Here is a 128,693-nt window from a genome sequence, read left to right as displayed (position 1 = left end):
TTATTATATTTTATTAGCGTTTACTGTTAGCCTTAAGAAGGTTGTAATTTATTTTCATATTGAGTAAAAATTATTTTTAAACAGTGTAGAATTTAAAATTCGAGAAAGCAGTTTTTTTAAATACAGGGTCGCTTTTATGTATGGAAACGGTCGATTATTAGGTAAAATATAGGAGGTACCGAAAGTTAAATATAGAAGTAATAAGGTTTATAAATATCTATTAACGGGTAATAAATTTAAGTATACAGGGACGGTCACAAAGTCAATGCACATCAAACTTTCAGTTTTTTAAATAGAACCCCCAATATAGTATATTATTATACTTAAATAGTATATTATTACATATTTCGGTTCTTCCTGCAATTCTAAGTAAAAATCTAAAGACACATAATGTACCTCATATACCAACCGTTTCCGAGTTTTTGACTTTTGTAAATATCACTTAAACAATTTGATTTAATTAATTTCGATATGTTCAGTTTCATTTAACGACGCCATTTTGCCGAAACTGTGATACTTTAAAATATTTGATATTAGTTCTCAACTTAGCATTTATAGATGCATTTATAAATGAGAGTATAACAAGTCTGGAAATTACAAAATTTTCGTTTAACATTTCAATTCTTCAATTTATGTACATAGTGTATTACGATTATTGTTTAAAATTGAAGGAAGAATTATATATGCAATGATATACAGGGGGTTTCATTTAAAAGAAATAAAGTTTGATGTGACACAACTTTATGACCGACCCTGTATACTTAAATTTACTAGTAGCTAATAGGAATTTAAAACCCATTACAATATATTACAGTTTCGACAGAATGGCATCATTAAATCAAACCAAAAACATCGAAATTAATTAAATCGAATTTTTTAACTGATATTTTCAAAGCTCAGTAACTCGGAAACGGTTGCTTTGAGGTACATTGGGTGTATTTCGATTTTTGCTTAGAATTGAAGAAAGAATTGAAATATGTAATAATATACAGGGGGTTCTATTTAAAAAAATGAAACTCTGATGTGCCACGACTTTATGAACGACCCTGTAACATTTAAGTTTATTACTCGCTGATAGATATTTAAAAATCCTATAACTTTTGTATTTAACTTTTTGCGGTATCTCCTATATTTTACTCAATCGACCGTTTCCATACATAAAAGCGACCCTGTATATTTATGTGTCCGGAAACATTTCCAGCCGTTTTTTTTTCGCCCATACGGTACTAGGACATGTTTTATAAACAGTTAGTGATTTTAAATTTGAAGTTTGTGGAGGCTAATGGGAATTAAGATAACAATTAATTTTAAACGCATTTAGTCTTATTTTTAATGATGGAAAATGTTACATTAAAATTAGGCCTGCTATAGAATTTTAGTGGTTATTAAATTATTATTAGGTATATAGTTTTTAGGTTTCTTTGCTCAGGGTACAAAATATTTACTTGACTACCTCAAAATAGACTTATTTTTATATATTTATATAAGATATTTAGACTATACGAATTTTTGTTTTACATTAATTTTATATTTATTTACATAAAGGTAACATAAACAATGTCAATATAGTTGTTGTCGAATATTGTTTTTTAACAATAGTATAATAGTTACCAACAACTACCGTGATAAAAAATAATGGCTCAATTCTCTAGCTAAAATCAGTTATGAAAGAAATATTTGTTTATTTAGTATTTGGAAGCCTTTTCGAATAGTATGCCACAAAAAAGTTTCTGCGGAAATGCATCCTTTTTGGGTTTTTCAACTTTAGTTGAAATCAGGGCTGATTTTTAGTTTAGCTGAAATCAGTTATGTAAGAAGTATTTTATTTAAAGGCTTTCAAATACTATTTGAAAGCCTTTTCCTCGGCCTTTTCAAATAGAAATTCAAGAAAAATTTTCTGCGAAAATGCATAATTTTCAATTTTTTAATGAATAGCTGAAACCAGTTACATGAAAACACGTTTCTGTTATTCATGCTAGAAAAGTTTCTAAACATAGACACGCAAAATTTTTGGATTGGATTGGTTTGTTTTGGTTTGGTTTGTTTGCGTTATTTTTTCTCGGTACGGTATTGATGTCTAAATTACAGTATCTACTAGATTAAGTTCATACCTACACAAAAAAGTGTTTAAAATGTAAAGTTGGGAACATGTTTTCATGTAACTGATTTCGGAGAATGATGCATTTCCACAGAGAAATTTTTATAATTTTGTGTTTGCAGAGGCTTCTAATATACTGGATGTTTTGTTGTTTTGTTTTATAAGTAATTCCAGCTAAAAAAAAGTTCACACAAAATAATATTACTTTTCTTCAAGAGGCAATTCTTTAAAATGTTATGAGAAGCACAAGTATTAATTCTAGTAAGATTTTAAATAATTACAGTGACGGCTCGTCTTCAAGGGTACAGGGGCAAAGATAGGATAAAAAGAATGATAAAAAGAAAGAAATAAGTACATAATTGAGAGCACGATGATATTTTTACATCAAACTTTATACAATCAAATATTGACGTTATTTCTTGTATGAAAACTAGGACAGTATTTATATGTACTAAAAATAGCTAATAGGTAAGTTTTTCTTTGGAAGGTTGTACCCACCCTTCTTCACAATTCACGAGCCGCCACTGAATAATTATATTACAATATTTGGGACCAATTCCTGAAACACTGACTTGTTTATTTCAACGAAATTTGTTCAATTACAATCTTAAATCTCACGGTAAGCAACTTTTAATACAGATATGGCTCTAAATATTTTTATTGGAATATTTTGGGCCAAACTAGTAAATAAAGATATCGTTGATATGAAAATGAATGATTATTAAATGAAAATTTCCATATGGAATAATATATGAGAATTAGTTTTAGATACAAATACAAATATTTATTATGTTGTAGAAAACGGATTGAGTGAAATTTATCCCATTTTTTGGCTTTGAATCATTGTAAAATAAACACAAAATGTGCCTAACCTTAATTTTTATACAGGGTTATTTGCGTTATTCTACATGGAGTAGTGTAGCTAAGGGGTTAGATTTTTAGCAAAATATTATTTTTAAAATTGTTCAAATCCAGAAATTGTTTATATCAATTAGAACTCCAATTTAAATTTATTTTCAAAAAGTATATATCAAAATAGTGAAGTGGTAGTTTTAAATGGAGCCTCTGAATACTATTATAACTATTACATTTTTAGTTTCCACAATTAAAATAATGACAGATTTAATTAAGGTTTTTCTCATATAAATGTTACCGTTTTGAAACATTTTCAATTTTTTGAAAATACTTCAACTATTTTCCCATTTCCTCTTACGAATATAGTACCACATTTATGTATGTACACTGAAATTTACGTAATAACCTCAATTGTGGACAATTACTTGCTGTAAATGACAATAATTTGTTCAATTTAAATTAAAATCTAGTATATTTTGCCTGTATCTGATACAAAATTTGAGTATCTATCAAATTGCGTTCTATGTTTCACTAGCTCTTCGGCTTATTGAAGCAAATTCATCATTTTGTACAATACTCTTCCAGATAACGAAAATAACCCTGTATACACCCTTCAAAATGTTTTATACTTTATATCAATAGCTGTTAAAATGTTCAAACAGTGATCCTCAGTACAAATATAACTATATAATATAGGTTTTACTTACTTAACAGCAACGTTACAAGCATATTTTACAATATCATTGATATTTCATGTTCTGTTGCAGTCTACCTACATATTGTTCCTACCTGTTTCGTCTTAAACAGTGTTTATGCATCATCAGAACACTAAAGTTAACTACAGAAATAAAAAAGAATAATTCATATTTTTAAGTAGGTAATGTTATTTTAAGTAATTGACAATATTGATCATACAACTTGGTAACGCGGTGTATGTAACTACATATATTATTAATGAGTGTCTGATTTTGCATCTACTTGTACCTGATACGTCAGTATAGTTAAGCTTTGCGCCAATAGTTAGGTCTTACAACAGTGTAGTTAAGCCACAATGTGTACTTAATTCCTTAGTTTACTCATTATATTTACTATATATTTCTTATTTTACCCACCGTACAGTGTTCAATGCTGGTGCATATTTTAAAGTACAAGTGTCATTTCGGCATTTTTTTTGAAACTTTATTGATGATGAAATAATAAAACTCCAATAAGTTCTCCTTGTTGGATCCAGTACAAATTTAAAGAAAGATAAAGTTTCAAAAAATCTTCTTTAGACTGACTAACTAGGAGATTGTTTATATACATACCTATTAGTTTAATTAATATTATTTAAGGAATACCTATTTAGTACCTTTAATATATAATTACTTTATAACCACTAAAACAGTGTTTTATTTTTTTGTGTATTAAACACAATATGATCGAAAAATGTGGCGTCAATGATGGCTATGAAATGAAGATCGTACGATCGTCATTTTTATATGCAAAATCGAGTGCAAAATTACATGAGGAATATCATCGATCGTCATTTCCAAGCCAATCGGACGCCTTTTTTTTCGACCATACAATTTTATGTACCTTGGTTACCTTTAATATACAGGGTCGCTGTTATGTATGGAAACGGTCGATTATTAGGTAAAATATAGGAGGTAGGTACCGCACAAAGTAAAATATAAAAGTTATAGGGTTTATTAGTATCTATAAGCGGGTAATAAATTTAAATATACGGGATCGGTCATAAAGTCGTGGCACATCAATGTTTCATCTTTTTAAATGGAACCCCCTGTATATTATTGCATATTTCAGTTCTTCCTTCAATTCTAAGCAAAAATCGAAATACACACAATATACCTCAAACCAACTTTTTCCGAGTTATTGACTTTTGAAAATATCACTTAAACAATAATTTAATCTAATTAATTTCGATATGTTCAGTTTCATTTAACGACGCCATTCTGCCGAAACTGTGATACTTAATAATATTTGACATTAGTTCTCAAGTTAGCATATAAAATGTATAAAATGAGAGTATATCAAAAGTCTGGAAATTACAAAATTTTCGTTTTCAATTCTTCAATTTATGTACATTCCCAACAAGCAAAATTTATTGCTGGAACATTGCCAAAACTTCGCAAAGCAAGGTGTAATATTGCTTTTTTCATTGTAGGGAGGTTTATGCAAGGTGGCAGGGTAGCTTAATCTTCCGCCAAATTACATTGCAGTGCAAGGTTGAAAAACACAATATTATTGAAACGTTGCTAATGTAACGTTCAGGAAAGTACTAATTTGAGATGTATTAGTAATATTACTAATTTTACGTTAATACAATATTGGTAAAATTATATTGTACCTATGTTTCAAAACTTATTATCCATTAAACTTTCTATTTTGTTATAACTTATTAACTGACTTAACGCTATAATAATATAGCAAAAAATAGCTAATGTTTGCAATTAAAAAACATTTCATTAACAACATTAACAATTTTATGCAATTTTATGTTAACAATAATACATCAGTAATAGGTTGTAATCAACAGAAACATTAATGGGTATTAAATTGTAGACTTTCAGATAGGTATAATATACTTTTACTAATATTGTATTGACGAAAAACAAACAATATTGATAAAAATATGCATATCTCTATATCCATTGACTTAGAAAAATTAAAAATGCTCGGTATAAATATATCCCTACAAAGAAAGTCGAATTTGTCAAACAAATTGAAAAAAAAACAGATAAAAATTAGAAATTTATCACTTACTTGTTTCAAAAATATCAAAAATACTGTCAAGTACTAAGAACTTACTGATCTTTTCGGCTGCTCATTAAATAAGGAATTACACAACTCCAACCTCTGAGTAGAATTTCTAAAAAAATCTCAAAAAGTTGAATGTCTGAAATAATACAAAATATACAGGGTGGCGCACCTCATTCGCCTCGGTTGATTATACGAAAACGGAAAGATGTAGAAACAAAATATTTTATGGGTACATGTGGGAAGGCAATGTGCATAATTTAAAATTATTTTGAAATGTACAGGGTGTCTCGGAACTAAGATCCATACCAAAGTTATGTTTTTTGTTATGGAACATCTGGTATTTTATTTCATTTTCGGATTCTTGGACATAAAATAAGGCATTTATTATAAGGGTTTAATATGTTTAAAAGCTTCGGTTTTTGAGATATTTAAAGATATTTAAATATGCATGCTATAATAGAAAAGTTTGTCAACACCCCGTACATTACTTTTCAGAATTAATTCTTGTGCTGACTTCCAAGCCAGATAAATAAACTTTACTAAAAAACTTTATTGCTTCCTTATATGTATACAGGGTTATCAAAAATTGCTGGTCTATTTTAAATATTTATTTTACATAAAAACTTCGCTATTTCAAATACAACACCCTGTACTTTGTTAAATAAGTCGAAGCAGGTTTAAATGCTCTTTCAAACTGTATTAAGGTTTCCTATACCTATTTGGCTCAAATTTTGAATAAAAAGCGATTTTTCAATAAAATTGTAATCAAGATGGGTGGTGTCGCCAATGCAATTTTCTAGTGACAGTAGTTATTTTCAAAATCAACATTAGTTTATGGACTTTATTTAAATTTATAACAGGTTATTTTTATTTAATTTATCTACAATAAGGTTTAAGTATTTATTATTTTATCAAGAAAAATGAAGCAGTATCTGCTGACCGAAGGAATGGATATGTTACTAGTGATTTAATTTTTTGAGGACAATTGCCTGGGAGGGGGGGGGGGTAGTCTAAAGGGTTTATGCTCAAAGATATCCAAATAGAAATTTTCTTGACAAGCGTTCCTTTGAAAAACAACTTTTCCTATTTCGCAGAGCTGATAGTGTGGTATATGAAAAACCTATTAGGCAAAAACCTGTCATTGGAAGTGAAGAAAATGAATTTGCCTCAATTGGTTCTTTTATAGAAAATCCAATATTTCTACAAATCATCGTAGGTAATATAAATCAAAAAGAACTACTTACTAATATACTTAATAATAAATACTTACTTATTAAACTATTGTAGGTAAATTAAATAAAAGTAAACTGTTGTAAATTTAAATAAAGTCCATAAACTATCATAAACTATTGTCGATTTTGAAAACAACTACTAACTGTCACTAGCAAATTGCCATGGCGACAGCAGCCATCTTAATTGCCATTTTATTGAAAAATCGCTTTTTATTCAAAATCTGAGCTAGATAGACATGGAAAACCCTAATACAGTTTGAAAGAGCATTTAAATCTACTTCGATTTATTATAAAAAATACAGGGTGTTGTATTTGAAATAACGAAGTTTTTATGTAAAATAAATATTTAAAATAGACCAGCAATTTTTGATACCCCTGTATACATTTAAGGAAGCAATAATTTTTTTTAGTAAAGTTTATTTCGCTGGCTACAAAGGCAGCATTAGAATTAACACTGAAAAGTAATGTACAGGGTGTTGACAAACTTTTTTATTATAACTTGCATATTTAAATATCTTTAAATATCTCAAAAACCAAAGCATTTAAACATATTAAATCCTTATAATAAATGCCTTATTTTATGCCCAAGAATCCAAAAATAAAATAAAATACCGGGTGTTCTGTAAGAAAAAATATAACTTTGGTATAGATCTTAGTTCTGACACACCCTGTACAATTGAAAATAATTTTAAATTATGCACATTGCCTCTCTACATATACCCATAAAAAATTATGTTTCTACATCTTTCCGTTTTCGTATAATCAACCGAGGCGAATAAGGTGCGCCACCCTGTATAGGTACAGTATAAACATTATTATATATTTCTTATTCAAAAATACAAAAGGAAAGTATAACATTAAATATATGTACAAGGAAAGGCAAACTTATATTTTAATCGATTTTTTGGATCTTTCATATTTTGTCTTCGCATGTTGAATTGTCTTATTCATGGTTTTAAATTCCTCTTCGGTAAAGTTTTGAAATCTATATCCAATCATTTCTAAAGTAGTAAAAATAAAAACAATCAGTAATAAATATAAAACAATGAGTAACTTACCTCTTGTGACAGTAATCTTTGAGGCCCCTTTATGTCCTTATTTTAAAAATCTCAAATGATCATTAAAAAAATATTATTGAGAATAATTAATACTGAATATTATTTGTGATTTTATCATTAGATGAATATACTCGTATCTCGTATCCTGTTTTATCTACTTCAATTTTCAGTTGGCTAAAAGCTAACCTAAAACAAAATTTAGCTTATAAACAAACTAAACAAAATTTGTTATACTTATTCATGGCTAAGCATTATTAAAACACACATGATAATAAAATTATACTTCTTCTTCTTCTTGTTTCACGATGACCACGCGCCTTTCGACGGCCAGTCAGAGTCTATTATTCTTTGATTATTGTTTCTTTCTGGTTTCTTTATTCTTCAGTCAAACAGAAAACGTCCTCACGGACGCAGGCGCCTGGAATTGAAGAGACTGTCGGCGCATTGAGCAAAACTTCTGCTCGTTACTGCACTTTCATATGGGATGATTCTCTTCTAGGGCCCTCTAAATTAGACTTTTATGTCAAGGTAGTGAAGGATCAGGAATCACAAAGGAAAGACATGTACTGTGGCGTGTCCAGCAACTAACAGACAGGGACTGCGCCAGGCCAGGATGAATATAAGGAATATACTGCAAAATAAATTACTTATTATTGAAAGTTAAATATCATCATTATTCACCATTTCTAGCAAAGCAGGAACATGCAAAGCGTGATTAAGCTGCAAAAAACTACTACAATGCCTAGATATTTATGTTATTCTCGATTAAAACCTGTAGTACTAGTTCTACTTCTATAGAGATAGGATTCCTTTCTAGTTGAAAAATATTTAAGCAAAAACATCCAGCAAGCCACAATTATTCATCTACATGTAAGTTTACTCTAGATTAGCCAGTGTACAGACTGATAGTCTTATTGGCATGAAATCCATAAGCGTGGCGAATCCATAACCGTAGGTATTCAAAATTTAATACTATTTTGCTTAAGGTATATACACCAATTTTGCCTCTTTGGATATTGGGTTCCTCAGGACATCTTGAATCTTAATGGGAGAACTCATACAGCTAGCTAAAGACAGGTATAGAGTATGACATGCTTGATCTCTCAAACTACAAGCAAAAATAACGTGCGTAAGGTCCCCCTTACTTCCACATTCACACAGAAAAGAGTCTTTGATACCCAACTTGTGGAGATGAGTCGGAGTGAGACAATGTCATGACCTCATTGTGCAGAACAAACTGACATATTCGCGATTTTCATCCGCGCATTTGTCGAACCATGGGGATCTGAGAGGTTGTGGAACAATGTTATAGTAGAAGACTCCTTTTGTTTGACCCATATTATGATATAAATTTGTCCATTCTTGTCTGCTTTCCTTCTTTATGACGCCAAGGAGCTCAGAATAATGAATCTTATTATTCACCAGGTTCCTGGACTTTCTCCCAAGAGATGCCAGTCTATCAGCTTCCGTGTTACCATCAATATTAGAGTGGCCAGGGATCCAGATTAGTCTTATAGATTTTCCTTGTTGTGTTAGAGTAATAATTCGCTCTTTTATTCTTCCTGCTATTTTTCCTGCTCTACAAGAAATATCCGAACGTGTGATACTCTGTAGAGCACTATTTGAATCTGACAGAATGGCAATTTTCTCTGCATCATCCCCAAGACCCAATAAGGCTCTCTCAATGGCTAACATTTCAGCACTGCATATAGACGTGTCCTTTATGCATCGGCCAATTGCTGAGTATCTTTTAAAAAAATTGTATATTCCAATACCACTTCTTTCAGATACAGGATCCAGTGACGCATCCGTGTATATTAGCTCATACCCTAATAATTATTTTGAAATAAACTCCTGCAGTTTGGATTGACATCCTGGGGAAGCTTTAGTAAGGCCTGAATCTTCCCAGTGTACATCTTGTATCTGACAATCAAAGTCAGCTTCGAAACATGGTAATATCTGGCTTTTTTCGAGTATGTTGTGAAACGATAGCACTGAGTCCAAGCCTTCCAACAAGGCTGGTGATTCCCTTCTCGCCCAATAAGGGGGATCCTGATTGTAAGATATGTATAGCCCAATTAGACTTGCTGAAATAGCCTCTTCTGTGCAAGCCAGTTTCTTAGCCGAGAATTTGGCACATAACCAAACTCTTCTGGCTCTTAACGGCATTTCAGCCGTCTCAGACAAAAACATTAGTGGGGGTGCTATTCATGCAACCTGTTACTACTCTTAAAGCTTGCATATACATTTTGTCATATTTTCTTGCATTCTTTTTTGACATCGTTAATAATGCCTGACAACCATAGTCCATGTGGCATCTTACGATGCCCTTGTATATATTCGTTAATGTAGATGGGGGGGATCCCCACCAAGTTCTGCAGAGAGCACGCATCACGTCTACTCCTTTCTGTGCTTTTCTGCAAGATTCTTCAATATGAGGATTCCAGAGAAGACGACGATCCATTATGAGACCAAGATACTTATATTGTTCCACCCATTCCACATCTTGTCCATCCGCTCTTATCGATGATCTCATATGAGGAGGATTTGCTCTTTTCCCTCGAGAGAAGTACATTGCCTTAGTTTTAGAGGGAGAGATGCTTAGACCATTGTTCTTCAACCAATCCAACATAGATATTAATGTTCGTTGAATTCTGTTTATCGCATTGTCAACATTCTTATGGGAAGTGTAAATGACCAAGTCATCTAAATGGTTCTAAGGGGTTTTGTGGAGTTTTCTACGTTTGAAGTCGATTTATACGATTTAGGTATAGCTTTAGGGATTAATGTAATAATAAATCTAAACATATAATAACAGCAAGGATCTATAAAAAACACAAACAATTTAAATGGTAGTTAAGTACGTAAGCAGGTATAGGTAATAAATATATGTACGTGCACTTAACTGTTCGAAATACACTAGGTAGAATCCAAATTTAAGAATGCTTATTTTTGGAATTCTCAGACAGCAAGATACCATAACATTAATAAATTATATTTAGTAAGGCATCATGCAATTCACGAATGAATTTTTCGAATCAAATTTTGATTTTCCGAAGTTTGCATCTATAGTAGTTAGCTAGTTTTCTTTCGTGACCGGGACAATTACTTTTTAAAAAACAACACAGAGACTTGATCAGTTTATTAATATGTTTGGTTGAACAGTACTAACAAAAAGATGAGAAAATATAAATGTAACTTATATTTATAAGCTTCTACTGCTGAGGCAGCAGTGACGTCAAAGGCGTGTGACGTACCCAGCTACGTGGATATAATTCCTCCCTCACAAGTGGATACCTTCCATTCCGCAGGTATCTCCATATCTTGTCTTAAAACGTCATTATAAATGTTTATCAGTCATTCCTTCATTTTAATGGGTATTTTGGAAATCATCTTGAACGTAATGTTATCTTTTCCTGGACATGATTCCTTCCTGTTTTTTAAGGCATAGTTGAATTCATACATGGAAATACTCTTTAGGTCATAGTTGTTGAATGCTCTAGCTGCTGAGAAGTATTTAGCGATGTCTTTAGCGACAACTCCTTTTCAGCGCAGTGTCTAACTTGTATATAACTATTGGAGTATGCCTTGACCACTTTCCATATGGTACTCATGGGTGTCTTTTTATCAAGGCTTTCTGTAAATTTTCTAAAGCTTTCCTTTTTCTTTCGTTCCATGATCATTCTTGTTACAGCCGCTTTTCTTTTGTACTCCAGATAGTTATGATCGCTGATACTTTCTTTATATGCCCGAAGCGCCCTGCTCCGTTCATCCACTGCCACGCGACATGCATAATATCATCCCACCACCTTGGTTTGGGAGTTGCTTTTCTCTTGCCCTTTTGGAATGACGTTTTTGGGATATGTCCCAATGCTGCCCTATTGATCTCCTCTACCAGACTTAGATAAGAGTTTACGTTCACCTCCTGATTGAAGCTCATGAAGTATCCGTCTCCGCCTTCTTTGTGTTCCATCTACTTATAGGGTTATGTACTGTTTGGATGAACAAGTTAGAATCAATAAATACCCTCGTTAGAAAGTGATCACTCATGCCTGGGCTATCTACAATTTCCCATGAGATGTTTGGTCCTAGTTCTGCCGTCATTAAGGTGATATCCGGACAACTTTTCCCTTGGTTCGGGGGAGTAATCCTGGTCGCTGACCCGTCATTTGCTATCAATATATCATTCTCAGAGCATTTAGCTAAGATGTTCTTTCCTGTGTAGTTATTGCGGGAAGAGCCCCAATTAATGTGTTGTCCATTAAGGTCTCCCAAAAAAATGCTTCTATTTGTCCATTTGTCCATAAACTCTTGGATATTCTCTCTCTCGTTAGATGAATGTCCGGAGGGCAATATACAGTAAAGATCGACAAATTTTTTATGGAAATTCCTAAATACTGAACCCTCCAGTCTATATTAATATTAGTATTGCACTGGGCAAATGGTATAGAAGAGCTGACCAGAATGGCTACTCCTCCCTTTCCATCCTGTCTGTCTTTCCTTACAATACTGTATGATGGGATAATAACTTTGATGTGCGGACTCAGCCATGTTTCATTAAGACACACTACGTCAGGTTTATAAGAATTGAGTAAAATTATTAATTCAGAATAGTTTCTCAGTAAACTTCGGATACTCCAGTGTATGATACTTAATTTGTTAACTTGGATCATTAGGTACCTTTAAGGTGTATGTTGTGAACTCCCCGGAAGTACTTCCAACTCCATATCTTCCAAGGAAATGTTATTCTCTGAATTACTTATCTGAGCGTTTCCACTTGCATTAATTTTTCCTAACACATATTGCGCTACCTCAAGTGAGGCACCTGACTCCTCCATTGTTTTCCTCATGATCTCAGTTAATGGCATAACTTCTACCTCATCTGAACCCATTGGAGGAACTTGATTAATAATTGGGCTAATTGGACTTTAACAGGGACTGGCATATAGTGCTCCCCTTGTATCTATCTTATTTATCAGGGGAGGGGGTCATGATAGTTTTTTCCTCTTAAGTTTGCTTACCTGTGAGTATGTTGGTTTTTGTGTTAAAGCTGATTTTTGCGACTGTATATTGGCCATTCTTTGCCTGACCGGAATGCCCTCATTTATTAACTGCTTGTTCAGGGTACTAGGAAAGTCCCTGCTGTCTAGGTGAGCTCCGACGAAGGAAGACTCGGCTGATTCATAATTCTTGGGTACTTTGTTTCTAGCTTCAAAATATGACGTGTTTTCTGCCGCCATTATTTCTTTTATAGCCCTCTGTCTCTTATACTCCGGGCAATTTCTATTTGTGGTGATATGATTTCCTTTACAGTATATGCGGACCGCCTTCTTCTCTTGGCAAGCAGATATACCGTGTTCTTCGGCACATTTAGAACACTTCTGTTTGCTTCTACATTGTGTATTCGGGTGTCCATACCTCATACAATTGAAACACATGATCACAGGGCTGACATATACATCCACTATTACTTCGCAATATTCAATTTTTATGGACCTAGGAATAATTTTACCTTCAAATGTAATAATTACTGATTCTGTGTCTATACCTATACTTTGCAGTGCCATCAACTATTATCTTTCTTTGTAAACGTCTAGCTTCAATTATCTTCGGTCCAGTTCTCCGTTCTGACACTATTTCCTCCATTTCTATGTTTTTATACACTCCTCTAGCAACTCCCTTACAGGAGACTAAGCTAGGTGGTATATATGCTTCTAGATTTCTTTCCTTTAGTAATTTGCTAGAAAACAATTCATTAGCTGCGTTCCAAGAGCTGAATTCAATACTGACTCTGTTTTTTCCCTTCCTCGAGACTTTATTAACACCTATTATTCCAAATTCCTTAAGCCATCTTCCTAAACACATAGGGTGTAGGTTGCCAAAGTTTTGTGTAACCTCCTCATCTTCTTTTCTGGTTTCCACTATTACCAAGTATGGTCCAGAATCTTTATATGTGTATTTAAAAGACTTCTTAGGGGGGCCAATTGACCCCCCTGAAGAAGCTACCATGCTTGTTAATTCAAAAAAATTAGGTTATGGAAGGCAATGCAGGAAAAAAGGAAATAAAAGCTAATTATATCAGAGGATTATTGCTCCCACTTACCCACTAATTATTTCTATCAAAATTGCACTTATTTATACTACTCCACTCGCTAAAAAACACTTTTTAAAGTAAGACGAACGAAAAGAACGTACGTCACTTTCTGGCGCCAATCTTTTTTTTTATAAAATTATACTTACATTTACATTCATTAAAATCTCATTCGAAAAGCATAAAACATGATACCAAAAACGTAAAAAAACAAGTGCGTTAACCTAACCTAACTTCTAACTTATACCGTATGATAAAAAAATGCGTCAGCGATGGCTATGAAAAGAAAATCGCTGTCATTTTATATGTAAAATTATATGGGGAATGTCATCGATATTCATTCCCAAGCCATCTAGACGCCGTTTTTTTTCGATCTTATGGTATATTTGTTATATTATTAATTATTATTAACTTGGGCGGATCTTTCATTTGAATTTTTGTTGCAATGATGCAGAAAAAACGTTTTAATCACATTCAAAAACAATGTTTCTGTAGCAAGGTTTCATCAATCACGACACAACGTTTAGAAATTAGCATCACAAAACAAACTGTTTGGGGATTGACTGCAATGTTGCAAATGTAATGTGAGGTTTTCTGCTTGGTGGGTTGTGTTACGATTGGATGGAGTGGCAATGTATAGAACATGTGGCAAGACAGGTCCAGACCGATGGCCCCAAAAAGTCATCCTATGGAGGCCTAGGGGAACAACAAGAAGTGTGGACCGACGAAAAAAGAGATGGATCGATGACGTCAGGGCAGTGGCGGGAAGACAATGGATAAGATTGGCTAGAGATCGCGAAGCGTGGAAAGAGGCCTATATCCAACACTGGATGGAACCAGGCTGAGAAAGAAGAAGAAGAAGTGTTATGATTATTGCTTAAAATTGAAGGAATAATTGAAATTTGCTACAATATACAAGGGGTTTCATTTAACAAAAATAAAGTTTGATGTGACACAACTATATGACCGACCCTGGATACTTAAATTTACTAGTAGCTAATAGGAATTTAAAAACCCATTACAACAGTATCACAGTTTCGGTAGAATGGCACCATTAAATCAAACCAAACATATCTAAATTAATTAAATCGAATTGTTTAAGTGATATTTTCAAAAGTCAATAACTCGGAAACGGTTGGTTAGAACAAGATTGTGTGTATTTCGTTTTTTGCTTAGAATTGAAGGAAGAATTGAAATATGTAATAATATTTTAAAAAATGAAACTTCGATGTGCCACGACTTTATAAACGACTCCGTATATTTAAATTTATCACTCGCTAATAGATATTTAAAAATCCTATAACTTTTGTATTTAACTTTTTGCGGTGCCTCCTATATTTTACCTAATAATCGACTGTTTCCATACATAAAAACGACCCTGTATACTTACTTTATAACCACTAAAACAGTTGTTAAACAGTTAACTGTAACGATTTGCTAAAGATGAATAAGCAAAAGCGAAAACACTCTTCGAAAAAGAGGAGAGTAAAGGAACCAGTAAAGAGAGAAAAAATCCCAAAAGGGGCGACCATCACGGTCTTTCTACCGAGGAGCAAAGAGAAAAGACACCACCTGCCTGCTGAGCCTTATCCAGGCTCAGAACGCCAATGCAAGGACATCGAGTTAGCGAGTCATCAATTCGATGGAGGAGGGCCATGGTCAGATCCTCACAATACGAATGAATCTCAAATCCAAGGAGGCAATAGACAAAGAGGGAATCCTCTATTATAGATTAGGGACAACACCGGTATCAGGTCTATGGATAGACCAAGTTAAAGAGGTTAGTCTAAGCGGTACGCAAAAAAATCTGACGAATGATGCAGAAAGCAAATCCTTTGGTATGTGAACTTTGTATACATATCTGTAGAAGTAATTTGACTCGCAGCACCTTGAACTCTGACCCCGCTGACAAAAACAGCAGCCATTTTTTTTAAAATTCAGGTTAGATTTTCAAAAAAAATATATATATACAGGGTGTCCCAAAAATGATGGATCCAATTAAAGTAGGAGGTTGGGGAGGTTATTTCCAACAAAAAAAGTCCTATAGACATATGTCCGATTCCTTACCGTTTGTGAGTTATTGCTATTTTTTATGATAATCTCACATTTCTTCACAATTTTTTTTTCAAAAATTTTTTGTTGATATTTTTTTCTCAAATAAAATTTTAATAGCATCCCTATAAAGGCTTCTTTATTGTACAGCGCATTTTTTATTGTGCGTGCTAATTACGCAACCTACTGTCATTTTTAAGCACATTTTTAGGATTTTAATTGAAAAACTTTAAGGTTTGTGGTAATTTTTCAGAAAAAATATTCAATTAAAAAGGGGTCCCATAACATAAAAAACTACGGTCAGGTATTCTTTTTTAAATAGGGTACTTTTTAAAAATAATCAAATAATTGTTATTGCTGAAATTTGTTAAACATTAATAAATACATAATATTGATTAAAATCAGAGAAATAAGATATGTGATAGTACTGAGTAAGTTTATTTATAATGAAATTATTTACATAAAAAACTTATAATAATAATTAGGTTACAAAAGGTGTTCAAAATGTCCCCCATTTGCTCTAATACAAAATCTGCATGATGTATAAAATTTTGTTTTATGCGCCTTAAAGCGGGAACATTGGTACGAATTTGCTGTACCACTGCTCTTATTCTTTCACGAAGTTCATCTTCGTTATGGATTGCCTGCGAATAAACCTGTTCCTTGAAGTATCCCCAGAAAAAAAATCCAACGGATTTAAGTCCGGCCAACGTGGTGGCCATCTTATTGTTCCTCCTCGCCCTATCCACCTTTTGGGTAATGTTTGGTCAAGAAACTCTTGTAAGAAACTCATCTCACATTGCGAGCAAAATGAGGTGGAGCCCCGTCAAGCTGAAACCACATATTCGCACGTATTTGCAATCGGAATATCCTCCAATAAGATGTTTAGATCGTATGGTAAAAAATTAAGGTAATTTGGTCCATTCAGTCTTCTTGGTATTTCAAACGGGCCTATCAAAGTGCCGTTAAGTATTCCAGCCCATAAATTAATACAAACCTGATGTTGAAATCGATCAGCTCTAGTCGCTTGGATTCTCCATTGCCCAGTAATGTAGATTAGGAATGTTAAAAATTCTAATTTGGCTAAAACTGCATTCATCTGTTCATAAAATGTGTTGGAAAAAATTATTATCGTTTCTGGTTCGCTGCAACATTTCTCTACAAAATCAGGTAATAAAGCTTGCACTCGTTGAAAATGGAAAGGATGCATTTGATATTGTCTTAATATGCGATGGATTGTTGATCTTTGTATTCCCATAGTTTCTGCCATGCCACGAATACCTCTTGAAGGATCTGCTTCTACTTGATTTAACACGGCTTCCACATCATCGTCATATTGCCTTGGCCTTCTTCTACGTTCTATTGGGACTCCAGGTAATCTTCCAGCAACATATGCATTATGTACCCGAATAAAAACACGATAATCGGGATAGTGTTGTCGGTTCGGGTAACGTTGACGATAAAGTCTTGCAGCACGTCGCGTAGAGCACGTCCATTACACAACCCATAAACAAAAGGCATTTCTGCATATTCTTGCGAGGTAAAAAACATTTTGTTAATCTTGTCAGAACTGAACACTTGTCAATACACGACTAATATACACTCTTAAGGCCGGTTCTCATATACGCTTCATCGTGCTTTACTACGCTTGACTTCATCGAGCGTCAAAATGTCGCGTTAAAAAGTCTTTGTGTTTTCTTACGTAGCAGTTCTCATTTACGCTGCGCCTCGCTTGACTTCAACCGACTTGACGCTTCCAATTGTCGGTGGGCTTTCTTTCGCGCATTTGAAGTGCAGCGTTGCTCGATCAAGCGTGTTTAACGTTCTTGAGGTCCTATACAAGGTCGGAATCTGCTTTGTTTGCATATTTCAATTCAGGTCGTCTTCGTAGCCACACTGCTGGTTTCACGTGAACTGACGCTCCGTCGCTCCGGTTTTGAAGCTTATATGTAAATTCATCTCGGTAAATTGACGCTTTGTCGCGAAGCCAAGTCAAGTACAGTGAAGCGCGGCGAAGCGTATATGAGAACCGGCCTTTAAAGGCAATGGAATTTTGGTAAAATAAAAACTGTAGGTATTTTCCTCTGTATTTGCAGAATTTTTCTAAGCTGATAAACAGATAATTCAATTGGCAAATAAACATTTGACCCATCGAGTTAGTAGAGAATGTTTAGGCTAAAATGTTGAATTAAAAATTTTACTGTTTCCTTGTTGTCAGTTGTAAAAAAACATCCAGAAATGTGAGAAAAACAGATAATGCTTAGAAATGAAATATGTTTCTTAAGTCGGGCAATAGCAAGGTTTAAAATCCAAAATGGCCACCTTAAAAGTTTAATGAGATAACACTTAACTATTTAGACGCTAGATCTAGTATTTACACCTAGGTAATCTATTCCAAGTAGTGTTGCAACTTTTCCTGAAAAGTTGAAATTGTTGAAAAGTTCGATCATATTTCCAAGAAAAGTTCGGAAAACTTGGAAAAGTAGGAAAAGTTGAGTTTTAGAATAATTTTAAAGTGTCAAGTTATACCTATGTTGATGTTATACGAGTACTGTGTGGAAAACTCGGTGGAAACTATGTAAATGCAATACTCTATCACCAGTTTAATTATTTTACACTATATAAACGCAAACAAAACAATGAAACAAGAAAACAAACAATACAAAACAATAAAAAAATAACCTAGAAGACTCCTAAGATAAATCATCATTTGCGGATTTGAGGAATAATTTTACGCTGTTGTAACTTATCACGTTTATACAGATTTTATAACATATATATTTTTTTAATTCTATTTAAATCTACCAATTATTTTCACTAAAAATGGTCCCAAAAACTGCGACATTCACCTAATTTTTTTACTTTCGAAAATCGACAAAAACATAAAAAATCGAAAATGGCCAGCGGCTAAAGTATTCATAATTTGATACTAATTATTATTAGCAGGCAAGAACAGAATTTTTTTGATAAATTTTTAATTTAGACTATATTCAATCTTGGACAGCAGCAGTGTCGTGTACGAAAGTAAAAAAGTATTTAATTTCGCTTTTCTGGATATTGCACATTAGGCGAAGAATTACATAAAACGTCAGATTTTCAGTCAGATTTTTAGCACAGACGTGTAACCGGAAAAATAATTTTTGATTCGCTTTTTCGACAGAACAGTTTAGGTGGTCTTGCAATGCATCAAGGCGGTTGACTTGGTCAGTTTGAATGAGTTTGTTCCAGCCCAGCAGAAAAGTATTTCTAAATAATGATATACTCAGCCTTTCATATTAGGATAAATTACTAAAATAAAACATTGGGAAATCGCTTACGACCAAAATTTCCAACTTTTCAAACTTTTTCAACTTTTCCAAGGTGCGAACTTTTCCAACTTTTCTGGAAATTTTACCAAGATTTTACAAAGCGAACTTTTCCGTGGTTACAACACTAACTCCAAGACATAGTAAAGAAAGTTGTTCTCCAATTATACCCCAATTTTGACGCTTTTCCTTCTTTTTTATAAAATGGCCGCCATCTTGGATTTAACGTGTCCGGAAATCGAGGTGCTGCGGGTAAATTCAATGTAATTAATTTCAATGTAAATAATAAATTAAATGTTAAGACCACATGCAAAATTTCTAGCTTTCTGCATAAACGGTCAGATTTTGCCGATTTTCTTGATGTACCGATTACACTAGGTGGAGAAAATGGAGACAGACCCTCCAGCCTCCACCTCACAGGTATCTCAGCCGGAGACAAGCTCCTCGACTATGAAGGGCCAACCCCAACCGTGAAAAGGTGTATACCCTCGGAGGAGGAACATCTGTTGTCAGAGGAGGATGGGAAATAGCCTGTCTCCCCTACAACCTGATGGGTTATAGACTGTATGTTGAGTTATAACTCAAGGAAGGGGTACACAATCTATCTTTAAGGTCGCAGTGATTAACCTCCCCCCCTTCCTCTCATTCTATATTCTACCAAAAAAATACTACTAGCAAACTACTAGTTGCAAAATAAAACTCATAGTCTAAGAGCCAGTGAAAGGCTACCTGTATGTATTTGACCAGACCTAGGGTTTTGTACAGTGATGCCCCTATACCTACTGTACAGGGTGGGTCAAATTCGACGCTTTTAAATGGAAACACCTTTTTCTATAGGAGATGTCTGGAGCTCAATTTTCATCAAAAACATGATGGTGAAAACCGCAAATCAATATCTGTTATCGTTTCGGAGTTACGGGGTGTTTTTCAAAAATGTGCATTTTTAACAAATCGCTGTTTGCTTTTTTGCTATGGAAAATTTTGTATTTCTATGAAAACATTTCCAAAGCACCTTTTTACGTAGAATTTAATGGTTTAAGTATAATTTTTTTAAAATTAATAATTTAAGTGTTATCAACAGAAAAAATGATTTTTTATTTGGGTCACCCTCTATATTTTTAATTAACTGAAAAGAATTTAAAATTACCTTTCCAAAAATATAGCACACTTGATATTTTGTTATAATCCCCTTCGAAATACAGAATTTTTAAAAGTTCGCCACTTTTAACTAGTAGGCTTACCCCTTATTGATGATATGCCCTTAATGGAACTCGAAAACATATTTTTCCAGCAAAACGACGGACCGCCTCTAAACGCTGAAGTTATCAGCAAATTTTTGCAGCCAATTTCAAAAATAATTAGATAGCTAACCAAGATCCCAGCCGTTGGCCGGCGAGGCCGCCTGACTTAGTGCCCATGGATCTAATCCTATGGATATATTTGCGGAAGAATAAGGTTCCTTATTCTTCCGTATAATCTAGACAAGAATTAAAAATACTTAGCAGTTATGAGAGGGTATCTTTTACCCCCACTCAGTTAACGAATTCCGCGGGAAATTTTCAAAAACTGCCCCGTCTGTCCATAACAGAAGACGGTCGATATATCGAACACTTGTAGCAAAATCTCATGTCTTGGTTTGCTATTTATTTTTATTGTTCTTAGATCTAGTTTAAATGTGTTGATGTTGGTTAAATATATTTTAAATTGTTATAAAATTCTGCATCTCTCATAGCAAATATTATTTTCGTTTTAATTGATGCTCACAGCTAGATTTTTTTTGCATTACAGCCCGTGCCGCTCAAAGCCTACTTATTTAAGGCAGGCGAATTTTTATATAATCGAGCAAAATATCAAGTGTGTTATATTTTTGGAAAGGTAACTTTAAATTCTTTTCAATAAATTAAAAATATACAGGGTGTCCCATATAAAAAATCAAATTTTCTGTTGATAATTCTTAAATTACTAATTTTAAAAAAATTATACTTAAACCATTAAATTCTACGTAAATAGGTGCTTTAGAAATGTTTTCATAAAAATTCAAAATTTTCCATAGCAAAAAAATAATAAACATTTCTTGTATTTAGAGTTTTTCACAATTTTTAACGGCTTCGCAGATAACGCGGTTTTATATTCCATATGGCATTTTTCACAGTAAATTTTTTTCAAACACACCCAATGGTTTTTCTCTCGTATCTGCGAAACCATTAAAAATTTTGAAATACTTTGAATACAAAAAATGTTCATTTTTTAACTCTCCATCTAATAAGAAATAATATACAAGGTGTTCCGTTAAAAAAGAACAAAGAAAAATTATTTTATATTTTAGAAAGTTTGGCGTAGAATTTCGAACACCCTGTGTGATTTAAGATTACGATATTTATAGCAAAGTAAGTATAGACCACCATCTGAAGCAAATACCTATTATAGTTTTTATTTCAGGACAATTCTTGTATTTGTAATACTATTTTTAAGGAAGGTTGAAAAATATATATTTTTTTATTGATTTATTAATATCTTTGGAATTACCGAAATATATTTACTCATATCTTAGAACTATGTAAAGTGATCTGAAAGGAAGCCAGAAATGCAATAATATACAGGGTATTCCATTTTAAAAAAAATCATCCCGAATCCCGATTAGAACCACTCACAGCTTTTTGAGCCACCCTATAGAAATTAAAATATTTTCTTGAAATAAATCCTGGCACATAAACAGAATCCTCAAGTTTTTATTCTAGGAGCTACAGATAGCATATGAATAAAGTATACAGGGTGGTCCGAACTGTATTCCGGAAACTTAGCCAGTATATTCTGCAGATAAAAATAAGTAAAAAAGTTTGTATAAATGTATGTCCTAAAATGCTTAGTTTCAGAGATACAGGGTGTAGAAATTTCATTTTTATTTCGATTTTTTTTAAATAATTTCTGAAATAACTTCCATATTTGGATGAAAATTTTTGTCTGGAAATTTTTTGATATGAGAAATTTGATTTTGATATCAATATGACTTCTACTAGTAGAGAGCGCTACCTAAGTGTGTTTTAACTGTTTTGAAACGTAAGAATTTTTTGTCTGTACCTGTATAAAACTACCTAGCGAAAAAATATACATCTTTGTGATTTTTTACGTAAAAAATATATCTTTGTGAAAATCGCTACGAGTAACCGTTCTTAAGATATTTAGAATGGAAATAGTGAATACATGTTATTATTGACGAAAAATAAACACGTTGAGTTGATTGTTATTTCAATGAAATAATCAATTAGGGAAATTTTTATTTTTTTTAAATTAACCATAAATTTTTCTGCAAAAAATGATGATAAAACAGTTTCTGTTGAACATTTGGCACAAAAACATTTCAAATTTATGATTTGAATCTAATAACTATTTAGTCAACATGTTTAATTTATGTCAATGATGACAGGTATTGATAATTTCTATTCCAAATATTGCCAAAACCATTAGAACGCTTGCACACACACCGGCAAAATCGGTGCCGGAGCCGGCGCCGGCTTTGCACCCGGTCCGACAGTTGTATTTAATCCTGTTGTATTTGCCGGACCACGACTATTTTGCCGGATCGGAGTATATGTGAAGGAGCTAATTTATTTATATTGCAATCGATTTCAGGACCGGCACCGGCACCGATTTTGCCGGCGTGTGTGAAAGCGCTCTTACTCGTAGAGGTTTTTACCAAGGGACCTTTTTCACGTAAAAAACGTCGTAAATGTATATTTTTTTCTCAGTAGTTTTATACAGGTACAGACGAAAAGTTATTACTCATCAAACCAGTTAAAAAACATGTAGGTGGCGCCCTCTACTAGTAGGAGTCATATTGACATCAAAATTAAATTTTTTATGTCAAAAAACTCCCAGACAACAATTTCCATCCAAATATCGATGTTACTTCCGAAATTATTTGGAAAAAATCAAAATAAAAATGAAATTTCTACACCCTGTATTTCCGAAACTAAGCATTTTAAGACATACATTTATACGAACTTTTTTACTTACTTTTATCTGCAGAATATGCTGCCGAAGTTTCCGGAATAGAGTTCGGACCACCCTGTATATTTTAATTGAAAACTGCATTATCTACGTTAATAAACTAGGTATATGAGTACTATGTTACCTGTTATGGGTGTTATGAGGGGTTTTCGGAAATAAAATCCTAGATTAGGTAGTTTACTAATCACCTGTTCCAAGATCAGTGCTGAGAGTAATCAGCTGGTAGTTTAATTACGAACGGTTTGATTATGGTTTGATCATTAGATTAACCGGGTTAACAATCACATTTAAATATATTTTGTAAAAAGAGATAAATTAAACAAATATAATCTTTACCTAATCTTAATATCCCTCTTTAACGATTGTATAAGATCTATTTTATCCTATTTGTTTTGCTTTAAGTATACTTTTTAGTTTCTGTAAGACTATTTTTTATAAAAACAAAATGTGTTTTATTTTAGGCTTTTTTAAAATTATGCCATTTAAAACAAAAACACTATAAACTTTATTTTAATCATTTATTTACTGCCAACATAATAAACATTCCATCATATTAATAATAAAAAAATATATCAATTTTTATCTACCAATTGTGATGAAAATTTTCAGAATTGTCTATCAAGTTCCATTCTTTCATTATGCCTGGCTATTTTAATCTAAATGTTTTAAACCACTTTTCTGTAGTTGAGTTTTCATTTTTTTCCTATTGGGTGTCTCCGATAGTGCTTTTTCGCAGTCAGTATCTTTAGAATTACTTGTTGGTTTTTTATTTATTTAAAATCTAGAGTTACTTGATGCTATGCTGATTGGCTCATTTTTACGGTCACTAACAAAATATCATGTATTTGATCAACATTAGATAAAGTGATTTCGGACAAAACGGTTATTAAAAAACTTTATACTTCTATGCGGACCGTTACGTTTAAAATTACCCTAGAAATGATCAGCTGATTAATTCTACCCACCTCGTTAGGAGGGTTAGTAGGATCACAACATATGGCAAAAATCGAGTTATTCGGATCACTTTCCGAACGCATTGACTCGTTTTGAGATCACTTTTCGAACGTCTGGATTAGTAATCCTATCAATCCGATCAATCAGATCACAGTTTCCGAAAACCCCTATGGTAGTTTATAGTTTAAAGGTTTAATCCTTTGAAAAGAAGGTTTAATCCAATATTCATACGATTCTCACCGCTGACAGAGCTGCAGAGTCCATTTTTGTGGCGGCAGTAACTGGTATTCTTGGTTGCCTATAACCTATAAGTACGGAATAATTTGCAAATTTAGATTTCATTAAGCCGGAGTCTCATGCATCCGAAATCCGATGGTGCTCCTATTGGTCGAAATATTTTGACAACAATTTTTATCCGATAATTTTAACTAATCATCCGACGTCGTATAAAGTTAAATTTTGGGTAATGGTGTGGATCCGGTGGCTGACCTTGAAACGAGTTTTTGCTGCATATAGTCACATACACTACGCATGCGCACATCTTCGATATTGCCAGAATCCAAGTTATTTTGGAATTATTTTCAGTAGAAAACAAATATGTGCTTTTCAGTGTTTTTTTTATAGTCAATATATACAGTATTATCGAAAAAACGGCGTCCAGTTGGCTGGGAAATGACGATTGAGGACATCTCCCATATAAAATGACAGCGATCTTCATTTCATAGCCATCGCTGACGCTATTTTTTTCAATCATAGTACGCGCGGTATATTATTTTTTATATTATCGTTGATTGAAAGAACTGTGAATGTTATTTCCTTCAATCAACGATATTATTATTTTAATATTTCGCACAACACGTGAAACGTGAACGCTTATTATGTATTTTCATAGTCAATAAAATTAAATAGAAATAAAATTCTAGTTTCCTATAATTAATCTAATTGGTCTAGATTATTATGCTACGTTTAAAAAGTGCTTTATTAAAAATTCGGGAAATTAAAAGGGATGTGTTCAAGTTTTTTGTTTTTTTTTAATTTTTAAATGCTGTAGCTCCATGTCATGTTCATAGGTTTTTTTAACATTCCATCAAAACTACGGAGGCCTTAAAAGGCCTTTTATAGCCTCCGTAATTAAAATTGTTGAATCAGCTTCAGCAACATATACAGTTATCTTGTTTAATTCTGCTTATACATATATTGCATTAATTTTGCTGCTACCTTAAGATTTCTCTATTCTTACACCTAATTTATGTGATTTTCTTAGCATAATATGATTTATAAACCATATTTTTCCTAATGGAAGGATGGAATAGGATATGCAAAATTAAGATATTTTAACATTTATTTTCCAGACAAAGCATAATATAGTATTAAGATGAAGACATAACAAATATTATAAAAAAGATCTTAATATAAATCACAAACTAATTACAAACTAATCTTAATTTGGTCTTGTATAAACACAGGTATAAAACTAATAATATCAAAACTCAACCTTCACCATATTGTCAAGATTTAGCATTATAGAAAACAAGAAATTACGGTAAATTAAGAAAAGAATATCAAAGTACACGATATTAAATACTGTAATGTATTCTACGACACAAACCATCTCCTTTCTAAAGAGAAAAACATAAAACATAAAGCTTATTTTAGTCTTATCAACACACTCTTCGATAAAATATATGTCTAAAATTGCTATTAATCCACTAACTTGATATTTTTAAGAAATTACGATACAAACATTACAATCAAAGTATATTATATTAGTAACATTATAGGTAAGATGTTACCTCTATCACAAAATAGAAATCAACTAAGGGTTGATTTCTATTTTGTGCCTCTATCTCCCATTGACGTGTATTGTTCTATAAGACTCGTCATGGTAGTATTTCAAAACATCAGTACATATGTACTGATGTTTTGAAATACTAAACTATTGTTGCCTGTAAATAACTAGAAATTAAATAACTTGAAAGAAATAAAATAATTCTAATAAGTTTAAAACCATAAGAAAAAATCCGTACATGATAATTTTTAATTCTAATGTAAATATATAAATAAATGTTATTATTTATTATTACAATTTTATATATTCATAATACTTTCATTTCACAATCTTCATTGTCCTTCTTACCTTAATTATGGATATCAAGATAAATCTGAAATTATAAAATTAATTATAGAATTTGTATTATTATTCATTAACACCAGATTAACACTCAAAAAAATTTTCAACTGCAAATAATTCGAAAATAAACTGCAATTTGGCAACATCGACGATGTGCGCTTGCGTAGTATCGATGATCAAATACAGCAAATATGGGCTTCAAGGTCAGCCACCGGATCCACACCTTTACCAAATTTTGTTTAACTTTTGTACGATATCGTGTGTTTTTTAACCTCACTTTTTTTGAAAACATTTGTTTTTAAAAACAAGTTTAGTGGGAAGTGGGCAATTTCGGAATATTTGGCGAGGAAGTTATTTTGATAAGTGTTTCTCCAATAAAACATGACATGAATCCCTATTCAGCCAGTGCCTTCTATTAAAAGATCAGCCTGCGGGCGGACTTTTGTTTACTTCATCAGCTGTACATACTTAGATATTGGGTTAGATTCCGTTTCATATTTTGTCGGTTGATTTTTGGTTTTAACTCTTTGATTTTTGGTATTATTTATTATTGTAGTGCAAAAAACTAATTATTTTGGTGTTGAAGTGACATAAACTACTACCAGATATATGGTAACTCTCGGTTTCGCATAAAAAAATAGAAAAATTGAAAAATTACACGTTGTGTAAGTGATTTAACCTAAAAGTGCCCATACATTTTTTACTTATCGTGATTTTTGTGTGTGTTTTTTAAGACTCTAACAATTCATCAATAAAGCTTAAGTGGAGTGTGTTTTTGGTGCTATGCTTCATCTTTGTTGTGTTCCTGGTGGAAAGGATAGTTATATTAGGCAGCCTAAAGTGTCCGGAAGAGCAAGAAAAGTGGGTACGAATTATAAATCAAGAGAATTCTATTGAAAATATCTTTAATAAATTTAAAAATAATATTCTCCCATGATGGTATTAATGAAAACTAGACAACTATGTTTATTTTATTCATATTGTGGAATCTCCACTCCAAGTGTTGTTGGTTCAGCTTCGATAGATTCAAACACGTAAGTAGGTATTATGATCTAGGGAAAAATAAAGAATATGTGTATTAGAGATCATGAAAAAAGATTATTATTTTGAGTTCAAATTTTAAAAAGATTTTTGTAAAGACAAGACTGATACAGTTTAAAAGAAAGAATGTGTTTTTGTTTGATAATATATAATGTATGTTAAGCATAACATATATTTGTTCAGTAATTTTTTTAATGAATAGTATTGATTATTTATAATACCAAATTAATATCAAATATTTAAGTGATGGCTGAATACAATATGAATAAAATAACAATAAAATTGGTATATTTGCATAATACAAAATTAAGTTTTAAGAATAAAGGTGTTACTAAAAATACTAAGAAATTCATATTTCTTTGTTTTAATTGGTCTAATGTTATTTACATTTTACGTAAGAATTATACCGTATCATCGAAAAAAATCGGCGTCTAGTTGGCTTGGAAATAAACATCGATAACATTCCCTAAATAACTGTACACATAAAATAATTAACTAGAATTTTACAATCTTGGAAAATTTGATATTCTTGAACCTTGATTCTAAATATTCCAAATTTTTTGATTTTCTTCGAATTTAGGTTCGGGAAAAACGCTGATTGATTTTTCATTTGGTTTTTCATTATTTTTATTTGGTTTAAAAAAAAGGTTCGGCTAACATTATAGCCTCCATCAGTGTTGTGTCATATGAAAAAAATAGTGTCGAATATAATCCAAAAAATTGCATATAAAATATTCACACCACGCACATAATGTTTACTGCGTACTCCATAGTCAATGTAGATAATTTTAGTGTTAAGAATAATAATTTTAAAAAATATATGTAGTCATCTTTTGATAAGTTTATATTAGTTTATTAATTGCAGTAAACATTATGAGGTGTGAATTATATTGTATATGTAATTTTTTGGATTATATTCGACACTATTTCTCATATGACACAACACTGTGAAAACTATAGTTAGCCGAAACGTTTTTTTTAACAAAATAAAAAATAATGAAAACAAATGAAAACTTAATCAGCGTTTTTCAAACCTAAAAATCCCAAGAAAATCAAAATTTTTAGAATAATTTAACATATAAAATTCCAGCGATCTTCATTTCATAGCCATCGCTGACGCCATTTTTTTAATATTGTATTATTTGTAAATATAATTTTTCGAACATTGATACTTGCAAAATATACATATAAATTTTGTGAATGCAAATAATAATACATCACTATTAGTAGATATTAAATGTTTTTTGTTAAATTAGATCGATTTTCTAACCCCAAAATTTAAAATATATTTACATTTTACCCATTATCTTATGTACCTATACATTATTTGTACATTGTAAAACATTTGCTGCATTTGTATGGTTCATAGTTTATTTGCCAAAGTATTTATTACTATAAATAGGTATATATGTTGTAGTTATTAACTGTATATTATGTATATTTCATTTAAACTATATCATTTTTAAAATACAAACCAAAAATCTGAGGAATAATTATGTTTTCCATGTATTCTACAACATATTTATTAATCCGTTATATCTAACTAGCGTGACGTCATAAATCTCGCCCGTAGGCTGATCTTTTAATAGAAGGCACTGATTCAGCGCAGCAGAAAAATGTTAAAACTGTCAAATTTCGGAACGAACTTTCGGATGTATGTGACAGGCTTTTTTTATTTCACACGATAACTTCAAATTTCGGATGTCGTACCATCGGATTTCGGATGCATGAGACTCCGGCTTTAAGCCCCGTTCTCAGAACAGCGACTGTCGCCAGCGACACGTCAAGAGGACCAAGGAGATTTGTACAAAATTCAAACAGCTGTCAATTTTAAATTTAGTACAGCTCCCATTGGTCGTTTGAAGTGTCAATCAGTGTCGCTGTCGACACGACGCAGTTCTGAGAACGGGGCTTTACGCTCCTTTACGCTAAACTATTGGCGACACTGATGTCAAATAAGTTGTCAGTTGTCAAGTCAAATGCATGTCAAAATGTCAAATGTCAACCTCAAATAATTGTTTATAGAGATATGTAAACTTTCTAATTATGCGTTGTTTTAAACAGATTCAAGATCATTTAGTATTTGAGTTTTTGTTCATTTTTAAAACATAAGTATATTTTATGTTTAGTTGCATTTCAAAATGACTTCAGCATTATATCTGGAACACTATCTAGATAGTAATTCCTTTCCAAAAATATTTTAAGAATAGGTAATAACTGGTATTTTTTAGGCTTGGAAAACTTGCCCAATGAGTTGCAGCGTAATTTTACTTTAATGAGTGATTTAGATAAAAGAGCTCAGGGACTGATGAAAAATATAGATGCTCTTGCTGATGAATATTTACGAAACATAAAAACAATAACTAGTGATCAGAAGAAAGAGCAATTGGATAAAATTCAAAATATGTTTAACAAGGCGAAGGTAAGAACGTATGTAATACAAATTGCCACAATACATTTGGTATATCGTAGGAATTGGGAGATGATAAAGTACAGTTGGCCATACAAACTTATGAACTGGTTGATAAACATATTCGTCGACTTGATAATGATTTAGCAAGATTTGAGTCAGAAATTCAAGATAAAGCCCTAAACTCTAGAAATCAAGAAGAGCCTTCTATAGGTAAAAGTACGTATATGACCTACAATGTTTCTAGATGATAATATATTGTATATAATATTAAAATATACTTACAGAAGGACGAAAGAAAGTGAAAGATGGAAAAAGCGATAAGAAAAAAAGATCTGGAAATTCCAGCGAGGAAGATTCTTCTGGAACAGTACGAGGCAATAAAAAGAAGAAGCAAAAAGGAACAGGTGTCGATAAGGGAGGCAATACAGGTAGTGGTGCAAAAGCGACGTCAGGTGAGGGTTCGTATCATTTTATCATCTTTCATATTCATTTGTGGAAATATTTGTGTTAAATCAGTACACAGGAAGTGTATCATTCCATAAAAATTACATGGTGTTGAAAAAAATATAAAACAACAAATTTTAATACAACTGTAGATGCCAGGTAACAATAAAATAGAATGTTATCTCATTTACTTATAATTATATTTTATTCAACATTGTTTGTTATATATAAATTAAGTAGTAGGTACTGATTACTAACTATATTTTTGATATCATTTTTCATTTACTAATATTATTTTTTTTTTTTATTAAACAGTCTAAAAAATTATTAACATTATTCAATTATAGTTGCTGAGGCAGTTGCGGCCGTTTTACCAGGTCTGGCTGGTATTACCCATCCCAGTGACGTTCTAGACATGCCTGTTGATCCAAATGAACCCACCTACTGTTTATGTCATCAAGTATCATATGGAGAAATGATAGGATGTGATAATCCTGATGTAAGCCTAATTTATTATATTTTAGCTCAACATAAATGTTTAGATTACAGTTGGGAGTTTGAACCTTTGGTGTTACAACAGCAAAATATAACACTAACTCACCACAATCCACCAAAATACTTTTACACTGTACACCTGTTTTGCTAACCATATTAGCATCATCAGCAGATGTTTAAAACTGAGTTTCGGCAAAGATAATTCTACTACGAATAGATAACCCATGTACATGGGACGGCTGGAACCGGCCAAAAGACATCAATGCACACGTAAACTTTAATATTTCGTGCGGAAACCCGCGTGAAGGAGACGCGGCGTTGCCAATAACTGTATTTTAGAAGACATCTATTTAGATAGAAAATTATATTGAATTTAGCATTTATCTTTAGAATTTTTTTGGAAATTTGATACAAGTTACTTGAAATAAAAAAAAACTAAAACTAAACATATTTTAATAGATAACACTCATTTTTACAAAAAGCTACATAACAACATTTGACAATCAAAGAAACAAAATAAAAATTTGTCGAGTCAAATCTAAAAATTAGTTAAATGAAAAGAAGTTTTAAATATATTGACTTATAGAGGAGAAAAAAGTTTATGTATTTTTCATTTTGATATTTATAGTATATACAGAGTGTCCCATTTTCGTGTGTTTTACAGAGTTTCTCATTTATGAGTAGAGGTACAAAGATGGGGTTTTCACTATTTAGTATTTTATTATTTTTTCGTTTGATTTGAATTCCTATGGGATTTCTAAAAATATAATTTAGGTAATCTATATTTATTTTTATAAAAATAAAATAAAAAAATATACAGGGTGTCCCTTTAAAAACTACCGAACTTGAAACAAATTACATATATTAACATTGGTTTATAATTTTTTCGAATTTCGATAAAACTGTTAAAAGAAAGAACATGTGTGATACATTTAATTTTTATAACAGAATAAAAATGTACTATACAGGATGTTTCAAAAAAGATGTACCTTCTCTTGTGAGGCGAGATTCCTCACATAAAAATAAGACTTATTTTTCTTATCAACATAGGTCGGATTCTGCTTTGTTTCGTAGCTACTGGGTGTTAAAGTCTTAATCTTTCGATTTATTATAATTTTCTTCCAAGTACTTTTAGTGATTTCAATTAAATTTTTGGGGTAAAAGTTACTATAAATGTTACATATTTTAATGCTAAAAAAGCGTCAATAAATTCATCAGGGACGTGCAAAAAACATGTGCGCATCTTACTTTTTTTTTTGATATCAAAACTGTGTATGCCATTTAATGCCAATTAAAAGGCATCTCTTGATATTTTGTCCAATTCGGCCTCCTTAATGAGATAAACGCAATTTTATTAATCACAATAATTAATAAAAATAATATAAAAATAAAAAATTAATAAATTATATCTTTACCTAATTTATTGTTAAATATTATTACTATGTCATTATTCTACTAGTAATAATACATCAAACTAATCCAACATACAGCAATTTCAAATAAAAAAATATTGGTTATTAAGATAACAACAAAAAACCTAATTTTAAAAAATTTTAACATCCTGTAACTCTAAAACTATGCATTTCCATACCCATGTTTATAGGAACTTTTTTTCATATTTTTTAATGAGGATATCGTTTTGCGTTTATCTCATCAAGGAGACAAAATATCAAGAGACAAGGGCATCATCAAGAGACAATCGGCATCAAACTACTACACTATTTCGCTAACAAGAGAAAAAAAAGTCAGTGGCGTACATGATTTTTTAAGAAAATATTCCAGTGATAACCCATATGCACGTCCCTGGTGAATGTGTCTTTTTTGGCTTTAAAATATGTCGCATTTATAGTAAATTTTACGCTGAAAATTTCATTCAAAACGCCAAAAAGTACATGGAAAGAAATAATATAAGAAAATTATAATAAATCGAAAAAATATTAAGACTTTAACACCCTGTAGCTACGAAACAAAGCAGAATTGGACCTATGTTGATATGAAAAATTAATCTTATTTTTACTTGAGAAGTCTCCCCACGAGAGATGGCACATGTGTTTTGAAACACTCTGTATAAATACACTTTAAACATACTGGGTGTCCCATTTAAAAAAAAATAGTTCATACCAATAACGGTGACATTTGGCAACTTATGGCATTATTGATTATAATAAACAATAAAACTTGACTGAAGACCCTAAAATTTGTTTTTTAATGAATGTTCTATACAAAAATAGAAAAGTTATAGCCTGGCAAAAATGGGACAAAATAAAATGCTAATACTGTACATTATTTACATCAGACAACAAGTAATTACCGGTTAAGTTAGGTATCTAAAAACGAAATCTACAATTATTCTAAAATTTATGCCAACAAATTAAATAATTTTATTTTACTAAACAAATCACAAATATGACAATCTAATTTTCCATAATAAACAAGATTTGGCGGTAACAGTGTAAATAGTAAAAAGGGAATTTTTTGCAACAAGTAACTAAAATCAATTTTTTTGGGATGAATTGTTTCGCATCCTCAGATGAGGCGGATCTAGATTGTAAAGCAGAACCATCACAAAAAAGGCCCTAAAATATCTCATTAACGGGCTCAAATGAACTAGTAAAATTGTTATTTCTGTAGGGTAGATATGCTAAAATTCTACTTATTTTTTAAATTTTTTAGTTTTTGTTTGTCATTTTTTTAACTTCTTCCCATTTGCAAAATTTGAAGATATTAGTAATAATTAAATAATTCATTAAAAAAAGTTTGTGTGGGTAGCATGTTTTTTTCCTTACTACCTAACCAAATCGAAATCTCACTTTTCGCAATAATTTTGTTTTTTTATTTTAAGACCTAAATATTCTTGTTCTTTATATTCATTAAAATATTTTTTCGACAAAATAAACATCTTTTGGACTTAGTCCGAAATTTCTGTACATGGCACAATTAGGAAAAGTCTGTCCACCTCATAATTTTTGTTCAGTAAAAAGTTTTTTTTGGATCAAGTTGATGAGCAATAAGGTCTTGGTTGTGAAATTTTGAACTGCACTCTAAACAATTAAACTTATCTTGCATTTTTTTTAGAAGATATCCAGCATAATATTCAGTCACGCCTCTGCTTACCCGAATATAAAATCCAACGTTCGCATATACTTCGATTTTTATAAGGGAACTTAAACATTTTTAAATAAGGATTGTCCCTCCTTGATAGTCTGCAATCGTAATATTGACATACATTGTCCGACATATTTTTAATACACGAAAACTTAAATCAAAATATAATAATTCAAAATAATAAAGCAAAATCCACAATTCAAAATATGAAAAATGAGCACACCACGAAGCCTTTACAACGAGGTGCGGGGGAATACGGAAGGCTTTGATGATCGCCGTTGGGCCGTCGCGTGTGCCGGTAGCATTTGGCGTACGATTTGGCAACATAGACAAGGAAGGAATCGCTTTTTAACGTTGCGGCGCCTCGATGGACCCCGGCTCAAAAAGCCGGGCTCCTTTTTGGTTCCAAAAATTTTACACGGGATGGGTTTTCTATTAACTATAATTAACTATAATATTCTTTGGTTTCGGCACGTCCAGTAAACAAGTAATAGTGTTTTGGTGTATTATGGTGAATTAATGTTTTAGTTTGCCTTTTAGTAGATGCAAGAGGTAGATTAATTATTATATTTTATTAGAGGCTCTCATGTTTCATAATTAATTACTTTCTCCATTTATTTTTAGTGTCCAATTGAATGGTTCCACTTTGCTTGTGTAGGGCTCACCACAAAACCTAAAGGCAAATGGTACTGTCCAAAATGTACTCAAGATAGAAAGAAAAAGTAACAATGTTAAAAAATAACTTTATTGTTCTAAAAAGACATAATATATTAAATAATTTTTGTTAAGCCGAAATGATGTAAATAAGGTACATATATTAAGTAAAAAGCTGTAAATTTTAAGAATTCTTTTTGTTACTTTTTATTTTTTTGTAACTTGATTAGGGTCAATGAACACTCTCAGAATATTTATTTTGTATTACTTTATTTTATTAAATTATACATAACTTTGTATAGTCTTCAATTTAATTTTATTTAACTAATTACCTCATTAAGAAAAAAAAAGAAAAAATGTATTTAGGTGTAACAATATTATCTGCTGCAAATATAAAAAAGTGATTCTATTAAAAGAATAAAAACATACATTAAACTTATATGAGTAAATAATTGTTTATATTGTATGGTTAATGTTACAAAGTTACTATAATGGCGCATTCTCACAACTCGTGTACCTACTTGACAAACATTTGTTATTGGTATACAGGGTAGTATATATGGTGCTTCGGACATCTATACAGAATTTGTAAGTTATTTATTGTAGGAACCAAGCCGCATTCTCGCCAGACCCTGTATGCCAATAAAAAATTCTTGCTACAGGGTGTCCCAATATTCTGTAGACAGAACTACTATGTATTTTTGGAGTTAATATACAGGGTAGTCCGAATTGTATTCCGGAAACTTCGGCAGCATATTCTGGAGATAAAAATATGTAACAAAGTTCGTATAAATGTATATCCTAAAATGCTTAGTTTCGAAGATACAGAGTGTAGAAATTTCATTTTTATTTCAATTTTTTTGCAAATAATTTCTGGGGTAACGTCAATATTTGGATGAAAATTGGCGTCTAGGGGTTTTTTAACATGAGAAATTTTATATATGTTTAAATTAGTTTGAAGAGTAATAACTTTTTCTTCTGTACCTGTATAAAACTATTAGTGAGTAAAAAATATACATTTGCGACGTTTTTTACATAAAAAAGGTCTCTTGGTTTAAATCGCTACTAGTACACTACCTGTAATCATTGACATGTTGACTAAATAGTTATTAGATTGAAATCATAAAATTGAAATGTTTTTGTGCCAAAAGTTCAACAGAAACTGTTTTATCATTTCTTTGCAGAAAAATTTATGATTAAATTTAAAAAATTTAAAATTTCCGTACTGTTGTATAAACTTATTATTATTTCAGTCAAATAACTATCTACTCAACGTGTTTATTTTTTGTCAATAAAGACATGTATTGACTATTTCCATTCTAAATATCTTGAAAACAGTTACTTGTAGGGATTTTTACCAAGAAACATTTTTACGTAAAAAGTCACGGAAATGTATATTTTTTCACTCAGTACTTTTATACAGGTACGGACGAAAAGTTATTACTCTTCAAAACAGTTAAAACACATGTAGGTGGCGCCCCCTACAAATAAGAGTCATATTGACATCAAAATCAAATTTCTCGCGTCAAAACTCCCAGACACCAATTTTCATCCAAATATTGACCTTACTAATGAAATTTGTACACCCTGTATCTCCGAAACTACACATTTTAGGACATATTATACGAACTTTTTTACTTATTTTTATCAGCAGAACATGCTGCCGAAGTTTCCGGAATACAGTTCGGACCACCTTGTAAAATGCAAAATTAGTGGAAGGAGGGTTAATCCCCGCGACCTTAAAAATTTATTTATTGGAGTTAAAATAAGTTCATTGGACATAAAATTACCTAAACAAAAGTGCTTCGTTTATCTGTTTAAAGTTGTTACCAAACTTTTTAAAAAAATAAACAAATTTTTTAAGATATATTTTATTAACCATTATTCCGAGTTGAATGAGATTTGGGGTGCATATATTTTGCAAAGTGCTTTAACATTTGACTTTTACAAAAATCAGAAGAACTATGGGAACGGTGAAATGTACCCCCACCCTACATAAATTTTAGTAGAAATATATTATATATATATATATTTTTGTGTCTAGTAAAAAACGCCACCGCGCATACTTTTTTAAGAGAATAAATGTTTTTTTCTGAATTCTGAAGCTGACTTACAAAAAATGTTTCTTGTCGCGCCAGCTATGTAGGCGCATAAAATCTAGTATGCGCTAATAATCTAGTTTGGGAAATATGGAATTTTATATTATAGTATCACAAAAATGATATTTGACAATAAGTTTCATGAATTTTAATTAATAAACGTTCGGGTTTCTTTTTGATTGATGCTTTCTAATGGACAAAAATAGTTGATATACAGGGCGCTACAAATTCGAGGTACGAGCATTGGTATCTCGATAACCGTAATAGATATAAAGATGGTTAAATTGGGGCAAAGTGGCGCTTTCAGATGTTTACCAAGATGCCATCAAAAAGTTTAAATTTTTTTAAGGATTGCTGAGTTTTTTGCAAAAAAAACGGATTTTTTTGAAAATTAATTTTATTTTTTCCTGTCGTTTCTTTGTTAGAAAATCAAAAAACTAATTGCACATTCTCATATAGCCACTTTATTAGGGCTATCTGCTAGTATTTTTATATTTTGAAATTAGCTCATAATTTGTGAGATACAGGGGCCAACTTATTTTTTTTTAAATACGGACCTGCATTTTTATTTGAGGTCTTGAAAGAACTCGGTCTCCTGAGTATAATGATATGCCACACCTTATATTTTTGTGTTTTGGGTACGTTAACAACAACAAAACTATTTAATTATTATTTAAAATAATTTTCAGTCCGACTCTGTTCTTTTTAATTATTTAATCTGATTATACAGGGTGATTCATATTTTACTAGAATAACTGCAGGTATCGATAGAACTAACCGAAATATTGATAGTTTGTATTATAAACCATACTCCAAAAACGCTTTGGTTTGGAGTAAAATGGCGCTAAAATTTGAATTATTTTTCGGTTTTTATTTTATTACTCGTAAGCCAGTGGATCTAAATACGCAAGTGTTTGTTTAAATGCTAAGGGCAACGTCGCTGATATGTTTGAAAAAAATTGGCTTAATTGCTATACAGGGTGTTGTTTTTGTGAGTGTCAACTGCACGGAACCTTGTCGAACTTTTTTGTCGCACGCCACTGGATTAATTTGTATTTTTTTCTGATACCTTCTGTCTTTTTACTATCTTTTCTTGTTCTTAATTTTTTTTGATATGTCGCTTAGTTTTCGAGATATTTCACAAAATTCCGGACATAGCTCAGCTGCGTTCGAAAAATGTTACTTACTTAGACAAGGAAAGAGAGGGGACAGCTAACACGCATATTCTCCAGTGAAAATTTTTTGAGGCCAAAATTTGATCGGCGGCCATACTTTGGTGACAAGATTTAGAGGTGACACCAAGCGAATTTTTAAGTTTTTTGTGAATACTGTTTTGTTTTAAATTTATAAACTGTGTTGTTTAGTATGGTGAGATGTTCGGCGTATGGCTGCAAAGGCTGAAGCGAGAAAAAAATGACTGGAATTACATTTTACAGGTAAAAGTTGATACACAACTTGTGCTATGTAGTCATAAAATGGATATATTTTTCATTTTAGCAGTAAAAATATGTAAAATGCTTTTAATATGTTTTGTACTACATCCAAACCAAACTATTTTTAATAATTCCAAGTAGTATTTTCAATATCCTGTATTATAATTAATGTTTGAAACTATAAATAATGCTACTCAGCATGGATTTCTCCAGTGGCGTAGGGAATTATAATCAGAGAAATACAATTTCTGCAATAAACATTTTTCTATATATTTTACATGTAAAAAATGTATAAAGTATTATTATCAAATATGTAAAATAATAATTGTAAACTAGAAAAAAAACATGAAAAATTTTGGATATAAAAATCAATATGTATATAGTTGTTACATAAAACTTAAATTTACCTGCCAAGATTTGCTGGGGGTGGACAAACTTCTGGTGGGGTACTTGTTACAATATTTTTTTAAATATCCTTTCAAAAAATTTGCTAGTTTAGGTGTATAATAATAGTCTCAGTGAGTAATTAATAAAAATTTAAAAATAAATAAATAAAATAACACAAAGCTTCTAGAATTGTTTTTTTTGCGGAAAATTCGGATATTCTTATGATTGAAGATAACAAATATTAAAAATTACATTATTCATTGAATCCGTAGGCAAGTGTGAAGGGGATTGCCTAGATTCATTATTATACCGTATGATCGAAAAAAAAACGGCGTCCAGTTGGCTTGTAAATGACTGTCGATGACATTCCTCTCAGTCTTTTTTCGATGTCATTTTATATAGTTTTTATGTCATTTTATATGTATGGGGAATGTCATTATCGATCGTCATTTCCAAACAAACAGGATGCCGTAATTTTTCGATCATACGGTATATATGTATATACACGTTAAAAACATATATATTTACATTATTTTTTATTTAATTATACATTATACACACGTTAATAAATAAATAATTGTCTTGCTGATCAGTTCACTGTGACTGTTAAATAAATTTTGCATTATCGGCTTAGATATTCTAATATTATAAAGGTGAGACTATAAAATACAACATTGTATATGCATTACTCAAAAATAAACGATATATTAGTTAACGTTTAAATAAATATTTTTTATCGTCTAGGTACAAGCTAATTTCTTATGCTACGCCATTGGAGAATTTCGCATGGTGACAAGTGGCCTCTCTTTCAGCTGCCGTGTTACCTGTCCCCTCTCTTTCCTTGTCTAAGGTTACTTAATTAGCAGCATGCCATATGAAAAATAATTCAAATTTCAGCGCCATTTTATTCCAAGCGGAAGCGTTTTGGAGTATGGTTTATAATACAAACTATCATTATTTCGGTTAGTTCTATCGATACCTGAAGTTATTCTAGTAAAATCTGAATCACCCTGTATATTCATCGCAACAATATTGATCAGCGCTAATTAATATTTAATAAGGAATATTTAAATAAATAATATCCAGGTCAGTAATTTAGAGATATTACTTTTAACTTTTTTTATAGTGAATTTTAAATTTCATTGTGCGATCTTATAATATGTATAATATTAATCGTAGTTATTATAAATAAATCAACATCTAGAAACTAGTTTCTAATGCTCTACATGATCGAAAGGGGTACCACGCCTCCCTAATGCACAAATTTATTTTTTGTTCGATCTTATTTATACCTTTTTATTGAATATAAAATATCTTCTTATACTTCCGAATGCATTTTGCACTCTTTATTGTAAATGTTGAAATGTATTGATTTCACTTTTACAAATTACGCCAAGTAATAATTTTTCTCAAAAAACTCAGCAATCCTTAAGATTTTTGAAACTTTTTTGATGGCATCTTAATGAACATGCGAAAGCGCAACTTTGCTCCAATTTCACCATCTTCCTATCTATTACAGTTACCGAGATACCAATGCTCGTACGTCTCGAATTTTTCAGCACCCTGTAGGTATATATAGAGTGATTCACGGCGACGGCCCGTTAGACGTTTATAGAGAACCTGTGATAGAATTTTTTTGAAAATTTGGATTTTTATATAAAGACACCTGCTCCATCTTTCTAAAATATTTTTAGTGATGGGATAACTCGAGCGAAAATTCGCTCGCGTATCTTAGCGACAAAATTTTACGACCTACATCGACAATGCTTTGAAATAAACAAAATCAAGCGAATTACTACCTGCCATTTATCACCGAAAGAATATGTGCTCTGCGCACTCAAATTATTACTGCTTGGCGTTAAGGTACATTCAGGCTGAGAGCGCCGAGCGTCGCGTCGCCACGAAATGGAATCAATTCCCTTAACTTAAATTAGACCGTTCAGGCAGAAAGCGTCGCGTTCGGCGTTGCGCTAGCGTCCTCTGAGCGTCAAGCGTCGAGTTCAATCTGAATTGTTTTTCGGCGAGATTTCTAGCGTTCAGTGGTTGTCATGGCGTCTGAGGACCAGCACGCAGAGGTGCTAATCACCGAAATACAGGCAAGACCTGCACTGTGCGGAATGCAAAATTGCCTCAATATAAAAATATAAATTTGCATGATCGACTACTTGAAGAAATAGTTACAATTCTAGGTATTTCTAGTAAGTATTTTTTCACAGTACGAGTAAATATATGGGAGCTTTCGAAATTCAAGATATAAATGATGAAATTCTCCATGCAGATATCGTCTTCTGTTTATAGGGCGAATTCCTAGTTTTTGTCCATTCTTTTGAATGTAAAATATGGTGTTTCCGATAGTAACATTAGACAAACTGCCCTCCTTGAAGCCATTTTACAAACTGAAAACCTAAAGAACAAGCTCAAATGACGCTGCGCTGACGCTCCCAGCCTGAACGACCGGACGCGACGCTCTTAGCCTGAATGTACCTTTAAGAGTACCTACAACAAGCGCATTGGCGTAACTATAGGGGTGCCGGGCCCCCCTCCAGGTACTGCTGGGCACCCCCTAGAGAAATCCTGAATTATGACTCTTGGCTACGTATTAATTTTTATTTGCTTGTGATGCAGTCAGAATGACGATTTCTAGTTATGTTTAGTTAATATTATTTTGTTGTGTTCAAAAAATGTGTTAATTTTTATTTTTTTAGAAAATTTGTAGGTATTTAAGTAATCTACGGGAACACGATTTGATAACCAAGTCTATGAAATTTATTGATAGAGAAATACATGTAAACGTTTTATTCAAATAAATGTGTTTTTTAAAATTATTTTTTATTTTTAAGAAAGCAAAGGCCCTAGGCCCCCCCTGGGCTCAACCCCCCCCCGGCCCACACCAGGATAAATCGCTAGTTACGCTAATGAACAAGCAACGGGCGAAAAACCGTATTTTTAAATACGACCGATATTTCGCTCGAGCGATCGCTCGATTATTGAAGTCGCTTGAAAAGTCAAGTACTCGATTATTGAAATTAATCAGTTTTTCCCAATGTTTTTCCCATCACTACTTATAATCAAAATGTTGTCCAAAAAGTAATTTAAATTATCTTCAGTCGTTTATATTTACGTAATCTACATTAAATCGTTGGTTTAACGGATTATAAAGCGCCTCTTTCATGCGCAGAAACTATTGATTTTTCACATCAGAGAGAAATTGTTCACATTTCAGCTAAACGATGTAAGCAAAATAAATCTGCTTTTTTAAGATTTGATAAATCTCACATCTGAATTAGTACGAAATGAAACGCATAGGTATAATAGGAAAGATTTAAAAGAGAAAGTTCTGACCGAAACCTTGCCTGTACTTGTACGCTGTTCAATAATAAGTATGTTGTCGTTAAACAAGTGTGATACATATTACAGCTGGAAAACTCTAAACCGATTGAAATAATGTCCTTATTAAAATCGTATCGTATAGGAAAATGTCACTTAAAACGTCAAACCTGTGGAAAATCCTACGCTGGTCCTACACAGTGCCTATCTTATGCTACGTCCTGTTTATGGTTATGATATGGATGTTGACAGTGCCATTGAAGCCCAACTTGGAGCTGACAAATTCTCTGCAAGGAAATCAGCGGCTCGAGGATACTTTTGAAATACGGATAAAAAACAGCAACTTCAATTCGGATAAAGCGGTAGAGCCGTCCGAAGATAAAAATGAATATTTGGTGAATGTAAATAATGCAGAGAACGCGAGAAAAACCGAGCAGGATATTCTGACGGAGGTCTTTAAACAGTAAGTATCCACTTGTAGTAGAGTAAGAATTAAATAAAATATTTTATGTGATAAAATATATTGTGCATATCGAGTGAAATACCGGGTGCGTCTCGAAAGTGGCTCACCCCTATAACTTTTTATTTTCCAGAAAAAAAACGATATTTGGTATGTTAGTATATGGCATAAATTAGGATTGGCTAATGTATTGATAAAATGACAGCAATCTTCATTTCATAGCCATCGCTGACGCCGTTTTTATTCGATCAAACGGTATATGACATAAATTAGGATTGATTGTTTTTGGTCACTTCCTGTTTCACCGGAAATGACTACAACTTTTGATTTTTAAATGGCACCCTCAGTATATTTCTACTTTATTCGATAGAAAATGACACTCTGAGTAGAATGACATATCACATGTCAACTTTTTCGCTTATAAAAATATGGTATTTTAAATTTCAATCTAGAGTGCCATGGCTGTGTTAAAGACACTAATTTTTAATCAAAGAGCTTTGGAAAGATAGATTTGATCGTTTAATGTTTTTCGTATTTTGTCCTGGCCGGTTAAAACATGCCCTAATCGTATTTTTAACATATCTCAATTTTTTCAAATGGAACAAGGGTGTGGTCCATTACCATGTTTTTTTACGAATAATTTGGTGCCACACACTTGGTATTTCGAATCAAATTAATAGTAGTTGTGAACCGCATGTTACAATTTCAATTAAACCATATACGAAAATGTCAAAAGTTGACATATGATATGTCATTCCATTTAGAGTGTTATTTTCTATCGAATAAAGTAGAAATATACCGAGAGCTCATTTAAAAATCAAAAGTTGCAGTCATTTCCGGTGAAACAGGAAGTGACCAAAAACAATTGAATGCGTTAATTAATCCTAATTTATGTCATATACCGTATGATCGAATAAAAACGGCGTCAGCGATGGCTATGAAATGAAGATTGCTGTCATTTTATATGTAAAATTATATGGGAAATATCATCGATCGTCATTTCATAGCCATCGCTGACGCCATTTTTATTCGATTATACGGTACTAGCATAACAAATATCGTTTTTTCATCTGAAGAAATAAAAAAGTTATAGGAGTGAGCCACTTTTGAGACGCACCCGGTAGATTATGCAATATCGAGATTATCGAGTGCCATATACAAGATATGGCGCATAGATTATAGGAAAACGGAAAGATGTAGAAACATTAAGTTTTTTAAGGAATATGTGGGGAGGCAATCTGCATAATTTAACATTTTTTGGAAATATACAGGGTGTTTCAGACTACGATTCATACAAAGTTATATTTTTTTATGGAACACCCGGTATTTTATCTCATTTTTGGATTATTGGACCTAGAAAAGGCATTTATTATAAGAGTTAAATAATATGTTTAAAAACTTTTAGTTTTTGAAATATTTAAATATTATGTATGCTATAACAGAAACGATTATCAACACCATTTTACATTACTTTTCAGAATTAATTCTTGTACCTGTACCTATCTGGCTCAGATTTTGAATAGAAAGTGATTTTTAATAAAATGGCAGTCAAGATGGCTGGTATCGCCATAGTAATTTTCTAGTGACAGTTAGTAGCTATTTTTAAAATTGACCATAATTTAGGGACTTTATTTAATTTTATAACAGTTGTTATACTTTTATTTAATTAGCCGACAATAGTTTAATAAGCAAATATTTTTTTATCAAGAAACATGAAGCAGTATCTGCTGGCGGAAGAAATGGATATGTTACTATAATGATTTTATTTTGTGAGGAAACTTGTTGGCCTGAAGGGTTTATGTTCCAAGATATCCAAATAGGAATCCTCCTGATAAGCGTTCCTTGGAAAAACTACTTGTCCTATTTTGCCGAGCTAATGCCGATAGTGCGGTTTATGAAAAATATGTCAGGCAGAAATATCTCGTTAGAAGTGTTTGAAGAATAGTTCAGTCATTGGGGATCAAAAAAGCCTGCTTGGAAAAAAGTCCGGAAGTTTTGCAACTTTGCAGGTTTATAGGTTTTGGGGTCCCTAACTAAAATCCGTAAAATGCACATTTCCAGACTTGCCGCCGGCGCCGCCATCTTGCCAAGATGGCGCCCAAAATCGGTATCCCTAACCTTGTTCTCTTTAATTTTGCTCTCTACAAATTTTCGAGAAAAACGCATAGTTTTCGAGATATTCACAAAATACCGATTTTGGGCGCCATCTTGGCAAGATGGCGGCGCCGGCGGCAGTCTAGAAATGTGCATTTTATGGATTTTAGTTAGGGACCCCAAAACCTATAAACCTGCAAAGTTGCAAAACTTCAGGACTTTTTTCCAAGCAAAAATCCTCAATGACTGAACTAGAAACTGAATTTGCCATAACAGCACTCTCTTTTAAAGAAAATCCAATATATCTAACAAAACAAAACAAGTCATTGTAAAATATAATAGCAAAGATTCTTCGTTTTCCTTGATAAACTAATAAATATTTATTTATTAAACTACCCAAGTAGCATTTTCACGACTTGCGACCACATGTTTACTAAACACAACGTTGGATTAGTTACAAAAAATAGTTAGCTCCCTACCTTGGGTATTAAAATAAATTTAAACGTTTTTATAACGTTGTGCCGACGTTGGAGTAGTACTACAGCAAAGTAGAAGCTTCTGCGACGTGGAATAAACGTTGTCTTGTAACCTTTTTTGCTTAAGTGATCTTTAGGTGATTCGGACAACGTAGTTACAACGTTGGACAATATAGAGTTTTTCGACGTCAGTTTATTTATTATCCGTTAGTTTATATATTATTTTATATTATCCCTATTCCAACGTTATGCAAACGTCGTCTGTTTTACTAATTCCAACGTTGTTTAGATTTCCTTATTCTTACGTTGGTAGGACGTCGAGTCACAACCTTTTTGCAACTGTTTTAAACCATAACCTTAAATCTTAAATTTTCACTTCATTGTTCTGTTCAGTCAGACAGTTCAGTGCTGTTTTTGTTTTTATAAAAAAAAACTTAATTAAAATGGGACATAAGAAAGGTACATATAAAACTAAATTTAAATATACATCGATATATATATATTACCGATAGTTTATCCACTACCTCGTTTATTTAGATTATAGAGGGCGGCACAAGCTAGACTCTAGGATGACTAAATTAGGCAATCTTGCGACTAGTATACTACCTGTTAAGGCCGAACTGCGACTTTATTAGTCCAGTATGCGACTACTCGAACTACTCCATCTTAATCTCCAAAACAACAAAGTGAAAACCGCCATGTTGTTAAATAAGAAAATGTTTCGTTCTTAAAATAGCTATTCCTGCTTTTTGAATACATTAACTTGAAATATTTGACCCTAAAAAACACACGGAAACAATTTTTTCGACTGCGAATAAATTATTCTCATTTTACTAAAAAAAAATCAAGAAAATTTTTAAAACTTCTTTAATTTTAAGGCCCATTAGTATTTTTCAAAGTAGAAGCAATACATTTATCAATAAAGTTGTTTGCGTTTAACTTTTTTGCCTTGGGTAACGAGTTACAGAGTCGGTTAAAGTGTTTCAATAATTATGATCTTCAAACATCCTCCACACTTAAATACTTTTGTTTTGTTTTCCTTCACTGCCATCTGACATAAGTCTCTAACTAAATCATAAAAATAATATTTTTACTATAATTATCCCAATTTAGGATAAAACGCTACTTAGACGCCATATTAGTTTTGTATTTTTGTGAATTAGGATTTTAAACAACGTTGCAGTTTGTACTAAATTAGGGTGCTAGCCAACGTCGGTATCCAACGTCGTTTCGACCCAAAAATTATTCTCCAAACTAGTGCAGACTAGGGTTGGCACGAGGTTGTGCCGACGTTGCGCCCCGACGTTTGTTCGCGTGACACAACATTGTCCCGACGTCCAAATGCTGCTTGGGTACTGTAGGTAAATTAAATAAAAGTAAACTGCTATACATTTAAATAATGTTCATAAACTAATTACGATTTTGAAAATAGCAATGACGATTGTCACTACAAAAATGCCATGACGACTTGCTTGCCATTTTATTGAAAAATCGCTCTTTATTCATAATCTGAGCCAGATAGGTATAGGAAACCCTTAATATACAGTTTGAAAGAGCATTTATATATGCTTCAACTTTTTTAAAAAAGTACGAGTGTGCATTTGAATTGATGAAGCTTTTATGTAAAGTAAATAATTAAAATAGACCAGCAATTTTTGATACCCCTGTATACATTTAAGGAAACAATCCAATTTTTTGAAACAATACGATTTGAACATCTTTTAACCGGCCAAGGGGCGCTATTCTGTACAATCGTCGGTATCGGTAAGTTACCGACAGCTATCGGTACGTACGGTCAATGAGCGTCGTGTAAATGGTTGTTGTCATAGTTTTGAGCTGTCATTAATAGGACATGTAGCAAATTTGTACCGACGACTATCGGTATCTCTACCGTGGGGTTAACAAGGGCACGGTAGAGATACCGATCCTCGTCGGTACAAATTTGCGATATCTGTCATAGGACCGATCGATAACTATAACCCCAGGGGCGCTATTCTGTAAAATGAGCGTCGTGTTAATTGTTGTTGTTATAGTTACCGATCGGTCCTATGACAGATATCGCAAATTTGTACCGACGAAAATAGGTATCTCTACCGTGCCCTTGTCAACCTCACGGTAGAGATACCGAGAGTCGTCGGTACAAATTTGCGATATCTGTCATAGGGCCGATCGGTAACTATAACAACAACAATTAACACGACGCTCATTGGCCGTACGTACCGACAGCTGTCGGTAACTTGCCGATACCGACGATTGTACAGAATAGCGCCCCAGGACAAGATACGGAAAACATAGACGATCCAAGGCTCCTTGATTAAAAATTAGTGTTTTTAACACAGCCATGGCACTCTAGATTTAAATTTAAAATACGATTTGTCTTTAAGTGAAAATGTAAAAAGGTGACATATGATATGTCATTCTATTCCGAGTGTCATTTTCCAGCGAATAAAGTAGAAATATACCGAGGGTGCCATTTAAAATTCATAAGTATGGCAGTCATTTCCGGTCTGGTAAAAACAATTATGTCAGTCTTCCTAATTTAAGTTATATACCTACTAACATACCAATCTCGTCTTTTTTTATCTGAAAAAATAAAAAAGTTATAGGGGTGAGCCACTCTCGAGACGCACCCGGTAGACATTTTTTAAATATTTTTTAGCCTCGACATGATACATTTCTTTCAAATCTTGTTTTAGAGCAGACACTAATAAAGATGAAAAACTGGACTCTAAAGAATTGTCAAAATGGATTCGAACGAAAATAGTTCAACATATATCCGAGGCCGTCGGAAATAACTACGGGCTGTTTTTAAAAATTGACGTTAATCCAAGAAATGGGATAATTACGTGGAAGGAATACCATTCGTATTTTCTAAGAAAGCGAGGTTTTAGTGAGAAATTCGTCCATAATCACGATGAGCGTCGCCACAAAGGTCTGCAAAGAGCGATTAAAGGTAATTTCACTAACATCTTTAATTACTTTTATTACAATCTAATTACTATTGCAACTTATTTAAATTTTTTTGTAACATTATTAATTTAATTTACAATATATATTTTATATTTTCTTGAGGGTTACCTACATATTCGCAGTGCTATACATTTCTCAACATTTATTGTTTTTTTTAGCCGACCATACCAACAGGTATGCTGGGCTATTAAGATCGGCAAAAAAAGTTTTTTTAATTTCACTCAAAATGAGTTATATGGGTCATAAATAGGGAATGCAATCCCGCAAATGCGGGATCCCTCTGTGATTCCGCGGGATCAGATTTGCGGGATTTACCGTGCGGAATCTGCGGGATCGACACCAGGGGATTCCCCTTACGGCTTGGCCATTAAAAATAAGTGAAACAAACAGGTTAGTTGTTAGATTTCCTTCTGGCGTGCGTAAGTGAAGAAAAGCGTTTAACTAGTGGATAATTTCGTCAAATAAACTGCCGGACATAATTATCGGGACAAGCAAAATTTTAGGGTAAATTTAAAGTTGAATATCTCTTGAACTAAACAAGATTTTGGGATGCGGTTTGGACCAGGTTTTAGATGCATCTATTGTGGTTAAGATACTATGTGGTTTTCGAAAATATATTTAGCGAATTCTCGTATACAGGGTGTTTTATAAGAGTGTGAAAATTTGGTCAAGACTCTTTTTTACCGCAAATTTGCAATTTTTAAGAAATCGAAATTTTTATCAAGTACGACTAATCTGTATTGGAATTAGAAAAAACAATTTGATCGGTTTTTAATTTTTTTTTTGTTTTAAGGAAAATACGACGTTTTTTCGAAAAATATGCATTTTTAGTCATACGATGGTCCTAAATGGTACAAAAAGCTTTGTACATTATGCATATGCCAAAAAATTATTGATATAGAGTGTATCTAAAAGCAGATAACTAACACAAGTTGAAAAAAAAACCTTCAACATCAGAATAATATTTTTATTTATAAAATAAATAGATAAATTATAATAAAAGTTAAGTTTATTTAATATTAAATATATTTTTTGAACACCCTGTATATATCGGTCCAAATTTCTGTACAGATAGTTTAAGATACACGCTATATGAGTATATTGTGGGCCTATGCAAAATGTACAATGCCTTTTGTACCATTTAGGACCAAATGTATGACTATAAATGCATATTTTTCGAAAAAAAAACTCGTATTTTCCTTAAAACAAAAAATTAACAAAAAAAAACACCAAATTGTTTTTCCTAATTTAAATACAGATTAGTCGTATATAGTTAAAATTTCGATTTTTCAAAAATTGTAAATTTTCGGTAAAAAAAATTTTTAACCAAATTTGTACACTATTATAAAACACCCTGTATACGAGACTTCGCTAAATATATTTTCGAAAACCACATAGCATCTTGATCACAATAGATGCGTCTAAAACCTGGTCCAAACCGCAACCCCAAATCGGAGAGAGAAAAGAAGAGCATTCATTGTTTACAATCCCGCAATTTTGCGGATCCGTGGGATTGATTGCTTTAATCCTGCGGGTTTGCGGGATTGAGATTTTGATGCGGGATTGCATTCCCTAGTCATAAATGACCTAAATACAAAATATTTTTATAGTGTCTGTCTGTAACACGATAACTCAAAAACCGCTAAACCGATTTTAACCAAATTTGGCACAAAAATACTGTGGCACCCGAGAATCTGGCTATTAGTTTTTGGTGGGGGTGGGGGGTTGGTAAGGGGGTATGGGAGGGGCTTAAAAATTTAAAATAATCGTAACTCCAAAATTAGAGTAGCTAGCGAAACGCGGTTTTCAATTTAAGATTAGGAATAATATTTGCAACCAAATTTGTAATAACATCAGTCAAATCGCAGTTTTTGAGATAAAAAAAATTGGAAAAATTCCTTTACTTTGAAACTAAAAGAACTTCCTACCAACTTTTTATAAACATATTGTCAAGGATGGAATTATTCGATATATAAAATAACATATTTAATATTAATATATTTGGTAAATTAATAATTCGATTGAAAGGAAGTATAAAATAATTAAAGTTCATTGGCATTTACGCAACAAAAGTAAAGTTTTAAAAATCAAAGTTATAAGCATAATTGGCAATTGCGAAAATATTTCCTTTCAATACTACGAATTTATAAAATCATCAAATCAGCACTAACGCGGTCATCGCACCGGTCATCGCACCGATAGACCAATAATGCTGATTCGATGATTCGACGTAACGAACCAATAAATACAAAAATGTCACCTGTTGGGGGGACAGTCGACAGTCGACAGTCGATAGTCGATAATAAGTTCGATAAGGTCGCGGTCGAGATTCCGGCATTGGCGTTACACTACCCTGACACTACCCCCGAGCCAGTGATGATGTTCGTCCATAAATATAATATGTAAGTACACATTTAGTTTTATAATTATTGTATTATTCGTAGATTAATTAAATTGATTATTAAGTTAAATTGAAGTATTTATTATTTGCTATGCCCCTAGTCATAACCCACAAAATGGGCCGTGACATATGTGGTGGAGGCGCCGGTTTTTATTAAGTAACAATTTCTTACACATCTCCATATGTGTAAATAAATCTAAAACATATACGAAATGAATAATTTTTTAATACTTCGATAGCAACAAAGAAGCTCGTACTTTTATTTTACATTTACTGACTTAAATAATTATATATTTAAAATGCTTGATTATTTGGTAGGACGGACTATTTTATTTATTTTAATTTATTGTATTAATAATAATTGGAGATGGCAAAATTTATATTAAGACTTAGGAATCTCTTATATTAGTTTTGTTTTACTTATTTTTTACCATTTATAAATTCAATGCGTAGGAACATTTTTTTTATTAAATGTCCAGTATTTTTACACTATTTAGATAGAAAATGCTGTCGGATCCTTTTTTTTTAATTTTTTCTTTACTGCATATGGTAATAATCACTGCATATGGTAATAATTTTTGTGAATGTTGAGAATTTTTATTATTGAGAATAATTTATTTATTTTTATTCTATAAGGACACATAAAACGACATCCAGTATATTGATAGACAGTATATTTTAAATTATTTTTAGTGTTGCCATGATAAATATATAATGATAAATATAATTTTTAAATGAGAATTTTATTATTTCAGTTATTTAAACTGTAGAATTTAACCTGTTGGTTGAATATCATTATCAAGGATGACACTGACCTAGAAAATATTATTCTTGTTAGGAATATTTTGAAATATGAGTGTTGAAGGAAGCGACCATATTTATTTAATTCGTGTTACAAATACTGCTGACTTAGTTAGAACTGCATTGTACGTCTGTGTGTGTTGAAAAATGTATTTCATTACATGATATACTGAGCGATAATTATTTTAATGATAGTTTAGAATTTATTTATTTTATTATTATTTAAATTGATTTTTTTAAATATATTTTAATGTCTTTTGTAAAAGCACCTGTTCTACCGGAATTTATACCGCCACCTACTTTTGACCCTACAATCGACTGCCCAATTTCTTTTATTCGAGAATATGATAAAATAACTAGTAAGAATGGCTGGAATTATGCTTTTAAGATAAAATATTTAGAATGCTACTTAGAAAACGCTGCTTTTTATTGGTATAAGGAATATATTAATGACAAAAATAATTTTAATAAAGTCTGGAGCGATATCAAAAAAGATTTTATTTTAGAGTTTGGAAGTGAAATATCACTACGCAAACTAAAATCTAAATTCCGTACACGGAAACAGGGAAAAAATGAAGATATAAAATCTTATTATTACGATTTACTATCAATTGCACATGAAATCTATGGTAAAATAAATTTTGAAATATTTAAAGATCAATTCGAATATGGTTTACATGAATCGTATGATTATCATTATTATCTTCTGCTTACTGAAAATATGAATTTCCAGAGTTTGAAAAATATAATCTATAAAATAAGCGATTTAAAAGATATATTATTAGAATCCAAAACATCAGCATATTCCAGAAATTCTTATCATTCTCAAAATTCTAACATAAATAAAAGACAATCACAGCAAGTAAATTCAAATATCAGTCAGAGGCGCTATGATTTTCAATACGAATATTTTACTAATCATTTAGATTCGAACTTAAAGGGCAGAACTAGTTTTATAAATAATAATAATAATAATAATTATGGTTCAGATAGAATAAACAATGCAGGTCAATCTAAGTACAGTAATTTTTCACAATCAACTAGGTCGTCAAATAATATATGTTGTGATAATCAGGATACTCTCCCATACGAAATGTATAGTAACCAGGAGGAAAATATTTTAATGATGTCAAAAGAGGATATTTTTAAAAAGAGGATGATTTTGTAAATGACTATAAAGAGGAAACGTTGGATTTCCTCACTTTAGAAAATGCGCAGGCAGAGGAAGATGATAATACCCTCCCTGTAGCGTTGAAATATGCACAGGCAGAGGAAGACTATAATACCCTCCCTGTTGCTGGAGAATATTTGCAGGTAGAGGATGGGGATAATACCCTCCCTAGCAAAATAGAATGTACGAAAATAGAAAATATTCAGAATGAGCTCTTAGAAGTAGAATGCAATTCCTCAAGTTTGCCTATATTAAGTAGAGATAAGGCAAAAAATAGATTTATTTCCTCTGACAATATTCCTGGAAGAAGAAGAAAAAGACAGTTTCCTGAACCTCAATCGATAATTGAGTCAGAAAACATAAATGAAGAACTACCATTTACAAGAAAGCGAAAGGTTTTAGAATATAAACCTGAAACAGATAATACAATGCCATGGAAAGAGCATACATCGAGAAGAAGACATAGGACAAAGATAATATCTAGGAAGCGAAACGTCATGATGGCAAAGGATATTATTATCCACCCTAGCCACCCTCCCTGGAATTGCTGTAGATAGTCAAATTTTACAGTCAAAATTAAATGTAAAATGCGAAGAATAGGTACCCGAAAAAGGAAAACCGATAAAAGTAGAATTTAAGTTTACATTTTCGTTCTAATTATCTAGTCAAAAGTCTGAACATACACAAAATTTTTTTTAGATTTCTTAATTCAATATATAAAATAGGTAAAATCGAGTGATATATTTCTAATTTCTATATATACCATTAGCTGACACAGTAATTTTATGTGACAGAAGTATAAATAATTAAAAAAATCGTAATTTTAATCGTAATTATAATAGGTATAATCTCAGGTTTGAAGTAAAGTTTTATATTCAAAACCGTTATACCACAATTTATAGCAAAAATTAAATTTAGTAGATGAAACTAGGAAACGTAATTCAAATGATTTAAAGTTAAGCTGTGAAACATGATAACGATACGTCTCATGACATACTTTATGTGATAGTTTCACTTTTTTTATTCTTTTCTTTTTATGTTTAATTATTTATAGTATTTGGAATCACTTTATAAAGTTAAAAGACAAAATAATAGGCGTTTAAAAATTTAAATAGATGTAATTTTAACAATGAAAATAAAAATATTAAACTCTCTTGCGTATCTAGCGAAAATCGAACATTTCATTATAATCTAGAGCCAAATGATAATCAGAACCTCCTATCTCTATCTCCTGAGGATAAAATAAATGCAACTATTGAATGCATACAAATAGAATAAGTATTGTGTATACGTGTATTGGAAAGGCAACTCTGTATGCCCAAGTTAGTCTTCTTCAAAATAAAATCAAGATGGAATATTGAAATAATTGGAAAAAAGATATGTTTTTCTTAACATAAAATATTAATGATGTCTTTATTAATGACATGTATTATTGGAGCTCCCTAGTGTGTAGGTTTTAAATTGATATTTAACCCTAACTGCGCGCAAACTCTAGGACAAATATCAATTTGAAACGAAAAGTATTGAACCACTAGAGTTAATTATTTAGCGCTAATAAAAAAAAAAAAAAAAAAAAAATAAAGTAAATTATTATAAACCCAAATGTAGGTAGGAGATAGAGGGCATACAAATTAGGTAGGAGTGTTCATAAATCCTACAAATTTGCAAACGAAAATATAAGTTTATTGTTTGTTTTACGCCCAATCATATAAAATTTTTATATTCTCCCTTGCCGTCAAGAACAAAAAAAAAATGATATTCTGAACTAGGTTGAAAAATAAAATTAAACAAACAAACTTAAAATAGGATTAAGTACTTTAAGAACTAGTTTATACGACATAATAATTTAATACAATAAGCTGTAAGTAAGAGCACATATTTACTCTTTGTTCTCTTTTTTCATGTAATTACTGGTCAAAACTGCCAATACCAAGCAACAAGTCAAGGAACACCACTGAGAAGAATTGACGTATGAACTCAACCCTGAAGGAGAAAGAAGAATGTAGTACCACACCATCATGCCTATACGATGCAAACTGCCTACCCTTGTTTATGAAGCTTTGTGACCAGTACACCATGGTAATGCAGTCCGAAGCAAGTAGTCCAATTCAAAAATGGGTTCAGAACATGCTGTCAAATTTGGTCTGGCGATATAAGCAGCTACAGGAAGAGTTATTGTCTTGTCTAAAAACTGGTCTCTTTTCGAAAGATGAATTCGACGCCAATCCAGATGACAAACAAAATCATACTGGAATTTTGTTTTCATTGTCAGCCTACACCGATATCAAGAAACAACTCCCTAAGGACGCAAGTATTGAGAAACAGCCTACCAAAACAAAAGAGCTTTTCAAAGTGCAGGAACAGGAGGCATGTGTGCATTCGTTAGGTTTATGATGTGAAGGTGGATACTACAATCAAAACTTCAGTTTTCAGCCTCCGTGAGCAGCCGACGAGATTTGTGGGTGGGTGTTTTATGAACGAAGTCAGTGCAATGTATTGAAACTTAAAAACTATATAGGTATTGTGCAGTTCACGTTAGTGCCAGTATTAAAAGACATTTTTTTTGTCTATATGTAAACGGCTTATCGCCATCCTTAAACTTATAGAGAAGCTTTTTTTTTATATATTTTTTTTTAGTTAGTAATTTCTTTAAAATTTTTTTTTTAATATTGTATACTTAAAACATTTTTTTTATTATGAAACGTTAAGCACAATTTATTGCAATGTATAATAATTATTGTTAAAAAGTATAATTTCATAAATCTTGAATTATCGCTGGGGTCCAGCTTTAGAGGTGCGGGGGAAGTGTCAAGGATGGAATTATTCGATATATAAAATAACATATTTAATATTAATATATTTGGTAAATTAATAATTCGATTGAAAGGAAGTATAAAATAATTAAAGTTCATTGGCATTTACGCAACAAAAGTAAAGTTTTAAAAATCAAAGTTATAAGCATAATTGGCAATTGCGAAAATATTTCCTTTCAATACTACGAATTTATAAAATCATCAAATCAGCACTAACGCGGTCATCGCACCGGTCATCGCACCGATAGACCAATAATGCTGATTCGATGATTCGACGTAACGAACCAATAAATACAAAAATGTCACCTTTTGGGGGACAGTCCACAGTCGACAGTGGATAGTCGATAATAAGTTCGATAAGGTCGCGGTCGAGATTCCGGCATTGGCGTTACACTACCCTGACACTACCCCCGAGCCAGTGATGATGTTCGTCCATAAATATAATATGTAAGTACACATTTAGTTTTATAATTATTGTATTATTCGTAGATTAATTAAATTGATTATTAAGTTAAATTGAAGTATTTATTATTTGCTATGCCCCTAGTCATAACCCACAAAATGGGGTGTGACAATATCTTAGTATGGGCGGCTATACGTGCCTCCCGGCACCAATTTTTTCTAAGTAAAAATGGCTTTCCGAAATACAGTTCTTTCTTGCATTTTACTCGCTTGTGCAAAAATTGAAAAAGAGGATTGGTTTAACTATCTGGAATGGACGAGAAAACTTACATAGAACTATTGAAATTGATTTCTTCGAAAAACTACCACAGTATGATGCGCATTATGCAAGCACATTCTACAGTTTTTGAGTTGTTTGTTTCTACAGTTGCTTAAATTTGCTAAACTGATTTGTTTTGACGCCTATGCTCGTGTTTTCCAACTGTTTTCCTCTGGTAGATGCTGGGATACCCGAGCACCCACGCCCCTGGTTAGGGTACCCGCGCCCCTGGTTAGGTTTTACTGCTGATTATTATTAAAATTTCTGTTCGACTCTAATATATTATTTTATATTTTTTAGAACAAATAATGCGAGATAAAGCACTTTGGGCTGAAGCTGCGAGAACAAATCCAGATTCTTTAACCGTTGATGAATTTCTAGCATTTACCCATCCAGAATCTAGTGTAACTAATCAATTGGTTATGGTAGACGAATTATTTGATAAATTTGACAGAGATGGAGACGAAGTATTAACAGAAAATGAATTTGCGGTACTGCAAACGGAAGGTAAAGTATTATTTATGTATCTTTTAATCGTCCTCTGCTCGAGAGATTAAAAAACTTAGCAAGATACTTTTCTAACTACCAAAGAATTTCACTGAGATCAAATCGTTTAGTACAACAGTATTTTTTTTAACTAAATACTGTTTTTGGAACAATGTTTATAATTGGATGTAGAATGTAGAATGTTTAAGAGGGAGTTAATCACCGCGACCTTACAGATCTACTTTTTGTTCCCATTTATTGAGTTATAACGAGTTACAACTCATCATAGAGTCTCAGGGCTTTAACAAAAGCCAGTATCTGAGACAGCTACACAGAGGCCAGCTCTCCATCCTCGACATCAGGCGTACCAAAGTTCATGGCACGAACGGTCGTCGTCTCGGCGCACTCATTGATAAGGTGTTCTGGTGTTTCCCTATTTTCCCCAAGATGCTGCATTCGCCGTTGTTTCTCAGCTTCAGCTTACTGAGGTGTTCGTTGAGGAGACAGTGTCCTGTTAGAAACCCCGGGAGAATCCGAAGATTGTTTTTACTTAAATCAAGGAAAGCCATTGATTTTTCTCGGTCTTAAGTTTTGAGGAACTTTTTCGAGTGTCTTAAACCGTTGGAGGACTCCCGTTCCATGTTACGTATGGAGTCTTCCAGGTTTTTAAGTTTTAGTTAGTTGCCGCTTGGAAAACAGAACGATTCTGGTCCAGTTAGTAGAATGTTCGCTCCTTTTCTAGCTAGATTGTTTGCTTTTTCATTGCCTTCTATCCCTAGATGAGTGGGCAACCAGAGTAGGAGGACTTTATTTTCTTTGCCTAATTTGTTCAGCTTCTCTAGGCATTCTTTGTCCAACTTCGAATTGATGGTTACTGAGTTGAGCGAGCTTTTGTGGCTTTTCTGGTAATGTTCAATATGCCCGTTCCAGAGAACTGTCCAGGGCTATTTCCAGGTATTTGACTTCCTGTGGTGGCAGTATTTCCTTCCAAATAGATGGATTTTTTTCAAGTTTTTCAGACTTTGCTTTCTGGTTCCCAAAACCAGCGAATTATCGTACTGTTCACCCCCCTTTCCAGAGGTCGCTTGATAACCTTGTGAATTATATTGTCAAATGCCGAATATATGATATTTGTATTCTTTAATTTTCTTTTCCATGACAGGTAATGGAGATGAAACTTTAGTCGTCCGACAAGGCGAGGAACAACGCCGTCACGAATTCCGAACGTCCATAGATATAAACGGCGACGGCAAAGCAGATCGTAGGGAGTTGTTGCACTACGTGGCCCCCCAGAGCCCTAGACATTCAGAGCACGAGGCCGAAGCCCTGCTGGCCATAGCAGATGGAGACCATGACAATATGCTGTCTCTGAATGAGATACTTGCCCATCCAGCTTTATTCATTAAGTCAAAGATGGTGGATACAGCAAGGAGTTTTCACGACGAGTTTTGAATGTTAATGTAGAGTTTGTTAAAAATAAATAGTATTTTTTATAAGAAATGTCAATTTATTAAATGTTCATGTTATACAATAATTATGAATATATAATACATAGAGAGAGAGATATTCTACACTGGACATAATATCGCAAAACACTGACAGCCGCAGCTGCTGATAATTTGTTAATCAATGTCCGAACATTATAAGTACCGAGTACCCGCACATCTGCCCCCCCCCCCCGTAATAGATTATAGCTCTCTCTTTCCTTCAATAATATACTTTATCTACTACTAATCATATTTATGATACTTTAACAATAAATTTTTACTTAAAGATACTTCAAAATTCTTCTCTTCGTTTAATCTTAATCTACGGTTGTTGATTTTTCTACACCGGGTGGGTCTCAAAAATAACTCACTCCTATAACTTTTTTATTTTTTTAGATAAAAAATCGAGATTTGGTATGTTATTATATCCAACCCCCAACTGTAAATTCCAGCCCCCAATTGTAATGTTATTATATGACATAAATTAGGCTTGATTGATGTATTGAACATTTTCGCTTAAAAAATTGTATTTTAAATTTCAATCTAGAGTGCCACGATTGTGTTAAAAACACTGATTTATTAATTTAAACAAGGAGCCTTGGAAAAAATAGATTTGATCGTCTAATATGTTTCGTGTCTTGTCTAGGCCAGTTAAAAGATGCCCAAATCGTATTTTTAATCATATCTTAATTTTTTCAAATGGAACAAGGGTGGCTCATTTGTAAATTTGGAAAAAGCATTTTTTACGAATAATTTAAAACCAGACACCTGGTATTTCGAGTCAAATTGATACAAATAATTGTTCGCCGTTATGAACCGCATGTTACAATTTCAAATAAATCTTATGCAAAAATGTCAAAAGTTGACATATGATATGTCATTCTATTCAAAGTGTAATTTTCTATCGCATAAAGTAGAAATATACCAAGAGTGCTATTTAAAAATCAAAAGTTGTAGTAATTTCCGGTGAAACAGGAAGTGACCAAAAACAATTGAATACCGTCAATTAATCCTAATTTATGTCGCATACTAACATACCAAATATCGTTTTTTTATCTGAAAAAATAAACAAGTTATAGGGGTGAACCACTTTTGAGACTCACCCGGTATATAGAGCTATAAGAAATAGAATTCCAACTTCGGCAGTCTCGTTCTGGTATAAGTGATCTTTGAAAACATTAGTATTTAGTTGCAAGCAGTTGAATTATTTTTCTATAAGAATTTAAGAAAATTTTCCTTTAATTTTCACAATCAATTATTTCGTACAGAATCAGTATATGATCAGATACAGTTTTGTCGGCTTCAAAATGAAGATCAGCCAGTGTTTGAGATGCATTTCTTTGTGAGAAATTTTTCTTTGTGTAATTTCTCTAATGAGAAAATTCTACAATTCTGCTACCATTTTCCGTGTATTACTACATATTCAATCCGGAATATTCAAAACCATCAAAAGATTGATATCTTTTCCCACTACTGTTAATAAATTAATTTAATTAATGAGGCAAAGAAAAGAAGAAATCGAAACTATCCCAAAGCTTTCGTGCTAAGGATTTTTTTGAGCATAATTTTAGTAAATTATAATAGGATACGTCTAGGATATAGTAGTGTTTATAATGTTTAGTCAGATATTTCTTCCATATGTGGTATGGTAATTGCTAATATTCTAATGTGGAAATTGATAGTACCGATTAATTATTGATCTGGTTTTTCATTACTATTTGTTTAGATTACTGTTTTTAATTATTTTAGTTACCCTCGTGGCGCCCCTCGCATGCGGCGCCCCGGTCGCCTGGCCCTTCCGCCGGTCCTGATCCCCATAAAAAAAAACAGACTAGATAAAATCAGGAGCATTTAAGTAAAGTATTTTATTAATTTTGTCTCACCCTGTATAACTTTTTGTATCAAGTTTTAATTTGATTTAAAGTACAATAGTTAATTTAACTACATATTAGGATATACGGGGTAAATTCCAATTTATGTAGCTTTTATTGTAATTTAAAAATTTTTCTTTATTTCTAGAAAATGTTAAATATGTCAAAAACCTTACATTTTAGTCATATATTTCTTTTATAAAACTCACCTTTATTTTTTTCCCAGAATCCGAAAATCAATTCATATATAGGGTGTTCCATTACAAAAAACACAACTTTGATATGTAACTTTCTTTGAGGACACCCTATAGAACTCTCTATATTTTTAAAAAGTACTCTGAGTTAACCTACATATGCTAACAAAATTACATTTCAATACAAACTGTTGTTCTTCTTGGAGCCTCCGCGGCGTATGAGAGACGCCACCCTGTATTGTTCTGTAGTTGGTAAAGAGTATGGTCGGACTGAACTGAGGGGCTCGGGTGGCATTGTGAGGAGGAGCCCGGGCGGCATTGTGAGGAGAGGCCCGGGTGGATTTTTTTGCGTATTTTTTCGCTCTATGTGTTTTTTCGCCTGTTTCAAATCAGGGAACTACCCCTAATGCAAACTAAACCCATAAAGTTTTCGGGATAACTTCAAAATATTACATTTACTTTTTTCATTTCTATTTACGAATAATATAATAAACTATTTTATATGTAGGTCCTAAGAAGGGGGGGGGGGCGAAGGCTGGAGCCCGGCTGGGAAACGCCACCCTGACTATATGGTCAGTCCGACCCTGATAAAGAATATGTAGCTTTCGCTTTATAGTTGTGGTTCCCAGATGCAAATCATTTACTATTTTATAATTTTTTGGATGTTGCCGAAATCTTATTAATTCTGACGCTGCGCTGAATAGGCTACAACATTTTAAAAAATCAAAGTTAAACATAAATATGTCAATAAAGGTATTAAAAAATAAACACATTTTTTTATTATTTCATAAAGTGATATTCAATATCTACGCCATATTCGTAGGGATATGTAGTGTTAATGGATACGATCCAGTACAAAGAATTATTGTAATAAAACAAATTAATATACTCGTAAAAACCGTATAATCCAAAAACAACTGCGTCAAACTGGCGTGGAAATGACTTACAACGAACAAGAATAAGGATTTCCAAGCTAACTCTGGCACCAATTTTTTTTCATTAAATTCTTAACTTTAATAAAATAAATTATTACATAAATATGTACACTACAGAGTAAAATATAATACTTTATTGTAATATTAATTCTTAATCGTATTACAAAAAAATACTAATATCAAATGCTATTTTATTGTAATTTTTAAGTAATCAGGTAACTCCTGTAAAAATATGACAGTACCTACAATAATAACTGCGACAGGAAATATATCATATAGTCGACATACTTTCTATAAAGTGCTAATAATACGTCAAAAATAACAAATAAACTTATACAGATAACTATTTTAATACTAAAAACAACAATTATTATAATTTTCTTTAGTCTGTCCGATAAAGATATGTATACTCAATGACTAAAAAATCCAAGGATAAATAATACCCGAGGGCAAATTTTACCATGGCACCAAACAGTGCCGTGGCACATATTTTTCTTGCCTAAGCCGTTTGAAGAGATATTTATATTTTTTTATAAATGTTTTGACTACGGCTATGGTGTATACGGTGGTATTATACTAATTAATTGCGAAAAAAAGACGTATTAAAATGTTAACAAAAGGTACAAAACTAGTATCGACGTATAGGACACATCAAATTACATATAATATCAGAAAAATAATTATCGAATTCAATAAGAAAACGCTAAAAAGGTGGAGCGGACTGATTATTTACCTATGCAACGTAACTCCTGGCTCTTTCTTATCGCTGCAGCTTTTACGCTTGAAAGCTGAACAACTAATCACCATTGTAATAAAGTTTAAACAAACTTAACTACACAAGCTATAAAAAATTGCTAAAATTGTCGCTGGTGACCAGCTGATTCATTCGTTTCCATCAAAAGAATGGCGTCTAAGGTCACAAATTCTGGTGCAGCCCGTATATGGGCGTTACATGTCCTTACATTCTTTAGTCATTGTGTATACTAGTCGGTCACTTTATTTCCGTGGTCTGTACTTTAATGCCATACGACAGAGATAAATATATACGACCAGTCGACAGACCGAGAGGCAAAATAAAAAGCGACATGCAGTGTTGCCCGTTCGAACGAGAAATAAAATAATAAACGATTATAATAATCTAAGCCATTCACTAATGATCATTTCTGTTAGACAGTTGTTTAAGAATATATTACACCTGTAGTAAAACGAGTAACTAATTATGAAAAATAAAGTTCTAATCCTAGATGCAACATTTTTCGGGAACACCTAAGTACTTGTGCGGTTTGAAATGTTGATGCAAAATCCGGCAATACCGCATAGAAGAAATGTATCTACCTAACTTTTATCTCTGTTTAATACGTTTGATTTTTTATTTAAGTTGTCTACATCACCGTCTTATATGTTAAAATCCAGACCACGCAGTTTTGATGACTAGATCGGTATAGCATTAACAATAATTTATTCCTGCCCGCCATTTTAACTGAAAAGCAGACTGTTTGTTTATGTCACACTTTGGATGTCCTCTGTTGATATCATATATTCTCCTGCTGGACAGACTATATTTATTATAATTCGTAGATATGAGTTTCTAATTTGTTTCTTAATGTTAATTATAAAAAGCAGTGTGGTAAATTAACAAAACTCTTTATATAATTAATGTAATTTTAAATAAAAATTTCTTCCAAATGTTATTTTATTGTTGTATGATTAATATACCGGGTGCGCCTTAAAAGTGGCTCACCCCTATAAGTTTTTTTATTTTTTCAGATAAAAAAACGAGGTTTGGTATGTTAGTATATGTCATAAATTAGGAATGATTGACGTATTCAATTGTTTTCGGCCACTTCCTGTTTGACCAGAAATGACTACAATTTTTGATTTTTAAATGACACTCTGAATCGAATGACATATCATATGTCAACTTTTGACACAAGTTTTGACATATTCGCTCAAAAATAAATTGTATTTTAAATTCAAATCTAGAGTGCCATGGCTATGTTAAAAACACTAATTTTTAATCAAGGAGCCTTCTACATTCTACATACAATATCGCCATGTGTAGCTTGTATTCCTATTTGATAGATGGCGCTACCGATACTACCTTAGTGAAGAAATTTGCGACAAACAACGAGTACCGGTTGCTTTATAACCTCAAATTTCATTTTCGTTGTGATTTTACCGGCAAAACATTGTTTAGTGAAACCGCCTTCTAAACGTTATTAAAATTTTGTTGATGTTTAACATCCGAAATCACTTGGTAAGTAATTTTTTCAATTAAGTATCTTATACAGTATGTTTTCAGGTATTGGATTAGGTCTCAGTTTTAATTTTAAAGGTTTTTTATTTTTTGTAAACAAACAAATCTCTGACCAATATCCCTGATAGCAATACCGTCACTTTCATTGTGTGGCAATATCGCCACTGGCGATATTGCTCACACCTAACAAAAATACAACTCTGCCTTTTTCTTGATACTCTCCTTAAAGATCCGATGGAAAATTTCGAAAACCAGCAAATAACAGCAGAGCACAAGTTGTTACAAAAGATCTTTTTACTGAATTTACAGCCGGAAACAAAAAGACTAAGTCAGTGGCCACAACTTCAAAAAAAAGTGTACCAAAAAAGAAGACTGAACCAAAAAAGTAGAAAGTTTAGGTATTGCAAAGCATGCCCAGAAGATAGAGTTTCGATACGCTCCTCTTTGTTATGTACCAATCTTATTATGATGACTGTCTAGGATTAACAAAAGAAGACAAAATAGAGGGATATATCTGACATTACTGTTCCTAATTTTTGTTATTATTTGTGTACTTGCCTGGCCTAAATAAATACTATTTACAGAAATTAAGTTTTTCTTTACTTTTTTAAGAATTTATTTAAAATTCAACATATAAAATATAGTTGGGGGTATTGCTAGCTCAGTGATGACAATATCGCTAATTTACAAAATAAAATAAAAAAATAACAAATATTCTCTGTGTGCTTAAAATATTACCAAACAATTTAAAACTATTAGTAAATAGTCTTGATAATGCATCTTACTTATAAATTTTGATACCAAATATTAATTACCTATTGAAAAAAAAATAAAAGCTTTGAATGGCGATATTGTATACACTTACCTTATATTTGATCGTCTAATGTTTTTAGTGTCTTTTCCTGGCCGGTTAAAAGATGCCCAAATCGTATTTTTAATCATATCTGAACTTTTTCAAATGAAACGAGGGTGGCTCATTAGCATATTTGAAAAAAGCATTTTTTACGAATAATTTGATACCACACACTTGGTATTTCGACTCAAATTGTCGTTATGAACCGCAGGTTACATTTTCAAATAAACCATATGCGAAATTTTCAAAAGTTGACATATGATATGTCATTCTATTCAGAGTGTCATTTTCTATCGAATAAAGTAAAAAAATACCGAGGATGCCATTTAAAAATCAAAAGTTGTAGTCATTTCCGATGAAACCGGAAGTGACCGAAAATAATTGAATATGTCAATCAATCCTAATTTATGTCAAAAAATTAAAAAGTTATAGGGGCGAGCCACTTTTGAGACGCACCCGGTATATAAAGTCTGACCAACGAGAGAATACAAGACAGTGACAATTGTTGTCTGTCACTTTAATTGACATATATTGTACTATATAAATTGTACTTTTCGTCATTTTTTGGTTTCTTCTGTTAAAATCCTTAGACAGCTTTTAGGTCTGTCATGTACCTCCGTATTTTTTCAGCATAAGAAAAATTCTGCCCTTTTTTCAGAATAAAAGTAATCAATGCAAACTTTTAAAAATAAATGTGTTTAACAGTTTCATTCAAAAGTAAATACTTAAAAAACCGAATCAAATTTGTTCAAATCTTTGGATTTCTAAAATAGACTCTGGGCTTTGAAGTCCATCGACTCAATTATTTCAACTTACGAACGTCACTGGTATGTAAAAATTATCAAAAGTACTATTTCTAAAGTGATGTAATTACTTAGAAACTTCGACAGTGACTACATTTAAGCTGAGTTTTGAAATTCGTATAGATGGCTCTAGAGGTAAGTTTAGTTTTTCTTGTACGCAATCTGGCAATGATTGTAAAAAACTTAACACAGGCGGTGATAACAAAATAATATCTAACTCTTCTGGATTTTGGAAACCAGTAGCGTATGATCCTAACAATCCTAATATTATTGTAGCGATGAAGCCGATGGCTGAATACCAGATATAGGACAGCCGAAACAGAATAAAGATACTGTCATCCCTGAAAATAAAATTAAAAGTGGTAAAGGGACTAACGTTTTTAGTAAATGGTTTTGAAAACTTTTCAATTTAGTTTTTAGCCATATTTAAACAAAATACATCGAAATGTTAGTAAAGCTTCCAAAGTTTACATTATACAGGGTGTCCCAAAAATAAGTCTAAGTATGGTTCCTATTCAACATATTCATGGCAGCGCTCTCTATTATAGTGGACAGCAAACTGCAGAAGAGAGGAATGAGTGTTAGATACAGGTATGGGACGGCGCGGGCGGTCTGTTCAACATAAAAAGACTCAGGGCAAAAATACGTATAAAATTCATCACAGAACTCCAATACGCTGATGACTGCGCTCTAGTTGCAAATACGTTACAGCAATTACAGGAAATGTTGAATACATATACCTGATCATACGAGACTTTGGGCCTTAAACTGAACATCGATAAAACACAAAATCATGTGCACTCCCCCGGAAAATCATAACAGCGCTATAAAAATCACAGAAGAACTATTGGAATATGTATCGGAATTTAATTACCTCGACAGTTTGATTTCGGAAAAGGCAAATATCGACTCTGAAATTCAGCATAGAATCAGCAGCGCCGCAAGAGCATTCTGGAAATTAAAAGATAGGGTTTTCTACAATCATGACTTGAGCACAAAAACGAAACTTGCGGTGTATAGAGCAGTAATAATCCCCACCATGCACCATGTTATTTGGAAGCGAAACTTGGGTTCCGTACTGCCGACACACGAGCGCATTAACCAAGTTGCAACAGAGACACGTTAGACAACTGTTAAGAATCAAATGGTACCACCATGTCTCAAACGTATCAGTCCTTGAAAAAGAAAGCTGCGAAAGCGCTGAAGTCATTATTACTAAATCTCGCTTAAAATGGGCTGGCCACTTATGCAGGATGCAAGAAAACCACCTACAAAAATCTCTTCTTTACAGTGAACTTGTAGAGGGTAAGAGGAAACCGGGTGGACAACTCAAAAGATACAAGGATGTTTTTCATGAAAACTTAAAGGGGATAAGTATGCAGCATAAGTGGGAGGAATCAGCGCACAATAGAACGCAAAGGAGGTGAATTGTATATTCTGTTAATAACGACAACCAAAAAGTAAAGAGGCAATAAAGTAATGAGATTTTTGAATATCCGGAATGCGGAAGAGAGATAACATCACGTTATCGGGCTTTTCAGTCACAGAAAAGCTCATGACAGGAAACGCCTTGCGTAACCATCTTTTGATGCGTGTCAAATACTCGTCAGCGAGTAATGGCAGTAAGTAAGTAAGTATGGTAATATAGTTCGACCCCAGAAACACGCCCACGAGGTTTTTTTGCGGAAAAAATTGTTAAAAAGTTTATATTTTTCTTTACATTTTCCGGAAAATATTGAAAAACTTTTGAGTGCCGATGTTCAGTTTTCGGATATTTATTTATAGTGATTTGAAAAAATGCAATGTTGCCACCTCTTAAGTTATCCACATCCTGTAATTATTTTTGTTACTTTTTATTAATTTATACCCCTTACATATAGATTATAATAATTCTTGCATATATAAATTCTAATTACCTATATAGTTCATCAGTTAAGGATTTTGCCGCAATTTGCTGACCAATACACATCCATGTTAGAAGCATTGATGCTACAACTGACCCAAAGATTGCTCCCTAAAAATATCTAATGTCATTTATTGAAAATCTTATATGGAAATATAACAATTATCTAATGTAATATCTATTAATAAAATAAATTACGATAATAGGTATGTCAGTAAGAGTAAATGTACAAAACTTAGCTATTAATTAGTGAACATATTCAAAATTAAATGCCTACCTTAGAATTGGCCCAGGGAAAGAACATGCCTAATGAAAATAGTCCCAAAGTAACTCCCCCAACCATACCATTAAAACTAATTGCTACCTGCATTACGCTTCCAAGTTGAGCTACTACAAATATCTAAAATAAAATAGATGTCAAAGAAATTATAAACATATACAGATAAAATAAAATTATAGAAATCGATCAAGTACACCGGGATATATTAAAATCTTGATTTTAAGGCATAAAGCTTCATTGAGAACCTCGAAATTAGTGGAATAAATTAGCGGTTTCAATTATCGTAGAAGTTTGTTTCTCTAATTTGAATGTAAGCATTCAGAACGGCAAAATTAATGGTAGGAATTTTCAATTAGTGGAAAGAGTTAAAAAACTTTTAACTTTTCCTCTAAATTGTACTTCAAAATTTGCGAGGAATGTCATATTGGCCTTTGATTATCGTCCGTCAAGAGAAAATGTGGTTACACATCAAAATTTTATTGTTTTATGAGCTACATATTAGGTTTTCTGTATGGATACAAGTGATTACCACAAGACGTTGTTGTTGCTAGGATACTCAATTAATTTTAATTGTGTTTTTTTAAACATTGTGAATTATCGTACACTAAAAAGCATAAAGTGTAACTGAAACCACTAATTTATTCCACTAATTGCGAGGTTCTCAATGAAGCTTAATACGTATAAAAGTAATTATTATACTTTATACTTGAGAGTTTACGATCATTAACAAAATCTAAAAAAAAACAATTAAAATTAATAGAGTATCCTAGCAGCAGCTTGCGGTAGTCAGTTGTCTCCATAGAAAAAGCCTTATAATTATTAGCTTATAGAAGAATAAACTTTGTATTTCTAACCACAATTTCTATCGACGGATGATAATCAAAAGCCAAAATGACATTACTCGCAAATTTTGAATTAAATACATGACTGGATAAAGGTGTCATGTCGCTTTTTTAAAGTTTCGAGTAAATCCACAAAACATGTCTAAAAATAATTATTAATGGTGTATGTAACATGACACCTTTATCAACTCATGTCTTCAATTATTATTAGTGGAAAAAGTTAAAGGTTTGTTAATGTTTTCTTCTTCTTACAGTGCCATACTCTATATAGAGCGTAGGCTACCTCTCGAATGTACTTGTGATGTGTGTCATCAGTGTTTCACAAGTACACAGGACCTACAGTTTATCGCCGAATCCGAACGGCTCTATTTGAGAGGCTGTAAAAGGCAAATATATTCAAGGTGGTTTACCATTGCCTTCCTTGAGGTGGCGGCTCGTTGGTCGCTCTATTTAGATAAATAAATATTTTTATCTAAATAAATAAAACGACAGTACTGACTGGGGATCGAACCCAGTACCTTCCGCTCCGCACATCGACACACTATCGCTGGAGCTACGGCCGGCCTATTTTTTTCTACTAACTGAAAATTACTACCACTAACAAAATTAGAAGAAGGTTAATTTCGAGGTTCTGAATGAAGGTTAATAGCTTAACTTACTAATCCAAAACTAATAGCTCCGTAAACAATGGATAATGCTTTGGCGTAAAAGGCACCCCGCTTATCAGGAATATCAATTCCACAAGCTTCATGGATAAAATCTTGCATTGTAACAGCTGAAAGACTGTTTAATGCGGAAGCCACTGTACTAAAATAAAAACAAATAAAAAATACATTTAAATACAATAAAATAAACACATGTAATAAACAGTTACAAAAAGTTTTTGGACTAAAAATTATATAAATAAAAATATATAAAACTAAAATGATACGGATGTATCTAATGGATGCTGGAAATATCAAACCAAAGATTGTAACCAACTATTGTAACTAACAACCCAATTGTACCCTCCCTAAAAATAGGGTCTCACAGTGCGTAGGTACTATCAAAACAGTAACTCTGCTAATTGGAATTCGACAAACGATCGTATTTTCTACTTCAATCAACCAATAAACCAACTGGAAACCAACAGAAACAAGGAAACCTGATAGGGTCACAAGAAGTTTGCAGGAGGAAAATGACAAGGGAAATGAGTAAAAGAGTATAGCTCCACTCATCAAACATTTTCATTTGCATTGGCATCTCAATTTGATAGATTTTTGACAGCATGCAGAGCGTATTTCAGTCTAGATCCGTCATTCGGAGTGTTGTATTCCAGAACGAGAGTCCCGATGTCGGAATGACGAAAATGAGTTTGCCCCCGGATTGTCTTTACAAAGAGGAAACATTTTTTTATTATTGACATTTTGAGAAAAATGCATTCTTTATAAAAATTTTTGCTTATTATACAATCATTAGTCCCGTTAATGCTTTTCCAAATTTCCATACCGTTTTAGAGAAAATTAAGAAAAGCATGAAAATATGGAAAAATCAAAACGTGTTTCTATAGTTTATAGCTTCGTTTTCATTCTTTGATACTATATACTATATTGCCATTACTCGCTGACGAGTATTCGACACGCATCAAAAGATGGAAAATGTCCTTGTACCTTTTGAGTTGTCCACCCGGCCTCCTCTTACCGTCTATAAGCTCACCGTAAAGCAGAGATTTTGGTATGCGGTTTTCTTGCATTCTGCATAGGTGACCAGCCCATCTTAAGCGGGATTTTGTAACCATGACTTCAATACTCTCGCAATTAGCTTTTTCAAGGACCGATACGTTTGAGACATGATGGAACCACCGGATTCTTAAGAGTTTTCTAAGGTGTCTCTGTTGTAACTTGTTTAATGCGTTCTTGTGTCGGCGGTACGGCACCCAGGTTTCGCTCCCATTCTTTGATAGATTGTTATTCATGGAATTTTATTTAACTAACAACAACTAATATTTTTTTGTTGTTTTAAAAGAAGCTCAAAATTTATTTAATTCAATGCTAGGAAAAGGATGATGATAGTTATCGTAAAATACGATATACTTTAACAACAACAAAGAATATGACGTTAATCAAAATTAATAATAACCGTCTATCAAAGAATGAAATCGAATTGATATTACTATAGAACGCTTTTTGATTTTTAGGACTTCGAAAAAAGTCAACAATATTTTCATGTTTTTCTTAATTTTCTCTAAAATGGTATGGAAATTTGGAAAAGAGTATAAACGGGATTAACCATTTTAGACCAGGCAAAATTTTTTTATGAAAAATATATTTTTCGCAGCGAAAATTCCTGCAACCTTCTTTTTATACATAGTATGTATAAAAGATATACTATATTTTTCTAGATCTATACAGGGTGCTACAAATTCGAGGTACGAGCATTTGTATCTCAGTAACCGTAATAGATACGAACATTGTTAAATTGGAGCAAAGTTGCCCTTTGGGATGTTCACCAAGATGCCATCAAATTTTTTTTTTTAATTTCTAGAATTGCTGAGGTTTTTGGAAAAAAACGGATTTTTTTGAAAATTAATTTTCTTCTTTCCTGTCATTACGTTAAAGAAAATCAAAGAACTAATTGCACATTCTCATAGCCACTTAATAAAAGCTATCTGACAGTATTTTTATATTTTCAAATTAGCTGATAATTTGTGAGAACAAAGCAATGAGATTTTTGAATGTCCGGAGTGCGGTAGGCAGATAACATCACGTATCGGGCTTTTCAGTCACAGAAAAGCTCATGAAAGAAAACGCCTTGCGTGACCATTTTCTTTATGTGTGTCGAATACTCGTCAGCGAGTAACGGCTGTATGTATGTATGTATGTATGTATGTATGTAATATTTAATCTATTCATCGTTACAACATTGATAAGCCTTCAAACTTAACAATGACGTGGGGTAAAAAAATTGAATATGGAAAATCAAATGCAATAAAATAATAAAAAATAATATACAAATGAATACATTACTTCACTTCATTTGTGAAATCAAAAGTGAAATCAATATGTCTCAACATTTACAATAAAGAGTACAAAATGCATTGGGAAGTATAAGAATAAAGTTCAAAGAGCTATAAATAAAATTGAACGAAAAATAAATGTGTGCAATAGGAAGGGTGGTAACCCTTTCGAACATGTAGAGCATTAGAAACTAGTTTGTAGAAGTTAGTTTATTTATAATAACTACGATTAATATTACGCATATTATTAGATCGCACATTGAGATTTCAAATTCACAATAAAAAAAGTTAAAAATAATATCTTTAAATTGCTCACCTGGATATAATTTATTTGAATCTTCCAATTGGCTCGATTTTCCTTATTCAATGTTAATTAGCGCTGATCAATATTGTTGCGATGAATATAATCAGATCAAATAATTTACAACAGAGTCGGACTTGAAATTATTTTAAATAATAATTAAAGAGTTTTATTGTTGTTAATGTACCCAAAACAACAAAAAAGTATAAAGGGTGGCATATCATTGTACTCAGGAGGCCGAGTTCTTTCAAAACAGGTAATAAAAAATACAGGTCCGTATTTAAAAAAAATTAAGTTGGCCTTTGTATCTCACAAATTATCAGCTAATTTGAAAATATAAAAATAATATCAGATGAAATGTTTGAAACTTTTTTAATGCCATCTTGGTGAACATCCCAAAGCGTAACTTAATCATGTTGCCCCAATTTAATCATGTTCGTATCTATTACAGTTACCGAGATACCAATGCTCGTACCTCGAATTTGTAGCACCCTGTATAAAACATGCACCTTTTAACCGTATTTTTAATATCGTATTCATATAAAAAATATATATTGGGCCATTAAAAAAAATCTGCCGTGAACATCGTGTCAATATAATATTTTACCCATATTGTTGTGCTACGGGTGCGGGGACATACTGTATATTGGCTGTTTAATGTAACTGTATTGTTGCCCTTTTTAGGGCATAACATGTATTAAACAATATTTGTTCTATATTATAAAATGTTGAATATATGAGTATTCACTAGATTTAACTCCTAATTAACTGTTTATATTTTTTAAGCTGAAAATTGCGCTCAGAGGGCAGACATTTTCGCAACTATGAGGTTTTTGCTAAAATACCAAGTACTATTTCGACGGGTTGATGAGGTCAAATCACCGTTGTGGAAGAAGTGTATCGTAAGGTGAATAAACATGTGTAAAAAAATAATAAAATATTTAAAAAACTTATTTTGAATTAGTATGAGGACCAAAACTTTTTAATCTATTTTATTTTTGAGTTGAATGTAACTTACCCTAAACTCGCTGCAAATATTGCAGCAACAAAAAATCCTGTCACTCCTTTCAGATGTCCCATTATCGATATAATATATAACGGTAATACTTCGTCTGCACTGCTTATTTCGCCATTTGCAAGTGGATCACATTCTTTATAATTGGCTATTAAGATCATGCCGATATAGAAATTTATTGTATATATGAATATCAGTCCAAAACATGAGGTCCACAAAGCACTGCAATATGAAAATACAATAGAGAAATGTATTAATGTTGCATTATTCAATTGAAAAATATTGATTTTAACAGATTTGCTCTTAATGTCGATTAAACCAAAAAAGGTAGGTAAGTATATGGTGCTTCTAGGTATATCAAGTTTTATTTAAAACTGAACAATAAGGCATCATCTTGAATAAAATGTTGATTTCTGACTTGTGTTGTCTCCACTAGATAATTTTTTTAGCAAAATTTTGCACAGGTGAGAGTTTTTTATATCTTAATAGAAAAAAGATCTATATTATTATTTATTTATGAAATGACATGTAGAATATTTAATCATAAAAAATATCTAAATGTTTCCTTTAATGAGAGATACAATTTTATCAGTTATATCAATATATCCCCAACTGTAATAATTATACTCTAATTATTTTGTTATATAATGGAAATCATGCTCAATCATGCGATCACCCAAATCATACTCTCCGCTGTGCTCGTCATATTGTGGAAACGACCCAGGCTCACCTGATGATGGGGTAGGGCCCCGAAACCGGTAGTGAGAGCAAGTTGATCCGCATTATGTCGAACACAGCGTGGAATTAATTTTTATATTAGCAGTTCAAGGCAAGAAACTCTTATATAATTTTATTATATACATAAAAACTGCAAGAAATATATTTTCCATTATATAATTTGGGCTAGCCGAAAAAAACCTTTATTTGCTATCGATAGTTGTGCCTCGGTGGTACGAAAGTACTACCATTGCACGCAGGCCGCTATCTCGCGACTTAATATCTTACCGCTACTTTACAAATCGTGTTTATATACTCTGCGCTGTACTCGACATATTGTGGAAACGACCCAGGCTCACCTGATGATGGAGTAGGGCCCCGAAACCGGTAGTGAGAGTAGGTTGATCCGCATTATGTCGAACACAGCGTGGAATTAATTTCTATATTAGCAGTTCAAGGCAAGAAACTCTTATATAATTTTATTATTTTGTTATATTGTAGCTCGTATTGTAGTTTAGCTTACCTTCTGACTTGTCCGATGGTTTCTACTGACATATACTTTTGGATTGAGGCCTGGTTCGAGCAGAACATGGTTAACCAATAAAATGTTCCACCGACAACCACCGACCAAAAACTATGCCGAATGGTTGGATCTACATTAAAGCTATTAAAAAAAAACATTGAAAATATACAAGTAGATGGTAACAATTTGAACACCGCATATCAGTCGCGCATATCTAAGACAAAGATACTATCAGACAGATGTCAAATACATAGCGGGAGATCGGTGGAGGAATCAAAAGTGAAGCACTTCTTGATTTACCTCACGACATTCTTAAAATGGAAGACATCTCAACTGTTTTTAGTTCGTATTTTACTTAATAACTGTGTAGCACATAGTTGAAGAGTTCATTGGTTTCTTTTTCATCCTTGGTTCCACAATATTATGCGTTCAAACATTAAAGGTAGAATTAGTTTTTAAAAATGATGTTTAAAACAAAGCGATATTTCTAAAAACCTGTAATTTTGACTTGCTCTTAAACAAAAAAATGTTTTTATTAGTAGTACGCCTATGAAAATGGTCATCTCTAGAATGGTTTATACACACATTTATATTGTGGTCTGGCGCCAAGGGCGTAGATAAGGGGGGGGGGTACTGGGGGACAGTACCCCCCCCCTGACGCTTGACGAGATACGAGAATTGAAATAGTCATTGACTATGAAAGGATTTTTTTAAATTAAAATCCGACATATAAGAACACTTTGTATGCTTTTAATTATGTTGATTTATCGTTTATAATATGTTCGACCTAATTAAAAGCACACAAAGTGTTCTTATTGGCCAGGACAGATTAGTGGGGTTAACTCTAATCAATATCCATAAAGATATTGAAATAAATGTTGATGCTGTTATTGATAGGTTTTCCAAACAGCGTACTAGAAAACTTGATTTTGTTTTGTAGTTTTATTTATAGTTTATAGTTTTTATAGTTTTTTTGATAGTTTAGAGTTTTTTTTTTATAGTTTATAGAAAATTAACTAATAAACGTCGTTGTTTCATTTTTGTTTATGTTATTTACAAATCTATATTTTAATTTTTGTGTTATGTTTTTATATCTTTTTAAAGACAAAAAAATCGCAGTCGTTTTAATTCGACAAAAAAATTCCGACGGTGATTTTTTTTGCGGCTTAATCATAGTACCACCCCCATCATAGCATACACCTATCTACGCCCCTGTCTGGCGCAACCCTCAATCAGAAACAAACCTGAGACACCACGTATCTTGTCACTTTTAAGATAAGTATAATTATTATTTTATAAATTAACAGGCTATTAGTAGTATAATCTGATTTCCAACATCAGTAGTGGGCCATTACCCCATAATAAACTGTCGCCAATTAACTTGTTTTTAATTATATGGTTTATTCTGCTATATTTTTTGATTTGGCTAAATAGAACTTCGAAGAAGTCAGAAGTTAAAAAGAAAAAATGAACCCTAATGGGTTAGTGACAGCAAAAAAAAACTACTCTTTTACGACAAGAAACTGTGCATTTAAAACGTCGTTCATGGGTAATTTTGTAGCAGAGGTAAATCAAGTATCTAATTATTGATTAATTTCAACAGGTTGGCACGACAGGCAACAAGCAGATCTCTGCATTGTGCTAATGAACCTGTACTATCATTCCCTCTCCGATACACTATCATTCCTCATTCCTAAGATTCTGAGATCTACACATCACAGCGGACATAGAAGAAATTATTACAAAATCAATAATAATAATCATAATATTCAATAAGGAACTAATTTAAGATCTGATTGGGTTTTTGAAGGTATTCCCAATCCATGCAGCAAATGTTGGACCATTTAAAATTCTCCTCCTGTGTATTTGTTTTTTATTTTAATTTTTTTATGCAAGTAATTTTTTTATATCTCATTTTTGTTTTTCTTTTTGTGGTATTCTTAAATGTATTTTATTTTTAATTTCCTCTTTTAATTCTTCTGAGTGGGACTGTTTTATATAGGTACTATTCGAGAATGATTATTATTAAAAGAAAATATAAACATAACAATAGGTGCTGCCTGCTTGTGTCTGAAATAAAACCGAGAAAGTTTTTTCATCAAAATATACCTCGAACTGAAAAGTTCCGAGCTCTGCCTATTTTGTATTAGTTGCGTAATTAACTATATTAACATTAACTATATTTGTGTGTTTTAGATTGAACTAAAACTTTAGCCCTCTTTCTATAAATCCTATAAGACAGTAAAGAAAAAGCAATGAGCTTTTCAAAGATGTTCCACAAAAGATAAATTTGTATTAAAACAAATTCTGGGGGCTACCTTCTGAGAAGTGAGGTGAGGTGAATCAGAAAGTATACCATTTCTTTCCTGCTCTAATTCCTCAAGATGTATTTGAGATCTGTTAGACTTTTTCTCTAAGATATATTCCCGATTGTATATTTTAAAATTGTCCATATTGTAATCCGTACCATAGTCCATATAATTGTAACATATAAATTTGAAATAAAATAAACGCAAATTAAAAAAAGTATTTTCAGTACTATTTTCACATGCTATTAATTTATAAGGTATTTAACATAATTAACATTACTTAGATAATTTTGGAATTCTTTTAAAATGTTTTCTTTAAAATAAACTCAACGAGCACGAAAAACGGACACCTTAAAATTTTGATTTATTTTAAAGTGTTACATATTGTGTTCTAGTGGACAGATTTTGATGATCTTTTAAGAAAGTTGTAGCTAAATTATTTTACTTTTAAAACTTCTTAAAAATCAGTCAACTTCCTCGAGACAAGTTCATATGCTGGATGTCCAGGAACCTTCGTATAAGTACGGAGACTTCGAATCGAGACAATCGACTTATTGTAAGTTTATCGCTAAGAAACCGCCGGCGCGGCGCCGTTTGTCAGCTTTTCAAATTTGTAATGAACTGCACCTAAAGAATGTAGATGTAAGTAAAAGGGCTGTCTGAAGAAGATTAAATGAAGCAAATCTTATGTCAAGAAGGCCTGCTTTGAGACCACAACTTACTAGGTCTGTTGACTAGAACCGAAAGTAAAGACATGATTTTAAGACGAACGCCCATTCTCGTCAAAAAATAAAATATAAAATCGAAATAAGATGGTATGGAGATTATGATACAGACATTTATTTGGTATTACAACGAAAGGCTTCCTTCTTGAAGAGTTATACAATTTATAATTACAATGAATGAGTTGTGTAAATGTTAAAAACTCTAACTAATTTTATTTCTTCCGAGTGGTTGTACTTCCTAGGTGACTTTTGTGTGAGTATGCTTTTATTTTAAAGAACACAAGTTTAATTAAATTAAAATAAAAAATAATTCTTCTACATATATAAATTAAAATAAATATTAAATTTCTAAAGTAAATATTAATTTTCTAAAAATATATAACTTTGAAATATAAATTAAAATTCAGCATATACTAATTAAAAAATAAACATAATTCTTAACTTGTTCTTAACTAACATAACTAAAAAATTTATCCTACAAAATTGAATATCAGCATATACAGATTGAAATAATTAATTCTCAACTTACATTACTAATACCAAAAAAACATAAAAAATATATCTCTCAAAATAAATTTAACTAATGCTTAAGTAAATTTCTTTGAATTGTGCATTGAGGTATGATTTGATTATTGCCTTGTTTTTTCTTTCAATTTATCTAATTATAGTTGATTATACGGCTCCCCTCACCTTATGATTTTAGTCTAGTTGTTTTTAATTTTTCAAATTTAGCATACCATATTGTTATCTGTGATTGAACAATTTTTGTGATAAATATAATTTTTTGACTTTGTAAAAAAATTTTTGACTTTTTAACTTGTGATTGTATTTTATAAATTTGATCTCTGTAATTGTTTTAGCTTTGGGCCTGATGATGGGAATAGTTTAAATTCCCGAAACATGTCGCCCCCTTGCTTTTTTAAGCATTAAAATTTAAATTAAACAACTTAAAGATTGTGAGTTATTGTCCTTTTACCCGCCTTCAAAGGTTTTGCTTTGACATGATTTTATAGTAAAAATTACGAAAAAATGCTAGTGCCTTCTTCAAAAGCGAATATTTCCAACAAAAATAAAGCTATTGAGATGAACCAAAAAACAAACTATTGAGAACCTAGATGATAAATAATTTTTAAATTCTGTTTGCTGTTTTATAGGGTTCTTCAAACTTTCACCAAAATATCAACATTTTATTTTCCCTTTTGACAGACGGAAACTTTCATATACGAGATACTAAGAGATATTAAAAAGTCAAATAATTTAACTACATATTGCTTAAAATTTCATCAAAATCCGCCCAGTAGAACAAAATATATTAACATCAAAATTTTAGGGTGTCCGTTTTTCGTGCCGGTGAATGTATAAAAGAGTATAAAACAATCATATTCAGTTGAGTTATGAACAAATAAAAATAGTTTCTTAGTTTTGAAGAATTTTAAAATGTCTGTGGTTGATACAGTATCTTTTGCTCTTAATTAGACAATATTGAAAACATTAAAGCTAATTAATACGTACTTAAATATTTCTAACTTATCAGCATTATAACTTTCAGACCAAACTACACCAGTACCACCAACAAGTTTTTCCCCTAAATAAGCGATCAGAATAAGTGATCCTATAAGTACACCTGCTTGGAAGGTATCAGCTATAATCACCGCCTTCATGCCGCCCTAAAATAATTCCAAGCTAAAGATTCCATGTGACTAAAAATATTACAGTATTATTAAAAAGCTTTATAATCAAACTTTGTATGACGCTAGGTATACTAATTCATATATAAATTGTATTATTTTTTTAACTGACAAAGTTTGTGGTTTCAAAGTCCTTTTGATTATAACGCTATTGGGCTCTACGGTATATTATGATACCGGTAATCAGTAACCTATTCTATTTTTAATATAATATAAGTGCTTTTAACTTTTTAAAAGATCTTTTATATAAGAATTTGATAAAGAATTAGATAACTGAGAAATGTAGAAACAGTAGGTATTAATATGTGTAGTTGAACCATATTATAAAGTTTTAATGCCTATACTATGTGTTGCAAATATTAAAAAAACTTAAAAACTAAACAACTGATTTTTATTAACTTTTTTTAATTGTTAAGCTATAGGTACAAACACAGACAATTTTATACCTAGTACACTATTTAAAAGTCGCAATCGCAGTTTCAATTGCGATTGGAGAAACGCAGTTTTGCTCATCTCTACTACCTAACACTTTAAGGGAGATATCGACAGATGACATCTAAAATATGCATGACGGAAAATACACATTACCTGCTCATTGTCTAGTCTGTCCAATGAAAAAGTTCATGACAGTGAAGGTTAAGTCTGTCATTTTAATTCACGATTAAATTGTATTTTCTGATATTTTTTGGATGTAGTCTATCAAAATATTCCCTGGCTCGTTGGACAGACTATAACTTTGCCTTGAGCAGACTTTACATAATAATGTAAAACTGTTATAATAACTAAATTTTGATAAAGTCCAATTTATCGGTAATTACCCAAAAAATATAATTGTTGCTACTTTATAATGAACACTTATAAAATATTTAAACCAGAGGCAAATGATAATGTTATATTGGAATCACTATAAACATATTCGATATTCAACTTATCAAATGTGTGAAAATATACCTATTAAAAAGTTCCCGGGTATAGGGTAGGTATATCCAAGGTAAATACCTTGTAGTGTTTTTACTTTTAAGCGAAAATGTGCGTACATGCCTATTGATTACTGTTTACAGAAACTGTCTCGGTTTAATATTTTTTTAGAAGACAATAATTACGAAAATTAAACGTCAAAGTCAAAAGAGATATTAGCGCTTCAGGTAAGGCACAAGTTTTAAAATATGGGTAAAGAAATCCAGCTGAATATTGAACATGCTGTGTTATTATAAGTTAGATAATCTTGTTTTTAATTAATGCTTACCTGAGATGCATAAAAGATGCAGACTATATAAACAACACTAACAGCTATATAAACGTTAAGTCCAGTAACTAAAATAAAAAAAAATATATTAGGAAATATCAAACACAACTGTTGTAAACATTAGGAATAATAATTATTTAAATTGTATTTCATAACTCAGTCAAATTAGGTTTCTATTACAAATAGTTTTCAGTTATCAAATTTTATTTTATTCGTCTTCATTCGGGTACTTTTCGTTAAGGCGCATTTTCACGACTCGTGTACTTGACAAACATTTGTTATTGGTATATACTTGCCATGTCGTGAGAACGGGTTCCTTGGTCACTCGTCGCGTTTGGTTTGGTTTGTCGGTAAACATAGCCCGAGTCAAAAGGATCACAATTATTCGTACACTTGCCAAGTGTAGCCTGGGCCAGCCCTGATTATACTTGCCGAAGCGCTCAAACGACTGCGCAAATAATTGTACTGTTATAGCTTATGTCCTGTTTATTTCCGGATCGTAGTATTTTTTGAGTTAATTGCGGATAATTTAAAACGTTAAGGAAATAATAGATTGTATAATATCAAATTTACCTTAATAACTTCAATATTCGCGATATACCTAAATCGTTACTTCAGCCATAAATGAGGTGGACAAATAAAGACTGCACGGGAAAACCAGATATGTCATATTTTTATAGAAATTAAGATAGCGAGACAACTTTATAGGCAAATGTTAGCGTCATTCGAGAAAAAAGAAAGCAATAATACAATGAAAAATCAGAGTAGTCCACGCGTAAATGGCAAAAACCAGAAATATCCTTACACATGGGCGACAAGCATGCATCTTGCAATAAGTATTACATATGGTAAATTTATGTATTCTAATAAAACCCTACTTAAATATTAATTTTCTTCCTACATCAAAAAAAATAATAGTTTAGGTTAGGTTTTATACAACCTTTAATTGGACATCCCTGGTTTTTCTCCTGTTTTGTTTTGAATTTTGACATTTTTATTTCGGTATTTCAGAATATGGCGATAATTAACAACCCAAGTAGCATTTTCACGACTTGCGACCACATGTTTACTAAACACAACGTTGGATTAATTACAAGAAATAGTTAGCTCCGTACCTTGGGTATTAAAATAAATGTAAACGTTGTTGTAACGTTGTGCCGATATTGAACTAGTACTACAACAAAGTAAAAGCTTCTGCGACGTCGAATAAACGTTGTCTTGTAACCTTTTTGCTTAAGTGATCTTTAGGTGATTCGGACAACGTAGTTACAATGTTGGGCAATAAAGAGTTTTCCGACGTCACTTTCAGGACCTATTCCAACGTTATGCAAACGTCGCCGTCGTCTATTTTACTAATTCCAACGTTGTTTAGATTTCCTTATTCTTACGTTGGTAGGACGTAGAGCCACTACCTTTTTGCAACTGTATTGAACCATAACCTTAAATCTTAAATTTTCACTTCATTGTTCTGTTCAGTCAGTCAGTTCAGTGCTGTTTTTGTTTTTATAAAAAAAACTTAATTAAAATGGGACGTAAGAAAAGCACATATAAAACTAAATTTAAATATACATCGACATATTACCGATACTTTATCCACTCCCTCGTTTATTTAGAATATAGAGGGCGGCACAAGCTAGACTCTAGGATGTCTAAATTAGGCAATCTTGCGACTAGTATACTACCTGTTAAGGCTGAACTCCGACTTTATTAGTCCAGTATGCGACTACTCGATCTACTCTATCTTAATCTCCAAAACAACAAAGTGAAAGCCGCCATGTTGTTGAATAAGAAAATGTTTCGTTCCTAAAATAGCAATTCCTGCTTTTTGAATACATTAACTTGAAATATTTGACCCTAAATAACACGCGGAAACAATTTTTTTTCGACTGCGAATAAATTATTCTCATTTTACTAAAAAAAATTTCATTTTTTTTTAAAACTTTTTTAATTTTAAGGCCCTTTAGTATTTTTCAAAGTGGAAGCAATACATTTATCAATAAAGTTGTTTGCGTTTAACTTTTTTGCCTTGGGTAACGAGAGAGTTACAGAGAACGGTTTGAACCGGAAGTTGGTTAAAGTGTCTCAATAATTATGATCTTCAAACATCCTCCACACCTAAATACTTTTGTTTTGTTTTCCTTTACTGTCATCACACTTTATATGTGTCTCATCATAAATCAACTAAATCATAAAAATAATATTTTTACTATAATTATCCCAATTTAGGATAAAACGCGACTAAGACGCCATATTATTATAATTTTGTATTTTTGTGAATTATGATTTTAAACAACGTTGCAGTTTGTACTAAATTAGGCTGCTAGCCAACGTAGGTATCCAACGTCGTTTTGACCCAAAAATTATTCCCCAAACTAGTGCAGACTAGGGCTGGCACGAGGTTGTGCCGACGTTGCGCCCCGACGTTTGGTCGCGTGACACAACGTTGTCCCGACGTCCAAATGCTGCTTGGGAATATTAATAATTCAGAATTGGTAGTAATAGGTATATATTTTTCTATTCATTCAAACGAAAATATCATATTTTTTAATTCCTAACACGAAATTGCATTTTTCTCGGCTCCAATTGAAATGGACAAAGTTGGGTTTTCCCGTGTAGTTTTCAAATGATGTTGTTTTGGAAGTTATCAATCTATACGAAAATAAGCCCTTTCTATGGATGGCCAAACATAAAGAACATAGAAATCGTATTGCAGTATACAGTGAAAGAACTTAAAAACAAATCACTAGCAACGACAATTTCGGGACGACCGGTATCCACGGATACGACTATACTGTTTACTTCAAGAATCAATGTTTGTGCTGGCGTACTTGTTTAAATGGACAGATCGTGTGAGCGCCTCACTTGCCAATGTTGTTTACACTTGTGTCTAGCCCTAGCAGGCAACTATTAAGCCCGACCAATCACGTTAGAGTTTGTGACAAACACAAATGAATTAACACCATTCAAATAACCATGCTAACCAACTTGATTGGTCAAGCTTAATAGTTGACTGCTAGGGCTAGACACTTCTGTTGTTTACAAAGTGGGGATGGTGGGGATACTTGCCACATACGCCAGTATTTGCTTTCCTCCTTTCACGCAGTTGTGCAGCTCTGAACTGTTCAAGAACGCGATACTTTCACTCCATTCAATTGAGTCATAAAGTTCAGAACTGTTCCGCGCCATATGAAGGCACTAGGCTATTGCGCACAGCTCCTTTCAGAACCGTTCTCAAGTAGCCCAGGGCGTAAAGCATTGAAACTTGAAGTTCGCGAATGGAGGACAGCAATTGGCGTACTTGCCAAGTAGACGAGTCGTGAGAGTGTGCCTTTAAATAAACAAGACAATAATATTATATTATTCACAGACAATGTATTATTCATTAAAATGTTATCATTGATTGAAGATAAAACCAAATCAAAAACAACACAATTTTTTCAATCAACGCTATTATTTACGAAATACGCTATTATGAAAATACAAGTTTTACCTAAAGATATAAGAGTGTTACTAAGAACACTATGACTAAAGTTTCTGTGTCCAAAAAAACTGTGTCACAATGGCCTTTAAATAAATGATTTTGTCAGACCAACCCCTGTCTTTATTAAGACCAACCTGTGACTTTTATTAAACATTTAAGGTTTTTATACAAGGTGAGTCTTAAATAAATGCAAATATTTTTAGGGGTGGTATATTTCGATCTCAACAACATGTCTATGAGGCTCAAAGGGTGTCTCACTTGGGTAAAAAATGTACCTACATGTACTGCCAAAATATAATTTTACTACCAAGCGACTGCCAGTGTCTGCAAAGAAGACCTTGTCTATGTCTGCCATATAAGTACAGTCGCCTGCCGTAACTGATGCCAACGAATGCCAGCAACTGCCAAGAAATTGGACATGTAATTCCAAAAGTGAGACACCCCTCGATGAGGTTATTTTCGCGAAAAAAACATTGTATTTTTAGGATTGTTTCTTGGATTATTTTTAATTTTTAGTAAAAAACGTATTCTTCATATATACGAAAACGGAAAGATGTAGAAACAAAATATTTTATGGGCATATGTGGGGTACAAATGTCGACCCAAAAACAGGTTAATATTAGGGTTAAATATGTTTAAAATCTTCAATTTTTGAGATATTTAAATATGCATGCTACCATAGTATAAGGAAACTAGTAGCTTTACTCCTTGTCAAATCCTTTGTTCTTTTTCTGCCACTTTATATGACCTTGTTCTCGCCTCCCGTGACCACTGACGTAGCTGTATACGTGGTCTATTAACTAGGCAAAGTATAGTCCGGGCACTCGCCATAGTTTCACATATATGTATTTAGGAAAATATGAGTTCACAATAAAATAAAATAAAAAAAATTGATCATCGAGTAAAAACTTGCTTGAAAATAGAATATTTTCATATTTCGTGTAGGTAAAAATTCTTCTGTATCTGAAAATCTTTTGATGGGAAGAAATGCGGAAAAAATATATAATGACATATTTTTATATTATTATCTATTTCAGAGATTTTCTACAACTTTTTTTTGATTTAAAAAAAGTTTAATTTTCTGTAGATAACTGAATTCGGCATAAAATTCTGCATATAGTACACTGTTTCTATTTAAAGCACACTGCGGTGTTGCCACTGTAACTACAGGGTGTTAAAGTTACTTAAAAAAGAAAAAAAAATTAAGATATTTGAAAAACTATTTAATCGATTTTGATATAACTTGACCCGTTTATAATACTTACTATGGAACTTAATTTGAGGTAATTAGATTTTAGTTTAATGGCCAGGGGCGGCGGTGGGGCATCACTGTTAAATTATTTTAAAGGAAAAAATAGGCACGCCACTGCTTTTTTAGAAGCTTAATATTATTTTTGGATTTAGTAATTAAAAATATTATTTTTTTGTCTCCTGCCTTTTTTGTCTATCTTGCTTACTTCTTGCGAAAAAACACTCCAGGGTGGAGTGAATAAATGAATTTAATTTTTTTCGCAAGAAGTAAGCAAGATAGACAAAAAAGTCTGGGGACAAAAAAATAATATTTTTAATTACTAAATTCAAAAATAATATTAAACTTCTAAAAAAGCAGTGGCGTGCTATTTTTCCTCCTTTTAATATAATTTAATAGTGATGCCCCACCGCCGCCCCTGGCCATTAAACTTAAATCTAATTACCTCAAATTAAGTCCCATAGTAAGTATTATAAACGGGTCAAGTTATATCAAAATCGATAAAATTGTTTTTCAAATATCTTAATTTTTTTTTCTTTTTTAAGTAACTTTAACACCCTGTATCTCGAAAAGGAAGCTTTAAATCTTACAAGTTGATATGAACTTTTTGTTTTATTTTTGCAAGTTCTATGTCTATTAAATTTTCCCGATTAAAATCTGAGACACCCTGTATACGAAAAGTGGTAAAAACCTAGAGTGAATATAACTTTATTAATACTTACCTATGTTTTCTTAAACATGATGGATACCATAATAAATTCGTGTAGAAAAATTTACTTTATCGTATACAGGGTATATTTTATGGCGTCACCAAAATTGTAATATTTAAAATGTATCTCATTTTTTTTTAATGCAACAACTCCTTGTATATTATTTTTCTTTCAGGTGTAGAATTAAAAGGTGAACATTTTTTGTATTTAAAGTATTCTTAAATTTTTAGCTGTTTTGCAGACATTTTCTGTATTTCATTACATATGGGATTTTCAACGATAAAATATCAGACAAAGATCATATTAGGTGGCTTTGATAAAAATTTACTGTTGTAAGAGCCATATGTAATATAATACTGCGAATATCTGCGAAACCGTTAAAAATTTAGAAATACTTTAAATAAAAAAATGTTCACTTTTTAATTCTGCATCTGACAGAAAAATAATATACAGAATGTTGCATTTAAAAAAATTGAGATATACCATTTTAAATATTCCTATTTTGGTGACGCCATAAAAAATATCCTATAGAGAATAATGTATAGGTATAGAATGATGTAAAATAATTAAAAATAATAAAACTAACTTTACCATAACTTTTTTGTGACACCCTGTATATAACAAAATATTTTAGGATACGCCCCTTTATAAACCTTGAAACATATGAATAAAACTTTTTTCACATCTCGCACTAATGGGCCACCCTGTATATTTACGGTAGTTTAAAGCTAGGTGTGGCACTTTTCTTCCCTCAAATATAAACTCATTATTTTGTCTATAATATTTTGAATATTGTTGTATTACGACCACTTATAATAAAAAATAAATAAAATAAAAAAAATACAGTCCACTAAATTTGTAAGAGATTATGCCATTATAAAATTCCTTCAATTAAAAAATATGAATAATTTGCGGAGACTTTAGATGTACAAAATATTTACTCTAAAATTGTTTCAAAAACCAATCTATATAAATTATCTCAAAAATTATTATTGGAATGAAAATTTTATGGCAAATCCCCTGACCAAAAAATATTTTCATGCGCATATTTGAGACAAACTGTATATCTAAAAGACTATTTTTATAATTACATAATATATCAGCTTCTAAAATAAACAAATATAATGAAATGTTTATTGATAATTACTATCAGCTTGCCGATTTACATCCGATGGGAATCTAAAAAAACTCAAAGAACAATTTTTTGAATTATTACTACAATTAATAGCAGCACACACACAGTAAGGCACTCATTTTTTGTCAATCCGTCTCTGTGCTGGGACGCAACGCTCGAACCTCGCAGCTCGACGGACGGAATTCAACTGAAACGCTTTGCAATCTGCCGATGTTCGACAGATTGCAAAAACTGGCAGAAAATATTTGCGAGAGTGCAACTACTCTTTTCCTTAAACTATGATACTAGAATAGAATAAATTATCAACACCCTGTACATTATTCTTCAAAATTAATTGTTGGGTTTAAAGGTGGAGAAATAAACTTTACTGAAACATTTTATTGCTTCCTTAAATTTTAAAGGTGTACCAATAATTATTGCTGATCTATTTTACATTCATTTTCTTTTGCATAAAATATATATTTAAAACAGGCCAGTAATTTTTGATACCCCTGTATACATTAAACAAAGCAATCAAAATTTTCAGTAAAGTTTATATCCCTGGCTTAAAAGTCAGCGCAAGAACTAATTCTGAAAAGCAGTGTACAGAGTATTGACATTTCTTTATTATAATATGCATATTTAAATACCTTTAAATATCTCAAAAACCAAAGTTTCTAAAAATATTTAGCCTTTATAATAAATGCCTTATTTTATGTTCAAGGATCCAAAAATGAAATAAAATACCGTGTGTTCCCCAAGAAAAAATATAGCTTGGTGTAGATGTTAGTTCTGACATACTCGAGGACATGTCTTGTACATTACAAAATAATTTTAAATTAAGCACATTGCCTTTCCACATATACCCATAGAATATTTTGTTCCTCTATCATTTTTCGTATAATCAACCGAGGCGAATGGGGTGCGCCACCCTATGACTCTGATCTCGATAATATGGCAGCGGCGTGCGGCGGTAGATTAAATTTAGAGGAATGATCAAATGATCAAAATTATCAAAATAAGCAATCTACTGTACTTGTAAATACCTTTACTCAATGCTAAAGCTGGAGCATAAACGGCTACACTTGTATATAATACCATTTGAAAAATGTACAACCAACTAGCCAAGTATCTAGTGGACGGATTAAATCTGAAAATAATTTTCTATTAAAGATGGAAATAAATAAATAATACATAACAAACTGGCATTAAAAGTAACATAAAAAATATCATATTGCACTAGGGTATCTAATCTATACGGGTATGTGCGTGTGCGCCTCAAAAGTGGCTCACCCCTATAACTTTTTTATTTTTTCAGATAAAAAAAATACATTTGGTATGTTAGTATATGATATAAATTAGGATTGATTGACATATTCAATTGTTTTTGTTCACTTCCTGTTTCACCGGAAATGACTACAACTTTTGATTTTTAAATAGCACCATCGGTTTTTTTTTACTTAGACATCCTAAATAGAATGACATACCATATGTCAGCTTTTGACATTCTTGCTTAATAAAAAATCGAATTTTAAAATTTAATCTAGAGTGCCATGGCTATGTTAAAAACACTAATTCTTAATCAAGAAGTCCTGGAAAAATAGATTTGATCTCTAATGTCTTGTCCTGGCCAGATAGAAAATGCTTAAATCGTATTTTTAATAATATCTCAATTTTCTCAAATGGAACGAGGGTGGCTCGTTAACATATTTGGAAAAAGGATTTTTTACGAATAATTTGATATCACACACTTGGTATTTCGAGTCAAATTTTCATTACGAACCGCAAGTTATAATTTAAAATAAACCATATGCAAAAATGTCAAAAGGTGACATGTCATTCTATTCATAGTGTCATTTTCTATTCAAAAAAGTAAAAAATTACCGAGAATGCAATTTAAAAATCAAAAGTTGTAGTCATTTCCGGTAAAACAGAAAGTGACCAAAAACAACTGAATATGTCAATCAATCCTAATTTATGTCATATACTAACATACCAAATCTCGATTTTTTTACTGAAAAAATAAAAAAGTTATAAGGGTGTGCCACTTTTGAGACGCACCCGGTATACATTTAGTTCTTACATTGCATATGATGAGAGGCAAATTTTCGACAACTTAAATTTATGTTTTTCTAAAAACTTTTGATTGAAAATATTGATTGAATTTTGAATCAAAATAAACAAATGACCACTACAATCACTACATAAGTATCTGACTGACAAAAGAACAAGCAAAAGTTATTTTCGATTAAACAGAGCATAAAATAAACAAATACAGAAGAAAAGCAAAAAAGATAAATAATTAAAATCATAAAATAAAAAAAAACTTTCAAGATTTTTTTCTACCAAGACAGATACCCAAAAGTAACAGATTATTTTTTATGCCATTTTTAATCCAACGAGCATAAAAACTAACGCTAAAATCAAACCTAAGTAAGTAAATATGTATTAACATCATATGCGGGCTTTATTTTTGTGGCATTGTACAATATTATAAAAAAACGGGGTCAGTGATGGCTATGAAATGAAGAACGCTGTCATTTCATATGTAAAATTATATGAGGAATGTCATCAATGATCATTTCTAAGCCTACTGGAGCCTTTTTCCTCTATATACTTAAATTCTCTTCAAAATCTATACATATTTAGATATTAGCTACTACTTCCAAGTTGTGAAAAGAATACTCAACAATAATCTGAAAACTAAAAACAATAATCTGAGCCAAAAAACTGAAAAATCTGTGAATAAAACGTAAGTAGTGTAATAGTAGGTTCGAAGGTGACAATTTCGATGCTCAACATTGGCATTTCAGAAACTACGAAAGATACGAATTCGGTTAAATGGAACAAAAGTTGCGTAATTAAAAGTTTGACGCACACCTATGAAGAAAACCCCGGTAATCTTGATTAGTTTCGGATTTATGCCAAAAAAAAATGAAAATAATACGTTTATTTTAAATGACAATATCTTCAATAACTTGGTAGTTTTATATTTTTTACCTCGGCCAATTAAATGCCGTTTTCAGAAAATTTCTAAGCCTTCTCGATTTCGTACTACAACAGTCAAATTTTTGTTTTCTAATGGCCGCCATTTTGAATTTATATACTATTAGATAGAGCGAAAAAAAGTCTATACGGTGGTATCTAATTTTTATTCATTATTATGAAAATTCACTAAAAAAATTGATTTTTTAAAAATTAGCTCAAAAGATCAAGTCTGCCTTGGAAATCCAAGTTATTTTTTGTTTATTCTATTAAGTGTCAAATCTGGACGCACAAAAATTGTATAGCAGAGTTCAATACAGGTCAATACAAGAAATTGTATTACACATTTAAATTTAAAGTTGTGATATTTATGTTTTTTTTTGATAATTTTCCCTACATAAGAATCACTTATACAACATTCGCGACTTATTTTACGGCTAGGAGTTTCCGGACTTATTTAAATCTGAGCTGGCATATTAGCATCATTAAGCCTTTTAAAATATTACTATCTTGTTCTTTAAAGCTACCAGCAACTGCTAAATTTCTTGAAATCCTTCTATAAATGTTCTATAAATTGCGCATGCTAGATCGGAATTTCTATTATTTCTTAAGTATCATACACATCTCGTGTTTCCTCACTTATACATATATTGTTGACTGTTAACACATTTTACACTATCTATTATAAATTTTTGTGTCCAGATTTGATACTTGATAGTGTAAACAAAAATTAACTTGCTGTCATATAAAGTGTCAATGGAATTTCTAAGGCAGACTTGATCTTTTGAGCTAATTTTTAAAAAATCCAATTTTTTTAGTGAATTTTCATAATATCGAATAAAAATTAGATACCACCGTAAGGATTATTTTTTGCTCTATCTAACAGTATAAAAATTCAAAATGGCGGCCATAAGAAAACAAAAATTTGACTGTTGTTGTGCGAAATCTAGAAGGCTGAGAAATTTTCTGAAAACGGCATTTAATTAATTGTCCAAAATCAAAAATATAAAATTACCAACTTACGATGCAACAGATACAATAGTTCTGAAGATATTGTCATTTAAAATAAACGTATTATTTTCATTTTTTTGACATAAATCCGAAACTAATCAAGATACCGGGGGTTTCTTTATAGGTGTTTGTCAAACTTCTAATTTTTGTCCCATTTAACCGAATTCGTATCTCTCGTAGTTTCTGAGATGCCAATGTTGAGCATCGAAATTGTCACCACCCTATATCAAGTATATTAGTTTCTTTTAAGCCTAACCCTAACCCTAAGTAACACACAATTCGTAATACACAATTGATTAGGAATAATTTATTTTTACAGCAAAGCTCGAAGCAAAGCTTAACTCATTTCTATTTTTATACGTGTAAAGCTTAATTTTCATGCATCCGTTGTCCGACGATACGATGATACGATAATAATTTTATTGGTTGAATTTAAAGGCTTCGATTGGTTAACCGTTTCTAACCAATCAAAATCATTAAATTCAACCAATAAAATTAATATCGTATCAACGTATCGTCGGATAACGGATGCATGAAAATCAAGCTTAATTTGTTTTTGATACCATTTCAAAGCCCCCTCAGAAAAGCTCTGGCAAAATTAAATACTATACCCATATGAGTGTAAACTAGTTGACGTACCTTTTAGAGAGATACTCGTATGAGCTGGTCAGTCGCAAAGTCATAAATACTGGAAGGTAAAGTTTTGAGGTAACAGGTACAACTAATATAAAAGCCAAGCATATTATCCAAAATTGCGTTCCATTGATATACATTTCTGCGGGATTTCCTAATAGTTCCACAGCAGTAACAAAACTGCAAAAAAATGTTTTCGAAATATTTCGAAATTGACAGATACGTTTAATTTTTAGTTATTCGAAATTATAAGAGGGTTACAAATACAGTAGAAAATATGATTGCGGTTCATCTACTTCATCTAGTACGTATAATAGACGGAGAGCTGGCTACATAAAAAACCTTATCATCGTTACATGGCTAATTTTTCTTGTGAAGTATCGTTTTCTGTAGGCATTATGAAATAATCATGTCTGCCAGCGCGATCCCGGTGCTTAAAGCGGGGGCAGGCAATCAAAAGGGTGAAATTTTGACACTAAAAATATTATAAGGTACACGAGTTATAATTGCGAAAGTAGCTTTTATTTATTATTAAGAAACGTGGAAAATTATTGGCAGACATTTTTCTCGTAGCTAAAATGCCTGCAGACAACAGGAAAGAGGCATGAAATTTTGACAAAAAAAATAATCACATACATGCATGCCGATTGGTGGAATGTCATATTTATTTATTTAAAAAGCTGTATGCAAAAGGGTAAACAAAACAAATCGTGGCTCAATCAGCGGTAGACATCAGAAGCGCAATATTACTCTACAGGGTGAGGCTTGAATAAGTGCAAATATTTCCAGGGCTGGTAGGTATCTCGACAAAAGAAATATATTTTAAAATAAAAAATGCGCGATTTTCAAGGCGCTAGAGTAATATCGCGCTTTTGATAACTGTCTGCCGCTGATTTAGACACAATGTTTTTGACTGCCCTTTTGCATACGGCTTTTAAAATAAATAAATATGACATTCCACAAATCGGCATGCATGTGAGCAATAATTTTTTTTCCAAAATTTCATGCCTCTTTCGCGTTGTCTGCAGGCATTTTAGCGACCAGAAGAATGTCTGCCAACAATTTTTCACGTTCCTTAATGATAAATAAAATCTATTTTTGCAATTATAACTCGTGTACCTTATAATATTTTTAGTGTCAAAATTTCAACCTTTTGATGGGCCGCCCCCGCTTTAAGCCCCGGGATCGCGCTAGCAGACATGACTATTTCATAATGGCTACACATAAGGATACTTCACAAGAAAAATTAGCCATGTAACGATGATAAGGTTTTTTATGTAGCCAGCTCTTAGACTATAACGAAATAAGTTAATTTAAAATTTTAAAATATTTTATGAAAACCTGCTATTACTTAACGTAATTTTCGGAGTAACGAACAAGCATATATACAGGGTGAATCTTAAATAAGCGCAAATATTTTCAGGGTTGGAAGATCTCGAAATAAGAAACATATTTCCTCTTTACCGTTTTTCAAATAAGCCCAAAATAATCGAGTTATTTAATTTTGAAAATTAAAAAAAACAGGTTTGGCATGATTTAAATCAACTGATTCTTTTAATTTTAAGCATTGATTTAAATAAAAAAAAATAATTTTATTAAAACTTTATTATAAATCAAAAAATAACTATAAAAGTTATAAAAAGGTGTCCTAGAAAACTATAAAAATGTTATAAAACTATATAAAAATATCTATTCATCAATTTAAATGTTGGACCGATATTTGAAGTAATTTCGTGTGAATCCATTAGACCGCTAAACGCAGGGATTTATTTTAAAATTTATGTATAAGAGGGTATAAGTGACAAAAATTCGCTATTCGAATACATATCATTTGCAGTCTAGTGCAGAACTAGGTTCTTCTGATATAGAAACTATACCTATATCTTCATTCCCGAGAATCTATAATAATAATCGTTGTCAGGAAATATGTTGTTTTATATATTTTTTGAAATGGTTGTATTTTTCCAAATTCTTACCGACATTTTGATCTGCAGTGAGTATTTTACACTTTGACTAATACTAATTTCAGTCTCAACTTAAGAGTATTTCCGAACAATAATGTATTGTTTTATTAGGAGTAAAAATTATTCTTTTTTTGATGATGCTGTACCTTTGAAGGACCATCGTAAAGCTATTCCGACGTTACAAGGAAGAAAAAAAGTACATTTTTACTCCTAATAAAACATACATACTATTTTTTTAAAACATTACAAATCATTTTTAATCAATTTCAAACATTGCAAATAATATAAACAGTAATCGAGCAACAATTTGTACACTCGTTGAATTTGACACTTAATATCAGTTTAATAATATATTTTTGTACTTTTCTGCTTAAGCGTAACTTAAATCGCTCGCTTCAGATCAAAAGAATTTTTTTTTCAAACGTCTCAAAAGTATTAATTTTTGTCATTTAAATTTCTGCTTAGGCGTAACAGTGCTTTACTTTTATACCTAGGCGTTAAAATGACAAAAATTAATACTTTTGAGACGTTTGAAAAAAAATCCTTTTGATCTGAAGCGAGCGATTTTTTTGCGAAATATACCTATTGGTGACCGATGTGGAAAAATGACAAACGCACCCTAGAATTATTAATGTTATTGATAACGGGCAGAGTTATAAAGATTTAGCCATTCAGGATAGGGCTTTAATTGGAAATAAGTCCTAGTAATTTGGAAATCCGATTTAGATATTGTTTTGAATTAAAATCAAAAAAATCTGATTTAAATCAAAAAATCTGATTTAAATCAAATAAATCTGATTTTTTTGATTTTTTTAAAAAAATTATGATATTTTCCAACCCTGAAAAAAAATAATTAGTTTAAAAGAAATAAATTACAGTTGTGGGTTGGAACCTTTGGTGTTACTCCAGTTTATAATCATCTGCTGATGATGGTTAGCAAAACGCGCGTCCAGTGTAAAAGTAAAAGTGTTTTTGGTGTATTGTGGTGATTTAGTGTTTTTATTTTGCTAAAAGAAATAAGTCATAATTATTTTTTTTAATTTTGAGGGCCACCGGATTTTTGTTCTCTTTTCATCCCTTTTAGTGCCGTAACCATCATAGAGTAAACCCGCAATCATGGTAATATCAGAAATTAAGAAATTATACGTTTGAAAAATTTGCACTTATTTAAGACTCGTTAGACTATAGAAGTTACCAGTCTGCCGAGCATTTGTAGGTTCTATAAAAAAGACCTTAAGAATTTTGTTTAGGTGCATACCGAGATGCATACCTAAAGTATGTGTATGTATGGCCTATTTCTGGAAAGTATTTTAACCACTACAGGGTGGCTCAAAAAAGTATCATTTGATTTGAACGATATTGCTTTTAAACGAAATATCCTCTATGTTATTGTATTTTTGACTTTGTTTTTCTTTACTTTCCACTCCTAGGATAATATTAAATCTGTTTTTATAATTTCAGAGATATAAATAAATAAAGGAAATAAAAATTCAGTCTTTAAAAAAAATATACGATGTGTCTTGAAACAAAAACTATGCCAGGTACATATTATACTGGTACCCTACTTGTCTGTACATACTTTATTATAAATAATTGTAATCTTAAATTATACAGGGTATTCTAAAATGCTTACAAATTTTCTAAAATATAAAATAAATTGTCTTCGTGTTTTTAAATGGAATACCCTATATATGTTTAATGGGAAATTAAAAAATAATATTTTATTATTATAATAATTAATATTTAAAGTATTTTAATTTTTTAACGGTTACCAGACAAAAACCATTAGGTAACTTAGATAAAAAAATACTTTTGCTATATGTAATATAATACCGCGAATATCTCTGAAACCGTAAAAAATTGAAATTCTTTAAATTCAAAAAATCGTTCAATAATCAATAATTTTAAATCTAACAAAAGTATAATATACCATTTGAAAAACAAAAATAAATTATTTTATATTTTAGAAAGTTTGCCGTAAAATTTTGAACATCCTGTTTGATCTAAGACTATATGTAGTAAAAAAAGTATACAAAGTAAGACTAACTATAATAATAATGTCTAGTATACAGTTGATAGATATTTCTTGTACTTATAATAATTTTTTAAAAAGGACTGAAATCATATTTTCTATTGATTTATTAAATATCTCATCCTATCTCAATAATATATTAGGATTATTAAACGTTATTAGAAGAGAGCTAAAAATGCAATAAAACACAGGAAGGTTAATTTAAAAAAAATTATCTCAATCCACTTACACTTTTTTAAAACACTATGTAGAAGTTAAAATATTTTTCTGTAAATACTTTAAATTTGCACTTTATTTCCAAACAATTTCACACAAATTTCCAAAGTCTTTTATTCTAGGAGCTACAGATGCCCAACACACTGTTGCTGGTCCATGTATATAGGTTTGTATTCATAAATTAACATAAATAAAATTTATTAAGCATTTAATTGCTGATTAAGAGTCCATTTGCGCTACACCGCTCGGGTCGGTCTCAGGGGTCGGGTAGAGCGGGTGTGCTGTGGAAGGCGGTCCGTTCACGATCCCCCACCGCCTGATTTTTGGTCGGACGCATTCGGTGTAAATCACATCTGAATATTTCCCATATTATTTCAGTCGAGTAAAAACGATATCAAAATGTGTCAAAAATTTTTTTGGAGGTATAACTACATGATATCTATACAGGATTATCAGTTAGGCCTTTGTGCATGTGAAATAACTAATTACGACCTTTTTGGGGGTGTCAGAAATTTTTTAACTAGCAAAATGTCAAAAATGTATAACCATGTTTTTTTATCTTTCCTACGCGATAACTCCTAAACTAATCAACTTATTCACAAACTCTTTTTTTAATCGATTGAGAACACATAGGCGGTGATAGCTGAGGTAATTAAAATTCCATAATGAGTGTATTTTTTTTGGAAAATGGATTAAACTTCAAACATTAACTTTATTGTATCATGATTTTCAGTAAGCGAGAAACTTTTTTATTTGAAGGAATTTTTACATAGTATCTGCGTATGAAATAAAGTAAAAATATTGAAAAAGTTTTTGAAACTTGGTACAATTTTCTAATGTTAATACTTTTCTTGTTATCCTAAATTAAGTTTACGAATAGGCCGCGCGCGAGACCACTCGGGCCTCGCCGCCCGAGACTTTGATTTTATATGGCGACACGGCGTACGCGATGTTCCGTAGGCCTATTTCTGATTATTTGTATTGTACCTGCAGTTTGAAATTTAGTTAATTCAGTACGTTATAAATTATTTAGTTATCGACTCTTTAATTTGCAGAAAAACTATAAACAAAAATGATAGGTTTTTTTAAATCCTATTATAACGAAACCTAAAAACTATCATAATCATAAATGCTGCGGAAAAACGCAAAATGATGTATGCTTAATATATTAATTAATAATTGTATATATATTATATTAACAATTATTAATATATTATATTAACAAAAAGAAAACTAGTTAAATAGAACGGTTTTGATATTATAATATTTTTGATATGTGATAAAATAGGAAAAAAGGGCAAACATCACAAATTAACATCTAGACAAACAGGTATCTTATGTTGTAACCTATTTTAATAAGATTTTTTAATAAATTCATTGATAATAAAATTGATATGATCGCTAAAATTCCATAGTCAGTATTTTTTTTGCCAATAGAGCTGAATAATTTATCATAAACCAGAATAATTTTAATTATTCTTATTTACCGTAAATATAAAAATAATAATAATAATAATAATAATATAATTCCATTACATAAATAATTCTATATAATTCTACAGAATGTCCCCAGATTGTGGAAAAACAAGTGGAAAAACTTTTTTATTATTGACATTTTGAAAAAAATGTATTCTTCATAAAAAATTTTGCTTGTTCTAAAATGGTTAATCCCGTTTATACTTTTCCAAATTTCCATACCGTTTGTATATTGTTGAATTTTTTCAGTCTTAAAAATCAAGGGGCGTTTCTATGGTAATATAATTTCGATTATATTCTTTGATAGACGGTTATTATTAATTATTGTTTTATTATATGTAAATTTATATATGCATGGGAAATATTGTTGATCGTCATTTCCCAGTCAACTGGACGCCGTTTTTTTTTCGATCATACGGTATATTATGTATTTCAATAAAAGCGACAATACTTAGGCAACAATGTTTTCGATCTAGCGTGGTTTAATGACAAAAGGGGCTCCCTGTAATCCTTTTACCTGTTCAAATTAATTGATTAGTATAATGAGACAAGTCGCTGATTCCTACTATTTAGTGGTTTTCATATTTTATTGCAATGAAAATCGCAGTTTTACGTACACAAAACGCAGATTTAATTTAATTTTTTTTTAAAAACTCAGAGCAAAATTTAAAATGTCATATGTCAAATAGAAAAAAAATATTACAGTCGAAAGTGATAAAATATCCGATTTTTAAAGAAAAATCTCAATGCAATCGGTAATATTTGCCATGACTACCAACATAAAGCTTTTTTAATCTGCCAATTCGTTTATTTAATCAGGAAAGTGTGCTCAAAGGTTTCAAAAAAAAGAATTTTTATTCATTTCCGATAAAGACAATTAAAATAAAAATTCTCCAGCTTTGGCAACATTTGACTTTCAAAGAAATTTTTGTCTATTTTAATTTCTACACCGGGTGCGTCTCAAAAGTGGCTCACCCCTATAACTTTCTTATTTTTTCAGATAAAAAAACGAGATTTGGTATGTTAGTATATGACATAAATTAGGATTGATTGACGTATTCAATTGTTTTTGGTCACTTCTTGTTTCACCGGAAATGACTACAACTTTTGATTCTTAAATGGCACCCCCGGTATTTGTTTACTTTATTCGATAGAAAATGACATTCTGAATATAATGACATATCATATATCATATGTCAACTTTTGAAATTTTCGCTTAAAACGAAATTGAATTTTAAATTTCAATCAAGTAGCCTTGGAAAAATAGATTTGATCGTCTAATGTTTTTAGTGCCTTGTCCTGGCCAGTTAGAAAATGCTCAAATCGTATTTTTAATCATATCTCAATTTTTTCAAATAGAACGAGGGTGGCTAATTAGCATATTTGGGAAAAGCATTTTTTTACGAATAATTTGATACCTCACACTTGGTATTTCGAGTCAAATTATCGTTATGAACCGCATTTTATAATTTCCTTTATAATTATAAATAAACCATATGCGAAAATGCCAAAAGTTGACATATGATATGTCATTCTATTCAGAGTGTCATTTTCTATCGAATAAAGTAAAAAAATACCGAAAAAACTAAATATGCCATCAGTTTGCTTAAATAGAACAAGTAACATATAATTTACGCGAAACTGACGATATGACCACAGACAACAAATTGCAGAGCTTCACAATTCAGCATAAAAAATATTTATTAAAAAAAAAAAATTAAATATAACTGTAATCAGAAAACCTTAATTTATGTCTGTATTGTAACGGAATTTTAACTTATAATACTCTTTCCAATATAGACATGTCTTATAAACCTTATATTTTTAAATGACGTGTTGAACGATGTGGGGTACCGATTAATTTTGAAGAAAAAATATTAAACCCTGAACTTAAATTAAAATTTATTTTTAAATTATAAGAAAGTATCGCTTATAATTAAATTAACTATTAAATTTATTTCAATCAATATTTTTTAAGTATAATAAATACAACTTTGTTTGACCATCAAAATCTCAAAAATGGTAGATAACAACCTATTCTCAGACCTATTGAATAGACATATAAAATTTAATCAAAATCGGTCAAGCCGTTACGGAGAAGTCGGGAGAAGTATGGTAACAAAAAATTTAAAAAAAACAACCCCTATTTGAACGTGAAAATTTAGTGTCGTATGTATTTTTAATGCCACATCGTAAAAAACAAAAATTAAAAATTTTGTCCAAAAAAATAAAAAAATTGGGGTGGGCCCCCTTGTCACTTAAGGGTATAAAAATAGATAACAGCCTATTCTCAGACCCACTGAATATACATATAAAATTTCATCAAAATCGGTCAAGCCGTTACGGTGAAGTCGGGAGAAGTATGGTAACAAAAAACAACCCCTATTTGAAAGTGAAAATTTAGTGTTGTATGTATTTTTATTGCCACATCGTAAAAAACAAAATTAAAAATTTTGTCCAAAAAAATAAAAAAAATTGGGGTGGGCCCCCCTTGTCACTTAAGGGTATAAAAAATAGATAACAACCAGTTCTCAGACCTACTGCATATACATATTAAATTTCATCAAAATCGATCAAGCCGTTACGGAGAAGTCGGGAGAAGTATGGTAACAAAAAATTAAAAAAAACAACCCCTATTTGAACGTGAAAATTTAGTGTTAAATGTATTTTTTAATGCCACATCGTAAAAAACAAAAATTAAATATTTTACCCAATAAATAAAATAAATTGGGGTAGGCCCCCCTTGTCACTTAAGGGTATAAAAAAATAGATAACAACCTATTTTCAGACCTACTAAATATACATATAAAATTTCATCAAAATCGGTCAAGCCGTTACGGAGAAGTACGTAACAAAAAATTAAAAAAAACCCTATTTGAAAGTGAAAATATAGTGTTCTATGTATTTTTTAATGCCACATCGTAAAAAAAACAAAAATTAAAAATTTTGTCCAAAAAAATAAAAAGAATTGGGGTGGGCCCCCCTTTGTCACTTAAGGGTATAAAAAATAGATAACAACCTATTCTCAGACCTACTGAATATACATATTAAATTTCATCAAAATCGGTCAAGCCGTTCCGGATATTCGGGAGAAGTATGGTAACAAAAAATTAAAAAAAAACAACCCCTATTTGAATGTGAAAATTTAGTGTTAAATGTATTTTTAATGCCACATCGTAAAAAACTAAAATTAAATATTTTGTCCAAAAATAAAAAAAATTGGGGTGGGCCCCCCTTGTCACTTAAGGGTATAAAAAATAGATAACAACCTATTTTTCAGACCTACTGAATATACATATAAAATTTCATCAAAATCGGTTAAGCCGTTACGGAGAAGTACGTAACAAAAAAAAAAAACCTATTTGAAAGTGAAAATTTAGTGTTTAAATGTATTTTTAATGCCACATCGTAAAAAAACAAAAATTAAATATTTTATCCAAAAAATAAAAAAAATTGGGGTGGGCCCCCCCTTGTCACTTAAGGGTATAAAAAAATAGAAAACAAATAATTTCAGACCTACTGAATATACATATAAAATTTCATCAAAATCGGTCAAGCCGTTACGGAGTAGTACGTAACAAAAAAATTAAAAAAAAAACTATTTGAAAGTGAAAATTTAGTGTTAAATGTATTTTTTAATGCCACATCTTAAAAATCTAAAATTAAATATTTTGTCCAAAAAATAAAAAAAATTGGGGTGGGCCCCCCCTTGCCACTTAAGGGTATAAAAAAATACATAACAACCTATTTTCAGACCTACTGAATATACATATAAAATTTCATCAAAATCGGTCAAGCCGTTACGGAGAAGTACGTAACAAAAAATTAAAAAAAAAACTATTTGAAAGTGAAAATTTAGTGTTGTATGTATTTTTTAATGCCACATCGTAAAAAAAACAAAAATTAAAAATTTTGTCCAAAAAAATTTAAAAAAATGGGGTTTGGTTTGGTATATTTTTACTGAATATACATATAAAATTTCATCAAAATCGGTTAAGCCGTTATGGAGGAGTACGGTATCTAAAACTGTGACAAGACAATTTTTTATATGTATTAGATTTCAGAAATCTGCCTAAACCTTAGCCCGATCCTGTCGTGTTAAGCCACACCCATAATTCCAAACGCACGTGCTTTCAGCGAAAAATATAATTTTTAAATTCCTTAGATTAGGGCTTGCAGAGCTTCAGCATTTGCCATAAAATAGCGAGCAATTTGTTACAAAACCATATAAATTATATATCACTGTAATCACAAAACTTCAATCTATATCCCTCCTGTAACAGAATTTTAAATTATAATTTTATTTTCGAGAAAATTTAGTCCAAACATAAGGTTTATTTTGTTGATGTTTGACCATCAAAATCTTAAAAATGAACAAGTTATCTAAAAATGTGCCACACGACGGATTTAGTATAATCCTTTATCTTTAATTTTCTTCTTCGTTTGTGTAAAAATACCTAGCCAGTTTGACATAAAACGTTAAATGCCGAACGCTTATTTTGCTACTTTTTCGGACTAGTGAAATGGACTCTTAATAGGACGAATTTAAAATAAAATTGCCTTAATTCATTCTAGGTGATCAATAAATGTTTTAAGATTATATACCGGGCGTTTCAAAAAAACATGTGCTACCTTTCATGGGAAGATTCCTCACGCGAAAATAATATTTATTTTTCATACAAACATAGGTCCGATTCTGCTTTCTTTCTTAGCTACAAGGGGTTAAAATCTTTTTTTTTTATTTATTATCTTATTTTGATGGTAAAAGTTCCTATAAAAGTACGCGCACACTGCCTAGAGCCGCACGCGCCGCATCGACCGAAGAAAAATATTGTTTGCGTTACTTTCAATTAAGGTGCGCACACTAGCCAGAGCCGCACAAATCGCATCGACGAAAATGCGGCCAGCATTCTTGGGCCAGAATGATTTTCGGTAAATGCGGCTAGTGCTGCTGACGTCACACGCAATTCCTTCCACTCTACGTTGCGTAGGTAGCCGAAGAGGAGATTAGAAATTCATTATGCTAAGAGAGTTCGCAAATTTTTTATGGCTCATATTGAAATATTGAAAAATTTTTAGTTCATCCTCAATTAAATATGGAAATAATATGGATTTTTGCCAATATTGTGAACCTATAACTTTCGATTCTTTCTCGTGATTTCTTCTTCTTCAATTAGCAAGGAGCTCATAATTATTTCTTGTTCGTTGTCATTTATTGTCGAGAAATATTAAAAAACACGCTTATCACCGCAGACAGGACTCCGGAAGCGACTGATGAGAAATTCGATTGGCAAATACGGGTCTAGTAAAGGCAAAAAGAAATAAAATAGCGAATAATGCGGCGCGTTCGGTACGGCTCACAGTGTGCGCGACAAGAAAAAAAAGTGCGATTCGTGCGGCGAGTGCGGCTCTGATCAATGTACTCGTCAGTAGCGGCTCGTGACCATTAGAACTGATGAGACGATGCAAACTCGAACGAAAACAAAAAGACGGGGGGGGGGGTCTAAGCTGCAACAAGTTTAATTTTTTTTTCCTCAGATATAATAAACTTTTTTTTCTTTGTATGTGTTTATTTTCTTTTTGTTTTTTTTAAGCAGCTAAGCAACAATAAGCTAGAGATTTTTTTTCTCCTCAGATATAATAAGTTTGTAAGCATAACTTATTAAAAAAGTCATCATCGGAACTGTTTCTTTATTTCTTTCTTTAGAGTATAAATAATATAACTTAAACATATATTAGGTATTAGCTAACTAATCTAATGATCGTAATATAACAGCTCTAATTTGAGGTTTTCGTTCGGTTAGTAAGACGGAATTTGTCACATCAAGCTCTACGACGCGCGACGCGACGACATAAATAAGAAACAAACAAGTAAAAAATAGTTAAAAATTGTAATTGTATAAGAATTATTCCTTGTAGGTTAAGTTTATTCGTCAGTCTTTAAAAATAGCAAATTTATCAATTATGTCATCATAAAACTTCCCTTCGTTCTCACTAAGGGTAACCAACAGCGCCTTTTCAATTGAAAATAAAGACAAAGCAGAAAGTCTATCTTGTAACATTGTATTTCTTAAGTAAGATTTTATCCGTCTTAGACAAGAAAAATCCCGCTCGGCTTGAACACTTGTAATCGGGATCGTTAATTTGTCTTTTTATCATTTGTTATAACACTTATCTGGGGAGTAGGTCTGTTTCCCTATAAGACCTCTCGCTTTTCATCCTCCTGTCTTCTGGAAAACGGGGTTTCTAGAAGGGACATCACAATGTCATGTACATGATTCATTTTAAAGTCTGATTATTACAAAATAAATCACTAAACTCTGAATTACGGCTAGATCACACTACTTGCTACTCACAAAAGCATAAAACAAACCGACCGAACAGACGTGACGTTTAGTAATTCCCCGAAATATCTAAAGTTAATTATTTTGACCAGTATTACGTGGATGCCAAGAGTTCATATTATTCAAATTTATTCTATACTCTCTTCGATATATGATATTATTTCCATAATTATTGATGGGGTATTTCGTGAAGATCACTTAATAGATTAATTTTAATTACAAAGAGCATTATAATATCGCATTATCTAGCCATATCAAGCACGAACTATTTTTGAACTTAACAATCAAATTTGTAAAGAATGGATTTTTTTCATGAATCTGGCAACAGCGTTGCACTTAAGCGATTTGGCTGTCGCCTCTGCAGCAGCTAATTTCACGCTTTCCCTCCGCTTCCCCGACCCACCGATTTCAATGTGTGACGTTTTAGTTCACTGATAAAAAAAGGTCGGCAGAGGCGGCAAAAATTACGCCTCAGGAACGCGACTTGTAGTCCAGTTAAAACAGAAACGATATGGCGCGATCGGTTGGTTTAGACCGGTCGAAAAGTAAAAAGCTTGGTATATTTTAATAAAATTATTCAATATTAATATTGCTATAATATAAATATACGATTAGCTGGAAATAAATTTGTGTACTACTAAAGGCTAGAATTTCGAGGTGAGGCGGCGCCTCAGTTGCCTCACCTGACGGGCCGCCACTGGTACTCGTACCTTAAGGGCCACATATTTTAATGATAAAAAGTGTTGACAGTTTCACCAGAGACGTGCATATATGTATTATCTCTGGAATATTAACCCATTAACGCCCAAATTATTTTTTTTTTTCGAAATTGACTAATTTTTTAGAGATTTCTACTTCTTTTTATGTAAATAAACGTAAAAAAATATAATTATATATTTTTTAATATACATAATATATTATTTTGAAAGTAAGTTATCAAGTTTTTCAAAAAACTGCTGTCCTCGTTTGAGGACGCTGGGATAATATGATATAAATAAAAACAAGAAAAAAATTTGTATGTTTATTTTAATTTATATAAAAATAAGAGTTGTTATAAGATACTTTTTTGTGAAAGTCGTTAAAACAAGGAGGCATGCAAAACATTATATGACATTTTACCAAAATGTTCGTGGTTTTCCTTTGCCATCATTTGACATCTTTGTATTTCCCTTTTGCCAATGGAATGGTTTCTCCCGTCAAACTTTATGTCATCTGGTATAATTGTTTTTGATGTACTTGGAATCTCTTCCTTATGTGTTGAATACTCGAATTTATTTTTCTGTCTTCTAGCATATCGTATTGTTTCTGTAAGCACTAATTTGTAAACATAATTGTCAAAAAAGATTTGAAATTTTTTAAAGCTGCAGCATTTGGTAATGGTTCTCTTATAACTTCAAACATCTGATGGCGATCTTCAAAGTCCACAATTTCATAGCTTGGTTGGGTTATATCCCAATTGGGTGTCAAAAAAATACGTTCACCTCATTTTCTCGTAGAAAATGATGAGAGTGGCAAATTATCTTCTTCGTCAGATGTATATGTACCATCTGGAGCATTTTCTTCGGTGCGAAATATTTCAGTGCCTCATGTAATGTCTCCTATAGTAGCTGTTCCAATATCTTCATCGTTTATGTCATCGTCATCGCCCAATTCTTCGACTTCTGGGGGTAATGCTGCGATATCGGCATCAATCTGCTCTGAATATAAATACTCAACAGCATCTTCTAAAGTCTTGAAGGCCTTTCTAGACATAATTCTGAACAAAATCAGAATATCTATGAATAGAATATGTTTTTGGTCATAACAATGCTTAAAGTCTAGTTAGAACAATAACTGGAAATAATCCAATTTTATACATACTACCGCCCAGCGTACTCATTTGAGGACAGTAGAATTTGGTTACACCCTGTACATAAATCATGTCTCTAATGCTTTCTTACTTATTATATTCATCAAACCTAATAACTTAACTACAAGAAAAAATAAATTCTAATACATACCTTTGTTTTATAAAAAAAATCCAGCACAAGTTTCAACGTGAACCAAAGTGTCAAAAAAATGCAATAAAGTTGACGACATTTCAGTCCAAATACCTAACTACATGCCTTCGTAAAATGCCCTTAGAATCAGGGTATGACTGGCACTAACGTTCCCCGTGAAATTATTATTGTTTTTTTCGACGGTGTATAAGCTATCCCCACCTATATCAGCTGTCCTCAAATGAGGACGCTGGGCATTAATGGGTTAAGAGAGGAAAGGCATAGTTTTTAAGATACAGTATGTCAAAACTTTAAATTATAACCGTTAATTGAAAAAGAGTTATTGTATTGGGTTGATTTGATATTCCTTCAATCAACGATATGTCTTTTGTAATTACCTTAAATACAATTATTTTACTTTGAAATTTGTTGTAGATACCATTGAACAATCAGTATGATATAAACATAAAGTTTAATAAAATTGAATAATAAATTAGATTAAATAAACACTTTTTTTCTTTTTTTTATTTTTATGTAGTTTAAAAAGTAAAATATATTATTTATATTTAGTCAAGATAAATAAAATTGCGTTTATTTCATCAAGGAGATTGAAATCGACAAAATATCAAAAGACAATGGCGCATATGATTTTTATGAAAAAAATATTCTAGTAATGCCCATATGCACGTATCGGGTGAATCTATCGGCATTTTTTTGCATTAAGTTATATAATAATACTTAAGGTAACTTTCACAATCAAAAAAATAAATAAGAGATTCTAACCCCCTAGCTACAAAACAAAACAGAATCGGACCTATGTTGAAATAAATCGTATTTTTACGTGAGGAATCTCCCCACGAGAGTTGGTACATGTTTTTTTTAAACACTCTGTATCAGACACAAAAATTAAATAATTTTTAAACACAGGGGATTTAAAAGTAATGTAAGCGTTACTAAGTAAGTTTACCTTGCTGCTAGTGACATTGCCATGGGAAATGTACCCATAGAACTTCCACCAAGTAAAAAATCATGATGATTTTTATGCTTCTCTGCAAAAAATCCATAAAACACTCCAATTCCACAAGAAATCAGTAACATTGATCCCAATACAAGATAATCTTCCCATGTAAAAGCGTTACTGTTGTGTTCAGACTTACATTTTTCTAAAAAAGAAACAAAACCATTCAATAATTTATAAGCGGTGTAAAAATTTCCTACTTAATTCATACCTGCATTAGATTCATCTTCTGCAAATTCAACGACTTCTCCGTTTATAACAGGTACATTAATTACATAAATAAAAATATAAATTGCTGTGCAACCGAGTTTCAGTCTTGAATAAGGTAATTGCCATTTATTACTACCACTACTCATATTAAAAAAAGGTAGGTGTTACTGTACGTCTAAAATTACAAAAGAAACATATACAACAAAAAAATTATGAAGTTTGTTCAATATGCTACCTCTAATGGGTCAGATAGAATTAATATTAAAATTTCATTAAAAATGTCACGTCCGTTCTTTTAGCAAGATTGAACTAGTTTCATCTGCACCTGTGACCTGATTGGAAATTAATTTTGTATAGTATATAATATGAAATTAACATATTTTTATATTATTTTTAGTGGTATTTTCTTGCTATTTTTACAAAAGAAAAGAAATATATTTTTATTATTGTATATCACCGAAGCATTCCGATTTAATCGAAACGAAATTTAAACGAAATAAGTTTCCTATAGATACGTTTATCATTATTGATTAAAAATTTCAGAATAGTTCGTCTCATGAGAATAAAATAGAATCTAATATTTAAAATATACTAGTGACTGATTATACAAGGCGAGTCTTAAATGAGTGCAAGTATTTTATGGGTAGTATATTTGGACCCCAGAAACATTTTTGAATATTTGGAATTTTTTGAAAAAAATTTTAGATTTTTTTTAAAGTTTCAGTTAGCGGTGTATTAAAAAATGAACATTTTTTGCATTGAGAGTATTTCAAAACGTTTAACGGTTTCGCAGATATTCTCGGTTTTGTATTTCATATGGCCTTTTCCACAGTAAATTTTTATCAAAGCCACCCAATGATTTTTCTCTCGTATTTTACCATTGAAAGCGCCATATGAAATAATACTGCGTGTATCTCAAAAACTATAAAAAAATTTGAAATACTTTAAATACAAAAAATGTTAATTTTTTAATTCTCCATCAGATAAAAAAATAATATACAGGGTGTTCCATTTAAAAAAAACGTAAAATTATTTTTTATAGTTTTAGAATTTGGCGTAAAATATTGAACATCCTGTATGATTTACGATTACCATATTTATAGCAAAGTAAGAACAGACCATCTAAACCAAATATCTAATATAGTTTTGATTTCAGAACAGTTCTTCTATTTTTAATATTTTTTTTTCAGAAGGGTTGAGAAATATATATTTTTGATTTATTTTTTAATATCTCTGAAACTATTGAAATAGATTTACTCATATCTTTGGATTATGTAAAGTGATCTGAAAGGAAGCCAAAAATGCAATAATATACAGGGTGTTCCATTTAAAAAAAGTCATCCAGATCCACTCACACTTTTTTGGGTCACCCTATAGAAGTTAAAATATTTTCCAGAAATACATCCTGTTACATACTTTAGGTTTGCACTTAAACAAAATTCTCAAGTTTTTTATTCTAGGAGCTACAGATGCCCTAACCTAACCTAACGCACTGTTGCCGGACCCTGTAGGTATATCGCACATGAGAATTTTTGCATTTTATTAAAAATGACAAGGTTCTTATAGCCTCTTTTTATTACAGCAACAAAACAAAAAATATTCATTACAGTTGTAGGTTGGAACCTTTGGTGTTTGGTTTGGTTTGTTTTTTTCACAACTCGCAAAATAAAACATTAATTCACCGCAATACACCAAAACACTTTGCTTGTAACACTGGACTCTCGTTTCGGTAATCATAAATTCGAAGCTAAAATAAATAATCAGTTTTCATCATCTGCTGATGATGCTAAGCTGGTTAACGAAACGCGTAGTGTTAAAAGTAAATGGTTTAATGGAAATTAGCACACCTGTAGGGGTTAAGGCCTTTTTATGCTTGTGTATACTAAGTATGTTACATTTTAAAGTGTTTTGGTGTATAATGGCGAATTAGTGTATTATTTTGCCAAAAAATGTTCATTTAAAAATAATTAAATAAACTAATAAAGCCAATTATATAGATTATACAGCTGAAACTTTTGATTTTGTTTATATAGGTTTTGTTCTATAGTTGTTTTAGATTTAATTGATTGTTTGCTAATTTTGTTTTCAATAACTTTCCATTTTTCATTTTTACATAATTATTTATAAATTTCGAATAGTTTTTTTAAGTTAACGCAAAAAGGCATAAAATCTTCAAAATCCGATGGGCACATAACATTTACATTTAAGAAAAAGGGTTGCACCAGTGCTGTGCCGATTTTTTAAATACAAAAGGTGGCAACCCTGCCTGTATTTCACAATTTTTTACTTTAATTTTTCGACTTCCAAAATTCTTATAATCTTATACATAGCTTCAAATTTCAGAAACATTGTTTTTTTTTAAATATAGGGATATCTTTCTAACATGAATATACAGTATACTCTGTTTTTTTTTCACAGGTAAGATTTCGACAGACGATGACAGAGAAGAAGCAGATGACTTCCATACTCCATTTATTTCACTAAAAAAGTTTCTAATATTTTTTAAGTTAACTATGGATGGCTTTATAAGCAAATACGTCATGCGTCGTCACTTGTTGTTTTTAACCAGTTTTATTGGTTTATTTCAAAAACGACAGATCATGTTTCAATACTATTGGTTTGACGCAACGATAACGACAAACGGACACCGATGCGTATGAACCCGACTTAAGATTTTTGAGAGTTGTCAATCTCTTGCCAAATTATAGGTTATAATTTTGTGTCAAATTATGTCAAATAGAAATGATAAATACTTTGCATTTTGTATTTTGGACTGTGTTGTTACTTGTGTTTCGTGTTTTTAAAATTAAATGGGGGAAAAGTCGAGGGAAAATTAAGTGTTGACCCAGACCATAATTTACAGTTAATATTCGGTGCCCAGAGGCCGCCAGAAAAACACAGTTTGCCAGACATTATGGCCAGACAGTTGTATTAGCCACAAATAAAGTTGTATACAATCTCGTATACCAGTACCAAAAACTGGAGTATCTGTAAAATAACATCACACGATAGGTAAATAATACATTTTAGTATTAGCAGAAAAAATTAAGATTAAAGTTAATTAACGAAGATTAGCCTTTTTCAGTTTTATACAGTTTTTTTCACAATATTTTGAAGTAATCACTTGTCACTCAAAATTTAAATATATTAATTATGCGTTCCAATTGTACCAACTTATTTCTTTGTAAAATAAAATAAACTACTTTGAAATTCAAATGACAGACACATTTATCACTGTCAAGGATTTTGTCGTTGGACAGACTAAAGTCGGGTTAGTTAAAAAAACTATGTTATGTCCGCTACAATTCTTTGAAGCACCTTGTATACTCACTAATAATTTTAAAATGTGCACCTGAACCTTCCCTATAACTTTTCTATTTAACATTTTTGAATAATCCCCAAAAATAAAGCCAATTATACAGAGTATACAGCTGAAACTTTTGATTTTGTTTAGGTTTACAAAATTCTTTTAATCTTATACATAGCTTCAAATTTCAGGAACATTGTTTTTTTATATAGGAATATCTTTCTAACATGAATATACAGTATGATAAAAACTGCGTATATAAATGGCCTTCCCCATATAAATAGAAGTCGGGTTAGTTAAAAAACCTGTTATAATCCGCTACAATTCTTTAAAGCACCTTATATACTCACTAATAATTTTAAAATGCACCTGAATCTTCCCTATAACTTTTCTGTTAACATTTTTGAATAATCCCAAAATAAAGCCAATTATATAGAGTATACAGCTGAAACTTTTGATTTTGTTTAGGTTTACAAAATTCTTTTAATCTTATACATAGCCAAATTCCAGGAACATTGTTTTTTATATAGAATATCTTTCTAACATGAATGTGGTATATGATAAAAACTGCGTATTATATAAATGGCCTTCCCCATAAATAAGTCGGGTTAGTTAAAAAACTATGTTATGTCCACTATAATTCTTTGAAAGCACCTTGTATACTCACTAATAATTTTTAAAATGTGCACCTAAACCTTCCTATAACTTTTCTATTTAATATTTTTAGATAATCCCCAAAATAAAGCCAATTATATAGAATATACAGCTGAAACTTTTGATTTTGTTTAGGTTTACAACATTCTTTTAATCTTATATAGCTTCAAATTTCAGAACATTGTTTTTATATAGGAATATTTTTCTAACATATGAATATACAAGTATGATAAAAACTGCGTATATAAATGGCCTTCCCCCTACTAAATGAAGTCGGGTTAGTTAAAAATATGTTAATGTCGCTACAATTCTTTAAGTACCTTCTCACTAATAGTTTTAAAAAATGTGCACCTGAACCTTCCCTATAACTTTTCTATTTAACATTTTGAATAATCCCCAAAATAAAGCCAATTATATAGAGTATACAACTAGGCTTTGATTTGTTTAGGTTTACAAAATTCTTTAATCTTATACGCAACTGTTCGGAACATTGTTTTTTATATAGGAATATCTTTCTAACATGAATATACAGTATGATAAAAACTGCGTATATAAATGGCCTTATATAAATAGAAGTCGGGTTAGTTAAAAAACTATGTCGCTACAATTCTTTAAAGCTACCTTGTATACTCTAATAATTTTAAAATGTGCACTGAATCTTCCCTATAACTTTCTGTTAACATTTTGAATAATCCAAAATAATAATTATATGCAGAGTATACAGCTGAAACTTTTGATTTTGTTTAGGTTTGCAAATTCTTTAATCTTATACATAGCTTCAAATTTCGAACATTGTTTTTTATATAGGAATATCTTTCTAACATGAATATATACAGTATGATAGAAAACTGCGTATATAAATGGCCTTCCCCATATAAATAGAAGTCGGGTTAGTTAAAACGCTATGTTATGTCCGCTACAATTCTTTGAGCTTTTAATACTCACTAATAATTTTAAAATTAACTGCACCCTAAAACCTTCCTATAACTTTCTATTTAATATTTTTGAATAATCCCCAAATAAACCAGTGCCATAGAATATACAGCTGAAACTTTTGATTTTGTTTACAGCATTCTTTTAATCTTATATACAACTAAAATTTCAGGAACATTGTTTTTTATATAGAATCTTCTACAACATGAATATACAGTATGATAAAAACTGCGCATTATATAAATGGCCTTCCCATATAAATAGAAAATCAGATTGAATAAAAAAAATATTTATGTCCGCTACATTCTTTAAAAATTACCTTAATACTCACTAATAGTTTTAAAATGTGCACCTGAACCTTCCTAGCTTTTCTATTTAACATTTTTTGAATAATCCCCCAAAATAAACCAGTATATAGAGTATACAGCTGAAACTTTTTGATTTTGTTTAGGTTTACAAATTCTTCAATCTTATAAACAACTTCAAAATTTCAGAACATTGTTTTTTTTATATAGAATATCTTCTAACACTGAATATACAGTATGATAAAAACTGCGTATATAAATAAGCCTTCCCCCATATAAATAGAAGTCAGGTTAGTTAAAAAAACTGTATGTCCGCTACAATTCTTTAAAAGCACCTTATACTCACTAATAATTAAATGTGCACCTGAACCTTCCTAACTTTTCTGTTAACATTTTGAATAATCCCCAAAACAAAGCCAATTATATATAGAGTATACAGCTGAAACTTTTGATTTTGTTTAGGTTTACAAAAATTCTTTTTAATCTTATACATAGCTTCAAATTTCAGGAACATTGTTTTTTTATATAGGAATATCTTTCTAACATGAATATACAGTATGATAAAACTGCTGTATATAAATGGCCTTCCCCATATAAATAGAGGTCGGGTTGATTAAAAAAACTATGTTATGTCCCGCTAATTCTTTAAAGCACCTTGTATACTCACTAATAATTTTAAAATATGTGCACCTGAACCTTCCACTATAACTTTTTCTATTTAACATTTTGAATAATCCCCAAAATAAAGCCAATTATATAGAGTATACAGCTGAAACTTTTGATTTTGTTTTTAGGTTTACAAAATTCTTTTAATCTATACATAACTTAAATTTCAGGAACATTGTTTTTTATATAGGAATATCTTTCTAACATGAATATACAGTATGATAAAAACTGTATATAAAATGGCCTTCCCCATATAAATAGAAGTCGGGTTAGTTAAAAAAACTATGTTATGTCCCTTTACAATTCTTTGAAGCACCTTGTATACTCACTAATAATTTTAAAATGTGCACCTGAACCTCCCTATAACTTTCTATTTAACATTTTTGATCTATCCCAAAATAAAGCCAATTATATAGAGTATACAGCTGAAACTTTGATTTTGTTTTAGGTTTACAAAATTCTTTAATCTTATACATAGCTTCAAATTTCCAGAACATTGTTTTTTTTTTTATATAGAATATCTTTCTAACATGAATATACAGTATGATAAAACTGCTGCATATATAAATGGCCTTCCCATATAAATAGAAGTCGGGTTAGTTAAAAAACTATGTTATGTCCACAATTCTTAAAGCACCTTGTATACTCACTAATAATTTTAAATGTGCATTTGAACTTCCCTATAACTTTTCTATTTAACATTTTGAATAATCCCAAAAATAAAGCCAATTATATAGAGTATACAGCTGAAGCTTTTGATTTTGTTTAGGTTTACAAATTCTTTTAATCTTATACATAACTTCAAAATTTCAGGAACATTGTTTTTTTTATATAGGAATATCTTTCTAACATGAATATAGAGGCTTATGATAAAACTGCGTATATAAATGGCCTTCCCCATATAAATAGAGGTCGGGTTAGTTAAAAACTATGTTATGTCCGCTACAATTCTTTGAAAGCACCTTGTATACTGCTAATAATTTTAAAATGTGCACCTGAACCTTCCCTATAACTTTTCTATTTAACATTTTTGAATAATCCCCAAAATAAAGCCAATTATATAGAGTACACAGCTGAAACTTTTGATTTTGTTTAGGTTTACAAAATTCTTTTTAATCTATACATAGCTTCAAATTTCAGAACATTGTTTTTTATATAGAATATCTTTCCAACATGAATATACAGTATGATAAAAACTGCGTATATAAATGGCCTTCCCCATATAAATAGAAGTCGGTTAATTAAAAAGCATATGTTATGTCCACTACAAATTCTTTAAAGCACCTTGTATACTCACTAATAGTTTTAAAATGTACCTGAACCTTCCACCATAACTTTTCTATTTAACATTTTTGAATAATCCCAAAATAAAGCCAATTATATGTAGAGTATACAGCTGAAACTTTTGATTTGTTTGGTTTACTACAATTCTTTTAATCTTATACATAGCTTCAAATTTCAGGAACATTGTTTTTATTATATAGAATATCTTTCTAATATTGAATATACAGTATGATAAAAACTGCGTATATAAATGGCCTTCCCATATAAACCAGAAGTCGGGTTAGTTAAAAAAACTATGTTATGTCCACTACAATTCTTTAAAGCACCTTGTATGCTCACTAATAATTTTAAAATGTGCACCTGAACCTTCCTATAACTTTTCTATTTAACATTTTTTGAATAATCCCTTGCAAAATAAAGGCCAAATTATATAGGTATACAGCTGAAACTTTTTGATTTTGTTTAGGTTTACAAAATTCTTTTTTAATCTTATACATAGCTTCCAAATTTCAGGAACATTGTTTTTTATATAGGAATATCTTTCTAACATGAATATACAGTATGATAAAAACTGCGTATATAAATGGCCTTCCCTATATAAATAAGGTCAGGTTAGTTAAAAAACTATGTTATGTCCATACAATTCTTTAAAAGCAACCTTGTATACTCACTAATAATTTTAAAATGTGCACCTGAACCTTCCTATAACTTTTCTGTTTAGCATTTTGAATAATCCCCAAAATAAAAGCCAATTATATAGAGTATACAGCTGAAGCTTTTGATTTTGTTTAAGTTTACAAAATCTCTTTAATCTTATACATAACTTCAAATTTCAGAAACATTGTTTTCAATATATAGGAATATCTTTCTAACACTGAATATACAGTATGATGAAAACTGTGTATATAAATGGCCTTCCCATATAAATAGAAGTCGGGTTAATTAAAAAAAACTATCCATTATGTCCGCTACAATTCTTTAAAGCACCTTTGTATACTCACTAATACATTTTAAAATGTGCACCTGAAACCTTCCTATAACTTTTCTATTTAACATTTTGAATAATCCCCAAAATAAAGCCAATTATATATAGAGATACAGCTGAAACTTTTGATTTTGTTTTAGGTTTACAAATTCTTTTAATCTTATACATAGCTTCAAATTTCAGAACGATTGTTTTTATATATGGAATATCTTTCTAACATGAATATACAGTATGATAAAACTGCGTATATAAAATGGCCTTCCCCATATAAATAGAAGTCGGGTTAGTTAAAAAAAAATATGTTTAATGTCCGCTCACAATTCTTTAAAGCACCTTTTGTATACTCACTAATAATTTTAAAATGTGCACCTGAACCTTCCCTATAACTTTTCTATTTAACATTTTGAATAATCCCCAAAATAAAGCCAATTATATAGAGTATATAGCTAGAAACTTTTGATTTTGTTTAGGTTTACAAAATTCTTTTAATCTTATACATAGCTTCAAATTTCAGGAACATTGTTTTTTTATATAGGAATATCTTTCTAACATGAATATACAGTATGATAAAACTGCACGTATATAAATGGCCCTTCCCCATATAAATAGAAGTCGGGTTAGTTAAAAAACTATCATTTATGTCCATACAATTCTTTTGAAGCACCTTGTATACTCATAATAATTTAAAATGTAATCTTCACAGACCTTCCTTTTCTTTGTGTTTTTGAATACTCCCAAAAATAAAGCCAAATTATACAGAGTATACACCTGAAACTTTTTGATTTTGTTTAGGTTTACAACATCCTTTTAATCTTATACATAGCTTCAAATTTCAGAGAATTGTTGTTTTATTATATAGGAATATCTTTCTAACATGAATATACAGTATGATAAAACTGCGTAAGCTAAATGGCCTTCCCCATATAAATTAGAAGTCGGGTTAGTTAAAAAAACTATGTTATGTCTTGTCTACAATTCTTTAAAGCACCTTGTATGTTTTCTAATAGTTTTAAATTAGTGTACCCTGAACCTTCCTATAACTTTCTATTTAACATTTTTTTGAATAATCCCCAAAATAAAGCCAATTATATAGAGTATACAGCTGAAACTTTTGATTTTGTTTAGGTTTACAAAATTCTTTTATAGTTATACATAGCTTCAATTGATTGTTTGGTTAATTTTATTTCAATAACTTTAAGTTATCAAATTGTGAAACATTGTTTTTTATATAGAATATCTTTCTAACATGAATATACAGTATGATAAAACTGCGTATATAAATGGCCTTCCCATATAAATAGAAGTCGGGTTAGTTAAAAAAAAACTATGTTATATTCACTACAATTCTTTAAAGCACCTTGTATACTCACTAATAATTTTTAAAATATTGCACCTGAACCTTCCCTATAACTTTTCTATTTAACATTTTTGAATAATCCTCAAAATAAAGCCAATTATATAAAGTATACAGCTGAAACTTTTGATTTTGTTTAGGTTTACAAAAATTTCTTTTAATCTTATACATAGCTTCAAATTTCAGGAACATTGTTTTTTATATAGGAATATCTTTCTAACATGAATATACAGTATGATAAAACTTCGTGCATATAAATAGCCTTCCCATTAGAGAAGTCGGGTTAGTTAAAAAAACTATGTTATGTCCGCTACAATTCTTTGAAGCACCTTGTATACTCACTAATAATTTTAAAATGTGCACCTAAACCTTCCCTATAACTTTTCTATTTAATATTTTTGAATAATCCCCAAAATAAAGCCAATTATATAGAATATACAGCTGAAACTTTTGATTTTGTTTAGGTTTACAACATTCTTTTAATCTTATACATAGCTTCAAATTTCAGGAACATTGTTTTTTTATATAGGAATATTTTTCTAACATGAATATACAGTATGATAAAAACTGCGTATATAAATGGCCTTCCCCATATAAATAGAAGTCGGGTTAGTTAAAAAAAATATGTTATGTCCGCTACAATTCTTTAAAGCACCTTGTATACTCACTAATAGTTTTAAAATGTGCACCTGAACCTTCCCTATAACTTTTCTATTTAACATTTTTGAATAATCCCCAAAATAAAGCCAATTATATAGAGTATACAGCTGAAACTTTTGATTTTGTTTAGGTTTACAAAATTCTTTTAATCTTATATACATAGCTTCAAATTTCAAGAACATTGTTTTTTATATAGGAATATCATTCTAACATGAATATACAAGTATGATAAAAACTGCGTATATAAATGGTACCTTCCCCATATAAATAGAAGTCGGGTTAGTTAAAAAAACTATGTTACGTCACTACTACAAAGCACCTTTTGTATACTCACTAATAATTTTAAAATGTGCACCTGAACCTTCCTATAACTTTTCTATTTAACATTTTTGAATAATCCCAAAAATAAAGCCAATTATATAGAGTATACAGCTGAAACTTTTGATTTTGTTTAGGTTTACAAAATTCTTTTAATCTTATACATAGCTTCAAATTCCAGGAGGAACATTGTTTTTATATAGGAATATCTTTCTAACATGAATATAGTATGATAAAACTGCGTATATAAATGGCTATCTTCCCATATATAAATAGAGGTCGGAGTTAGTTAAAAACTATGTTATGTCCGCTACAATTCTTCAGCACCTTGTATACTCACTAATAATTTTAAAATGTGCACCTGAACCTTCCCTATAACTTTCTATTTAACATTTTTTGAATAATCCCCCAAAATAAAGCCAATTATATAAGAGTATACAGCTGAAACTTTGATTTTGTTTTAGTTTACAAAATTCTTTTTAATCTTATACATAGCTTCAAATTTCAGGAACATTGTTTTTTATATAGGAATATCATTCTAACATGAATATACAGTATGATAAAAACTGCGTATATAAATGGCCTTCCCCCATATAAATAGAAGTCGGGTTAGTTAAAAAAACTATGTTATGTCCGCTACAATTCTTTAAGCTTACCTTGTATACTCACTAATAATTTTTAAAATGTGCACCTGAACCTTCCCTATAACTTTTTCTATTTAACATTTTGAATAATCCCCAAAATAAAGCCAATTATATAGAGTATACAGCTGAAACTTTTGATTTTTTGTTTAGGTTTACAAAATTCTTTTAATCTTATACACCTTGGCTTCAAATTTCAGGAACATTGTTTTTTATATAGAATATCTTTCTAACATGAATATACAGTATGATAAAAACTGCGTATATAAAATGGCCTTCCCCATATAAATAGAGGTCGGTTAGTTAAAAAAACTATGTTATGTCTGCTACAATTCTTTAAAGCACCTTGTATACTCACTAATAATTTTAAAATGTGCACCTGAACCTTCCCTATAACTTTTCTATTTAACATTTTGAATAATCCCAAAAATAAAGCCAATTATATAGAGTATACAGCTGAAACTTTTGATTTTGTTTAGGTTTACAAAATCTTTTTTTAATCTTATACATAGCTTCAAATTTCAGGGAACATTGTTTTTTTTATATAGGAATATCTTTCTAACATGAATATACAGTATGATAAAAACTGCGTATATAAATGGCCTTCCCATATAAATAGAGGGTCGAGGTTAGTTAAAAAAACATGTTATATCCCGCTACAGTTGTTTAAAGCACCTTGTATACTCACTAATAATTTTCAAAATGTGCACCTGAACCTTCCCTATAACTTTTTCTATTTAACATTTTTACTGAATAATCCCCAAATAAAACCAATTATATAAGAGTATACAGCTGAAACTTTGATTTTGTTTAGTTTACAAAATTCTTTTAATCTTATACATAGCTTCAAATTTCAGGAAGACATTGTTTTTTATATAGGAATAATCTTTCTTACATGAATATACAGTATGATGATAAAAACTGCGTATATAAATGGCCTTCCCATATAAATAGAAGTCGGGTTACATTAAAAAAACTATGTGTATGTGGCGACTTCACAATTCTTTAAGCACACCTTGTATACTACTAATAATTTTTAAAATGTACCTGGACCTTCCTATCTTTTCTATTTAACATTTTTGAATAATCCCCCAAAATAAAGCCAATTATATAGAGTATAGCTGAAACTTTAGATTTGTTTGAAGGTTTACAAAATTCTTTTAATCTTATACATAACCTTCAAATTTCAGGAACATTGTTTTTTATATAGGAATATCATTCTAACATGAATATACAGTATGATAAAAACTGCGTATATAAAATGGCCTTCCCCATATAAATAGAAGTCGGGTTAGTTAAAAAAACTATGTTTATGTCCGCTACAATTCTTTAAAAGCACCTTGTCATACTCATAATAATTTTAAAATGTGCACCTGAACCTTCCCTATAACTTTTTCTATTTAACATTTTTGAATAATCCCCAAATAAAGCCAATTATATAGAGTATACAGCTGAAACTTTTGATTTTGTTTAGGTTTACAAAATTCTTTTTAATCTTATACATAACTTCAAATTTCAAGACATTGTTTTTATATAGGAATATCTTTCTAACATGAATATACAGTATGATAAAACTGCGTATATAAATGGCCTTCCCCATATAAATAAAGTCAGGTTAGTTAAAAAAAACTATGTTATGTCCGCTAAATTTTGAAGCACCTTGTATACTCACTAATAATTTAAATGTGCACCCTGAACCTTCCCTATAACTTTTCTATTTAACATTTTTTGAATAATCCCAAAATAAAGCCAATTATATATGAAGTATACAGCTGAAACTTTTGATTTTGTTTAAAGTTTACAAAATTCTTTTTAATCTTAAGTACATAGCTTCAAATTTCAGAACATTGTTTTTATATAGGAATATCTTTCTAACATGAATATACAGTATGATAAAAGCTGCGTATATAAATGGCCTTCCCCTATATAAATAGAAGTCGGGTTAGTTAAAAAAAACTATGTTATGTCCTTTACAATTCTTTAAAAGCACCTTGTATACTCGCTAATAATTTTAAAATGTGCACCTGGACCTTCCCTATAACTTTCTATTTAACATTTTGAATAATCCCAAAATAAAGCCAATTATATAAAGTATACAGCTGAAACTTTGATTTTGTTTAGGTTTACAAAATTCTTTCAATCTTATACATAGCTTCAAATTTCAGGAACATTGTTTTTTTATATAGGAATATCTTTCTAACATGAATATACAGTATGATAAAAAACTGCGTATATAAATGGCCTTCCCATATAAAAGAAGTCGGGTTAGTTAAAAAACTATGTTATGTCCGCTACAATTCTTTAAAGCACCTTTGTATACTCACTAATAATTTTAAAATGTGCACCTAGAACCTTCCCTATAACTTTTCTATTTTAACATTTTTGAATAATCCCCAAAAATAAAGCCAATTATATAGAGTATACAGCTGAAGCTTTTGATTTTGTTTAGGTTTACAAAATTCTTTTAATCTTATACAGCTTCAAATTTCAGAATTTCTTGTTTTTTATATAGGAATATCTTTCTAACATGAATATGCAGTATGATAAAACTGCTTTATAAATGAAATGAGTTCTTAAATAGAACTCTTTATTTACAACAACAAAAACATCTCCATACCTCAGCTTACAGTTGTAGGTTGGAATCTTTGAGAGTGTTTGGTTTTGGTTTTGTTTTTTCACAACTCATAAAATAAAACATTAATTCACCGCAATACATAAAGTACACTGCTTGTAACACTGGACTTCTCGTTTCGGTAATCATAAATTCGAGGAAAGCTAAAATAATAATCAGTTTCATCATCTGCTGATGATGCTAAAGCTATTAACGAACATCAGTGTTAAAAGTAAATGGTTTAATAAAATGTAACACTGCTGGGGTTAAAGGCCTTTTATGCATGTGGCCATACTAAGTAATGTTACATTTAAAGTGTTTTGGTGTATAATGGCAGGTGGTGTGATACCTTTGCCAAAAATGTTCATTAAAATAATTAAATAAACTAATAAAGCCAATTATATAGATTATACAGCTGAAACTTTTGATTTTTGTTTATATAGGTTTTGTTCTATGGTTCTTTTAGATTTAATTGATTGTTTGCTATTTGTTTTCAATAACTTTTAAGTTATCAAATTTCAGGAACATTGTTTTTTATATAGAATATCTTTCTAACATGAATATACAGTATGATAAAAACTGCGTATATAAAAATGGCCTTCCCCATATAAATAAGTCCGGGTTGATAAAAAAAACTATGTTATGTCCTAAGCAATTCTTTAAGCACCTTGTTTACTCACTAATAATTTTAAAATGTGCACCTGAACCTTCCCTATAACTTTTCTATTTAACATTTTTGAATAATCCCCAAAATAAAGCCAATTATATAGAGTATACAGCTGAAGCTTTTGATTTTGTTTAGGTTTACAAAATTCTTTTAATCTTATACATAGCTTCAAATTTCAGGAACATTGTTTTTTTTATATAGGAATATCTTTCTAACATGAATATGCAGTATGATAAAAACTGCGTATATAAATGGCCTTCCCATATAAATAAGTCGGGTTAGTTAAAAACTATGTTATGTCCGCTACAATTCTTTGAAGCACCTTGTATACTCACTAATAATTTTAAAATGTGCGCCTAAACCTTCCTATAACTTTTCAATTTAACATTTTTGAATAATCCCAAAATAAAGCCAATTATATAGAGTATACAGCTGAAACTTTTGATTTTGTTTAGTTTACAAAATTCTTTTAATCTTATACATAGCTTCAAATTTCAGGAACATTGTTTTTTATATAGGAACATCTTTCTAACATGAATATACAGTATGATAAAAACTGCGTATATAAATGGCCTTCCCCATATAACAGAGATCGTAAGTTAGTTAAAAAACACTATGTATGTCGCTACAATTCTTTAAAGCACCTTGTATACTCACTAATAATTTTAAAATGTGCACCTGAACCTTCCCTATAACTTTTCTATTTAACATTTTTTGAATAATCCCCAAAATAAAGCCAATTATATAGAGTATACAGCTGAAACTTTTGATTTTGTTTAGGTTTACAAAATTCTTTTAATCTTATACATAACTACAAATTTCAGGAACATTGTTTTTTTATATAGAGATATCTTTCTAACATGAATATACAGTATGATAAAACTGCGTATATAAAATGGCCTTCCCCATATAAATAAGAAGTCGGGTTAGTTAAAAAAAACATGTTATGTCCGCTACAATTCTTTGGAAGCACCTTGTATACTCACTAATAATTTTAAAATGTACCTAAACCTTCCTATAACTTTTCTATTTAACATTTTGAATAATCCCAAAATAAAGCCAATTATATAGAGTATACAGCTGAAACTTTTGATTTTGCTTAGGTTTAAAAATTCTTTTAATCTTATACCATAGCTTCAAATTTCAGGAACCTTGTTTTTTATATAGGAATATCTTTCTAACATGAATATACAGTATGATAAAAACTGCGTATACTAAATGGCCTTCCCATATAAATAAGTCAGGGTTGGACTAAAAAACTATGTTATGTCGCTACAATTCTTTGAAAGCACCTTGTATACTCACTAATTTAAAATATGCACCTGAACCTTCCCTATATAACTTTCTATTTTAACATTTTTGAATAATCCCCAAAATAAAAGCCAATTATATATGAGTATACAGCTGAAACTTTTGATTTTGTTTTAGGTTTACAAAATTCTTTTAATCTTAATACATAGCTTCAAATTTCAGGAACATTGTTTTTTATATAGGAATATCTTTCTAACATGAATATACAGTATGGAAGTAAAACTGCGTGTAACATAAATGGCCTTCCCCATATAATATAGAAGTCGGGTTAGTTAAAAAAACTATGTTATGTCCCGCTACAATTCTTTAAAAGCACCTTGTATACTCACTAATAATTTTAAAATGTGCACACCTGAACCTTCCCTATAACTTTTCTATTTTAACATTTTTGAATAATCCCCCAAAATAAAGCCAATTATATATGAGTATACAGCTGAAACTTTTGATTTTGTTTAAGTTTACAAAATTCTTTTAATCTTATACATAGCTTCAAATTTCCAGGAACATTGTTTTTTTATATGGGAATATCTTTCTAACATGAATATACGAGTATGATAAAAACTGCGTATATAAATGGCCTTCCCCATATAAATAGAAAGTCGGGTTAGTTCAAAAAAACTTATCTTATGTCCGCTACAATTCTTTTAAAAGCACCTTGTATACTCACTAATAATTTTTAAATGTGCACCTGGACCCCTTCCCTATAACTTTCTATTGCACATTTTGAATAATCCCCAAAATAAAGCCAATTATATAGAGTATACAACTGAGGCCAGTGATTTGTTTAGGTTTACAAAATTCTTTTAATCTTATACATAGCTTCAAATTTCAGGAACATTGTTTTTTTTATATAGGAATATCTTTCTAACATGAATATGCAGTATGATAAAAACTACTGCATATATAAATGGCACTTCCCCATATAAATAGAAGTCAGGTTACATTAAAAAAACTATGTTATGTCACTACAATTGTAGGTTGGAAATCTTTTGGTGTTTGGTTTGGTCATTTTGTTTTTTTCACAACTCGCAAAATAAACATTAATTCACCGCAATACAATTAAAACACCTTGCTTGTAACACTGACCTCGTTCCCTGCACCAACGTTAGTTAAAATAAATAATCAGTTTTCATCATCTGCTGATGATGCTTAAGCTGGTTAACGAAACGCGTAGTTAAAAGTAAATGGTTTATTTGAATGAATCTGTAGGGGTTGGTACTTTTTATGCTTGTGTATACTAAGTATGTTACATTTTAAAGTACCTTGTATACTCACTATAATTTTAAATAGCACCTGAACCTTCCCTATAACTTTTCTATTTAACATTTTTGAATAATCCCAAAATAAAGCCAATTATATAAAGTATACAGCTGAAACTTTTGATTTTGTTCTAGGTTTACAAAATTCCTTTAATCTTATACATAGCTTCATCAATTTCAGGAACATTATTGTTTTTTATATAGGAATATCTTTCTAACATGAATATACAGTATGATAAAAACTGCGTATATAAATGGCCTTCCCCATATAAAATAGAAGTCAGGTTAGTTAAAAAAACTATGTTATGTCCACTACAATTCTTTAAGCACCTTATTATACTCTAATAATTTTAAAATCATGCACCTGAACCTTCCCTATAACTTTTCTATTTATTTTTGAATAATCCCCAAAATAAAGCCAATTATATAGAGTATACAGCTGAAGCTTTTGATTTTGTTTAGGTTTACAAAATTCTTTTAATCTTATACATAGCTTCAAATTTCAGGAACATTGTTTTTTTTATATAGGAATATCTTTCTAACATGAATATGCAGTATGATAAAAACTGCTTTATTAAAAATGACAAGGTTCTTATAGCCTCTTTTTATTACAGCAACAAAACAAAAAATATTCATTACAGTTGTAGGTTGGAATCTTTGGTGTTTGGTTTGGTTTGTTTTTTTCACAACTCGCAAAATAAAACATTAATTCACCACCAATACACAAAACGCACTTTGCTTGTAACACTGGACTCTCGTTTCGGTAATCATAAATTCGAAGCTAATAAATAATCAGTTTTCATCATCTGCTGATGATGCTAAGCTAAGTTAACAGAAACGCAAAGTGTTAAAGTAAATGGTTTAATGGAAATTAACACACCTGTAGAGTTAAAGCCTTTTTATGCTTGTGTATGCTAAGTATTTACATTTTAAAAGTCTTTGGTGTATAATGGCGAATTAGTGTATTATTTTGCCAAAAAATGTTCATTTAAAAATAATTAAATAAACTAATAAAGCCAATTATATAGATTATACAGCTGAAACTTTTGATTTTGTTTATATAGGTTTTGTTCTATAGTTGTTTTAGATTTAATTGATTGTTTGCTAATTTTATTTTCAATAACTTTAAGTTATCAAATTTCAGGAACATTGTTTTTTTATATAGGAATATCTTTCTAACATGAATATACAGTATGATAAAAACTGCGTATATAAATGGCCTTCCCCATATAAATAGAAGTCGGGTTAGTTAAAAAAACTATGTTATGTCCGCTACAATTCTTTAAAGCACCTTGTATACTCACTAATAATTTTAAAATGTGCACCTGAACCTTCCCTATAACTTTTCTATTTAACATTTTTGAATAATCCCCAAAATAAAGCCAATTATATAGAGTATACAGCTGAAACTTTTGATTTTGTTTAGGTTTACAAAATTCTTTTAATCTTATACATAGCTTCAAATTTCAGGAACATTGTTTTTTTATATAGGAATATCTTTCTAACATGAATATACAGTATGATAAAAACTGCGTATATAAATGGCCTTCCCCATATAAATAGAAGTCGGGTTAGTTAAAAAAACTATGTTATGTCCGCTACAATTCTTTGAAGCACCTTGTATACTCACTAATAATTTTAAAATGTGCACTTAAACCTTCCCTATAACTTTTCAATTTAACATTTTTGAATAATCCCCAAATAAAGCCAATTATATAGAGTATACAGCTGAAACTTTTGATTTTGTTTAGGTTTACAAAATTCTTTTAATCTTATACATAGCTTCAAATTTCAGGAACATTGTTTTTTTATATAGAATATCTTTCTAACATGAATACTATACAGTATGATAAAAACTGCGTATATAAATGGCCTTCCCCATATAAATAGAAGTCAAGGTTAGTTAAAAAACTATGTTATGTCACTAATTCATTTTATGAAGCACCTTGTATACTCACTAATAATTTTTAAAATATTGCACTAAACTCTTCCTATAAGCTTTTCTATTTAACATTTTTGAATAATCCCCCAAATAAAGCCAATTATATAGAGTATACAGCTGAAACTTTTGATTTTGTTTAGGTTTACAAAATTCTCTTAATCTTATACATAGCTTCAAATTTCAGGAACCTTGTTTTTTATTATATAGGAATATCTTTTCTAACATGAATATACAGTATGATAAAACTGCGTATATAAATGGCCTTCCCATATAAATAGAAGTCGGGTTAGTTAAAAACTATGTTATGTCAATACAATTCTTTGAAGCACCTTGTATATACACTAATAATAATAAAATATGCACCTGAACCTTCCTATAACTTTTCTATTTAACATTTTGAATAATCCCCAAAAATAAAGCCAATTATATAAGAGTATACAGCTGAAACTTTTGGATTTTGTTTAGGTTTTACAAAATTCTTTTAATCTTATACTACATAGCTTCAAATTTCAGGAACATTGTTTTTTTATATAGGAATATCTTTCTAACATGAATATACAGTATGATAAAACTGGCAAGTATATAAATGGCCTTCCCCATATAAATAGAAGTCGGGTTAGTTAAAAAACATGTTATGTCCGCTACAATTCTTTGCACCTTGTATACTCACTAATAATTTTAAAATATACACCTGAACCTTCCCTAAGCTTTTCTATTTAAACATTTTTGAATAATCCCAAAATAAAGCCAATTATATAGAGTATACAGCTGAAACTTTTGATTTTGTTTAGGTTTACAAAATTCTTTTAATCTTATACATAGCTTCAAATTTCAGGAACATTGTTTTTTATATAGGAATATCTTTCTAACATGAATATACAATATGATAAAACTGCGTATATAAATGGCCTTCCCCATATAAATAAAAGTCGGGTTAGTTAAAAAACTATGTTATGTCCGGGCTACAATTCTTTGCAAGCACCTTGTATACTCACTAATAATTTTAAAATATGCACCTGAACCTTCCACCATACTTTTCTATTTAACATTTTTGAATAATCCCCAAAATAAAGCCAATTATATAGAGTATACAGCTGAAACTTTTTGATTTGTTTAGGTTTACAAATTCTTTTAATCTTATACATAGCTTCTAAATTTCTAGGAACATTGTTTTTTTATATAGGAATATCTTTCTAAATATGAATATACAGTATGATAAAAACTGCATATATAAATGGCCTTCCCCCACATAAATAGAAGTCGGGTTAGTTAAAAAAACTATGTTATGTCCGCTACAATTCTTTGAAGCACCTTGTATACTCACTAATAATTTTAAAATGTGCACCTAAACCTTCCTACCAACTTTTCTATTAACATTTTGAATAATCCCCCAAAATAAAGCCAATTATATAAGAGTATACAGCTGAAACTTTTGATTTTGTTTAGGTTTACAAATTCTTTTAATCTTATACATAGCTTCAAATTTCAAGGAACATTGTTTTTATATAGGAATATCTTTCTAACATGAATAACAGTATGATAAAACTGCGTATATAAATGGCCCCCACTATAAATAGAAGTCAGGTTAGTTAAAAAACTATGTTATGTCCACTGGCAATTCTTTGAAGCACCATGTATACTCACTAATAATTTTAAAAATATATGCACCTAGAACTTCCCTATAACTTTTCTATTTAACATTTTGAATAATCCCAAAATAAAGCCAATTATATAGAGTATACAGCTGAAACTTTTGATTTTGTTTTAGTTTACAAAATTCTTTTAATCTTATACATAGCTTCAAATTTCAGGAACATTGTTTTTTTTATATAGAATATTTTTCTAACATGAATATACAGTATGATAAAAACTGCGTATATAAATGGCTTCCCATATAAATAAAAGTCAGGTTAGTTAAAAAACTATGTTATGTCCGCTACAAGTCTTTAAAGCACCTTGTATACTCACTAATAATTTTTAAAATGTGCACCTAAACCTTCCCTATAACTTTCTATTTAACATTTTCGAATAATCCCAAAATAAAGCCAATTATATATAGAGTATACAGCTGAAACTTTTGATTTTGTTTAGGTTTACAAATTCTTTTAATCTTTTATACATAGCTTCAAATTTCAGGAACATTGTTTTTTTTATATAGAATATCTTTCTAACATGAATAACAGTATGATAAAAACTGCGTATATAAATGGCCTTCCCCATATAAATAGAAGTCGGGTTAGTTAAAAAACTATGTTATGTCCATACAATTCTTTTTGAAGCACCTTGTATACTCACTAATAATTTTTAAAATATGCACCTGAACCTTCCCTATAACTTTTCTATTTAACATTTTGAATAATCCCCAAAATAAAGCCAATTATATAGAGTATACAAGCTGAAACTTTTGATTTTGTTTAGGTTTACAAAATTCTTTTTAATCTTATACATAGCTTCAAATTTCAGGAACATTGTTTTTTATAGAATATCTTTCTAACATGAATATACAGTATGATAAAGCTGCGTATATAAATGGCCTTCCCCCATAAATGAAAGTCGGGTTAGTTAAAAACTATGTTATGTCCGCTACAATTCTTGAAGCACCTTGTATACTCACTAATAATTTTAAAATGTGCACCTGAACCTTCCTATAATTTTTCTATTTAACATTTTTGAATAATCTCCAAAATAAAAGCCAATTATATAGAGTATACAGCTGAAACTTTTGATTTTGTTTAGGTTTACAAAATTCTTTTAATCTTATACATAGCTTCAAATTTCAGGAACATTGTTTTTTTATATAGGAATATCTTTCTAACATGAATATACAGTATGATAAAAACTGCGTATATAAATGGCCTTCCCCATATAAATAGAAGTCGGGTTAGTTAAAAAAACTATGTTATGTCCGCTACAATTCTTTGAAGCACCTTGTATACTCACTAATAATTTTAAAATATGCACCTGAACCTTCCCTATAACTTTTCTATTTAACATTTTTGAATAATCCCCAAAATAAAGCCAATTATATAGAGTATACAGCTGAAACTTTTGATTTTGTTTAGGTTTACAATGTTCTTTTAATCTTATACACATAGATTCAAATTTGAGGAACCTTGTTTTATTTAAATATGGGAATATTTAAAAAATATAAAGCATTCAATTTAAATATCTCTTTATCTATTTTTTTATAAATATATATTTCAATCGCCCTGTAAACACCATTAAATTATTGTGAAATGTTCGCTAGTAATGCCCCGAAATGAGTGAAAAATATAAATACTGACATGGAGCTTTTTCGGAATATTTAATCACTCTGTATTGTTCAGGCTGGTATAGTACAGCAATCTTTTTTTAAAATTCTCTCTATAATATTTAGAAATAATTTATTTATAATATTGAATAAACGTAACTTACCAATTAGTAATATAATTCCAAATAGGTTCTAAACTGAATTTGAATTAGCTGTCGATTTGATCGACTTCGGTATTTCATTCGAAAAAAAATATCACGGTTTGTCACTAGTCGTTACTGAGCGCCTAGTAATTAAGACTATATGCATATGAAGTTTTACTTCTCAGCCAACTGCGATTCAACTATCAATATCTGAATGAAATTGTGGCATTAATAAGGCGACAAATTTTCGACAAAGGATATTTCTGACCAGTGGGGATAGGATAAGCATGTACTAATTAGCAAACGAGCAAAATGATTCTCATTCTCGTAATTAGTAGATATGCTGCTCGTTGCTCGTATCTAAAGATGAGAAATGTAGAATTATTAGATAAGACGACATCTGTATGTAGTAAAATATGTACTAATAATTAAAAACAAATATATTTTTTGTAATTAAATTATAAATATTTTTTTAAATATTAATTCTCTAAAATAAGTGTGTTAAGAGGTATTTTTGGTATTGAAATTTGAGCCGGATAACTATGATAAATTTTAATTTTCGATAAACTATGTAGTTCATCAATACCGGGTTGTTTTTTTTCAAAAAATTTGTTTGAAAACAAGTATTTTCAAACGTAGATATTCAAAACGCCATTATTGGAATTACATACCTATACATTTTCTTGGCAATCGTTCATT

General features: G+C 31.0%; 3 protein-coding genes and 1 long non-coding RNA gene across 6 annotated transcripts; 2 read left to right on the top strand and 2 right to left on the bottom strand.

The window, feature by feature from the left end:
- Positions 1-7,855: 7,855 nt before the first annotated feature.
- Positions 7,856-14,283, bottom strand: LOC115877993. The gene is made up of 3 exons (XR_004049455.1): positions 14,247-14,283; positions 8,007-8,042; positions 7,856-7,949 (listed from the first exon to the last, which is right to left on the bottom strand). It is a non-coding gene; the product is annotated as an uncharacterized LOC115877993 (long non-coding RNA).
- Positions 14,284-29,555: 15,272 nt separating this feature from the next.
- Positions 29,556-34,996, top strand: LOC115877977 (inhibitor of growth protein 5). Of its 2 annotated transcripts, none has more exons than XM_030894338.1 (6): positions 29,556-29,766; positions 29,820-30,010; positions 30,061-30,217; positions 30,286-30,453; positions 30,793-30,944; positions 34,670-34,996. In XM_030894338.1, the coding sequence occupies exons 1-6, from the start codon at positions 29,730-29,732 to the stop codon at positions 34,769-34,771; spliced, it is 807 nt and encodes a 268-aa protein (XP_030750198.1). In that variant the 5' UTR covers positions 29,556-29,729; the 3' UTR covers positions 34,772-34,996. The 2 variants fall into 2 exon arrangements, with proteins under 2 accessions (XP_030750198.1, XP_030750189.1); XM_030894329.1 differs by having other exon boundaries at positions 30,286-30,459.
- Positions 34,997-41,668: 6,672 nt separating this feature from the next.
- On the top strand, positions 41,669-57,918 carry LOC115877968 (45 kDa calcium-binding protein). Its single transcript, XM_030894321.1, has 4 exons — positions 41,669-42,408; positions 47,672-47,928; positions 56,153-56,359; positions 57,501-57,918. Exons 1-4 carry the CDS (start codon positions 42,095-42,097, stop codon positions 57,788-57,790), a joined length of 1,068 nt encoding a protein of 355 aa, XP_030750181.1. The 5' UTR covers positions 41,669-42,094; the 3' UTR covers positions 57,791-57,918.
- Positions 57,919-64,293: 6,375 nt separating this feature from the next.
- LOC115877932 (sodium-coupled monocarboxylate transporter 2-like) lies at positions 64,294-128,222 on the bottom strand. 2 transcript variants are annotated; one of them, XM_030894286.1, is made up of 13 exons: positions 128,016-128,222; positions 105,706-105,879; positions 105,444-105,639; positions 90,472-90,645; positions 86,883-86,986; positions 79,283-79,350; positions 77,861-78,015; positions 73,315-73,455; positions 72,078-72,296; positions 68,423-68,570; positions 66,919-67,041; positions 66,655-66,752; positions 64,294-65,079 (listed from the first exon to the last, which is right to left on the bottom strand). In XM_030894286.1, exons 2-13 carry the CDS (start codon positions 105,848-105,850, stop codon positions 64,806-64,808), a joined length of 1,845 nt encoding a protein of 614 aa, XP_030750146.1. In that variant the 5' UTR covers positions 105,851-105,879; positions 128,016-128,222; the 3' UTR covers positions 64,294-64,805. The 2 variants fall into 2 exon arrangements, with proteins under 2 accessions (XP_030750146.1, XP_030750151.1); XM_030894291.1 differs by lacking the exon at positions 128,016-128,222 and adding an exon at positions 105,940-105,958.
- Between the last annotated feature and the right edge of the window lie 471 nt (positions 128,223-128,693).

The sequence above is a fragment of the Sitophilus oryzae genome, unplaced genomic scaffold, assembly GCF_002938485.1.
Source record: "Sitophilus oryzae breed Bouriz unplaced genomic scaffold, Soryzae_2.0 scaffold_1062_pilon_pilon, whole genome shotgun sequence".
NCBI classification, from domain to species: Eukaryota; Metazoa; Arthropoda; class Insecta; order Coleoptera; family Curculionidae; genus Sitophilus; species Sitophilus oryzae.
This window is presented reverse-complemented; position numbering and strand designations above follow the sequence as displayed.

What these genes read in the sequence shown, in the direction of transcription:
- LOC115877977 (XM_030894329.1), top strand. Translation starts at nt 29,730, where the DNA reads ATGACTTCAGCATTATATCTGGAACACTATCTAGATA. An exon ending in TCTGGAACACTATCTAGATA is followed by an intron (nt 29,767 to 29,819) that starts GTAATTCCTTTC and finishes GGTATTTTTTAG; the next exon opens with GCTTGGAAAACTTGCCCAAT. An exon ending in AAAAGCGACGTCAGGTGAGG is followed by an intron (nt 30,460 to 30,792) that starts GTTCGTATCATT and finishes ATTCAATTATAG; the next exon opens with TTGCTGAGGCAGTTGCGGCC.
- LOC115877932 (XM_030894286.1), bottom strand. Translation starts at nt 105,850, where the DNA reads ATGAGTAGTGGTAGTAATAAATGGCAATTACCTTATTCAAGACTGAAA. An exon ending in AGAAGATGAATCTAATGCAG is followed by an intron (nt 105,640 to 105,705) that starts GTATGAATTAAG and finishes TTTCTTTTTTAG; the next exon opens with AAAAATGTAAGTCTGAACAC. An exon ending in GCATCTTTTATGCATCTCAG is followed by an intron (nt 78,016 to 79,282) that starts GTAAGCATTAAT and finishes GAATTATTTTAG; the next exon opens with GGCGGCATGAAGGCGGTGAT.
- LOC115877968 (XM_030894321.1), top strand. Translation starts at nt 42,095, where the DNA reads ATGTCACTTAAAACGTCAAACCTGTGGAAAATCCTACGCTGGTCCTAC. An exon ending in TCTGCAAAGAGCGATTAAAG is followed by an intron (nt 47,929 to 56,152) that starts GTAATTTCACTA and finishes TATATTTTTTAG; the next exon opens with AACAAATAATGCGAGATAAA. An exon ending in TGCGGTACTGCAAACGGAAG is followed by an intron (nt 56,360 to 57,500) that starts GTAAAGTATTAT and finishes TTTCCATGACAG; the next exon opens with GTAATGGAGATGAAACTTTA.